Source organism: Eriocheir sinensis, chromosome 64 (genome assembly GCF_024679095.1).
Source record: "Eriocheir sinensis breed Jianghai 21 chromosome 64, ASM2467909v1, whole genome shotgun sequence".
NCBI classification, from domain to species: Eukaryota; Metazoa; Arthropoda; class Malacostraca; order Decapoda; family Varunidae; genus Eriocheir; species Eriocheir sinensis.
This window is the reverse complement of record NC_066572.1, coordinates 7,994,963-8,107,546: the sequence shown is the minus strand read 5'-3', so window position 1 is coordinate 8,107,546 and position 112,584 is coordinate 7,994,963. Positions and strand designations below refer to the sequence as shown.

At 44.0% G+C, this 112,584-nt stretch overlaps 2 protein-coding genes and 1 long non-coding RNA gene across 27 annotated transcripts in view; 1 reads left to right on the top strand and 2 right to left on the bottom strand.

Annotated features, from left to right (window-relative positions):
• Nucleotides 1–6,221, bottom strand: part of LOC126987374 (probable inactive protein kinase DDB_G0270444) — a 107,371-nt gene extending 101,150 nt beyond the window's left edge. Inside the window, exon 1 of the mRNA XM_050844359.1 lies at nucleotides 6,199–6,221. The gene's annotated coding sequence lies outside the window, so the exon portion shown is untranslated. The remainder of the gene's footprint in view (nucleotides 1–6,198) is intronic.
• A 37,459-nt stretch (nucleotides 6,222–43,680) lies between these two features.
• Nucleotides 43,681–54,516, bottom strand: LOC126987370 (uncharacterized). Its single transcript, XR_007740844.1, has 4 exons — nucleotides 54,147–54,516; nucleotides 53,682–53,774; nucleotides 44,249–44,462; nucleotides 43,681–43,947 (listed from the first exon to the last, which is right to left on the bottom strand). It is a non-coding gene; the product is annotated as an uncharacterized LOC126987370 (long non-coding RNA).
• A 2,258-nt stretch (nucleotides 54,517–56,774) lies between these two features.
• Nucleotides 56,775–99,141, top strand: LOC126987368 (gastrula zinc finger protein XlCGF17.1-like). 25 transcript variants are annotated; one of them, XR_007740835.1, is made up of 5 exons: nucleotides 74,657–74,810; nucleotides 93,969–98,423; nucleotides 98,496–98,567; nucleotides 98,820–98,855; nucleotides 98,928–99,141. XR_007740835.1 is itself a non-coding variant. In XM_050844355.1 (2 exons), exon 2 carries the CDS (start codon nucleotides 66,642–66,644, stop codon nucleotides 67,572–67,574), a length of 933 nt encoding a protein of 310 aa, XP_050700312.1. In that variant the 5' UTR covers nucleotides 56,784–57,082; nucleotides 66,211–66,641; the 3' UTR covers nucleotides 67,575–68,664. The 25 variants fall into 25 exon arrangements, 2 of the variants coding, with proteins under 2 accessions (XP_050700312.1, XP_050700310.1); XR_007740831.1 differs by adding an exon at nucleotides 98,640–98,675 and having other exon boundaries at nucleotides 93,969–98,459; nucleotides 98,784–99,141; XR_007740822.1 differs by having other exon boundaries at nucleotides 93,969–98,099; nucleotides 98,244–98,567; nucleotides 98,784–99,141.
• The last annotated feature ends 13,443 nt before the right edge of the window (nucleotides 99,142–112,584 follow it).

The following is a 112,584-nucleotide window of genomic DNA, read 5'->3' as shown; positions in this document are numbered from 1 at the left end:
GTGTAGCCTGTCCACACCCTGACCTCCCCTCCTTCCTGTCCCAAGTGTAGCCCGTCCACACCCTGGCCTCCCCTCCTTCCTGTCCCAAGTACAGCCCGTCCACACCTGGCCCTCCCTCCTTCCTGTCCCAATTACAGCCCTTCCACACCCTGGCCCTCCCCTCCTTCCTGTCCCAAGTGTACCCGTCCACACCCTCTGGCCCTCCCTCCTTCCTGTCCCAAGTACAGCCCGTCCACACCTGGCCTCCCCTCCTTCCTGTCCCAAGTGTACCTTCCACACCCTGGCCTCCCCTCCTTCCTGTCCCAAGTACAGCCCGTCCACACCCTGGCCCTCCGCTCATTCCTGTCCCAAGTACAGCCTGTCCACCCTGGCCTCCCCTCCTTCCTGTCCCAAGTACAGCCTGTCCACACCCCTGGCCCTCCTCATTCCTGTCCCAAGTGTAGCCTGTCCACACCCTGGCCCTCCCTCCTTCCTGTCCCAAGTGTACCTGTCCACACCCTGGCCCTCCCTCCTTCCTGTCCCAAGTGCACCTGTCCACACCCTGGCCCTCCGCTCCTTCCTGTCCCAAGTGCCCATCCACACCCTGGCCCTCCCTTCCTTCCTGTCCCAAGTGTACCCGTCCACCTGGCCCTCCCTCCTTCCTGTCCCAAGTACAGCCCATCCACACCCTGGCCTCCCTCCTTCCTGTCCCAATGTACAGCCCATCCACACCCTGGCCCTCCCTCCTTCCTGTCCCAAGTACAGCCTGTCCACACCCTGGCCCTCCCTCCTTCCTGTCCCAAGTGTGGCCCATCCACCCTGGCCTCCTCCTTCCTGTCCCAAGTACAGCCCATCCACACCCTGGCCCTACCCACCTTCCAGTCCCAAGTACAGCCCATCCACACCTGGCCTCCTCCTTCCTGTCCCAAGTACAGCCCATCCACACTGGCCCTCCCCTCCTTCCTGTCCCAAGTACAGCCCGTCCACACCCTGGCCCACCCCGCCTTCCTGTCCCAAGTACAGCCCATCCACACCCTGGCCCTCCCCTCCTTCCTGTCCCAAGTGTAGCCCGTCCACACCCTGGCCCTCCCCTCCTTCCTGTCCCAAGTACAGCCCATCCACACCCTGGCCCTCCCCTCCTTCCTGTCCCAAGTGTAGCCCATCCACACCCTGGCCCTCCCCTCCTTCCTGTCCCAAGTGTAGCCCGTCCACACCCTGGCCCTCCCTCCTTCCTGTCCCAAGTACAGCCCGTCCACACCCTGGCCCTCCCTCCTTCCTGTCCCAAGTGTGTGGCCTGTCCACACCCTGGCCCTCCCCTCCTTCCTGTCCCAAGTACAGCCCATCCACACCCTGGCCCTCCCCTCCTTCCTGTCCCAAGTACAGCCCGTCCACACCCTGGCCTCCCCTCCTTCCTGTCCCAAGCACAGCCCGTCCACACCCTGGCCCTCCCTCCTTCCTGTTCCAAGTGTGGCCTGTCCACACCCTGGCCCTCCCTCCTTCCTGTCCCAAGTGTGGCCTGTCCACACCTGGCCCTCCCCTCCTTCCTGTCCCAAGTGTAGGCCGTCCACACCCTGACCCTCCCCTCCTTCCTGTCCCAAGTGTAGCCCATCCACACCCTGGCCCTCCCCACCTTCCTGTCCCAAGAGTAGCCCGTCAACACCCAGGCCCTCCCCTCCTTACTTTCCCAAGTGTAGACTGTCCACACCCTGGCCCTCCCCTCCTTCCTGTCCTGAGTGTAGCCTGTCCACACCCTGGCCTCCCCTCCTTCCTGTCCCAAGTGTGGCCCGTCCACACCCTGGCCCTCCCTCCTTCCTGTCCCAAGTGTAGCCTGTCCACACCTGGCCCTCCCCTCCTTCCTGTCCCAAGTGTGGCCGTCCACACCTGGCCCTCCCTCCTTCCTGTCCCAAGTGTGGCCTGTCCACACCCCTGGCCCTCCTCCTCCCTGTCCCAAGTGTAGCCCATCCACACCCTGGCCCTCCCTCCTTCCTGTCCCAAGTGTGGCCTGTCCACACCTGGCCCTCCCTCCTTCCTGTCCCAAGTGTAGCCTGTCCACACCTGGCCCTCCCCACCTGCACACTCACCCTGGGGGCCTGCACGCCGAGGGGCTCCTCCTCCTCCACGAGAAACACTGCCAGGGCACTTCAGGGCACGCGGCGGACCTCGACCTGATCTTGATGTCTGGGGACTTTTTTTGCTTCCTCCTCCTCTTCTTCTTCTCCTTCCTTTATAGCTTCTTGGCTCCTTCTTGATTGTTTCACTTTTCTGTCTCCCTATATTCAGACTTTCCGATTTTATCCTTTCCGATTGACCTATTTTCCCATTTCTTTATTTTATTTCCCTGTTTTCTTCTTTTCCGTTCTCCTCTTGTTTATCTGCAACAATAAACTATCAATCAATCAAATCTCCTCTTTGCACATCTTCTTAGGTCCTTCTTGATTCTTTATTTTTTCTGTGTACCTAGATTCAGATTTTCCTGTTTTCCTCTTCTGATTTAGTACATATTTTTTCCCATTTTTCTTTTATTTCCGTATTTTCTTCTTCTTTTGTGATGATCTGCTTCTTTTTTCTCTTCTTCACACTATATTCAGGTTTTCCTATTTTCCGATTTGCGTATTTTCCCTATTTTTTCTTCTTTTCTTTCTAATTGGAGACTTTTATACCCTAAGTTGTTGTCTTTTATGCGTTTTATTTATGGTCTTTTATTTCTTGTATTTTCTTTTCCTTACGCTTAGTTTTATCCTTGGAGGAATAATACATGGAGTGGCCCTCAGCGGGTCGCTCTCTTGGAGGAAGATTCTTCCTCCTCTTGAGCAGGCATTGCCTAACTTTGTAATAACTACCGATGAGGTCCTTAAAGCTCTCAGTCCCTTAAAACAAATACAAGCCCCGGACCTGACAACGTATAACGTATAAATCGGAATGGAGAAATGCTAGCTGAGTTTGTAAGTGAAATGAACTTAGAGAACCTGAATGAAACTCTGGCTGAGGGACGTGTGACCTGGAGTGCAAGAAATCAGGAGTCAGCGATTGATTATGTACTGGTAAATGGGAGAATGCGTGAATGTGTGTCTCGCATGTGGATAGATGAAGAGGGAATGATTGATAGTGTGTCTGACCATAATATGTTGACCGTGGAGTGCGGGCTGAACGGTAGAAATGAAATGAAAGAGAAGGACAGAAAGAAGTGGAGACTGAGAGATGTAGGGTGGGAAAATTTTCAGGTAGACTTGAGTGAAAGAAATTGGGAGCCGGGTAGTTTGAATGATGTGGACGCTTTGAATGAAAGGCTCGTAGAGAATGTGAGAGGAGCTGCAGTCCAACATGTAGGGTATGTGAGAACAAATGGTAGAAAGCGTGTAAGGAAACCGTGGTGGAACGATGATATTAGGACAGCTAGGAAAGAACGAGAGACTAAATAGACTGTGTAGACGAATGAGGAGAAGGAGGCAAGAAAGCGAAGAAGCTGAGGGTGAATACCAGAATGCATGGGAAAGCTATGTGAGACACCAACGACTGACAAAGCGGAAGATCATGAGTGCAAAGGTTCAGTGTGAAAGAAGTGTGATTCAGACCCTGAGAGAGAAAGGGCTTGAGTGAGGTCGTGAGTGGTATAGATTCCTGAGTGGTGAGAGGATGAGTGACAGTGAGAATGTGGAAAGTCTGAAGCTGAATGGTGAAAAAATTACAGATAAGGAGAAAATGAGGGAGTCAATTAGGGAGTTTTGGGAAGAAATAGGAGGAGTAGGGGAAGTATTTGGTGTGAGAGAAGGATGTGTGACTATGGAGAGGAAAGATGCAAATGAGCTGAATGAAAGGATCAGTAGGGAGGAAGTTGAGAGATGTGTGAAAAGACAGAAGAATGGTAAGGCTGCAGGACCAGATGAGATCCCGTATGAGTTGTATAAAAATGGAGGTGAGGCTGTGATTGAGAGGATGAGTTATTCAACCAGGTATGGGAAGAGAGAGTGCCAAGTAAATGGAATGAATGTAGAGTGACTTGACCCACAAGGGCAGGCATAAGAGTAAGCAGGAATTAAAGAACAATAGGCCAATCTCTGGTAAACTCAATAGGAGAAATCTTTAGTGCTGTGTTGAATGAAAGGTTGTGTAAATGGATTGAGAGTGCCAGGGTGCTGGGTGAGGAGCAGAACGGATTCTGAGTGGACAGGCGAGCGGAAGATAATATGTTTGTTGTGAATGAGCTGATTGAAAGGAAAAAACGGAGAGGGAGGGAAACTGTACTTAGGCTTCCTAGATATTAAAGCTTATGACAGGGTGAATAGAGATGCGTTGTGCAGAGTGCTAGAAAAAGTTGGGCTGAGTGACAAGATTGTTAACATAATTAGAAGTATGTATGTTGGTACAAGAGCAAAGTATAGACTAGGTGATCTAGAGACAGGTTGGGTGAAGAGTGAAAGAGGAGTGAGACAAGGCTGTATATTATCACCAACATTATTTAGTCTTTTCACAGAGGAATTAGCAGTCAGAATGAGGAGAATGAATGCAGGAGTGAGAATTGGAGAGGATAAAGTATGTGTGTTGTTGTATGCGGATGATGTGGTGGTTATGAGTGAGTCTGCTGAAGAACTCCAGAGTCTCCTAGATGTGGTAGGGGGTTATGGAAGGGATTTTGGGGTTAGGTTCAGTAGTGAGAAGAGCAAAGTAATGATAGTAAATAGGTCAGAGTACGAGAGAGAACAACTTGGAGACTGGAAGGGGATGAGTTGGAACAGACGGAAGAATACAAGTACCTAGGGGTGTGAATGGAGGTAAATGGATGCGGCAGGGCCAAGAATGTAAAGATAAGTATGGCAAACCAGTGGGTAGGCCGTTTAGGGAGTGCAGCGAGGATGAGAGCGAGCAAGTATGATGTCATCCGTGAGGTTTGGAAGAGTGTGGCTGTCCCGAGCATTATGTATGGAATGGATGTGATGAGATGGAATGACAGTGAGATAGAAAAATTGGAAGTGGGGCAGAATAGGGTAGCAAGAATGGCACTGAATGCACCAAGGTTTGCAGCAGTAGAGGCTCTTAGGGGTGACATGGGATGGAGCACGTTTAGGGAGAGACTAGTAAAGGCAACCTTGAGATATAAAGTGAGACTGGAACAAATGGAGGATGCAAGATTAGCAAGAAAAGTATACTTGTGGAATATAAGAGATGGCAAATGGGCAAATAAATGTGGGCGAATGATAGACAGGAATGTTATGCTAAGTAGGTGGGTGTACCGACCCTTTGAGGATAGGCAAAATGTGTTTGAATGGAGAGTAACAAACAGAAATGGAGAGGGTTTTGAGTGGGATGTAAGAAAGTGGAAGAATGTGATAGATATGGCAGTTAAAGATGAGGGATTGAGCAAGTGGAAGAATGAGATGGAAAGAAAGGAAACTCTCGACTGGTACAAGGAGAAAGAGGCCCCAAAGTGTGAGGTGTGGTATGAGGGAAGCCTGGGAGGTGATCTTCTTTTCCGTGCTAGAGCGCAGTGTCTGGATGTGAATGCAAGGAACTATAGATGGTCTGAGTCCCGCAGCAAAGTGTGCCAGATGTGTGACTGGGGTGTGGACGAGACTGTGCAGCATGTAGTGCTGGAATGCAAGAAGTATGACAGGTAGAGAACGAAGATGATGCATGTGTTTCTGAGTGAGATGGGACGTGGAGTGAACGGGAGGACGGCAAGGGGGTGGATGGTGCTGCTGCTGGGGCTCAGTGGAGAGACGAGTGGACGAGTGATTGAGGCAGTGAAAGAGTTCTTGGAAGGCATGTGGCGTGCAAGATGTAGGGAATGATATCTTGCCCCGAGAACATTGACTTCCCGCATGTTTTTTTGTTTTCTTTTCACAGGAGCTGCCGCTACAAAGGCCTGGCTGGGGAGAAATCCCGAGCCACCTGTGACATCAAGATCAAGATCAAGTGTAGCCCGTCCACACCCTGGCCCTCCGCTCCTTCCTGTCCCAAGTGTAGCCCGTCCACACCCTGGCCCTCCGCTCCTTCCTGTCCCAAGTGTAGCCCGTCCACACCCTGGCCCTCCCCTCCTTCCTGTCCCAAGTGTAGCCCGTCCACACCCTGGCCCTCCCCACCTTCCTGTCCCAAGTGTAGCCCGTCCACACCCTGGCCCTCCCTCCTTCCTGTCCCAAGTGTGGCCGTCCACACCCTGGCCTCCCCTCCTTCCTGTCCCAAGTGTAGCCGTCCACACCTGGCCTCCACCACCCGCACACTCACCCTGGGGGCCTGCACGCCGAGGGGCTCCTTCTCCACGAGAAACACTGCCAGGGCACTTCAGGGCACGTGGCGGACCTCGACCTTGATCTTGATGTCACAGGGGACTTGTTTGCTTCCTCCTCCTCTTCTTCTTCTCCTTCCTTTATAGTGTTATGCCGGACGTGTTACTTGGGTTCCGTGTCGCCGTCAGGAGACTCCGTGGGAGGGAGATATGTAAACACTTTGCACAGCTTCGGTAGTTTAATATTCTTCCTTAGTAGTACACTTCACTCGGACTCTTCACTTACCACTAGCTTACTATGACTGGGACTGGGCCTCTCTCGCCCTCTTCTCCTATATATATCCAGAACAGTACAGTCTAGAATATTACAGTATATTTCAGATCATACAAGAACATGTAGCAAAAATATATGCGAGTTGGCAACACTTCCCGCCTGGCGCCTGGCCGCGCCCGTGGGCGTGGACAGCCAGACGGCTCGCCTTGCTCCCCGCCCCTTTGCTCGTTTCTCCGGGAGCCTTCTAGAGGCCTATGGTCGCCGGGGGAAGCTTCCGGCACAACACTATCCCCCCCTCTTAATTGTGATCGTCCCGATCACACACTTAACTATGTACAAACATAAGAGAATTAATCAAAAACATAATAATCGTCGTATCGCTGTGGACGCCTGCGTTGTCTCTGTCTTCTGTTCGTTGCCTCCTGCGCGCCTGCCTCCTGGTGCGCCTCGTCGTCGTCCGCTTCTTGGGGTGTCCCTGGAACATCTGCCGAAGCCGGGAGGTTATCTCCCTCGGCTGAAAGGGCCAGGAGGCCTACGTCGTCGTCGACCTCCTCTCGGTCCTGGACGTCCCTTGCGTTTTCGTCGGCTGCTGGGTGTCTGTAGTTGTTCCAGGTGTAGTTTCCCGGACCGTGGTACCTCCATAGGCGGTTGACGTGGACAACTTTCGGCTTGGTCTTTTCCGTTCTCCGGATTCGGTAAGTCACGTCGGAGAGGCGTTCTAGCACAGTGTAAGGGCCTTCCCAGGGGCTTCTTCTTAGCGGCACCTTCATATTCCTTCTTCCTCTTATAGCATTCGTTCTCCTTGTGCCCAACCTTCTCGCAGTACCAGCACGTTCCTTGGAACCTGTCTGTGTCGCTGACAGCGCCCTTTCGTGCCCTAAAGCCAGAAGTTGAGTCGTCCCTGAAGCTTGACAAGCTAGACCTAACAAAGGACTCAAACTCCATGGCACGTGCCAGAGCTTCCTGCATTGATGTTGGCTTAGCTTGGTTCACTTGTATCTTCAGCTGAGGGCTGTCCAGGGCATCGATGAATTGATCACGCAGCAAAACCGTCAGCAGGTTAGGGGTGGCACCTGGGTATGCCTTGTGCGCCATACTCTCAAGGTCCTGAGCGAGTTCCTGAAGAGACTCGCCGCGCCTCCTGTTGCGGGTTCTGAACCTAACCCTGAAGAGCTCGTTCTGGTGCTTGGTCCCATATCGTTGCTCCAGCGCCTGTGCCAGCCCGCTGTAGCCGCCCTTTGTCGCATTGTCGAGCTGAGCAAGGACCTCCAGCGCCGCCCCTTTCAGGCTAGTGGCCAGCTGTACCGCGCACTCTTGGTCATCCCATCCGTTCCGAGCTGCTAACAGCTCAAACTGAGCGCGGTAAGCCTCCCAGGAGACCTTCCCATCAAACTCCTGAGGCTTCTTTCTATCAGGCGAACCCAGCAGACCCATGGGGCTGGCGGAACTTCTTGCGGGGATAAACTCAGGCGAAACAGGGCTCAAACTACCCCGGACTTGCGTAGGGGAAGCATCTTGGGTACAACTAGCCCCTGCAGGCACTGGCTGTCCGTTTCCAGCCAAGCAGTCTTCAAGGGCCTTCACTCTGTCACTTACTTCTAATATTTCTTTGTGTCGTCTCCCGTACCACCTCCATCTCTTGTTGAAGATTTGTGTGTTCTATCTCCACTTCTATCAGGCGTTGTCCCAAGTTCGTGGTCACATCAGTCATTTCTCTTCGCACTGACTCACTTCCATCTTGTACTGCTTTTAGCTGTAGCTGTAATCCTGTGAAGCGATCTTCTAGCTGTTCTTTGAGTTCTTGGAGTGTTCTTTCTTGTTGTTGCTGTGCTCTTTCTTGTTGTTCTTTGAGTTCTTGGAGTGTTCTTTCTTGTTGTTGCTGTGCTCTTTCTTGTTGTTCTTTGAGTTCTTGGTGTGCTTTTTCTTGTTGTTCCTTGAGTTCTTGGAGTGCTCTTTCTTGTTTCTCCCCCTGTAGTCTCAAGGCTTCCAAAAGTTCAGTCAACATGTCGTCCCTCTGGGCAGCTTGGGAACGAGTCTCCATGGCGTAAAACAAATGCCTACACTCCTGACACCAGTGTTATGCCGGACGTGTTACTTGGGTTCCGTGTCGCCGTCAGGAGACTCCGTGGGAGGGAGATATGTAAACACTTTGCACAGCTTCGGTAGTTTAATATTCTTCCTTAGTAGTACGTACGTACACTTCACTCGGACTCTTCACTTACCACTAGCTTACTATGACTGGGACTGGGCCTCTCTCGCCCTCTTCTCCTATATATATCCAGAACAGTACAGTCTAGAATATTACAGTATATTTCAGATCATACAAGAACATGTAGCAAAAATATATGCGAGTTGGCAACACTTCCCGCCTGGCGCCTGGCCGCGCCCGTGGGGCGGATGGACGGCTCGCCTTGCTCCCCGCCCCTTTGCTCGTTTCTCCGGGAGCCTTCTAGAGGCCTATGGTCGCCGGGGAAGCTTCCGGCACAACAATAGCTTCTTGGGATTGTTTCACTTTTCTGTCTCCCTATATTCAGACTTTCCTATTTTATCCTTTCCGATTGACCTATTTTCCCATTTCTTTATTTTATTTCCCTGTTTTCTTCTTTTCCCTTCTCCTCTTGTTTATCTGCAACAATAAACTATCAATCAATCAAATCTCCTCTTTGCACATCTTCTTAGGTCCTTCTTGATTCTTTATTTTTTCTGTGTACCTAGATTCAGATTTTCCTGTTTTCCTCTTCTGATTTAGTACATATTTTTTCCCATTTTTCTTTTATTTCCGTATTTTCTTCTTCTTTTGTGATGATCTGCTTCTTTTTTCTCTTCTTCACACTATATTCAGGTTTTCCTATTTTCCGATTTGCCTATTTTCCCTATTTTTTCTTCTTTTCTTTCTAATTGGAGACTTTTTATGCCCTAAGTTGTTGTCTTTTTAGGCATTTTATTTATGGTCTTTTATTTCTTGTATTTTCTTTTCCTTACGCTTAGTTTTATCCTTGGAGGAATAATACATGGAGTGGCCCTCAGCGGGTCGCTCTCTTGGAGGAAGATTCTTCCTCCTCTTGAGCAGGCATTGCCTAACTTTGTAATAACTACCGATGAAGTCCTTAAAGCTCTCCAGTCCCTTAAAACAAATACAAGCCCCGGACCTGACAACGTATATCCTATACTGCTTAACCCTAGAATGGAAACCGTTTGCCGTTTGGCACAAAAATTAAGGGGTTTTTTAAACTCGCGCTCACTGTAGTTAACCTTGGCCGAATTTTTCAACTCATTCACGGGCATGTATTAGTGCGTCGGGTGCCCTGTTGAGGAGAGGGTATCACACTTCTCACTTCTCTGGTATGAGTGCCCCGTGTGCCATTCGGCACAGCGTTTCCAGTAACGTTATTTTTGTTGTCAAATAAAGTTTTGGAAGTACCCATTTTGCCCTCTTCCGGATTCTATCCCTCTCTCTGTTCCTAAGGCTCTTCGTCTCATCAGCTCTCCTCCTCCTACTGATAGCCTTCTACCTCTTAAATTCCGCCGCGATGTTGCTTCTCTTTCTATCTTCTGTCGATATTTCCACGCTGACTGCTCTTCTGAACTTGCTAACTGCATGCCTCCCCCCCTCCCGCGGCCACGCTGCACACGACTTTCTGTTCATGCTCATCCCTACACTGTTCAAACCCCTTATGCAAGAGTTAAGCAGCATCTTCACTCTGTCATCCCTCACGCTGGTAAACTCTGGAACAACCTTCCTTCATCTGTATTTCCTCCTGCCTACGACTTGAACTCTTTCAATAGGAGGGTATCAGGACACCTCTCCTCCCGAAATTGATCTTTCTTTCGGCCACCTCTTTTAATTCTTTTTTGGGAGCAGCGAGTAGCGGGCTTTTTTATTGTCCTTTTTTTGTGCCCTTGAGCTGCCTCCTTTGTTGTAAAAAAAAAGCCCGACAACACCTGGGGAGGAACGATACAACAAGTCCTCGCAGGACAAGATGCGTTGTCGAACGGACCTTTGGGATCCTCAAGTCAAGGTGCAGGTGCCTACATAAGTCAGGAGGAAGTTTGCAGTATGACCCCAAGAAGACTATGAAGATTGCGACTTCTTGTATGCTCCTGTACAACTACTGAGTGGATCGCTGCAGAAGAAGTACCAGTTCAGCCTGTGAGAAACAACACACAGATTCCTGGTCAAGTTGTCAGGCAGGAAATTATTAGAAACTTCTTTTCCTGAGAAAAGGTAGGCATATATGTAGACCTTGCAGTTAGTAATAGATTACTTTCAAATGTAAATGTGCACAACTTACAGTCGGAGGCATAAGAACAAAACAACGTGGTGATCCAGAGGACTTGACTCCCACTGCAAGACGTTGAGAGTTTTCAACCATTGACAAGTGGCGGAGGGTTACCAACATGCTGCCTAACAGATCTTCAAGAGGGGCACCACCTCCACACCACACATTCTTATCACCTAGTTTGATACCCTACTTGTCCATCTCACATGGCCCATGTATCTCAGCATTCTGCACTCTTGGCTCCATGTCATCCTCTTCAACTTGTTGCTTCGAATAGCATAACTGGCCTCACATACATAGAAGTGTTCAATATACCTAGGCTATAATATTATATTTAAGGACTCCTATACGAGGTATCGCCCCAGACAGAGGTGTCGAAGTAAGTCTGTCTGATGGTAGGCTGACTGCTGTCGGGGTCCAAGCCGGATCTTTTCGGTTTCACTGCCGCAAAAACTATAAAACCAAAATACACTTTTCTAATGCAGTTTTTTATGCTCTTTCCGAGAATGAAATTCTTTTTTTCGAGAAATGAAAAATAAAAAAAGTTATGGCCAGTTAAAGATGGTTATTTCCTATGCATTTATTAAGAAACTTAATTTTCATTTTTTCCTCAGATAATATGGCTAGCGACGAATATAGTCTAAAGTGGTTTTGGGAACACCTTCAATCCAATGAAAGTACTGTCAACTTTCTGCAGAACCACGGAATAATACCGAAAGAGAAATAGTGCCAGAAACACCATCCAATGACCATAGATTACAAGAGGTCTTCCTGGAGATGCCACAAGGGTCGTTGCCGGGAAGAAGTAAACCTACGCAAAAACACGTGGCTAGAAGGATCTACTTTGCCCATGAATAAAATCATTGAATTCATCTATGCATGGACAAAAGAATACACGAGCATAAAATTCTGCAGGGACGAACTGGGTATTAGCCATGACGCGGTTGTGGACTACAACAACTATCTAAGAGAGGTAAGTTAACATTGAGACCAAAACAAACCTAACCTAACCTAACGTCTAACCTAACCTAAACAAACCTAACCTAACCTAACGTCTAACCTAACTTAAACAAACCTAACCTAACCTAACCTAAACAAACCTAACGTCTAACCTAACCTAAACAAACCTAACCTAACCTAACCTAAACAAACCTAACGTCTAACCTAACCTAAACAAACCTAACCTAACCTAACCTAAACAAACCTAACCTAACCTAACCTAACCTAAACAAACCTAACCTAACCTAACCTAACCTAACCTAACCGAACGTTTTCGTTTCAGGTGTGTGCCCATGAAATATTAAACAACCCTGTAAAGATTGGAGGTCCAAACTGCACCGTGGAAATTGATGAAACAGTCTATGCTAAAAGAAAGTACAATAAAGGAAGAATGCTGAAGGAACAGTGGGTGTTTGGAGGCGTTTGTAAAGAAACTAGAGATGTCTTTCTATATGCCGTAGAGCGAAGAGATCGGAGTACACTGGAGAGCTGCATCAAGGAAAACATTCTACCAGGTAGTACGATCGTTAGCGACATGTGGAAGGCATATGAAAAAATAGAGGATATTTCTGGGTACAACTTTAAGCATTTAACAGTAAATCACAGTGAAAACTTTGTAGATCCTATCACTGGGGCTCACACACAACAAATTGAAAGCACCTGGAATTTGCTGAAACGCCGTAACAAAAGGCACTGTGGAACTAAGCGTGAAATGATAGATGGTTACCTATGTGAATTTATTTGGCGTCGCCGGCATGAGGGACAAGACTTATTCAAGGTGGTACTAGAAAATATTTCAAAATTCTAAATTTTAAAGATTTTTATGAAAGGAAATAAACACCTTTAAATAGCCATAACTTTTTTTTTTTTTAAACGTGTTTTTTAAAGATTTTGTGTTCTTAACAAATACATAGGAAATAAACACCTTTAAATAGCCATAACTTTTTTATTTTTAATTTCTCGAAAAAGATAATTACATTTTCGGAAAGAGCATAAAAAACTGCATTAGAAAAGTGTATTTTGGTTTCATAATTTTGCGGCAGTCAAACTGAAAAGGTCCCCAAGCCAGCATGCCCTGGGGTTGTGTGGGAGGAGGAAAGAGGGTAAAGGACAAATGGTGTGTGTGTCATTATCAGGGGTAACCACGGTGGAGCGCAAACACTCAGTAGTTGTAGTCAAGGCTTAATTAAGTTGATGAGTGATGTTAGACTGAATGAGCAGGTTTTTTACCACATATTAGTGGGAACACTTGATAGTGTTGTGCTGGAAGCTTCCCCCGGGGTCTATGGGACTCCGGAAGGCTCCAAGAGGAGCGAGTAGAGGGGCGGGGAGCAAGGCCCCGCCCGCGCCCCGCGGCCAGGCGCCGGGCGGAAGTGTGCCAACTCGCACATATTTTTGCTACATGTTCTTGTATAATCTAATATATACTGTAACGTTCTAGACTGTACTGTTCGGTATATATAGGAGAAGAGGGCGAGAGGAGTTAGTCCCAGTCATAGTAAGCTAGTGGTCAGTGAAGAGTCAAGAGTGAATTGTACAACTAAGGAAGAATATTAAACTACAGAAGCTGTGCAAGGTGTTTCCATATCTCCTCCCACGGAGTCTCCTGACGGCGACACGGAACCCAAGTAACACGTCCGGCATAACAATAGGTTTTCTTCGTGTTGGTGCTACTTGTTTCTTGTGTTTACATGTTAGTTTATAATTAGACTAAGTTCTAAGTGTTATGAGCGACAATTTAGTCTTGTATGGCTGAATCCTGTCCCTTGACCCTTAGTTCATCATCAGAATCTCTAAACAAATATATTTACCTTAAGTAATAGTGTTAAAGTCACGCTACCCATATTATTTGGCAGATGATAATACTGTGCGATAACGGTGCCTTATTAGACTTGGTAAATGAACTACTAATTTTACTCTCTGCTTTAAGTGATCAACAATTAATTCTACTTTGAGGTATAATTAACCAACATTATTAAGGAGTGCCCATGCCAGGCACGACATTAAGAATATTTTTCTGTTGACCAGCAGACTTACTATAGTCAAACCATTTCCAATAGTCTGTTGAGGCAGTGGCTTCTGCAGGTCCTTTCCTCCTTCTGCTTTGCCACACAGTTCCAGTTACCTATTTCCTCCGTTTCCTGTCCCGTCTTTCACAAACTGGGCACCTGTAATGCACCACTACTTGATTTACATTTCTCAGCCCTGAGCATCTCTTTGTGGCACCACTTATCACCCCCTGTGCACAGGGCAGAGTTAGTAGCCATTTCTCTTCCACACCAACTACCTTCCTGTATAGATGATTTCTCAGTAATTACTTATTTGTTGTGCTGTATCAGCTGTTACGTGCTACATCAAGCTGTAATACTCAAACTGCAGGTTAATCCAATAAAAAAGTGAATGACTAAGTCATGTGTTATTATTCCCAAGCTCCATTGGCAATGGCGAGTACACATTATATAACTGAAGCATATTACACATTCATTGAACACAATTAAAACTAACTACCCTAATCAAATTAAATGTAACCTAACCTCATCTGACCTAATTAAACTAAATATAAGGTAACCTAACATAACCTGGCCTTTATGCCTGCTCCCAAAATGAAATAAATGGAAATAAATATGATATTAATTTGAAAAATATATCTGAGGAGCACAAAGAGGGAAAATGACAAGAATTGAACTATGAAACAAGAATTGTTGGCTTCAAGATGACCTCAACTGACTAAGAATGACAAGATCTACGCAATGTGACAGGTCAGAATTGAGTCTTGAAAATGATTTCTGATGATTAAGAATGACATGATCTACTGAATGACAACAATTGTCTGCTTTGAAAATGACCTCAGCTGAAATAATATTGCATGCATTTAACATTTTACATCCCTCTCCAACATACTATTCCATTCAGTCACAACTGTTACCATAATCCCTTTTCTCTTATATACATACATCACTCAAGTAGCATGTGCTCAATCATATCGTCACCCTCTTTCACACCTACATGAATGTCACACCTTGGGACTAACACCTTGCCACCATCTGGAAGAGGATGTCCTCCCCCTCCCCGGCACCACCACACTGCACTCAACCCTCCCACCACTATCATTCCAACCTCCCACTGATGTGTTAGATCCCTGAACCCCTACCTAATGTTCGTAAAAATGTGTTTATAATGTGTACATTTTTAGCTTAGCGGCTGGTAAGACCAAATGCACTATATTATTACTATTAACACACACACACTTGACCAATAAGCCCAGGCCACAACAGCCAGCCCAGCACAGTCACCAAAAAGATCAGACCTTTCACAGGACCCACCAACCACATGAAGCCTGGGGTGGAAAGTGAAAAACAGATCATGCCGTCACAGTCACCATTTGTTCCAACAGATGAATATTTTCTGTTCTCTGTGCTACACACAGCCCTGTAACACCACCACAACAAACACTTGCACTCACACACACAGCAGAACTGAATCAGCACAGCACCTCAGGAGAAGTGGACCTTCATGTGGCTGACAATCTCACACTTAGTCATGAAACGTTTCCCACAAACATCGCACTTGAACCCTTTATGACCAGAGTGTCTGAAGAGGTGCAAGTCCAATATGCTCTTCAGTTTGAATCTTTTCCCACAAACTTCACACTCATGACTTCTTGCAGCACTGTGTGTAACAAGGTGTAATTTGAGGTTACCCTTCTGAATGAAACATTTCCCACAAACTTCACACTCATGCTTTCTTTCACCAGTGTGTGTAAGAGTGTGTAATTTGAGGTTACCCTTGTGACTGAAACATTTCCCACAAACTTCACACTCATGCTTTCTTTCACCAGTGTGTGTAAGAGTGTGTAATTTGAGGTTACCCTTGTGACTGAAACATTTCCCACAAACTTCACACTCATGATTTCTTTCACCAGTGTGTAATTTGAGGTCACTCTTCCGACTGAAACATTTCCCACAAACTTCACACTCATGCTTTCTTTCACCTGTGTGTGTAAGAGTGTGTAATTTGAGGGTACCCTTGTGACTGAAACATTTCCCACAAACTTCACACTCATGATTTCTTTCGCCAGTGTGTGTAAGAGTGTGTAATTTGAGGGTACCCTTCCGACTGAAACATTTTCCACAAACTTCACACTCATGAGTTCTTTCACCAGTGTGTATAAGAATGTGTAATTTGAGGTTACCCTTCTGACTGAAACATTTTCCACAAACTTCACACTTATAATTTTTTTCACCAGTGTGTGTAAGGGTGTGTTTCTTGAGGGTACCCTTCTCAGTGAAACGTTTTCCACAGATTTCACACTCATGATTTCTTTCACCAGTGTGTGTAAGAGTGTGTAATTTGAGGTTACTCTTCTGACTGAAACATTTTCCACAGATTTCACACTCATGATTTCTTTCACCAGTGTGTGTAAGAGTGTGTAATTTGAGGGTACCCTTCTGACTGAAACATTTCCCACAAACTTCACACTCATTATTTCTTTCACCAGTGTGTGTAAGGGTGTGTTTCTTGAGGGTACCCTTCAGACTGAAACATTTCCCACAAAGTTCACACTCATGATTTCTTTCACCAGTGTGTGTAACAAGGTGTAATTTGAGGTGACCCTTCTGACTGAAACATTTTCCACAAACTTCACACTCATGATTTCTTTCACCAGTGTGTGTAAGAGTGTGTAATTTGAGGTGACCCTTCTGATTGAAACATTTCCCACAAACTTCACACTCATGTTTTCTTTCACCAGTGTGAGTAAGAGTGTGCAATTTGAGGGTACCCTTCTGACTGAAACATTTCCCACAAACTTCACACTCATGATTTCTTTCACCAGTGTGTGTAAGGGTGTGTGTGTTGAGGTGACCCTTCTGACTGAAACATTTCCCACAAGCTTCACACTCATGATTTCTTGCACTGGTGTGTGTAAGGGTGTGTGTGTTGAGGTGACCCTTCTGACTGAAACATTTCCCACAAACTTCACACTCATGGTTTCTTGCACCAGTGTGTGTAAGGGTGTGATGTTTGGGGTTACTCCTATTACTAAACCTTTTGCCACACTCCCGACTTTCATGAGGTCTTACACCAGAGTGTGTGGGTGTATTTGTTGAGGTCATCCTTCCCTGCATGTCTTTTCTCACACTCTTGGCTTTGGTCAGTAAACTTGCTCTCATTCTCAGATCTTCTCACTTCTGAAATTCAAACTTCCCCCTTTGTGGATGAAGAGGCCAGCAGTTGTTGTTGTTAGTGGTGGTTGTGTTGGTGGTGTTTTTTATCACTCCTGAACCTCACACCAGTAGCAGTCTGCTCCTGCTGATCCCAGCCACTCCAGCTGCTGTCCCGCCTTGCAGCCTCCACTGCAACACTACTCTGGATGTGAGGAGTTGGCTGGCCTTGAGGAACCTCAGAGATGCTGGAGAAGGCGGCGAGGTTGCTTCAAAGCCACACTCAGTGACCAATTGAGCAGGCAAGGCGAGGGATGCACCAAGGAGTCCTGAAGTCAGCGGCAGCAGGGACGGAACAAGTACTGACCACAGCAACTGTCTCGATGCCTCACTTCAACACTAACACCAGTGGTGGACATTGGGACACAAAGTCATGTGCTGAAAAAAAAAAAAGGAAAAAAAAAAAAGAATATAAGAACATAAGAACGTAAGGAGTCTGCAAGAGGCCGGTTGGCCTATACAACGCAGCTCCTGTACACTCAACCCCACCTTACCTCACCATCCATGGCTTTATCTAACCTCTTCTTGAATGTATCTATGGTATTGGCACCCACAACATGGCTCCCAAGCCTGTTCCATTCGTCCACCACTCTATTGGTGAACCAATTCTTGCCTATGTCTTTGTTGAATCTGAATTTGTCTAACTTAAAACCATTGCCACGCGTCCTACCTGGCTCTTTCACTCTCAAAATTTTATTGACATCCCCTTTATTAAATCCCTTCATCCATTTATAAACTTCGATCAAGTCTCCTCGCAACCCTCGGCTTTCTAGAGAGTGTAGATTTAACTGCTTCAGCCTGTCTTCATAAGGCAAGTTTCTCACCCCCTGAATCATCTTTGTCATCCTCCTCTGTACAGATTCTAACATCTTGATATCCATTCTATAATAGGGGGACCAGAACTGAACTGCATAATCAAGATGAGGTCTAACTAGTGCTAAGTAAAGTTTGAGGATGACTTCAGCGCTCCTATTGCTCACGCTCATTGAGATGAAACCTAGTACTCTGTTTGCCCGATTTTTAGCCTGAATGCATTGAGCCTTAGGACGGGGAAACTGAAGTTGGTGGGAGGGATCAGGGCGGTGGTGGGTTCACCGAAAGCAAGCCACAGGCCACCGGGTCAGGCAAATAGTGCGTGTACTGATAATAAGCTAATGCAATAATATATTCATTGATAAATATGTCTTTTGAACTAACCTAAATAAATCTGAAGCGATATTCGTAACAATACTAAGACAGAACTACACGTCAATGGACAATATCCAGCGACCAAAGCTGCAAGCTTGATAGTTTTAAGGCCTGTTAACACATTAATCGCGTTTGGCAACTCAGCGCTCTTGCCTGCTCCGCGGAACTTTCACGGCGCCCACCACGCCAGTGTCCGTTGGACTTTTGCAGAGAGAGGAGTTATGTACCATTATGAGAGGATAGCCTGTAGTATAGTGTAAAATCCACGGTACAAATATATACCAAATCGCGGACCACTAATATTTTTTCCCTCTGCCGCGTATTGGTGCACCAATGTACCAGGTATGGGTTGGCGCATATATGTACCAGTTCGCGACGCACTGACGATATAGTCTTGTTCTGCTATTTGGTGTAGTTTTTATGATTATTATACGAGTTTGTGTCAATACAATATCTTACATTCTGATGAGCTGTACATAAAAAAACTATTAATAATGTTTTTTTCCCTCCTTTTCAACAGAAATGAACCCGACCGTCTTTTAAGGAGGGCGATCGGATACCTCATCTGGTGATTCAGATGATTCAGGTTTTTTGTCAGTTCAGATGACCCAGATGATGAGCTCTCCGAGGAAAGTGACGAGTTAGAAACAGATGAAGAGCAGGATGGGGAACATTATTTTCTTCTCTGTTATGAGCAAAATTTAAATTTATCAGGAATTTTTTTTAACGTTATTTGCGGAGTGGTATTTCCCTCTACAGTTCAGTAAAATACACTATAATAAATCAACCATTGGGATAATCTAATATTCCAAGTACTAGTAAGTAGTGATCTGGAGCATTATTTTTTGTTATGAAAGCAAAATTTTCATTTATTAGGATTTTTTTTTTTTTTTTTACGTTGTTTGATATGAGGGGCATTTGCCTCTACAGTTGATTACTGTTACATAATGAAATGCTTATATTTGGAAGCAAAATGTCACCAAACTTTAAATGTATTTTGGATGCCTTTACATAGCTATATATTTATTACCTTATCATTTTCAACTTATTACCTGGTACCATTGCAACACATCTGCAGTCATAATAAATACAAATTTACCCACAAATTGTTTATATACTCATGTTTGTAAAAGTTTATAGAAAGGGCTATTCGGGCCACAGATGTACCAATATGCAACAAGTGAAACATCTGCTCAGCACACTGGCGGCCCAGTAAGTGAACAAGGTATAAACAATCATATGTGAACATTTCATGACAATCAAATGAATACAAATGGCAAGACACATGAAATGGAATTAAAAATCTTAAGGAGCCAAAATCTTGAAAATTTGTTTTTTACACTTCAAAAAATTTCACAAAATCGACAAAACGTCTGACAGTCTTTTGTAAGGTATCAATATAATCTACAACTAAACGGCAATTTTTCTCTTCTTGTAGATTTTTTTTAAATGTAAAAAGAAAACGGGAGAAAAAGTGGAGAAAATTATTAGTGAAAATGAATTTCAATTTTTTTAAGCCAGAACAAAAAATGAAAAAAATTACAAAATGATAAATGTAGATCTATACACAAAGTTTCTATGGTATATTTTTTTCAACTAAAGTCTGTGAAACAAAAATAAGATTTTATGCTTTGTTTGAGTCTCCTCTACACATTCACCCAAATTTCACAAAATTCACAGAATGTCATACACTTACACCAACAAACAACATACTAAAATTTCAAAGCCATAGGACATACTGTGTGCCCAGGAGGGACCCCCCCAGGCGCCCTCCTTAACCCGAGAACGTGGGCAGACCCTTTTTTAGGCTTTCAAGAGTCGTGGCTGTGGTACGGTGGACCCTAAAAAGTGCTCGCCATAAAACGCCTAATTCGAGCTAATTGTAGGCGGTGGTGGCATAGCGCAACCCTACGGTCTACGGCCTACGGGTTAATAAGGCAGTGAGGCCGCTGATTGGGTGAGCGCCAGCGATGACGTCATTGGACTCCCAGCGAATCACAAGCGTGTTTTCAGAGCTCAGCCAATCGTAAGGCTTCATCTGTGGCTTTAAAATGACCCGTTCTCTCTTTCTGTTTCCTTTCTTTTTTCACAGTACCAGGTGAAAGGTCAAGAAATTGCAGAGAACAGCTCCGTACATGACCTGGGGGTACTAGTTAGTAATGACTTTTCACCCACTGAGCACATTGACATCACAAGAACGGCCAGCAGGATGACAGGATGGATACTCTGCACCTTCAAGACGAGGGAACCCGAACACCTCCTCCCGCTCTGTAAGTCCCTGGTGTTGTCGAAAATGGAATACCTGTGCCATCTGTGGTCCCCACACAAAATGTACAATATCAAGCGACTGGAACAGACACAAAGGGTCTTCACAAGGAAGCTGAACTCAATGAAAAATCTGAGTTACTGGGACAGGCTCAAGACTCTGCAACTCTACTCCCTCCAAAGACGAAGAGATAGTACTACATAATTAACACTGAAGAAGCAAGTGCCTAACCCATCACCACAAACTGAAGGAGGGATAACACGCCAGACACACCCCCAATTTGGCCGCACCTGCCCCAGGACATCCATTGAAACAGTCAGTCAATGTCTTAGGTCCATACATGCTGCCAGCTTTACCAACGAGGGACCAAGACTATTCAACTGCCTGCCCAGGGACATCAGGGACACCTCAAACTGCAGCATGGAGACCTTCAGGAGAAAATTTGACCTGTTTCTGCAGGGGATCCCTGATGAGCCCCCTGTCCTACACGCGACTACTCCAAGCTCCCTCCCTGACCAGCTGAGGCACATTAGGGCCGCTTTCACAGTCATTTTGTTTGTTTTATCGTTACAAATGGCGGTGATTGCCGCTATAGTATTTCCACGTAAAACTTGACTATGGTGTAGTGGCGGCTGTGGGTGAGCCCAGCCCGCACCTTACCACACACCTCAACACCTCTCACCTCCTCTACCACTACCCCATAGGCCAGTTTCACGTGGAAAACTATGCGTTGATCACCGCCATTGGTAACGATCAAAATAAATAAAGTGAAAGCGGCCCTAGGAGTAGGGCACAGTGTTGGGGCGGTGGACTCCCAAGTCGCCCAAAGTGAACATCACCTACACTGCAACAAGACAAGACCCATAACTTAAAATACAGTTAGTTCCGTATTGGAGAGTAAGATGTTGGTATTTTCCTGAGGTCAGGGTGGCAACCCTACACACGCGTGGCCCGTCCACACCCTGGCCCTCTGCTCCTTCCTGTCCCAAGTGTACCCGTCCACACCCTGGCCCTCCCCTCCCTCCTGTCCCAAGTACAGCCCGTCCACACCCTGGCCCTCCGCTCCTTCCTTTCCCAGGTGTAGCCCGTCCACACCCTGGCCCTCCCCTCCTTCCTGTCCCAAGTACAGCCCGTCCACACCCTGGCCCTCCGCTCCTTCCTTTCCCAAGTGTAGCCCATCCACACCCTGGCCCTCCCCTCCTTCTTGTCCCAAGTGTAGCCCTTCCACACCCTGGCCCTCCCCTCCTTCCTGTCTCAAGTGTAGCCCGTCCACACCCTGGCCCTACCCTCCTTCCTGTCCCAAGTGTAGCCCGTCCACACCCTGGCCCTACCCTCCTTCCTGTCCCAAGTGTAGTCCGTCCACACCCTGGCCCTCCCGTCCTTCCTGTCCCAAGTGTAGCCCGTCCACACCCTGGCCCTCCCCTCCTTCCTGTCCCAAGTGTAGCCCGTCCACACCCTGGCCCTCCCGTCCTTCCTGTCCCAAGTGTAGCCCGTCCACACCCAGGACCTCCCGTCCTTCCTGTCCCAAGTGTAGCCCGTCCACACTCTGGCCCTCCCCTCCTTCCTGTCCCAAGTGTAGCCCGTCCACACCCTGGCCCTCCCCTCCTTCCGAGGACACTATGAAGGAGATATTCATTGTCCCAGTCCTTACCGAGAAAGAGAGAGAGGAGAATAACCAGCTGCGGGAAGAGCTCAGGAGAAGAAGAGAGGAAGGTGGGCAGTGGATCATCAGGAAGGGCAAGGTGGTAAGAGTTCAGAGGAGGGAGTGACGGGAAGGGAAGCATAATGACGTAAGTAGTACTAAGAATAAGGTATATAAGTATAATAATGGATTTGATCACATTGTGAATGTTAAACATGGTAATAGAAGAGAAGACAACTTCATCATTAAGGCTATTAACATTCAAGGCCTGACAAAGGTTAAAGTGAAGGAAATTGAAGACCTTATTGATGAGAATAGCATTATCTGCTTAAGTGAAACTCAGAAGAAAATAAGAGATGTAAGCTTCAGTAGTAGTGTCATTATAACAGAACAGATGAGAGAGTTGAAAGACAAAAAAGGTGGAGGGTTGATGATTCTGCATAAATACAATAAGGATATACACTTTGATAAAATAACAACCAAATGTAAAGATATATTAGTAGTTAAAGGGAACATAAGGGGATGGGAAGTTCTAATTATAGTAGTTTATTTTAGTGTTACGGATGGAGAGAAAAACAAACTCATAAGAGCAGAAACAGAAAAGTTTGTGGAGAGTAGTACAGATGAACCAGTATTGATCATTGGAGATTTTAATGGCCATGTAGGATACAAAGGTGATCAAAGCCTAGATGCTAATGGGAAAATGGTTTTAGACTGGCTAGAAAAGTATAAGCTCACAATGCTCAATGACGTTAAGTGTGAGGGGCTATATACATGGTCACGAGATAAACAGAAAAGTGTCATAGACTACGCCCTAGTGACAGATGAATTCTACAAAAAATATAGCAAAATGAGAATTGATGAGGAACAGGAAGAGTTTGATCTGACCGACCATAATCTAATGGAAATTCACCTAAGTGTGGGGCGGGAGAGGAAAAGGTATAACAGGAAATCATGGATAACAAGAGAGTATTATAAAACAGACAAAGCTTCACTAAAGATATATGGAGAAAAACTTACAGCCAGTGTGTTAGATGACAGAGTTAAGAACATGAGGGACCTAGAACAGAGGATAATCAAGACAGCCAATGGTTATCTCAAGGGCCATTACAGGCGGAAGAACATAGGGGTTGAAGAAGTCAGGGAAGGACCGGCATGGTTTACCAGAGAGATCCGGGAGGAGACAAAGGTGAGGAGAACGTACCATAGGAGGAGGAGGAATGCAAAGGAAGAAGAGGAAGCAGACAAGTGGAAACAAAAGTATATGGATCAAAAGAAAACTACAATTATTAGTTGAAAGGGAGATGAGAATAAGTGATGAAAAGAAAGCAAGAGAAATAAAAGAGGACAAAAGTAATGGCAAGAACACTTGGAAGTATATAAGGATGTTACGGGGAGACAAAGAAAAGGAGACAGAAAAGTTGATAGATAATGTGTATAGCAGGGACAACAGAAAACTGGAAAGAGAAGAAGTAAGATTACAGGTTGAGACATACTGGAGAGACATATACGGGAAGCACCAAAACAACATCAACAAGGAGTGGAATGACAGGACTAAGGAGGAGTATGTAAAAAAGAGGGAGAATACTAAACTTGAGATGGTGAGGGGGAGACAATTTCAGGTCAAAAGTGGAGAGGAAGAAGGGAGAGATCTAGTGAACATGCCTATCCATATAGAAGCCTGTGCTACTGAAATAAGAGAACATATTGATATGGCTCTAGAAATAGGGGAGGGAGTGACATACCTAGAAGATGAAATTATAACTGAAGAAAGAGTTAAAAGGTGCTTAATTAATCTAAGGAATAAAAAAGCTGCAGGCCCTGATGGAATAAAACCGGAGTTTTATAAAGTATTCCTAGAAGACAGGACATTGTTGGAAATGCTAATAGAAACATTCAAACACGCACTACAGACAGGGGAAATACCAGAGGAGTGGAAGGAGAGTGAAACAGTCATGATCCCCAAGGTAAGAAAACCAAAAGTAAATGAATATCGACCAATAGCTCTGACAAACATAGGATACAAGCTACTAATGGCTGTAATAAGGATGGGTATTGAAGAACAACTTAATAAAAATCACTGGGAAAAAGAAAATCAGGCAGGATTTACGGCTGGTGCGAGAATGGAGAACAATATTCTTATTCTGAGACATTGTGTAGAAAAGTCATTTATAAATAAAAAGCCACTAATAGTAATATCAATTGACTTTGCAAAAGCATTTGATAGTGTAAAAAGGGACTCAATGGTTAAAATGCTAATGGAATATAACATAAATAAGAAAGCTATTGACATAATCACAAAACTGTATGATGGGGATGAAAAAGAAAAGCTAACGATAGAAGTCAGCAGCGGAATAAGACAAGGATGCACGGGCTCGACAACATTATTCAAATTAGTTACATATAAAATTATGCATCAGTCGGAGAAGCTGAACAAAGGGTACAGAGACGAGAACTTTAGCATAACATCACTCTTCTTTGCGGACGATGGAATGTTACTTGCAAGTAGTGTAGTAGATGCAGAAGAGGTGATAGAACAAGTATTGGCATCAGGGAGGGAATGTGGCCTAGAAATTAATAAGGAAAAAAGCAATATTATTATATTTAATATGAAAGAAAAACCCAATGAAATAGAAGGTATAAAGGTTAGCAACAAATTGAAATATCTAGGAATAACTGTTAATGACAGCAGAAACTTATTCAAAGAGCAAAAACAAATAATGCAGGAAAAGCAGTAAAATGGCCAACCTAACGTACTCTGTAATTGCTAGAAGTTGTGCAAGATTAACAATAGGAAAGGTGTATTGAAAAGTATAGCCCTACCAGGAATCTTATATGGTGCAAATGTGATTGATTTTAGCAAAGAAGAAATACAAAACTGCAAGAATAGAAAACAGTGTGGGAAGGAAAATAATGGGAGCACCTAGCTACACACAAGAAGCGGCGTTAAGGGGAGAAATAGGAATCTCCAGCATGAAGGGAAGGATAATGGAGGGGCAGCTGAAATACTTGCAGCACATATTGAGAGGGGAAAGTAACAACCTCCTAGAGAGGGTGCTTGAGGAAATGAGATTGGAAAAGAGGAAGAATAAATGGTAAATCCTAAGAATCACCACTCCACCCCCTCCACCACCCCAGCCCCCCCAATCCCCCAAGACAAGCCTGGGGAACTGTGGGGAACCGGGGTATTGGGGGGGGGAGCCCATATCACTGAAAAATGCCCTTCCAAAATTCCCCTAGAAAAATCCCTAAATCAGGAAAAATTCCCTAGTCTCGAAAGTAGGGAAAATCTCTACCGTATACTCACATGCATGGGCTAATCGCTAACCAAGCATACCATCGCTAACCACCCCAAAACAGCCCTGAACCATGACTCAAGGTCATCCGGGACTCGGGCTGAACAGGCCCGGGCTATACCCGGCCCTCAGCACGGCAGCCGTTGGGCTACGTGTTCTAAAAAAATAAATAACCACGCGTGGTGGACCTGGTCTCACACGCATGGGCTAGTCGCTAACCAAGCATACCATCGCTAACCAAGCGTACCATCGCTAACCAAGCGTACCATCGCTAACCAAGCATACCATCGCTAACCAAGCGTACCATCGCTAACCAAGCGTACCATCGCTAACCAAGCATACCAACGCTAACCAAGCGTACCGTTGCCAACCAAGCGTACCATCGCTAACCAAGCGTACCGTTGCCAACCAAGCGTACCATCGCTAACCAAGCGTACCGTTGCCAACCAAGCATACCAACGCTAACCAAGCGTACCGTTGCCAACCAAACGTTTGTAGAAAAAAAATATATGAAGACCTAGTGATGCTTCATACGGTAGGTAATGAATGCGAGCTATTTTGCGGCGGCGGCGTTAGCTCGATTAATCCCTTTAGGGAGCTGTGGTTTTGGTGGTCGTTAGCTCGATTAATCCCTTTAGGGAGCTGTGGTTTTGGTGGTCGTTAGCTCGATTAATCCCTGTAGGGAACAGTGGTTTTGGTGGTCGTTAGCTCGATTAATCCCTGTAGGGAACAGTGGTTTTGGTGGTGGACGGCCAAATCACTGAAAAATGGGCTTTCAAAATGTCCCTACAAAAATCCCCAAAATCGGGAAAAATCCCTAGTCTCTAAAGAAAGGAAATTCCCTAACGTATACTCTTGTAATCTATTCCTATATAACGTAGTAGCCGCTGCAGCGGGTCTGTTGACGAGTGTAGGGCGTGTAATTGGATGGTCAGCGTAGTTGAACCCCCACCCCACCACCCCAATCGTAGTCGAGCAACTCTTGGGAAATGTCATGTTTCATAATTACGTATGGTACAATACTGACGGTTAACCCGTCCACTTCTTGTAAGTTGATGCTAGATAATTTTTACTGAGTAGTTCAAGGTACAAAATAAAACAGATTTGTGACAGCTGTCATCCAGATCGAACTGACGCTCCTGCTGTTAACTGACGCGGGAGTGACCTACCGACTGCTACGTATGACCCTGGCCTCCATTTTACTCAAATTCCACTATAAGTATCGCGCACTGAACAATATCCGTTTGTTTTCTGACACGTGCTTGTCACACCATATGTTACACTTGACATGCCGGTGTCTTTGTTGGACCCGGTACTGGGATAGTAATCGGTCCTTTTGTCAACCTACATGCACGCCAATAAAGAGATTAAATACTCAGTTAACACTTACCGAAAGGTAAAGTAGACTGATATTTTGAGGGAGTGAGTGTCGGGCCTTCCATCCATTATGGCGCCTTGAAAACAACTGACTTCAGGAACCCACCGTTAGGTGCCGCCGCTGATACCCTCGCGTAGTAACATTTTACGAATGTATTAGAAAATACAAATAGCTGCGGCATTAGTTGCTTTAATATAGAGAAAAAAATAACGTAAAACTCTTAAAAGACCGTTTTTTTTGTCCGAAATCGTTATAATCCATGCGCATTTTGGATATTACTGACTTAGGAACTAGTTTGTAGGGTGCACTGCAAGGCAGGTATGAGGCTCAGTCTGTGTATAGAGGCAGTTGTGAAACAAAAACAATGGACTTAGAAAATCCAAGCCACCTAACTCTATAATTAAAGAGGCTTGCCCCCCTGGCCCCTCCCCAAGGTAAAACGTATACAAAAATGCATTATAATAATAATTCTTTCACGTGCTAAATTACTACGAATATTGGTTTGGAGTGGTTATTCTTAAGTTTTGCCTGTTTAAATGCCGTACAAATAATATGAACCTTGGTGACAGAAAAAGATTCAAGAATGAGCCAACAACCTGTGTAATGTGTGGAGCTGATAAAGAAGACTTGAACCACTTTTTGCTGCAGTGTGATGCTTATAGGGAAGAAAGGGGGAAAAATTTAATGTTGCAACGACCCTATGACGAAGAAGAGGAAAATATAATAGGGAGACTCCTTTTTGAAGAACAAGGGATTGAGCAAAGTAAAAGAACGATTTTTAAATTCTGGGAAATACGAAAGAAAAAGATAAAATCAATATAGTGAAACCAAATCAGAAATAAGACCCAGACCCAGACCACAAGACCACAGTATCAAGATCACATCAGGAAGTGCCGATCCAAAGGCAAGACTTCCGCAATCTACCTGAACCTTCCTGTCCCAAATGTAGCCCGTCCACACCCTGGCCCTCCCCTCCTTCCTGTCCCAAGTGTAGCCCGTCCACACCCTGGCCCTCCGCTCCTTCCTGTCCCAAGTGTAGCCCGTCCACACCCTGGCCCTCCGCTCCTTCCTGTCCCAAGTGTAGCCCGTCCACACCCTGGCCCTCCCCTCCTTCCTGTCCCAAGTGTAGCCCGTCCACACCCTGGCTCTCCCCTCCTTCCTGTCCCAAGTGTAGCCCGTCCACACCCTGGCCCTCCCTCATTCCTCTCCCCACTGTAGCCTGACCACACCCTGTCCCTCCGCTCCTTCCTGTCCCCAGTGTAGCCAGGACACACCCTGGCCCGCACCTCCTTCCTGTCCCAAGTGTAGCCCGTCCACACCCTGGCCCGCCCCTCCTTCCTGTCCTGTCCCAAGTGTGGCCCATCCACACCCTGGCCCTCCCTCCTTCCTGTCCCAAGTGTAGCCTGTCCACACCCTGGCCCTCCCTCCTTCCTGTCCCAAGTACAGCCTGTCCACACCCTGGCCCTCCACTCCTTCCTGTCCCAAGTGTAGCCTGTCCACACCCTGGCCCTCCCTTCTTCCTGTCCCAAGTGTAGCCCGTCCACACCCTGGCCCTCCCTCCTTCCTGTCCCAAGTGTAGCCTGTCCACACCCTGGCCCTCCCTCCTTCCTGTCCCAAGTGTAGCCTGTCCACACCCTGGCCTCCTCCTTCCTGTCCCAAGTGTAGCCTGTCCACACCTGGCCCTCCCTCCTTCCTGTCCCAAGTACAGCCTGTCCACACCCTGGCCCTCCCTCCTTCCTGTCCCAAGTGTAGCCCATCCACACCCTGGCCCTCCCTCCTTCCTGTCCCAAGTGTAGCCTGTCCACACCCTGGCCCTCCCTCCTTCCTGTCCCAAGTGTGGCCCGTCCACACCTGGCCCTCCCTCCTTCCTGTCCCAAGTGTAGCCTGTCCACACCCTGGCCCTCCCTCCTTCCTGTCCCAAGTGTAGCTCTGTCCACACCCTGGCCCTCCCTCCTTCCTGTCCCAAGTGTAGCCTGTCCACACCCTGGCCCTCCCTCCTTCCTGTCCCAAGTGTAGCCCGTCCACACCTGGCCCTCCCTCCTTCCTGTCCCATGTGTAGCCCGTCCACACCCTGGCCCTCCCCTCCTTCCTGTCCCAAGTGTAGCCCGTCCACACCCTGGCCCTCCCTCCTTCCTGTCTCAAGTGTAGCCTGTCCACACCCTGGCAATCCCCTCCTTCCTGTCCCAAGTGAAGCCCGTCCACACCCTGGCCCTCCCCTCCTTCCTGTCTCAAGTGTAGCCCGTCCACACCCTGGCCCTCCCCTCCTTCCTGTCCCAATTTCAGCCTGTCCACACCCTGGCCCTCCCTCCTTCCTGTCCCAAGTAAAGCCCGTCCACACCCTGGCCATCCCCTCCTTCCTGTCCCAAGTACAGCCCGTCCACACCCTGGCCCTCCCCTCCTTCCTGTCTCAAGTGTAGCCCGTCCACACCCTGGCCCTCCCTCCTTCCTGTCCCAAGTACCTGTCCACACCCTGGCCCTCCCCTCCTTCCTGTCTCAAGTGTAGCCCGTCCACACCCTGGCCCTCCCCTCCTTCCTGTTCCAAGTGTAGCCCGTCCACACCCTGGCCCTCCCCTCCTTCCTGTCCCAAGTGTAGCCCGTCCACACCCTGGCCCTCCCTCCTTCCTGTCCCAAGTGTAGCCTGTCCACACCCTGGCCTCCCTCCTTCCTGTCCCAAGTACAGCCTGTCCACACCCTGGCCCTCCCTCCTTCCTGTCCCAAGTGTGGCCTGTCCACACCCTGGCCTCCGCTCCTTCCTGTCCCAAGTTTAGCCCGTCCACACCCTGGCCCTCCCCTCCTTCCTGTCCCAAGTGTAGCCCGTCCACACCCTGGCCCTCCACCACCCGCACACTCACCCTGGGGGCCTGCACGCCGAGGGGCTCCTCCTCCTCCACGAGAAACACTGCCAGGGCACTTCAGGGCACGCGGCGGACCTCGACCTTGATCTTGATGTCACAGGGGACTTGTTGGCTTCGGCGTCCTCGGGTTCTTCTCCTTCCTTTATAGCTTCTTGGCTCCTTCTTGATTGTTTCTCTTTTCTGTCTCCCTATATTCAGACTTTCCGAGTTTATCCTTTCCGAGTGTCCTATTTTCCCATTTCTTTATTTTATTTCCTGTTTTCTTCTTCCTTCTCCTCTTGTTTATCTGCAACAATAAACTATCAATCAATCAAATCTCCTCTTTGCACATCTTCTTAGGTCCTTCTTGATTCTTTATTTTTTCTGTGTACCTAGATTCAGATTTTCCTGTTTTCCTCTTCTGATTTAGTTCATATTTTTTCCCATTTTTCTTTTATTTCCGTATTTTCTTCTTCTTTTGTGATGATCTGCTTCTTTTCTCTTCTTCACACTATATTCAGGTTTTCCTATTTTCCGATTTGCCTATTTTCCTATTTTTCTTCTATTCTTTATAATTGGAGACTTTTTATTCCATAAGTTTTTGTCTTGTTATGCATTTTATTTATGGTCTTTTATTTCTTGTATTTTCTTTTCCTTACGCTTAGTTTTATCCTTGGAGGAATAATACATGGAGTGGCCCTCAGCGGGTCGCTCTCTTGGAGGAAGATTCTTCCTCCTCTTGAGCAGGCATTGCCTAACTTTGTAATAACTACCGATGAAGTCCTTAAAGCTCTCCAGTCCCTTAAAACAAATACAAGCCCCGGACCTGACAACGTATATCCTATACTGCTTAACCCTAGAATGGAAACCGTTTGCCGTTTGGCACAAAAATTAATGTGTTTTTGAAACTCGCGCTCACTGTGGTTAACCTTGGCCGAATTTTTCAACTCATTCACGGGCATGTATTAGTGCGTCGGGTGCCCTGTTGAGGAGAGGGTATCACAGTCCTCTGCTCCTTCTCACTTCTCTGGTATGAGTGCCCCGTGTGCCATTCGGCACAGCGTTTCCAGTAACGTTATTTTTGTTGTCAAATAAAGTTTTGGAAGTGGCCATTTTGACCCAGGTGTGACGACATGTAGGAATTTTTTGGGGGGTGAGTATACATTAGCCTTTGTACTTCACAAAAACACTATATACAGAAGTTTTTTTTATTCGGTGATGCGTGATAACGTCCATGTTACGAGACAGATCGTTCAGTGAGTATGACTTGGCAGCATTTCTTTGGTGTGAGGACGTGCTTTCATCACGTTGCCAGCAGGAGAATCGCCATTTTCCTTTGTCATTCGGTACATGGTTTCCTGGCGCCGTATGTTCAACCGGTCGTATCTCACCATTTGGTCCTAATTCCTCCATTGTGGTCGCAAGTGCTGCTCCGTACGTGCGATGTTCAAACAAAGACTACATATAAAAGAAAGACAGGAAAGCTGAACGAAACTCTGTGAGCAGCTGGCGTCGGCTCGCTAGATGGCCTTGGTGTAATACCGACACCCAGGACCAAGACCAAGACCCCAAGACATGAAAACAGCCGTGGCTGCCCCCAATGACACCCTGGAGGACAGGGGAGTCCAGACAACAGCCGTGGCTGCCCCCAAGGAGGACCATGTGGAGAGAGAGGTTCGGACTGCTGAGACCCCCAAGGAAAGACCAGACCAAGCGACAGAAACAGCAAGGCCTCGACGAACAACAGAAATGAAGGTGAAGAGGGCCCCCATCCGCATCATAGGAGACAGTATGATGAAGAATGCTCACTGGCACGTTAAATGCAACATGGACGGCAGTGGCTGCATCATCATGAGTGGTGCTCAGATGAGGAACATCAAGAAAAGAGTGCAGCATGATGCGGCCGACTTGAAAGACGGACTGCTGATCGTCCAGGATGGTGGGAACGCCCTGGAGCAGGGCCGAGAGAATACAGGGTCCGCGCAAGGAGCCACCAAAAACTCCACCGGGCCGCGCAGGTCGTGACGTCACAGGGTGCGTGCAGGGAAGAGTCCGAGGTGGCTGCCGCGGCCAGTCTGGGTTCAACCGTGGTGGGGTGTGCGCCACTGTCATGCCAAAGCATGACAGTAAGACAGCAAAGAAAAACAAAAGGAAGATCCTGATTGGTCAGGATGAAAAGTTATGAGGACAGAAGAATACTGATGAATTGTCTGTGAACTGTAATAGTATGCACTGATGTTGCTCCTAACATATTATTATGCCTTTTCCGAAGTATGCACCAGTGTTTTGTTACTTTTGATAGTGGTATCATTAAATGTGACCCCTAGTCCCCTACCACTTTCATATCCTTTGTGCAGTGAGAATGTCAACTGACAGCATATTCTCATAATATATACTGTAAAAAAGTATCAAGGTCATCAATAAGAATTTTATTACTTACAATATTAGTGTGGTAATATGCTGCTGCTTAGAGAGAGAGAGAAGCCATAGAGAGGGGACGGGGGTGGGGGAAGAGCCACCCGCAACACATAAGCCTCAAAGTCGTCAGCAAGAACTGGATTACATACAATATTAGAGTGGTATTATGCTGCAGGTGAGAGAGAGAGAGAGATACCAGCCTGAGGGAGGGGAAGGGGGTGGGGGAGAGAGCCACCCGCAATACATAAGCCTCAAAGTCAGTCAGAATTGGATTACATACAATATTAGTGTGGTAATATGCTGCAGGTGAGAGAGAGAAGCCTGAGAGAGGGGTAGGGGGTAGGGGAGAGAGCAACCCGCACCCTGTGGGCCGCAGGTGAGAGAGAGAGAGAGAGAGAGAGAGAAGCCTGAGAGAGGGGGAGGGGGTAGGGGAGAGAGCAACCCGCACTCTGTGACGTCACAGCTCTAGCCCCGCCCTCATCGGCTTAAGGTGCGCGTGCGTGGACCCTGTATTCTCTCGGCCCTGCCCTGGAGTACGTCGGACAGGAAGACACAGTGAAGGACGTAGTAGACTCTGTGAAGGCAGTGGAAGGAAAAGGAATGAAGGTTGCAGTTGTGGGAATTATGAGACGCCCAAGGGAAGGACCACAGTACGAGAGACTGCGCCGATCTACCAACAAGAGGATCCAAGAAGAAATGATGAAGATGAAGATTGAATGGACGCGAGGGAAAAAGGGCGACGTCAGCTTCATCGACATGGATGGAGTCCTGAGGGGAGACGCAGCGTTCGACGTGGTTGGCGTGCACCTGGGCAGCAACGGGAACAGAAGGATGGGGGAGCGCCTGCGTGAATGGGTGCGGATGAAGTCGCTGTATGCAGTGGAGACATTATGAACGGGTATAAATGACCTAACACGGAGGAGTGGATACACAACCCAATCAAGTGAAGGCATGAAGATTGGATGTTTGAATGTGAGAGGCTGGGGCGTGGGCACACTTGAGGGCATGAGTAAGGAACTGGATGAATGGAAATATGATATAATAGGCTTGACTGAGACACACCTGAGAGGCGATGTGCAGACTGAGGGGAGTGAGTATGTGATGATTGGGAAGGACGAAAGAAACAGGAGACTATGGGAGGAGGCGTAGCCTTCCTCCACCGCAAGAATGAGAATCTGAAGGTGGAAGAGCTGGATGTAGGTAACAGTGCTAGCAGTGAAGATGTATTGGCCGTGAGTGTGGAATGCAAGAATAAGAAGGGCAGACTAGAAAGAGTAGTAATGGTTGTTGTGTATATGACTGTAGAGGGTGAAAGAGCAGTAAGGGAAAACAGGGGAAAGTACAATATTCTTAGAAAAGTTGTGAGAGAGCTTGCAGGAGAGAGAGTGATTGTTATGGGTGATATGAATGCACATACAGGTATGTTAGGTGAACGTATACAAATCGGAATGGAGAAATGCTAGCCGAGTTTGTAAGTGAAATGGACTTAGAGAACCTGAATGAAACTCTGGCTGAGGGACGTGTGACCTGGAGTGCAAGAAATCAGGAGTCTGCGATTGATTATGTACTGGTAAATGGGAGAATGCGTGAATGTGTGTCTCGCATGTGGATAGATGAAGAGGGAATGATTGATATTGTGTCTGACCATAATATGTTGACCGTGGAGTGCGGGCTGAACGGTAGAAATGAAATGAAAGAAAAGGACAGAAAGAAGTGGAGACTGAGAGATGTAGGGGGGGAAAACTTTCAGGTAGATTTGAGTGAAAGAAATTGGGAGCCAGGTAGTTTGCCCAGCAAACATCGGAAGTCCGGCCGATACCGGCAAATAACGGAACTATGGCATAAAGGATTTTGTTTATCGGGCCAATATAAGGCCGATATAAATAGTCTGCAATCGGGCCATAAGAGGCAAATGTACATCGGGCCAGTACTAAATAGCCTACATTATGCCTTTTGTTGTAGTTCAGTAGTGGACCGGTATATATATATATATATATATATATATATATATATATATATATATATATATATATATATATATATATATATATATATATATATATATATATATATATATATATATATATATATATATATATATATATATATATATATATATATATATATATATATATATATATAGCTCTATATATATATCAGACCTGGAAGAAACCTTGGGCCGACCATCAGGCCCCACCAGGAAGATGCCTACTGGTGTAGCAGGAAGTTTTTCCCCCCTGACTGAAATTCCCCCAGGGAAAATTAGCCTAGGCTCGATTTCCCCCCGGGAAAAGCAGCCCGGGCTGTTATTCCCCCGGGGGGAATTTCAGACCGAAGATTTTTTTCCCCCTATAGGCCATTTCTCCCCCCTTACACAGCAACTATTTTAATGAGTTACATAATCAACGGTAAGTTTGACAAAATAATAGGAATTTTTTCTACATCAGAATCATATTAGTTTATGTAGTCTGGTAATTTAGTGGTACTTGTGTAGTACTAATAATGTGTTGAATTTATATGGCAGAGTACTCACCGATAGTATGTAGGCAGCACATCATAATATTAAACCATATCATCCGTCATGTTCCGTAGTTACTGATACTATTTCATTATTGTCTACGTTGGAGTCAAAAGCAGTTTCAGATAGAACAATGGTGATGCCTCATTATACTTGTCATAATCAGATTATCAGGATCATGGTAAAAAAGAAGTCTTTATTGGAGGGCTAGATAAAAAGTACTTAAAAAGCAATTAAAAATAACGGATTTTTGAGGAGTGTTCATTCATTTTATCCTTTGTCTTTTTGATTGTGGGATTGGATTACACTTAAGACAACTCCATGAGGCCTTATAGTTTTGTGTTGTTCCAAGGCAGGCAGTGTGGTACCATTCAAAACATGGTTCGCACTCGACCACTTCGCGTCCATCTGCCGTAATTCCTGTACATTCTTGACATAGCCATGCCCCAGGAATGTCGTCCTCCTTTGCCTTAAGTGTTGCATGAAGCGTTGTAATTGCATCTTCATCCATATATTTGTAAACACATTTAAGTGTTTGTCTTCTCATGACAAGCATGCCAGGAAGCTTCTCTGGTTTTGTCTCTATTTCATCTTCTGTGACTTATTTTCCTTCTGCTTCCACCCTTCTGACAGCTTTCTCATCTGCAAACATGAGTAAAATTACTTTCTCTTCTGCTGGAATATGTAGGACTCCCGTTTGTTCAGGATATTGCTGCTGCTCATTCAGATGAGTTGCACGGTTCTGCTCCAGTGATGTCATCTTCTTGCCTTAAACCGTTCGTGTCATTTTGTTTGTACACCTTTAAATTCACTATGTGGTACAAGTTTTTTAGCTCTTTATTTGATGCAACGTTTTTCAGTTTTGCGCGTCCTTTGCTTACAAGAGAAACAACTTCATACGGGCCTATGTATTTTGCTTCTAGTTTTCCTCCCATTCGGTGATTATTTTTGTTGTTTCTTAATAGTACTAATGAGCCCTCAACTATTTCATTGTATTTAGATGTATGTCTTGCATCATAGTTCTTCTTTGTCTGTTTTGAGCTTTAGCAATATTCATAGTGATTTTTTCATCAGCTGCCTTTTTTTCTGGCAACACTCTCTTTAAGCCTCTGCTGTCGTTACCCTAGTTCCTGCCGCCTCATATGACTCAGTATCTAGATAGACTGGAAGCACGGGCTTTCTCTAAACATTGCAGTGAAAGGAGTAACACCAGTGCTGGGTGGACTGAAGTACGATATCCGAATAGGATTCTCTTTATGTGCAAATCCCAATCGTTCTGTTTTTCATTAACACATTGGATAAGAGCTCTTTCGAGGGTTTGATTAAATCTCTCCTGCAATCCATTTGTTTGTGGATGATAGGCTGAAGCAATTCTGTGATCTATCTGTAACTTGGCACATATGATATCATTCAGTTCGTTGACAAATTCTCTCCCTTGGTCGGTGATCAAGGTTTCTATACAGCCAAATTCACATATGGTGTCTAAAAAGAACAGTGCAACTTCTGCTGTAGATTTGTGTTTTAAAGATGAAGCAACTGGAAATTTCGTAAAGTAGTCGGTCATTGCTACAACGTAACAGTGTCCTCTCTCTGTCTGGGGCAAGGGTCCGATCAAGTCCATTCCAACCTGAGACCAAACTTTTTCAGGAACAGACGCTGGATGTAACTCTGGAGCTTGCATTGCATTACTCTCTGGCACTTGTCACATTTAAAACATAATCACTAACAAGTTCTTTGATGCCCTTAAAATAATAGTTAGCAGTAATTTTTCCAATTGTCTTATCCCTTCCCATATGTGCACCACCAAACCCTTCATGACAACCTTGGATAACTCGGCTCACTTCCGTTTTCATCAACACTTGACGTAACTGAACTTCATTATTTATTTTTCGTTTATGCATTAAATATCCATCTTTAACACAAAAGGGTTCGCACTTTTTTCTAATATCACGCTTTTCGTCTTTGTTTAGTCCATCAGGATACTTCCCGCTATCCAGATATTGGTAGTATGTGGTAAGTGAGCTCCTCCATGTTCTGACGCAGCTGTTTCCACTGCCACTGCTCGGACAACTGTGAGGCATGTTGGCGCCAAGACTAGAAGGAAAACAGCTAAAAAGAGAGCGATTGTGAGAGCCCTAGTGATGGTAGTTTTGTCGTGATGATAATTATCCTGTGTGGCAGGCTGTAGTTGCTACACGTCGCCATAGCCATACGCTTATAACAGCAGTGGGGTTGGGGGAATCTTGGCCCAGAGGGGGGAATATTATCCTGGGACAAAATTCCCCCAGGGGGATATATATCCTGGGCCATATTTCCCCCGGGGGGAATTTCGGACAGGGGGAAAAACAGACCATTACACCGGTACCGGTACCGGTACCCGAAGTTTTTTTTTTTTTCTTAATGACTTCTGATGAAATTCCCAAATAAATTTCCTGTAAAGAAAACTCTCTCTCCTTCAACTTAATATCAACTAGAGTAGAAATGCAACGTTTAGGGGCCTTCTGATTAATGTAAATTCACTTAGGTTTAAGGACAGACCACCTAGTCTGGACCATGGGGTCTGTGTGGTCTGATTTTCTATGTAAATCTATGTAAATATCTCTCTCTCTCTCTCTCTCTCTCTCTCTCTGAATGAAGTGAATATTTATTTTTTCGATAAAAAAATAGCATGTATAGTTATTATGGATGTACTCGATCATAGTTTAATAACAATAACAATATGTATTAGCGTTTTCTAAAGACTCGTGGGACTCACTAACTTTTAACCCAAGACTTCGTTTTCTTTTTACTTGCCACTGTTAAATTCGTATGACTCGTTAACTTTTAGAGAGAGAGAGAGAGAGAGAGAGAGAGAGAGAGAGAGAGAGAGAGAGAGAGAGAGAGAGAGAGAGAGAGAGAGATCATATTTATCCAATAAAGCATTAACGAAAAAAGTTTGAATCCCTTGGCGAGAGTTTTTGGCTATAAAGAATTGTATGATGGATTATATAAGATGATTAAATATTGGAGGTGTAGTAGGTGAGAGAGAGAGAGAGAGAGAGAGAGAGAGAGAGAGAGAGAGAGAGAGAGAGAGAGAGAGAGAGAGAGAGAGAGAGAGAGAGAGAGAGAGAGAGAGATTTACATAGAAAATCAGACCACACAGACCCCATGGTCCAGACTTGGTGGTCTGTCCTTAAACCTAAGTGATTTTACATTAATCAGAAGACTCCAAAACGTTGCATTTCTACTCTAGTTGATATTAAGTTGAAGGAAGTGACGGTCGAGCTTATTTTTGAAGGAGTCAATCGTGTTACACTGGACCACTGATGATGGGAGCTTATTCCATTCTCGCACTACAACGTTGGTGAAGAAAAATTTGGTGCAGTCTGAATTTACTTGTCTACATCTGAGTTTTACGCCATTGTTCCTCGTGCGCAAAGTGTCATCGATCATAAACAATGTTGATCTGTCTACATTCGTGAAACCATTAAGTATTTTAAAACATTCGATCAGTTTTCCTCAGAGGCGACGTTTCTCAAGAGAGAACATGTTAAGGGTAGAAAGCCTTTCTTCGTAGGATTTGTTGCGCAAGGAAGGGATAATTTTCGTTGCCCGACGCTGAACACCTTCTAATTTAGCAATATCCTTTGCATGGTGGGGAGACCAAAACTGTACCGCATATTCCAAGTGGGGTCTGACTAAACTGTTGTAGAGCGGGAGTATTACATCTTTATTCTTAAATAAAAGTTTCTTTAATGAAGCCCAACATTCTGTTCGCTTTATTTGCTGCATCGATGCATTGCTGTGAGAATTTGAGGTTTGACGCGATTTTGACCCCAAGTCCTTGACGCATTGAACGCTTTTGAGTTTAACGCCGCGCATTTCGTAATCAAACTTTTATTCCTCGTTCCAACTTGAAGGACCTGGCACTTGTCTACGTTAAAGGGCATCTCCCATCTATCCGACCAAGCTGAAATTTTGTGCAAATCCTCTTGGAGGCTTTGCCTGTCTTCGTCAGTGAGAACCGAGTTACCAATCTTTGTGTCGTCTGCAAATTTACTAATGCGGTTATTGAGTCCAACATCCACGTCGTTGATGTAAATAATGAAGAGCACTGGGCCAAGAACCGAGCCCTGAGGGACGCCACTAGTGACAGGCGCCCACTCTGAGTTAAATCCGTCAATCACTACTCTTTGTTGTCTGTTGCTTAACCAATTCGCGATCCATTGGTTTACCTGACCGTCAATACCTATTTGTTTTAATTTGTAAAGTAATTTATGATGCGGGACTTTATCAAACGCTTTCTGAAATCAAGATAGACTACGTCCAGTGATTTGGTTACGTCATAAACAGTGAAGAGGTCGTTATAAAAGGTTAATAGGTTTGATAGGCAGGATCTTTTGTTTCGGAAGCCATGTTGTGAGTCCCCAATTAATGAGTGGCTTTCAAGGTAACTCACAATTTTGTCTCTAATTATGCCCTCAAGTAGCTTACCTACAACCGAAGTTAGACTAATGGGCCTGTAATTACCTGGTACTTTTTGTCTCCTTTCTTAAAATCGGTGTCACGTTAGCCTTTTTCCAATCTGAAGGGACAATGCCTTGTCGCAAGGACATATTGAATACGGTTGTGAGGGAGGAGAGTATTTCGCTCTTTGTTTCTTTCAGCAGAGTTGGATATACTTTATCAGGTCCAGGACTTTTATTTGTTTTAAGTGATTTGAGGGCTTTAAGGACTTCATCGGGTTTTATTTCAAAGTTAGACAATGCATGCTCGGGATTTACATTAGTACTGGTGTTGGTGGTGGTGGTGGGAGGACTGTTATTATTAAACACCGAGGAAAAGTAATTATTTAATAGGTTTGCAACGTGTTGGGTGTCAGTCACTAGTGCACCGTCGCTGTTTATTAAAGGTCCAATTCCACTTCTGATCGCCTTTCTGTTGTTTATGTAACTGAAGAAGGATTTCGGATTATTTTTACAGTTGGCTGCAATATTTTCTTCATATCTACGCTTTGCCTGATGCACTAATCTTTTTACTCGTCGCCTTGCAGCATTGTAAAGTCTAATGTTTTCGGGCGTGCTTTGGTCTTTCTTTAACCTGTAAGACAATTTTCTCTCCTTGACTGAGTGTTTAATTTCGCTATTAAACCAAGGTGGACTTTTATTAGTGTTAATTCGCTTCTCGCACAAGGGGACAAATGTGTCCTGCTGAGTGAGTAAGTGATTTTTAAAGTTTAGCCAGGCGTCCTCTGCATTGCCGTCATCTGATAGTTGCATATCTATTAGTTTTCGTCGGATTTCTACGAAGTTGGCTCTTTTGAAATTGGGCACCTTAACTTTATTTTCAGTCACCGATGTTTGAGCTCTAATGTCAACGCGCACTAGTTTATGATCGCAGGAACCGAGGTGTTCTCCTACCGTGACATTACTGACTAGGTTATCTTGGGTCGCTATAACAAGGTCAAGTATGTTATTTTGTCGAGTTGGTTCAGAAACCATTTGGCTTAGATAATTTTCCTCTAGAAATTCGATCATTCTATGGGACTCACCTTCTGTACCCGACAGTGTCGCCCAGTCGATATGGGGGAGGTTAAAGTCTCCTAGTATCAGTGAGTCGCTGTTATTAAGTGACTGCCTTAAGACGCTGTACATTGCAAGATCGCCATCAAGTGATTGCCCCGGAGGCCTGTAAGTGACAGATATATTTAAATTGACTTTTGCAATGTTTACTCGCACGCACAAATGTTCAACGTTACTGTTTCTTGGTGTTTTGTCAGTAGGTTGCAAGTAGCTTTTGACAAAAAGGGCGACACCACCCCCTCTACGGTTTACACGATCATTGTTGAAGAATCTGTAGCCATCTATGTTATATTCGGAACTTAAATCAATATTAGTGGTGTCAATAAATGTTTCGGTTATAGCAATTACGTCAAAGTTTTCTGTCAGAGCAAGACATCGCAGTTCATCAAATTTGTTTCTTAGGCTACGCGCATTGAAACTAAGGACTCTTAGGTTATCTTGAAGCTTGGTAATAGAGGTACTGGAGGGTTCAATGTTACGAGTCTGTTGCGGTGTGAGGTGTCTATTTACACGGGCGGGATGGAAGGACGTGGCTGAGAGTCGTTTTGTGTTGTTAGGGCGGTAAGTACGGCGTTGTTTAGGAGCCATACAAAACATGCTGCCCCGATGGGGGACAGGTGTTTGCCGTCCTTTGAAAAGTCTACTCTGGCCGTAGAAATCGTTCCAGGCGTTAAAGAATTCGACGTCAAGCTCTCCGCAGAGAGTCTGCAGGCGGTTGTTGAGGCTGAAGGCCTTACTGTAGAAGTCGCCCTCATCCCATGTCCGTGGTAGAATTCCTGAAATCAAAATATTAGGGGATTTAGTCTTATACTGCTGGATGAGCCTACGGTACTTGTCCAGCAGTTCCTCAGACCGGGTCGTGGTGACGTCGTTTGTACCTGTGTGGAGAACAAAGAGTGAGTCATTAGAGGCCACAGCGGAGACCTCGTCCAGTGCAGCTGTGATGTCGTCAACACCAGCTCCAGGATAACAGTAGTTACGCCTACGACGGGGGACTCTGCCACAGAATTCAACCACCTGATGGCGAATCATAGAGTCACCGACCAAGAAGGTGCTCTGTTCCTCGTCCTCCTCCTCCAGTATGGCAAATCTTACTAAGAGAGAGAGAGAGAGAGAGATCACCACTTAGTAAGTGGATATCTCGGTGATATGGGTAGTGGGTACTCGATCATAGTCTAATAACAATAACAATATTTATTAGCAACCTAAAAAGAAAAAGAATCGGACATGAAGAATTATCCAGTAATTTCAATAAATAAATCAAATAATAAAATAATGGAAACGGGAGCTGTGATGGAAACGGAAAGCAGGACAAAATGGTGGGAACTTGGGGAGACGGTCAGCGGGGCAGTGACTCACCGTCTACACACAGGGCCCATACCACATGGAGGCGGGCGAGCGCCGAGCGTCACTAAGATCCTAACGGTACCGGTACTAGCGGCAATGCGCAGTGCCGAGTGATCATTAAGCTTCCCGGAACCCAAGTGATCATGAGGCCTCGCGGTACCAGGTACCGGTACCTGGTACCGGTACCCGGCGAAGTTACGCTTGGCGATCGTGTCGGTGAGGAAGGCCGTACTTTAAACACCCATTTTTCTCCAGCGGTGGCGATCGCCAGTCTCGGCGACCGAAAGTGATCGCCCGCGCTAACACTCCCAAAGCCTGCTAGATGTAGCACCGTGTCGACTAAAAAGCGCGGGAAATTTGTATGGTGCATATTCATCCTTCGCATACATTATATGCTGAGTACCCGCTTTGGGTACATCAGGGTCTCCTTCGACGAAATTTATCAAAAACATGACGGTAATTACTATTTTTCGTTTCGAAATATGTAGAAAAACAAAATATGAGGAATATATACATATATATGAAAAGGGCCTCTGACCCCACACCTGGGGAAAGGAATAAGGGAAAAAGGTAGGAATCGTTCTGACGAATGATCATGAATGTGGGTGTGACATGGGTGTGGGTGGGTGGATATAAAGACAACGGCTGCCCTGAGATTAGCGCCTCACCCAGTCCTCAGTGGCCTAGGGATTAGCGAGTGAAGAAAATTTATTAAGCCCTCGAGAAAAGAATGTGTGTGTACATGTCTGTGTGTGTATGTGTGTCATGTGTGTCATGTGTGTGTGTGTGTGTGTGTGTGTGTGTGTGTGTGTGTGTGTACATGTGTGTGTGTGTGTACATGTGTGTGTGTGTGTGTGTGTGTGTGTGTGTGTGTGTGTGTGTGTGTGTGTGTGTGTGTGTGTGTGTGTGTGTGTACATGTGTGTGTGTGTGTGTGTGTGTGTGTGTGTGTGTGTACATGTGTGTGTGTGTGTGTGTGTGTGTGTGTGTGTGTGTGTGTGTGTGTGTGTGTGTGTGTGTGTGTGTGTGTGTGTGTACATATGTGTGTGTACATGTAATGGATCACGAAAAGAGGTTGGCAACAGAATACTATGCCAATCTCTCAAAAGTTCATGAAAGCCAATTGGAACTAATTGCCATTCAAAAGAGGTGTGTCAAAGAATATCACGAGAAAAACTTGGCTCGACTAAAAAATCACTAATCATTTTTTTCTTCTGTTCTGAAAGACTTTCAGGATATGATTGTCGTATTAAACATCAAAATACTTTTCCAATAGATTTTATTAGTCAACCATATAAAACAGATTCCACAAAAATATAAAACTTGAAAACAAATATAACTTATTTTCCAGACTGAAAACCACATTACCTGAAGGTAGAGTAGGGTTCCACGCCTGTGTGTTTGCATGTCCTGTGTGTGTAATGGGAGTATATGCTATAGCTATGTGTGACTGTGGAGCTCAGAGCTCATTCCTGTCCAGTTGACCCTTTGAGCTTGTAGTGGGAGAGACCCATTAACCCAGCACGGGCCAGATAGTCACCCCATTTGGTATAGTGCCTGCAGCCTTTGTATTGGCTTACTCCCTCAGTTTACAAAACCCAAAAAAGATACAGACAACAGTTTACTTTTATCACTATTTGGGCAGCAAAAATTGGTCCCTGACATTTATATCATTTCATGTTATTCATTTGAAAATACATTATTTATCATGTTTGCCCTCTTCCTCTGTCCTGCATGTCTATTTTGTGCATACTCAATGAGTCTTTCCTCTTCATTTATAATATCATTGTCATAATCTTCCATATCTTCATTCCTGTCTGCCATTGCAATGTTGTGCAAAACAGCTGCACTGCAGATTGTGGCCATGGTTGTGTCCAGGCTTGTACGCATAGGAATGGCCAGACAACGGAATCGTCGTTTCCACACTCCAAATGCTCTCTCTATTACATTACGGGTTTTAGCATGAGCCAAGTTATATCGTCCTTCATTTGGCCGTGATGGATTCCCAACAGGAGTCATAAGAAAGGGACGAAGAGGGTAGGCTGAGTCCCCTAACAAATGGCCATTGTAATCGCCAGCTTGCAACTGAGCATACAGAGAACTATTAGCAAATATTCCGCTGTCGTGGACTGATCCTGGCCATCGACATATAATATTATAAAATGTTAAGTCTGGACCACACACTGCTTGTACATTTAATGAAAAGAAGCCCTTTCTGCTTCGGTAAGTTTCTGCTTGCTGACCACCTGGACTGAGAATGGGGATGTGTGCAGTCTATTGCACCAATGACACCTGGGAATCCAGAGATTGCTTCAAAGTTTGTCTTGATGGACCCTAACTCATGCCTTCCAGGAATTCTTTACATACCGCTGATATAAAGCAGCAATGGCACGCACAGTACGTGAAGAGCATGAACTTACAAACTGCTGAGAGACATCCAGGCAATCTCCAATAGTTTGGTGCAGGTCACCAGTGGCCATCCATCTTAAGGTGATGAGGAGTTGAAGGTGAGGTGGTACAGGACATCCTATGGAAGGAGAGTAAATTGTTAAGGATAACCAAGAATAAATCCCATATCTTGCATTCCATTGTAATATATCATCTATATGTAGGGCAACAACTGCTAATGATTTTGATTAATGTATTTGATGACGTGGGGATATGGTATTTATTTGCTATTCACCACCCCAAAAAATTAAGGTTATGTTTGAAACATTAAAATCAGCCATGACAACAGTTTCCAAAGGACTGGGTGCATGACTAGAGAATTTAAAGAATTACCACATGTTTAAATCATTATAGCGCAATGGTATATTATGTACACTAACCTCTTGCATCAGCTGCCTCTGGTAAATGTAAGTCAGCAAGTAAGGCCCTTGCGCTTTGCTTTGATATCCTGAACCTGGATGTAAATTCCTCTTCAGTCAAAGTCAGGAATAAATCCAAGCGATCCTTCACAATCCTTCTCGGCAGTCTGACCCTTTCCCCTGCAGCATCCTCGAGGACATCAAGCTCCTCAAAAACTTGTAAGGCTGCCATCATCTGAAGAATATACATTATATACAATGATGTAATGCCTATACAAACAAAGTATTATTGACTATTATATATGAATAATGATGTATGATGGAAAATGGACTTTGGCAGCAAGTAGTATTTATGTAATGTTATTCAAACAAAGTATTAGTGACTATTATGAGTTATGATGTATGATGGGACCTGTATGCCAAGAAATGAACTTTGACAGCAAGTAATATTTATGTAATATTAATGTGATATGCAACATATCATCAAGTAGTAGAACTAAGTGAAGAATCAATGTAATGACAATTGGTCTTCGAATATTTATGATACAGATGCTTTGGTATTGTTTTACAAGTGCACCTGCATCACGGTGAAAGACACCTATGTGCTTTATGAAGGGGGTGTAGGGCCCCTAGTTGGTTTGAAAAAAAGTTATCACGGGGATCGAGGTTAGGTTAGTTTTAGGCAAGGATAGTATAAGAGTAGAGGATGGATGAACAATGCGGTACATATCACGATGAAGTGTGTGGCGATATGCCTCTGTTAGATGGCAGCACCGGCGGTTCCTTGCTCAGTCTACTCCGGTCACCCAGTGAGGTCGCATCTCTTTTTTTGAAAACATGGCGCCAACGAATGTTACCAGTAAATGTTCTGCGTGTGGGAAAAGCAAGAAATCTACGCCAGGAATACGACTTCACCTGCTACCCAGAGATGCCAGAAGGTATGTAGTATTAGAATAAGTAGCATGTAATGAATAAATAGAGCACAAATTCAAATTAGGTGAGGTTAACCGATTTTCCGCTTTCGTCCCCAGCCCCTCAGCGTCCCCAGACTAGTGTACGGATCCTTTTAATTTCCTTATATGAGCCAAATCTGGGAACTAAGCACATAGGGATTAATAGTGAGCGTTAATGAATATCTGTATGGTATAACTTTCTTCATGAGAGCAAGAAACTTATGGAAAAAAACACAAAAACACGTGTTGTGCATTTTTTTCCTATAACGACTTTATCCTTCTTATTTCTTCACTTTTTTCTTTCTTGATGTGCCTTAAGGTATGTACTATTTAAATAAAGTGCTTGTAACGAGTAAATATGGTACAAATTCAAATGAGGTTCCCTTCCCCAACTCATAAATGGCTTTTTGCCCATATAAATAACCATATAATACTTAAAGTGAGAGTAATGAGCAACCATAGGGTATAGGAGAATTAGGAATGATGTGTGTTGTCTTAGGCCGGGTTCTTCTAGTATCATTACCATTATAATGCGTCAGTTCCATAATTTGATGATAAATCGTAATGTAATATGGTTTGAATTTCATCTTTCTTTAAACTTTCTATCAAGAGAAAAATGTCTTTTTTTAAGTTAAATATTTTTGCATATTTTTTGAAAAAAATAGATAAAGAGCATTTTTAAAAAATTACTAAAAATATGAAAATAATAAAAAAAGACATTTTTCTCGATAGAAAGTTTAAAGAAAGATGAAATTTCAAAACCATATATTACACATTACGATTTATCATCAAATTATGGAACTGGACGCTTATACATTATAATGGTAATGATACTGCTAGAACCCGGCCTGTTTCTTTTGTTATGAACATAAGATAAATCCTTTAGGGTACTTGAGTTTTGTAAAGGTTTCTGATTTTTTTTATTTTTATAGCAGAGGAGGCGGCACAAGGGCAAAACAAATATTAAAAAAAAAAGCCCGCTAAAATTGCCGCAACCTTAAAAAGAATACAGAAACATGAGAGCTCAAATCCGTGTGGAGCTTAAAACTGAGTAAGATCTTAAAATGCTCGTGTATCCCCTTATACACCTTGTTTTCTATAGTCTACTTCGGCTTCTCATGTTTATTACATTTGGGGGGAGGTTTGTCTATTATTATTATTTTTTCTTTTCATGGGAAAGAAATTGAGCCACAAACCCGTTCAGTATTTTTTCCTATAACGACTTATGTAAGGCCTCTCTCACATGCTGTACTCTTAATTTCCTTCTAATTTCTTATTTTCTTCCCTTATTTGAAAGAGGTGATGTACTGTTCGATAAAGTACTTGTAACAAATAAATAGAACACTTTCAAATTCTGTGAGGTTAACTAACTATCATCCCCAGCACATGTATGCAGTATGGTACGTTTTAATAACAATATATAGTTCATACACAGGAACTGAGTACATAAGGATTTCAAGTGAGTGATGAACAATTTTATGGTATAATTTTTCTAATGCAGGGAAGAAATAAATTAAAATAATCCACAAACACGTTTTATGTAATTTTTCTTAGAATGAGTTAAGCCCTTTCACCTCTTCACCTCCAAATTTATTCTTAATTTCTTTCTTTGTTTTACTTTCAGTAACCCTTCAAGTGATATATATATTATATTATATAAAAAAAAACATGGCCAACCAAAGTGTCCTGGGTTCGATTCCCAGTTGAAGTTGAAAGAAAATCAGACACTTTTATGTACATTTCCTCCATGGACACCTACTGATAAATTGATAACAGGAGTTTGGCAGGGGATGAGGGCCTAATTTGTATTTGTGACCTCCCTTAAGTAGTTAGGCATATTTGTAAAATAAGGGGTTGTGCATCATGCACCACCTTACACCTTGTTGCTATAAATCTTTCATAATGCATGTCATGACTGTTTCCATAACCTGCCATGCTCATGGCACAATGTATATTCAAGGATACCTCTATTGATACAACTTGCCTAACATTTGCCTTCTCACATAAGTGCTGTTGCATAAACAGTTCATTATATTGCAGACGGCATGAGTGGTTGCTGGCCCTTGGCATTGCATACGAGAGGTCTTCCCAAGTAGTATGCAGCGATCATTTTCATGCTGCTTACCAAGGAAGCAAAGGAAGGCTTCTCAGCACGGCAATACCTCGTCCCTTCAATGCTAGTGAAGAACACCCACACCGAGAAACGCACACAGGTAAGAATCTAATATCAGTGAGATTAATTTTGTTAATTTCAATTTGTTGTGAAAAAAAGTCATATTTACTTATTTTTGTAACACACACACACACACACATACAGAGCACCTCATGATTTGCACATTATGATTATATTCACATATTTTATTTTCAGTTAACACTGAGAGGCCTCCCGCTGTTCCTGCACCCGCCTCAGATGTGGTCACTCTTGAATATGGTAAGTTATAATTTGTTTTACCTTGACCTATTACATGTAAGGTTCCATTCATGGTATACTGAGTAGAAAAGTTGATATTAACTGCTGAATTGCATAAGTAATTTTTTTTTTAGAGAGCCTAATTTTTTTTTATATATTTCACAAAATGCCCAGGGACAACAACCACTCATGACAGTATCGACGAGGCAATTTCCTCAGGAGTGCTGCCTTGTGATACCTATGGTGAGCTTATAATTGTTCTTGACAATTTTCAACATTATTTAATATTTAATATTTAATTTCACTCTGCATGCTTTATCCATGTAATTCTTTTCCACAATGGTTTGATTGTCTATTATCCCTGCAGACATTCGCAACCCTCTGCAATTCTTCGTCTATGACTGCGGATGTCTATGAAAGATTATAATATAATACTCAATGCCTACAGATTACGATACTGCAACGTTTGGGGTGCTGTCCGGGACAATGACTGTCGAGGAACAACTAAGCATGTTCACGGAAACTAACAACAATGAGGCCCCAAGATTTGTGTCTTGTTAAGATCGTGTGGAAGGTAAATGTAACAAGGACAACTTTTTTGTTATAGATTTGCTCTATTCACATAATTTGGCATCACCCAAAGTACTGTCCATCTTGTTATCCCTATAAGCCCTAAGTGCCAGTATGTGCATGAAACAGAGGACAAAGGAAGAGTTTCGTTAACAATTCCAAACTCACATATAGCTCAAGGTATTTTTAACATTCTTCCACATGACATGTTACCAGTGCATTACTTAACATTGTCTAATAACAGTAAAATATTATGAATTTTGCATACCTTTGGTGAACATCTCTCTTAAACATCATTACTGCACCCAAAACTATAGATCTCAATCTTGACTTTTCTTTATTTCCAAAGCAAGGGAGTGTAGGCGATTGCGTGAGTGTTCTCTACGGGACTGTTACCTTGCAGTTTACTTGTTGGGCCATGATTTTTAATATTCCTTTTTCAGGACAATCTCCTTTCCCTCAATGTATAACTATAGACAGAGTATAAGGATATATATATATATATATATATATATATATATATATATATATATATATATATATATATATATATATATATATATATACATATATATATATATATATATATATATATATATATATATATATATATATATATATATATATATATATATATATATATATATATATATATATATATATATATATATATATATATATATATATATATATATATATATATATATATATATATATATAGTATGTATGTATGCATATATATACATTATATATGTGTGTATATACATACATATGATAAGATCAGCAATAAGAATGTGGTGTATTTCTACCAGTTACATAGTAATTACTGTCTTTGCTAATATTATAACTAAAATTACAGAGAGGAATGGGATCATGAGTGGTCAGCAACTGACACTCCACACACCACCTGTCCCTGAAGCACCACCTGCCCCAGTAACACCACCTGAAAATGTGAATGCTGGGCACACATCATCACCTGTGCCAGGCATCCAAGACACCTCTGAGAACCTTAGTGGAGGTAATGTTTTTTTTTTCTTTTCATTAATTTTACAAATGAAATTTGCTAACAAAGGGAAGGATATTTAAAGGATGGGTGTTTTTTTCTCACATAAATTGCAGCATAACTCATCTCTGCTAGGGAATGTTCTTCTAAGTAAAGTATCCCTTCTGCCGATCATACTAAAATATTATATACATGAAATATGATACTAACTTTAAACAAGTAAGTTTTCTCTCAAGGTCAGCAATAAGCTGAAGAAGGAATTGGTAATCATTGCATTAATGATGTTTGCACTTACTTTTATGGAGGGATAAAGATGATGTTAGTAAATGTATTGCAGCACTACCTTTTTATTTTGTTGCTTTTTTAATTATTGGTTCTGCAACTATTATGATTTTATGTTAAGCTTTTGTTATGATTGTGGGTCTTCATGGCATGCACCATTAATGATAGACATGAATTTTTCAGGAAATCAAACATTGGCTGGCGAGCAACAGGTGCATGTGGTTCCAAAGTTCTGCAGGAAACGTAAGTGTAAACTTGGAGGACATGTCTTGTTTGTAATTTCTTAAAATCCACATATATATTATCTATGGAAAGCAATACATAAGAACTAGATTCAATAATGTTACAATCAGCCTTTCAAATTAAAGTAACACCTTATAAACTTCCAAGATATTTTCTGTTCCCGAGATGTTATAACTATGTTCACTATAATCATGGCAATAGCAAAATCCTAGTTTTTAGTAATTGTAATGTCTCACATTGGCAGAAGTAATCAATTTTAGATCAATTTCTCAGGTCTTATATTTCTGACGTTGGTATTAATGAAATAATTTTATCAACAGGTAACCAAGTGAAACTCCTGCAGAACCAACTGTACCGTTTAAGGAAGAAAAACTTAACACTATCACGTAACCTGGTGAAAACACCAGCCCAATTGATTTCTAAGATGGAAAAGTATTTAGGTGGGACACTTCTAGACTTAGTAAAAGGGCAGATTATGAATGCTGTAAAAAGTAAGACAGGAGTAAGGTATGGGGTGCAGGAGAGGAGATTTGCTCTAGCCACATTTCATCATAGTCCTAAAGCTTACAGATTTCTTCGTTCAATTTTCCGTCTTCCTTCTGTTTCTACTTTGCATTCATGGTTGCGAAAGATACCTTTACATACTGGCTGGAGCAAGTCTACTCTGACAGTCCTTAAGAATAAGGCAGAGGCCTTGCCAAAAGAAGAGATTCTTTGTGGCATTGTGTTTGACGCAATGAGCTTAAAGGAATCCCTTCATTTTGACAAGGCCACTGACACTGTAATCGGCAGAGAGGATTTTGGTGAACACGGCAAGAGTCTCAAATTGGCGAATCATGCACTTGTTTTCATGGTAAAGGGTCTTATTAAAAACTGGAAAATGGTCTTGGGTTACTTTTTTTACTCGGGAGGGATTACCACTAGTAGGTTGCAAGAGCTGTTTGAAGCGTCTATCAGTAAAGTTCAAGAAACAGGGATGAAAGTAATGTTTACTGTTTGTGACCAAGAAGGTGCTCACCGTTCCCTGTTTCAGACTCTTGGCATGTCTCCCGAAAAACCCTCTTTTGAGCTGAATGGTGAGAGGATACATTTCTTCTATGATGCGCCTCATCTGTTGAAAAGCCTCAGGAACACTCTTTTAAAGTATAATATCAAGATAGGGGGTAATGTAATTTCATGGGATCATATTAAAAATTTCTTTACAAAAGATCATGAACAAAAAATCAGGCTTGCTCCAAAATTAAGTAAACGTCACATGTGTGAAGAAGGCTTTTCAAAGATGAGGGTCAATCTTGCTGCCCAGGTGATGAGTGGGACTGTGGCAGCCGGCATATACATGCATTCCGTCGCAGGTTTGCTGCCACAGGAAGCCGAGCATACAGCTGAATTTGTACAGAAGGTGGATAAATTATTTGATTGTTTCAACAGTATTCGGCCTTGTCATTACAAGAAACTTTTAAGAGGGGTTAGTTCTAAATCATGTCATATGGGATTCATCAGGGAAATTACAGATTACATAAAGTCATTTGAAATTTGCACACCACCTCGTGTACAGATTTACTGTATAGACGGCTGGCTCATCAACTTGGCAGCACTTCAAGCCTTGTGGTCAGACCTTCAAGAGTATGAAGTGAAGTTCCTCCTCACCCGTAGACTAAACCAGGACTGTCTAGAGAATTTGTTTGGCAAACTGAGGCTTAGAGGTGGAAGCAATGACCATCCAACTGTTTATTGTTTCAGTAAAGCTTTGAGATCAGTTGTTAATAACGATCTTCTCCAGGTTCCAGTTTCAGGTAATTGTGAACGAGATGAGTCATTGCTTTTAGATGTAACCTCAGACTGTGAAACTGATTGCCCTGCTCCCCCATTAGAATTAGAATCTGACTCAGAGGACATCTTTGAGGATAACTTGCCTGTGGCAGAGGTAAATGGACTGATGTATGTAGTTGGTTGGACTTGCAAGAAGTTCTTAAAGTTTCATGACTGTAGTATTTGCAGGGAGCATTTGCTTGATACCAAACAGGATTCAGATAACATTAACAAACTTTTTTGTCATTTGAAAGCAGAGAATAACTCTGAGTCCCCATTTGGGGGACTTACTATACCGTCAGCCACCTGTTTGCAGCATTTCAAAGAAGTAGAGTACATTGTAAGAAATTCAATTGAAAGAGCCATGTTGAGCACAAATGTATCAAAGAACTTGCTGTCACGATTAAGTAATCATACATTTATAACGCCTCTGCAGTTGTGCTCCACTCAGCTAGTCAGCACCATTTACCTCATATATATAAGGCTTAAGATTTTCTCTAATTTAAAATGGAAGAACAAAGAAAAAGTACGTAAATCTAGCAAAAAGAATAGGAAAGTAATAAAGGTTATGCATTAAATATTGTTAAGGCTGAAAGTTTCAAATTCAATCATTTAAATTTCTTTTCATTATGATTTCTTTTTTCTTCCATTACCTTTTCATGTTACCTATAACTCCTAGTTTAAGACATATGTAAATATTAATATACTGTCATTAATAACAATCCCATGATTTACAAATTTCTGTGTTCTGCGAAACACTGCAAAATATATTAATATCCATCTTTTACCATATAATCATAATCTGCATTTAATTTGTTACTCAAATTATGTAAGAACAGTTTTTACTAACTTTGTGAAATGTCTTAGTTCATATTTCTAGTAATAGTAAGAAACATTCATAATCTGCCCTTATACATTGTTGTTATGTAGCAGTGGTTCCCAAACTTACTGTGCTCATTGCCCATTTTTCATACAATAAACTTGTCCATGGCCCACCACCCACCTCCAAGGATAACCAATGGCCATAATGATTGTCCACAGGCCTCAACCTTTTACACTCAAGCAGATCATGTCATTTTACTAAATATGTTCTAGAAATTAACAAAGATGCTGTAATTTGCCTTTGGTGAGTACATATCCTCAGATTATGGTCCCTTACATAGCACCAATTTTGAGAACCACTGTTATTTTGCTGTCCCATACCTGCATAGCTGTACATGTACTGCTAAATGTCTTAAAATCTGGCTGTCCAGCTTACCAGTATTCAACATAGACCTATAACATTCGCATATATATGAAACTTCATGTAATTATTTTGTCTAATTTTCTTTCAAGTTAGTGTTTTTTTTTTTTTTTTTTTTTTAATATATATAGGCATGTATGTGTTGACCACGGTTGGTTTTTAATATCATAGGTTACATAGTATTAATTCTTTCATTTCCATTCTTTCTTTTATTTTGTGCACCTTACCAGTATTCAACATTAACCTATAACATTTGTATTATATGAAACTTAGGAAATAAGACCATGTATTTCTTTTTTATACTTTTCTTTCGTTATTATTTTTTTAACAGTATATAGGCATTTATGTCATGACCATGTTTGCTTGTTTACTCATAGAATGGATAGTATTACTTCTTTGATTTTTTCTATTATATTTTATTTAAGTACTGAATGATATGTCTTGCCATTTATTTGTTTTCACATTGTAATCATTGTTTAAGAAGATATTAATAAAATTATATATATGACACTTACTTTAATTAACATAAGATTTATAAATGTGGGTGCGTTGAAGTGTCAGGAGGGCTAATAAACAAGGCATAAAAAATACTGAAGTCTACCATAAATCATAAAACGTTTTCTATAAACATATCCACGTCCGCCAGAGGGAAGCACTGGCGCAACCTCCAAGTGTCTCCCGCTGTTCATCAATCCTCTACTCTTATACTATCCTTGGTTTTAGGTTTACCAATAAAGGGCGAGTATCCTGCAGGAAATATCGATGGGTTTCACTAAATGGGAAGGGGGGGAGGGTAGAAGAAAACTAATGGTAAGATTATTTAAAAACACACCAAAAACTACCCTCTAGAATATTTTCATCTGCCATAGCAAGACAGGCACACTTGTAAAATTTTAGCGATGTTTCTAGTAGTAACCCTTCATAAATTCTAGTTGGCTTACCTGGGTCTTGCTCTTGATCTAGGTTTAGGAGGGAGTGACCCCACTAGACAGTGACTACAGCCTTTATACTTGCTTGCACTCTTATGTCAATACCTGAAAATACAGGAAACAGGAAATACCTTCATCAGCTTTTGTTACATTTTGCCTATTAAATCCATCAATAATTTATAAATACACAACTGACGAATGATTCTGAATACTCATTTTGTAAATTTCATTATGAAATTATGATGAAAATAACAATTTATTAACTCATCCTGCATAAAATCAGTAATATGACTAGCCCGGGCAGGACTCAAGAATGTGGCCTTGGCACAGCTCATTATGGCTCACCTGCGGGCGTGAGACACCTTTGATGCACCTGACAGTACCGCTGCATTCATCAAAACATTCAAACAAAGCCGCAGGCTTGCATAAAATGGAAATTAACCTAATTATGTGAACGATAATACAGAGTGCACTTACCGGAGGAGGCAGGCGTCTTGAATCCTCATGGAGCGATACTACATAGTCTTGAAAAAATATGTAAATACATCGATATTTATAAAACTTGCTTGAGTTATTGCAAAAATAAATGAGTGTGTCTTTTCTAATTCGTTCAACTTCTCATGCTACTGCAGACATAGTAAAACAATTCAAATTTATGCCTTTCGCCAGCGGGAAAGGAAGCCTCCGCCTGGACTTTCGTTCGGCGGCAAGTTCCATTACTATTTCGTCCTCAGCGCTGGCGAGGCTTAGCCCGGCGAAGCGTTCATTCCGTCTAATGGTACCAAATATCGGATCGCCCGGAGAACTCCAGTGCCAGGCCTGGCGAAAGGTTTTTAAAGTACGGCCCTTAGGAACAGAGAGAGGGATAGAATCCGAAAGAGGGCAAAATGGGTACTTCCAAAACTTTATTTGACAACAAAAATAACGTTACTGGAAACGCTGTGCCGACTGGCACACGGGGCACTCATACCAGAGAAGTGAGAAGGAGCAGAGGACTGTGATACCCTCTCCTCAACAGGGCACCCGACGCACTAATACATGCCCGTGAATGAGTTGAAAAATTCGGCCAAGGTTAACCACAGTGAGCGCGAGTTTCAAAAACCCCTTAATTTTTGTGCCAAACGGCAAACGGTTTCCATTCTAGGGTTAAGCAGTATAGGATATACGTTGTCAGGTCCGGGGCTTGTATTTGTTTTAAGGGACTGGAGAGCTTTAAGGACTTCATCGGTAGTTATTACAAAGTTAGGCAATGCCTGCTCAAGAGGAGGAAGAATCTTCCTCCAAGAGAGCGACCCGCTGAGGGCCACTCCATGTATTATTCCTCCAAGGATAAAACTAAGCGTAAGGAAAAGAAAATACAAGAAATAAAAGACCATAAATAAAATGCATAAAAAGACAACAACTTAGGGCATAAAAAGTCTCCAATTAGAAAGAAAAGAAGAAAAATAGGAAAAATAGGCAAATCGGAAAATAGGAAAACCTGAATATAGTGTGAAGAAGAGAAAAAAGAAGCAGATCATCACAAAAGAAGAAGAAAATACGGAAATAAAAGAAAAATGGGAAAAAATATGTACTAAATCAGAAGAGGAAAACAGGAAAATCTGAATCTAGGTACACAGAAAAAATAAAGAATCAAGAAGGACCTAAGAAGATGTGCAAAGAGGAGATTTGATTGATTGATAGTTTATTGTTGCAGATAAACAAGAGGAGAAGGGAAAAGAAGAAAACAGGGAAATAAAATAAAGAAATGGGAAAATAGGTCAATCGGAAAGGATAAAATCGGAAAGTCTGAATATAGGGAGACAGAAAAGTGAAACAATCAAGAAGGAGCCAAGAAGCTATAAAGGAAGGAGAAGAAGAAGAGGACCCCCAACCAAACAAGTCCCCTGTGACATCAAGATCAAGGTCGAGGTCCGCCGCGTGCCCTGAAGTGCCCTGGCAGTGTTTCTCGTGGAGGAGGAGGAGCCCCTCGGCGTGCAGGCCCCAGGGTGAGTGTGTGGGGTGGTGGAGGCCAGGTGTGGACGGGCCACACTTGGGACAGGAAGGAGGGAGGCCAGGTGTGGACGGCCACACTTGGGACAGGAAGGAGCGGAGGGCCAGGGTGTGGACGGGCTACACTTGGGACAGGAAGGAGGGGAGGGCCAGGGTGTGGACGGGCTACACTTGGGACAGGAAGGAGGGGAGGGCCAGGGTGTGGACGGGCTACACTTGGGACAGGAAGGAGGGGAGGGCCAGGGTGTGGACGGGCTACACTTGGGACAGGAAGGAGGGGAGGCCAAGGGTGGACGGCCACACTTGGGACAGGCAGGAGCGGTGGGCCAGGGTGTGGACGGGCCGAACCTGGGCCAGGAAGGAGGGGAGGCCAGGGTGTGGACGGGCCACACTTGGGACAGGAAGGAGGGGAGGGCCAGGTGTGGACGGGCTACACTTGGGACAGGAAGGAGGGGAGGCCAGGGTGTGGGCGGGCTACACTTGGGACAGGAAGGAGGAAGGGCCAGGATGTGGACGGCCACACTTGGGACAGGAAGGAGCGGAGGGCCAGGGTGTGGACGGGCTACACTTGGGACAGGAAGGAGGGGAGGGCCAGGGTGTGGACGGGCTACACTTGGGACAGGAAGGAGGGGAGGGCCAGGGTGTGGACGGGCTACACTTGGGACAGGAAGGAGGGGAGGGCCAGGGTGTGGACGAGCTACACTTGGGACAGGAAGGAGGGAAGGGTCAGGTGTGGACAGGCTACACTTGGGACTGGAAGGAGTGGAGGGCCAGGGTGTGGGCGGGCTACACTTGGGACAGGAAGGAGGGGAGGGCCAGGGTGTGGACGGGCTACACTTGGGACAGGAAGGAGGAGATGGCCAGCGTGTGTAATGGCTACACTTGGGACAGGAAGGAGGGAGGGCCAGGGTGTGGACGGGCCACACTTGGGACAGGAAGGAGGGAGGCCAGGTGTGGACAGGCTGTACTTGGGACAGGAAGGAGGGGAGGGCCAGGGTGTGGACGGGCTGCACTTGGGACAGGAAGGAGGGGAGGGCCAGGGTGTGGACGGGCTACACTTGGGACAGGAAGGTTCAGGTAGATAGCGGAAGTCTTGCCTTTGGATCGGCACTTCCTCTTTGAATAAGTTTCTGCTGTCATTAACAGTTATTCCTAGATATTTCAATTTGTTGCTAACCTTTATACCTTCTATTTCATTGGGTTTTTCTTTCATATTAAATATAATAATATTGCTTTTTTCCTTATTAATTTCTAGGCCACATTCCCTCCCTGATGCCAATACTTGTTCTATCACCTCTTCTGCATCTACTACACTACTTGCAAGTAACATTCCATCGTCCGCAAAGAAGAGTGATGTTATGCTAAAGTTCTCGTCTCTGTACCCTTTGTTCAGCTTCTCCAACTGATGCATAATTTTATATGTAACTAATTTGAATAATGTTGTCGAGCCCGTGCATCCTTGTCTTATTCCGCTGCTGACTTCTATCGTTACCTTTTCTTTTTCATCCAGCCTGACCTTAGTTAGGTCCCCATCATACAGTTTTGTGATTATGTCAATAGCTTTCTCATTTATGTTATATTCCATTAGCATTTTAACCATTGAGTCCCTTTTTACACTATCAAATGCTTTTGCAAAGTCAATTGATATTACTATTAGTGGCTTTTTATTTATAAATGACTTTTCTACACAATGTCTCAGAATAAGAATATTGTTCTCCATTCTCGCACCAGCCGTAAATCCTGCCTGATTTTCTTTTTCCCAGTGATTTTTATTAAGTTGTTCTTCAATACCCATCCTTATTACAGCCATTAGTAGCTTGTATCCTATGTTTGTCAGAGCTATTGGTCGATATTCATTTACTTTTGGTTTTCTTACCTTGGGGATCATGACTGTTTCACTCTCCTTCCACTCCTCTGGTATTTCCCGTCTGTAGTGCGTGTTTGAATGTTTCTATTAGCATTTCCAACAATGTCCTGTCTTCTAGGAATACTTTATAAAACTCCGGTTTTATTCCATCAGGGCCTGCAGCTTTTTTATTCTTTAGTTTAATTAAGCACCTTTTAACTCTTTCTTCAGTTATAATTTCATCTTCTAGGTATGTCACTCCCCTATTTCTAGAGCCATATCAATATGTTCTCTTATTTCAGTAGCACAGGCTTCTATATGGATAGGCATGTTCACTAGATCTCTCCCTTCTTCCTCTCCACTTTTGACCTGAAATTGTCTCCCCCTCACCATCTCAAGTTTAGTATTCTCCCTCTTTTTTACATACTCCTCCTTAGTCCTGTCATTCCACTCCTTGTTGATGTTGTTTTGGTGCTTCCCGTATATGTCTCCAGTATGTCTCAACCTGTAATCTTACTTCTTCTCTTTCCAGTTTTCTGTTGTCCCTGCTATACACATTATCTATCAACTTTTCTGTCTCCTTTTCTTTGTCTCCCCGTAACATCCTTATATACTTCCAAGTGTTCTTGCCATTACTTTTGTCCTCTTTTATTTCTCTTGCTTTCTTTTCATCACTTATTCTCATCTCCCTTTTAAGTAATAATTGTAGTTTTTCTTTATGATACATATACTTTTGTTTCCACTTGTCTGCTTCCTCTTCTTCCTTTGCATTCCTCCTCCTCCTATGGTACGTTCTCCTCACCTTTGTCTCCTCCCGGATCTCTCTGGTAAACCATGCCGGTCCTTCCCTGACTTCTTCAACCCCTATGTTCTTCCGCCTGTAATGGCCCTTGAGATAACCATTGGCTGTCTTGATTATCCTCTGTTCTAGGTCCCTCATGTTCTTAACTCTGTCATCTAACACACTGGCTGTAAGTTTTTCTCCATATATCTTTAGTGAAGCTTTGTCTGTATAATACTCTCTTGTTATCCATGATTTCCTGTTATACCTTTTCCTTCCTGCCCCACACTTAGGTGAATTTCCATTAGATTATGGTCGGTCAGATCAAACTCTTCCTGTTCCTCATCAATTCTCATTTTGCTATATTTTTTGTAGAATTCATCTGTCACTAGGGCGTAGTCTATGACACTTTTCTGTTTATCTCATGACCATGTATATAGCCCCTCACACTTAACGTCATTGAGCATTGTGAGCTTATACTTTTCTAGCCAATCTAAAATCATTTTCCCATTAGCATCTAGGCTTTGATCACCTTTGTATCCTACATGGCCATTAAAATCTCCAATGATCAATACTGGTTCATCTGTACTACTCTCCACAAACTTTTCTGTTTCTGCTCTTATGAGTTTGTTTTTCTCTCCATCCGTAACACTAAAATAAACTACTATAATTAGAACTTCCCATCCCCTTATGTTCCCTTTAACTACTAATATATCTTTACATTTGGTTGTTATTTTATCAAAGTGTATATCCTTATTGTATTTATGCAGAATCATGAACCCTCCACCTTTTTTGTCTTTCAACTCTCTCATCTGTTCTGTTATAATGACACTACTACTGAAGCTTACATCTCTTATTTTCTTCTGAGTTTCACTTAAGCAGATAATGCTATTCTCATCAATAAGGTCTTCAATTTCCTTCACTTTAACCTTTGTCAGGCCTTGAATGTTAATAGCCTTAATGATGAAGTTGTCTTCTTTTCTATTACCATGTTTAACATTCACAATGTGATCAAATCCATTATTATACTTATATACCTTATTCTTAGTACTACTTACGTCATTATGCTTCCCTTCCCATCACTCCCTCCTCTGAACTCTTACCACCTTGCCCTTCCTGATGATCCACTGCCCACCTTCCTCTCTTCTTCTCCTGAGCTCTTCCCGCAGCTGGTTATTCTCCTCTCTCTCTTTCTTGGTAAGGACTGGGACAATGAATATCTCCTTCATAGTGTCCTCGGAAGGAGGGGAGGGCCAGGGTGTGGACGGGCTACACTTTGGACAGGAAGGACGGGAGGTCCTGGGTGTGGACGGCCACACTTGGGACAGGAAGGACGGAGGTCCTGGGTGTGGACGGGCTACACTTGGGACAGGAAGGACGGGAGGGCCAGGGTGTGGACGGGCTACACTTGGGACAGGAAGGACCGGAGGGCCAGGGTGTGGACGGGCGACCCGTGGGACAGGTAGGACGGGAGGGCCTGGGGGTGGACGGGCTACACTTGGGACAGGAAGGACGGGAGGGCCAGGGTGTGGACGGGCTACACTTGGGACAGGAAGGACGGGAGGGCCAGGGTGTGGACGGGCTACACTTGGGACAGGAAGGAGGGGAGGGCCAGGGTGTGGACGGGCTACACTTGGGACAGGAAGGACGGGAGGGCCTGGGTGTGGACGGGCTACACTTGGGACAGGAAGGAGGGGAGGGCCAGGGTGTGGACGGGCTACACTTGGGACAGGAAGGACGGGAGGTCCTGGGTGTGGACGGGCTACACTTGGGACAGGAAGGAGGGGAGGGCCAGGGTGTGGACGGGCTACACTTGGGACAGGAAGGACGGGAGGTCCTGGGTGTGGACGGGCTACACTTGGGACAGGAAGGACGGGAGGGCCAGGGTGTGGACGGGCTACACTTGGGACAGGAATTAGGGGAGGGCCAGGGTGTGGACGGGCTACACTTGGGACAGGAAGGACTGGAGGGCCAGGGTGTGGACGGGCTACACTTGGGACAGGAAGGAGGGGAGGGCCAGGGTGTGGACGGGCTACACTTGGAACAGGAAGAAGGGTAGGGCCAGGGTGTGGATGGGCTACACTTGGGACAGGAAGGAGGGGAGGGCCAGGGTGTGGAAGGGCTACACTTGGGACAGGAAGGAGGGGAGGGCCAGGGTGTGGACCGGCTACACTTGGGAAAGGAAGGAGCGGAGGGCCAGGGTGTCGACGGGCTGTACTTGGGACAGGAAGGAGGGGAGGGCCAGGGTGTGGACGGGTACACTTGGGACAGGAAGGAGGGGAGGGCCAGGGTGGACGGCTACACTTGGGACAGGAAGGAGGGAGGGCCAGGGTGTGGACGGGCTACACTTGGGACAGGAAGGAGGGTAGGGCCAGGGTGTGGACGGGCTACACTTGGGACAGGAAGGAGGGGAGGGCCAGGGTGTGGAAGGGCTACACTTGGGACAGGAAGGAGGGGAGGGCCAGGGTGTGGATGGGCTACACTTGGGAAAGGAAGGAGCGGAGGGCCAGGGTGTGGACGGGCTACACTTGGGACAGGAAGGAGGGGAGGGCCAGGGTGTGGACGGGCTACACTTGGGACAGGAAGGAGCGGAGGGCCAGGGTGTGGACGGGCTACACTTGGGACAGGAAGGAGGGGAGGGCCAGGGTGTGGATGGGCTACACTTGGGACAGGAAGGAGCGGAGGGCCAGGGTGTCGACGGGCTGTACTTGGGACAGGAAGGAGGGGAGGGCCAGGGTGTGGACGGGTACACTTGGGACAGGAAGGAGCGGAGGGCCAGGGTGTGGATGGGCCACGTGTGTGTAGGGTTGCCACCCTGACCTCAGGAAAATACCAACATCTTACTCTCCAATACGGAACTAACTGTATTTTAAGTTATGGGTCTTGTCTTGTTGCAGTGTAGGTGATGTTCACTTTGGGCGACTTGGGAGTCCACCGCCCCAACACTGTGCCCTACTCCTAGGGCCGCTTTCACTTTATTTGTTTTGATCGTTACCAATGGCGGTGATCAACGCATAGTTTTCCACGTGAAACTGGCCTATGGGGTAGTGGTAGAGGAGGTGAGAGGTGTTGAGAGTGTGTGGTAAGGTGCGGGGCTGGGCTCACCCCGCAGCCGCCACTACCCCATAGGCCAGTTTTACGTGGAAATACTATAGCGGCAATCACCGCCATTTGTAACGATAAAAACAAACAAAATGACTGTGAAAGCGGCCCCTAATGTGCCTCAGCTGGTCAGGGAGGGAGCTACTCTCTGCCCCCCTTGGAGTAGTCGCGTGTAGGACAGGGGGCTCATCAGGGATCCCCTGCAGAAACAGGTCAAATTTTCTCCTGAAGGTCTCCATGCTGCAGTTTGAGGTGTCCCTGATGTCCCTGGGCAGGCAGTTGAATAGTCTTGGTCCCTCGTTGGTAAAGCTGGCAGCATGTATGGACCTAAGACATTGACTGACTGTTTCAATGGATGTCCTGGGGCAGGTGCGGCCAAATTGGGGGTGTGTCTGGCGTGTTATCCCTCCTTCAGTTTGTGGTGATGGGTTAGGCACTTGCTTCTTCAGTGTTAATTATGTAGTACTATCTCTTCGTCTTTGGAGGGAGTAGAGTTGCAGAGTCTTGAGCCTGTCCCAGTAACTCAGATTTTTCATTGAGTTCAGCTTCCTTGTGAAGACCCTTTGTGTCTGTTCCAGTCGCTTGATATTGTACATTTTGTGTGGGGACCACAGATGGCACAGGTATTCCATTTTCGACAACACCAGGGACTTACAGAGCGGGAGGAGGTGTTCGGGTTCCCTCATCTTGAAGGTGCAGAGTATCCATCCTGTCATCCTGCTGGCCGTCCTTGTGATGTCAATGTGCTCAGTGGGTGAAAAGTCATTACTAACTAGTACCCCCAGGTCATGTACGGAGCTCTTCTCTGCAATTTCTTGACCTTTCACCTGGTACTGTGATCTTGAGGTGGCCATTTTCCCCATATCTTATTAATTCAACTTTATTTTTGTTCAAAGACATGTTGTTGTCCTAACCTAACCTAACCCAGCCCTAAAATTTCTGTGGCCTGCCATGACTGACAGCCGCTGCCCACTGCTGGTGGAGGAAGGGGGAGGGACATTGCGTCGCCTTCTTTACACATAGGTATTTTAAGACAACCCATAACAAATACATCATTTTTCTGTTGGTATCCAAGGCGGTGGCTGAGTGGTTAGCGTGCCGGTCCAGTATTCACTGCGTCGTGGATGATTTGGGTTCCAATCCGCCGCTACCACCTGGGATTTTTCAGTCACCGCCGAGTGGTCCAAGACCACCGACATGCTGTCCTGAAGACCACCCATCAACGTGGACTCTAAAGGAACTGTCAAAGGGAAATCAAGAATGAGCTTCCGGGCGCAGCATGAGCCAAGAATAGACGGCGCCAGTATAAACACTTGCCTGCACCACGTCGGGCTTGGGCCAACCACCACTCTTCCTATGGCTATTTATTACCCACAAAAAATGGAAATGTGTACATTTCAGGATAAATAAAAGTACGATGAAAGAGAAGGTTTTTGCCTTAGGCCAGTATTTATGTTGTGACTACAGTACCCTCTCCAGTTTCGTGCTCGCTTCCTTCCGAAGGTGTAGCGCTAAACTCGAGGGTCGCGAAACTCAAGGTATTAAAAACAGCGCTTATTTGTTCTGACCCGTGGAGATTTTTTATATTTTTTTTTATGTGGCTTATGGCGCCGGTAAACTATCCATCTGAGCCTAATGGTCGGCCCCGAGCCTGTCATGGCGCAGGCAACTGTTTATAGTGGTGCCATTATAATTGGGTCATGCTGCCCCTTGGAGCTCACTTTTTTTCCTCCTTTACTCCCTTGTTATCTCAAAATACGTACATCGGAAAAAGAAAGGAAACAGAAAGAGAGAACGGGTCATTTTAAAGCCACAGATGAAGCCTTACGATTGGCTGAGCTCTGAAAACACGCTTGTGATTTGCTGGGAGTCCAATGACGTCATCACCGGCGCTCACCCAATCAGCGGCCTCACTGCCTTATTAACCCGTAGGCCGTAGACCGTAGGGTTGCGCTATGCCACCACCGCCTACAATTAGCTCGAATTAGGCGTTTTATGGCGAGCCCTTTTTAGGGTCCACCGTACCACAGCCACGACTCGTGAAAGCCTAAAAAAGGGTCTGCCCACGTTCTCGGGTTAAGGAGGGCGCCCGGGGGGGTCCCTCCTGGGCACACAGTACAAAGAAACACAAAGGAAGAACAAACAACAGCAGACCTGCTGGTCCTTACGAAGTTGTTTGTGACAAGCTACACTAACTATCTAATCAAAGGTGGAAGATGAAGGACAGCAAATGCGAAGGCTCCTCCCCACCCCCCCATCCCTCCAGCCAAAGCTGTCAGGAAAGGAAAAAGAACCATGCAGCATGGAAAAACTGCATGGAATTTATGTAGGAAAGAGGAAAGAACTACCATTACTGCTACCACTAACCGGGCGATAAAAGTGGACAAAGACACCAGTATTCGAAAGAACTTAACGTTATTATGACAATGAGTAATATCTTAGTTGCTGGTTGGATTCAAAACACTTGTCTAATCTATTCTTGAAGGCCGTAACTGTTGTACTATCAACGACATCACAAGGTAGAGAGTTCCAAACATTAACAACTCGATTGAAGAAGAAGTGTTTAGCTTCGTGCGACGAGAATCTTTTACCACTTATCTTCAAATTGTGATTTCTTCTTGTTCTATTTGATCGATCAATTGTAAAGTAATCTTCCGCATTAATATCACTGAATCCTTTAAACATTTCAAACACTTCTATTAGATCGCCTCACATTCTTCGTTTTGGTAGGCTGAATAAATTTACTTCTTGAAGCCTTTGTTCATATGACAAATTTCTCGACCTAGGAATCATCTTTGTTACTCTTCGTTGGACCCATTCCAACTTTTCTATGTCTTTTCTGTAGTAGGGAGACCAAAAATGTACACAGTACTCTAGACGGGGGTCCCTCCTGGGCACACAGTATGTCCTAAGGCTTTGAAATTTTAGTATGTTGTTTGTTGGTGTAAGTGTATGACATTCTGTGAATTTTGTGAAATTTGGGTGAATGTGTAGAGGAGACTCAAACAAAGCATAAAATCTTATTTTTGTTTCACAGACTTTAGTTGAAAAAAATATACCATAGAAACTTTGTGTATAGATCTACATTTATCATTTTGTAATTTTTTTCATTTTTTGTTCTGGCTTAAAAAATTGAAATTTATTTTCACTAATAATTTTCTCCACTTTTCTCCTGTTTTCTTTTTACATTTTAAAAAAAATGTACAAAATGAGAAAAATTGCCGTTTAGTTGTAGATTATATTGATACCTTACAAAAGACTGTCAGACGTTTTGTCGATTTTGTGAAATTTTTTGAAGTGTAAAAAACAGATTTTCAAGATTTTGGCTCCTTAAGATTTTTTTTTCCATTTCATGTGTCTTGCCATTTGTATTCATTTGATTGTCATGAAATGTTCACATATGATTGTTTATACCTTGTTCACTTACTGGGCCGCCAGTGTGCTGAGCAGATGTTTCACTTGTTGCATATTGGTACATCTGTGGCCCGAATAGCCCTTTCTATAAACTTTTACAAACATGAGTATATAAACAATTTGTGGGTAAATTTGTATTTATTATGACTGCAGATGTGTTGCAATGGTACCAGGTAATAAGTTGAAAATGATAAGGTAATAAATATATAGCTATGTAAAGGCATCCAAAATACATTTAAAGTTTGGTGACATTTTGCTTCCAAATATAAGCATTTCATTATGTAACAGTAATCAACTGTAGAGGCAAATGCCCCTCATATCAAACAACGTAAAAAAAAAAAATCCTAATAAATGAAAATCTTGCTTTCATAACAGAAAAAATAATGCTCCAGATCACTACTTACTAGTACTTGGAATATTAGATTATCCCAATGGTTGATTTATTATAGTGTATTTTACTGAACTGTACAGGGAAATACCACTCCGCAAATAACGTAAAAAAAAATTTAAAAAAATCCTGATAAATTAGAATTTTGCTTATAACAGACAAGAAAATAATGTTCCCCATCCTGCTCTTCATCTGTTTCTAACTCGTCACTTTCCTCGGAGAGCTCATCATCTGGGTCATCTGAACTGACAAAAAACCTGAATCATCTGAATCACCAGATGAGGTATCCGATCGCCCTCCTTAAAAGACGGTCGGGTTCATTTCTGTTGAAAAGGAGGGAAAAAAACATTATTAATAGTTTTTTATGTACAGCTCATCAAAATGTAAGATATTGTATCGACACAAACTCGTATAATAATCATAAAAACTACACCAAATAGCAGAACAAGACTATATCGTCAGTGCTTCGCGAACTGGTACATATATGCGCCAACCCAAACCTGGTACATTGGTGCACCAATACGCGGCAGAGGGAAAAAATATTAGTGGTCCGCGATATGGTATATATTTGTACCGTGGATTTTTACACTATACTACAGGCTATCCTCTCATAATGGTACATAACTCCTCTCTCTGCAAAAGTCCAACGGACACTGGCGTGGTGGGCGCCGTGAAAGTTCCGCGGAGCAGGCAAGAGCGCTGAGTTGCCAAACGCGATTAATGTGTTAACTTAACAGGCCTTAAAACTATCAAGCTTGCAGCTTTGGTCGCTGGATATTGTCCATTTACGTGTAGTTCTGTCTTAGTATTGTTACGAATATCGCTTCAGATTTATTTAGGTTAGTTCAAAAGACATATTTATCAATGAATATATTATTGCATTAGTTTATTATCAGTACACGCACTATTTGCCTGACCCGGTGGCCTGTGGCTTGCCTTCGGTGCACCCACCACCGCCCTGATCCCTCCCACCAACTTCAGTTTCCTTACCAGTCTTTTTTTTTTTTTTTTTTTTCAGCACATGACTTTGTGTCCCAATGTCCACCACTGGTGTTAGTGTTGAAGTGAGGCATCGAGACAGTTGCTGTGGTCAGTACTTGTTCCGTCCCTGCTGCCGCTGACTTCAGGACTCCTTGGTGCATCCCTCGCCTTGCCTGCTCAATTGGTCACTGAGTGTGGCTTTGAAGCAACCTCGCCGCCTTCTCCAGCATCTCTGAGGTTCCTCAAGGCCAGCCAACTCCTCACATCCAGAGTAGTGTTGCAGTGGAGGCTGCAAGGCGGGACAGCAGCTGGAGTGGCTGGGATCAGCAGGAGCAGACTGCTACTGGTGTGAGGTTCAGGAGCGATAAAAAACACCACCAACACAACCACCAACAACAACAACAACTGCTGGCCTCTTCATCCACAAAGGGGGAAGTTTGAATTTCAGAAGTGTGAGAAGATCTGAGAATGAGAGCAAGTTTACTGACCAAAGCCAAGAGTGTGAGAAAAGACATGCAGGGAAGGATGACCTCAACAAATACACCCACACACTCTGGTGTAAGACCTCATGAAAGTCGGGAGTGTGGCAAAAGGTTTAGTAATAGGAGTAACCCCAAACATCACACCCTTACACACACTGGTGCAAGAAACCATGAGTGTGAAGTTTGTGGGAAATGTTTCAATCATAAGGGTCACCTCAACACACACACCCTTACACACACTGGTGCAAGAAACCATGAGTGTGAAGTTTGTGGGAAATGTTTCAATCAGAAGGGTACCCTCAACACACACACCCTTACACACACTGGTGAAAGAAATCATGAGTGTGAAGTTTGTGGGAAATGTTTCAGTCGGAAGTATAACCTCAAATTACACACTCTTACACACACTGGTGAAAGAAATCATGAGTGTGAAGTTTGTGGAAAATGTTTCAGTCGGAAGGGTACCCTCAAATTACACACTCTTACACACACTGATGAAAGAAATCAAGAGTGTGAAGTTTGTGGAAAATGTTTCAGTCGGAAGGGTGCCCTCAAATTACACCTTGTTACACACACTGGTGAAAGAAATCAAGAGTGTGAAGTTTGTGGGAAATGTTTCAGTCACAAGGGTACCCTCAAATTACACACTCTTACACACACTGGTGAAAGAAATCATGAGTGTGAAGTTTGTGGAAAATGTTTCAGTCGGAAGGGTACCCTCAAATTACACCTTGTTACACACACTGATGCAAGAAGTCATGAGTGTGAAGTTTGTGGGAAAAGGTTCAAACTGAAGAGTATATTGGACAGGCACGTCTTCAGACACTCTGGTCATAAAGGGTTCAAGTGCGATGTTTGTGGGAAACGTTTCATGACTAAGGGTGAGATTGTCAAGCACATGAAGGTCCACTTCTCCTGAGGTGCTGTGCTGATTCAGTTCTGCTGTGTGTGTGAGTGCAAGTGTTTGTTGTGGTGGTGTTACAGGGCTGTGTGTAGCACAGAGAACAGAAAATATTCATCTGTTGGAACAAATGGTGACTGTGACGGCATGATCTGTTATTCACTTTCCACCCCAGGCTTCATGTGGTTGGTGGGTCCTGTGAAAGGTCTGATCTTTTTGGTGACTGTGCTGGGCTGGCTGTTGTGGCCTGGGCTTATTGGTCAAGTGTGTGTGTGTTAATAGTAATAATATAGTGTATTTGGTCTTACCAGCCGCTAAGCTAAAAATGTACACATTATAAACACATTGTAAAGAACAGTAGGTAGGGGTTCAGGGATCTAACACATCAGTGGGAGGTTGGAATGATAGTGGTGGGAGGGTTGAGTGCAGTGTGGTGGTGCCGGGGAGGGGGAGGACATCCTCTTCCAGATGGTGGCAAGGTGTTAGTCCCAAGGTGTGACATTCATGTAGGTGTGAAAGAGGGGTGACGATATGATTGAGCACATGCTACTTGAGTGATGTATGTATATAAGAGAAAAGGGGATTATGGTAACAGTTGTGACTGAATGGAATAGGATGTTGGAGAGGGATGTAAAAAGGTTAAATGCATGCAATATTATTTCAGCTGAGGTCATTTTCAAAGCAGACAATTGTTGTCATTCAGTACATCATGTCATTCTTAATCATCAGAAATCATTTTCAAGACTCAATTCTGACCTGTCACATTGCGTAGATCTTGTCATTCTTAGTCAGTTGAGGTCATCTTGAAGCCAACAATTCTTGTTTCATAGTTCAATTCTTGTCATTTTCCCTCTTTTTGTTCCTCAGATATATTTTTCAAATTAATATCATATTTATTTCCATTTATTTCATTTTGGGAGCAGGCATTAAGGCCAGGTTATGTTAGGTTACCTTATATTTAGTTTAATTAGGTCAGATGAGGTTAGGTTACATTTAATTTGATTAGGGTAGTTAGTTTTAATTGTGTTCAATGAATGTGTAATATGCTTCAGTTATATAATGTGTACTCGCCATTGCCAATGGAGCTTGGGAATAATAACACATGACTTAGTCATTCACTTATAAATAATGGATTAACCTGCAGTTTGAGTATTACAGCTTGATGTAGCACGTAACAGCTGATACAGCACAACAAATAAGTAATTACTGAGAAATCATCTATACAGGAAGGTAGTTGGTGTGGAAGAGAAATGGCTACTAACTCTGCCCTGTGCACAGGGGTGATAAGTGGTGCCACAAAGAGATGCTCAGGGCTGAGAAATGTAAATCAAGTAGTGGTGCATTACAGGTGCCCAGTTTGTGAAAGACGGGACAGGAAACGGAGGAAATAGGTAACTGGAACTGTGTGGCAAAGCAGAAGGGAGGAAAGGACCTGCAGAAGCCACTGCCTCAACAGACTATTGGAAATGGTTTGACTATAGTAAGTCTGCTGGTCAACAGAAAAATATTCTTAATGTCGTGCCTGGCATGGGCACTCCTTAATAATGTTGGTTAATTATACCTCAAAGTAGAATTAATTGTTGATCACTTAAACCAGAGAGTAAAATTAGTAGTTCATTTACCAAGTCTAATAAGGCACCGTTATCGCACACAGGATTATCATCTGCCAAATAATATGGGTAGCGTGACTTTAACACTATTACTTAAGGTAAATATATTTGTTTAGAGATTCTGATGATGAACTAAGGGTCAAGGGACAGGATTCAGCCATACAAGACTAAATTGTCGCTCATAACACTTAGAACTTAGTCTAATTATAAACTAACATGTAAACACAAGAAACAAGTAGCACCTACACACGAAGAAAACCTATCAAGTGTTTCCACTAACGTGGTAAAAAACCTGCTCACTCAGTCTAACATCACTCATCAACTTAATTAAGCCTTGACTACAACTACCGAGTGTTTGCGCTCCACCGTGGTTACCCCTGATAATGACACACACACCATTTGTCCTTTACCCTCTTTCCTCCTCCCGCACACAACCCCCAGGGCATGCTGGCTTGGGTCCCGACAGCAGTCAGCCCAAGGCAAGTATAGAGAGGTATCGTCACTCTCATAGAACGTGAAGAACCAAATTTTGAAATGAGCTTTTTTATTAGGACCTCTCGGATGTTTTTAATGTTATAAACTACTACAATGAAATAAAATAAGATGTGGATTTTTTGTTACATACCCTATGAAGCAATTGTCGGTGAATAAAAAATATATAGAGAAATATTCACGGCATCTCATCCTGGACGATGATTGGCTGGCATCTCGATAAGCTCCGCCCCTTCCTCGAGCCTAATTAAGCCACGCCCCATCCTCGTTGTCTGCCCAAACCGACGGCTTCACACACCTCACTCCCACCCTGTTTCCTGACCCAAACATTATTTTTTACGAAAACCTGAGACCACCATCATCTTCCTGAGAAAATTCTGCATCACACTAGCATAAAATTGTAACAATAATGTAAAATTACACATACGAAAATCAGAGTTAAGTGAAGTAGGGAATAAATATTTTCTTGCAATTATTTCCCTTCAACTCCTTAGTACTCAGCATTGCTGGGCACGATAACAGAAAACCTTATTCCCGATAACCGATAACTGATAATGAAAAACCTTAACGGCGATAACCGATATTCGTTAACTAGAGACACAAATATAGGCGATAACCGATACCCGATATAAATCCACAATTCCGATACTAGCTAGCGATAAGTCCGATAGATTGATTGATTGATTGATAGTTTATTGTTGCAGGTAAACAACAAGGGAGAAGGGAGGAACATGCCATCCCAACCCCCAGGCAGGACAGAGTGTGATTATACAACTATTAATACATGTGTAGGGAGCACCATGAAACTAAAAAGATACAATGGTAGGAAGGAAAGCACAACAAGGGAGGGGGCAGTACCTCCCCCTGGACAATAAGACAATAAAATGTGGGGACGGAGAACATTGCCCAAGCACTAGATGGGAATGAATACAGAGATAGAGTAAATACTATAGTCCTTAAAGTAAAATGGCGAAAACGATATTATATTGATATTTCAGATAGAACTACATTGATCAATTCAAATTTTCATTATCTGTATTTTAGGAAACTTACAAAACCTTAAAACCACACGTTGACACGTACATATGGACGTTAATACTAGAAATGCCTGAACCGGTGTTGTGTTATTTGGCGTCCCCACCGTCAAAAATTGTTTACAAACACTGGTCTCTCGTGAACGGTGCATGCTCAGACCAGCAAGCGTAGACCTGTACAGTCTCACAAAGCTTTTAAACCGTAAGTAAGAGTTGTTGGAAGGCTGAATCAGACATATGGTACAACTACCACCATCCTCGCTGTTTCTAGGACGACACTCTGTACGAGTTGTATTTATAAATTATGTAGCAGAGTGTACGTCGTTCTAGAAACAGCGAGGATGGTGGTACTGTATGTTTGATTCAGCTTTCCAGCAACTCTTAATGTGTTAAAAAAGCATTGTGAGACTGTACAGGTCTACACTTAATGGTCTGAGCATGCGCAGTTCACGAGAGACCAGTGTTTGTACACAAAAGCGCCAGCTTTTGACGATGGGACACCAAATAACACAACACCGGGTGCCTTCAATACCATGACATGCTCACAAACGAATATGGAATATCAAATTTGAGGCAGTGAATAATCATTTTTGGGGCAAAGTTAAATGATTTTTCTCTATGATATATTGATTTTTGAGTAGCATAAAAAAAATAACCTAGTGTTTTAATTTTCATGACCTAAGTATGAAATCTCATCACCGAAGATATTTCATACCGCGAAGTTTTTTCATACAACACCGGGCCACGCATGCGCAGTAAGGAGACAAAAAAGTTTTCCTGAGAGGCGGAAAAAAAGTAGCGATTATCGCTAGTTTGGTTACAAAAGTAACGAAGATACCGATATATATTTAAATAAGTAGCGGATGGTCGATAATCCGATTTTGTTATCAGCGATAAAGTATCGCGATAACTTATTGCGATAACGCCCAGCTATGGTACTCAGCTGGTTTTCGTCGCATCACTTTTATAAGCACAGATTCTAAATCTGCATGCTTTTCTGCTTCTGATGGTGTGTGGTATGTCCCGAGGTAAAAATATACAGAGGGTCAAAATCACCTCCGAACATAAGCCAAGCCGTGACGGAGTTCATTCGCCTCGGCATTTGTTTACTCAAGTCAGACTCGCCGCTCACCTCACTTGAGCGTTGAGTCTGACTGTACTGACTGACTGTATATTTTTACCTCGGGACGTACCACACACCATCAAAAGCAGAAAAGCATGCAGATTTAGAATCTGTGCTTATAAAAGTGATGCGACGAAAACCAGCTGAGTACTAAGGAGTTGAAGGGAAATAAGTGCAAGACAATATTTATTCCCTACTTCATTTAACTCTGATTTTCGTATGTGTAATTTTACATTATTGTTACAATTTTATGTTAGTGTGATGTAGAATCTTCTCAGGAAGATGATGGTGGTCTCAGGTTTTCGTAAAAATTAATGTTGGGCTCTGGAAACAGGGTGGGAATGAGGTGTGTAAAGCCGTCGGTTTGGGCAGACAACGAGGATGGGGCGTGGCCAAGGGTGAAGGCTATAGGAGTTGCCAAAGAGCGATTTCCTCCCGCCTGTATGACGATACCTTCTCTATACTTGCCTTGAGTCAGCCGGCCTACCATCAGACAGACTTACTTCGACACCTCTGTCTAGGTCGATACCTCGTATAGGAGTCCTTAAATATAATGTTATAGCCTAGGTATATTGAACACTTCTATGTATGTGAGGCCAGTTATGCTATTCGAAGCAACAAGTTGAAGAGGATGACATGGAGCCAAGAGTGCAGAATGCTGAGATACATGGGCCATGTGAGATGGACAAGTAGGGTATCAAACTAGGTGATAAGAATGTGTGGTGTGGAGGTGGTGCCCCTCTTGATCAAAGACACTGAAGTTAGGGTTGACTGAAGATCTGTTAGGCAGCATGTTGGTAACCCTCCGTCACTTGTCAATGGTTGAAAACTCTCAGAGTCTTGCAGTGGGAGTCGAGTCCTCTGGATCACCACGTACACACGCTGACCACTCCCACCGGTGCACCATACGCAATCTGCAGGTGTAAGCTGATATTAATTACATAATAATAATCGCCATATAAATTAAGATCAAGAATGCCGAGCATGTGGCCATTATGATTTCTTGTTTTGTTCTTATGCCTCCGAGTGTGAGTTGTGCACATTTACATTTGAAAGTAATCTATTACTAACTGCAAGGTCTACATATATGCCTACCTGTACTCAGGAAAAGAAGTTTCTAATAATTTCCTGCCTGACAACTTGACCAGGAATCTGTCTGTTGTTTCTCACAGGCTGAACTGGTACTTCTTCTGCAGCGATCCACTCAGTAGGAGCATACAAGAAGTCGCAATCTTCATAGTCTTTTTGGGGTCATACTGCAAACTTCCTCCTGACTTATGTAGGCACCTGCACCTTGACTTGAGGATCCCAAAGGTCCGTTCGACAACGCATCTTCTCCTGCGAGGACTTGTTGTATCGTTCCTCCCCAGGTGTTGTCGGGCTTTTTTTTTTTTTTTTACAACAAAGGAGGCAGCTCAAGGGCACAGGCAAAAGAAAACAATAATAAAAAGAAGCCCGCTACTCGCTGCTCCCAAAAAAGAATTAAAAGAGGTGGCCGAAAGAAAGATCAATTTCGGGAGGAGAGGTGTCCTGATACCCTCCTCTTGAAAGAGTTCAAGTCGTAGGCAGGAGGAAATACAGATGAAGGAAGGTTGTTCCAGAGTTTACCAGCGTGAGGGATGACAGAGTGAAGATGCTGATTAACTCTTGCATAAGGGGTTTGGACAGTGTAGGGATGAGCATGAACAGAAAGTCGTGTGCAGCGTGGCCGCGGGAGGGGGGGAGGCATGCAGTTAGCAAGTTCAGAAGAGCAGTCAGCGTGGAAATATCGATAGAAGATAGAAGAAGCAACATCGCGGCGGAATTTAAGAGGTAGAAGGCTATCAGTAGGAGGAGGAGAGCTGATGAGACGAAGAGCCTTAGGAACAGAGAGAGGGATAGAATCCGAAAGAGGGCAAAATGGGTACTTCAAAAACTTTATTTGACAACAAAAATAACGTTACTGGAAACGATGTGCCGAATGGAACACGGGTCACTCATACCATAGAAGTGAGAAGGAGCAGAGGACTGTGATAACATCTCCTCAACAGGGCACCAGACGCACTAATACATGCCCGTGAATGAGTTGAAAAATTCGGCCAAGGTTAACCACAGTGAGCGCGAGTTTCAAAACCCTTAATTTTTGTGCCAAACGGCAAACGGTTTCCATTCTAGGGTTAAGCAGTATAGGATATACGTTGTCAGGTCCGGGCTTGTATTTGTTTTAAGGGACTGGAGAGCTTTAAGGACTTCATCGGTAGTTATTACAAAGTTAGGCAATGCCTGCTCAAGAGGAGGAAGAATCTTCCTCCAAGAGAGCGACCCGCTGAGGGCCACTCCATGTATTATTCCTCCAAGGATAAAACTAAGCGTAAGGAAAAGAAAATACAAGAAATAAAAGACCATAAATAAAATGCATAAAAAGACAACAACTTAGGGCATAAAAAGTCTCCAATTAGAAAGAAAAGAAGAAAAATAGGGAAAATAGGCAAATCGGAAAATAGGAAAACCTGAATATAGTGTGAAGAAGAGAAAAAAGAAGCAGATCATCACAAAAGAAGAAGAAAATACGGAAATAAAAGAAAAATGGGAAAAAATATGTACTAAATCAGAAGAGGAAAACAGGAAAATCTGAATCTAGGTACACAGAAAAAATAAAGAATCAAGAAGGACCTAAGAAGATGTGCAAAGAGGAGATTTGATTGATTGATAGTTTATTGTTGCAGATAAACAAGAGGAGAAGGGAAAAGAAGAAAACAGTGAAATAAAATAAAGAAATGGGAAAATAGGTCAATCGGAAAGGATAAAATCGGAAAGTCTGAATATAGGGAGACAGAAAAGTGAAACAATCAAGAAGGAGCCAAGAAGCTATAAAGGAAGGAGAAGAAGAAGAGGAGGAAGCAAACAAGTCCCCTGTGACATCAAGATCAAGGTCGAGGTCCGCCGCGTGCCCTGAAGTGCCCTGGCAGTGTTTCTCGTGGAGGAGGAGGAGCCCCTCGGCGTGCAGGCCCCCAGGGTGAGTGTGCGGGTGGTGGAGGGCCAGGGTGTGGACGGGCTACACTTGGGACAGGAAGGAGGGGAGGGCCAGGGTGTGGACGGGCTACACTTGGGACAGGAAGGAGGGGAGGGCCAGGGTGTGGACGGGCTACACTTGGGACAGGAAGGAGCGGAGGGCCAGGGTGTGGACAGGCTACACTTGGGACAGGAAGGAGGGAGGGCCAGGGTGTGGACAGGCTACACTTGGGACAGGAAGGAGGGAGGGCCAGGGTGTGGACGGGCTACACTTGGGACAGGAAGGAGGGAGGGCCAGGGTGTGGACAGGCTACACTTGGGACAGGAAGGAGGGAGGGCCAGGGTGTGGACAGGCTACACTTGGGACAGGAAGGAGGGAGGGCCAGGGTGTGGACGGGCTACACTTGGGACAGGAAGGAGGGAGGGCCAGGGTGTGGACAGGCTACACTTGGGACAGGAAGGAGGGAGGGCCAGGGGTGTGGACAGGCTACACTTGGGACAGGAAGGAGGGAGGGCCAGGGTGTGGACAGGCTACACTTGGGACAGGAAGGAGGGAGGGCCAGGGTGTGGACAGGCTACACTTGGGACAGGAAGGAGGGAGGGCCAGGGTGTGGACAGGCTACACTTGGGACAGGAAGGAGGGAGGGCCAGGGTGTGTACAGGCTACACTTGGGACAGGAAGGAGGGAGGGCCAGGGTGTGGACAGGCTACACTTGGGACAGGAAGGAGCGGAGGGCCAGGGTGTGGACCGGCTGGACTTGGGACAGGAAGGAGGGAGGGCCAGGGTGTGGATGGGCTACACTTGGGACAGGAAGGAGGGAGGGCCAGGTTGTGGACAGGCTACACTTGGGACAGGAAGGAGGGAGGGCCAGGGTGTGGACAGGCTACACTTGGGACAGGAAGGAGGGAGGGCCAGGGTGTGGACAGGCTACACTTGGGACAGGAAGGAGGGAGGGCCAGGATGTGGACAGGCTACACTTGGGACAGGAAGGAGGGGAGGGCCAGGGTGTGGACGGGCTACACTTTGGACAGGAAGGAGGGGAGGGCCAGGGTGTGGACGGGCTACACTTGGGACAGGAAGGAAGGGAGGGCCAGGGTGTGGACAGGCTGTACTTGGGACAGGAACGAGGGGAGGGCCACGGTGTGGACGGGCTGTACTTGGGACAGGAAGGAGCGGAGGGCCAGGGTGTGGACTGGATGTAAATGGGACAGCAAGGAGGGGAGGGCCAGGGTGTGGATGGGCTGTACTTGGGACAGGAAGGAGCGGAGGGCCAGGGTGTGGACGGGCTGTACTTGGGACAGGAAGGAGGGGAAGGCCAGGGTGTGGACGGGCTGTACTTGGGACAGGAAGGAGCGGAGGGCCAGGGTGTGGATGGGCTGTACTTGGGACAGGAAGGAGCTGAGGGCCAGGGTGTGGATGGGCTGTACTTGGGACAGGAATGAGGGGAGGGGCAGGGTGTGGATGGGCTGTACTTAGGACAGGAAGGAGCGGAGGGCCAGGGTGTGGACGGGCTGTACTTGGGACAGGAAGGAGGGGAGGGCCAGGGTGTGGGCTCCTAGGCAAACTCGGCCCATCGCTGTAAAATACAACAACAAGATGGTATAAAAGCAGTCAAATAAAAAAGAAAAAAAACTAATATGAATAGTTAAAAAGTAAAACTAAGTAAAAAGAAAAAGTTCTAAAATACATGCAATCAAAAGTTAAAAATTATGGATTAACTGCAATATGATGTGAGACAGCCCTTAGTAAGTTCTTGGCAGAACGCTGGCCATTACTGAATTCTTCCCAGAGGTTCACAAGCTGTCCATGTTGTTTCCGATACTTCTTTTTCTGGTACCTCAAAACTTTTCCATCCGACAAAAGCCTTACTTGAATGGAGACCAGCTTGGCTTCATCATGTAGAAGTTTTACTAACAGGTAAAAGTTTAGTTGGCCTTTCCTCGCCTTCAAATTTAGTCTGCAGTGCCAACCTTCAACATCGTTGTTTGTGTGTATACTTCGCTGAAATGCACACCAAGAAGTCGGAGGCCATATGCTTGAGGTAATCCACGTGGTCTTGACATAGTCTAGAAGTTGTAGCAGCTGTGGCGATCCGTTGGCTTTCCTGTAAAATCGGATGAATAATTCTTCAATGTTCTCTGCTGGCACATATGGAAGAGAAAGTATTTCTTAAGTACTTGTGCATATCTACGTCATTAGTATAAGGACTCTGAAGGCCAAGTTCTTGTATTTTCCTCCATACAGCCTGGCCCCAGTGAAATACACATCCACGAATCTCAACCTCTGGGAAGATTTCAGGAATTGCGCGCCAAACGCTTGCCTCGAAATCAATTAAAATTTCCGTTAATTTAAAACTATCACCGAGGATTTCCTTTGTTTTAGCCAGAATTTTCTTATTGTCTCTCCTCCGTTTTCCAGACATTAAAGCAAATAAAAGAGGAACTTGTTTAAAATTTCCATCACGCTGCACAAATGCATGAATACTAAATAGCTGCGTGAAGGGCTGTCTCACAACTTTAAAAGTAGCGTCAGCATACCATCGTTTTGCCTTTGCAAGTAACTTCAGCTGATAATTAGTAGCAAAAATCAAATGGCGCCTTTCACCTACACGAACATCATATTGTAAAAACTCTGATGGTATGTGATCCTCATTTAAATCAAAGTTCAGGTCAACTGGCTCGTCTGGTCTGTTTGCCCTGCGTTTTCGTTCCTTGACGCGCCAAGTTAATAGGAGCGGAAGTGAAAGAGCATTTTTTGGTCCACGTGTTCCCTAGAACCTCGTCTACTATGTCTGCTGTGGGCGGAAGACATCTTCCATTGCCTTTCTCTTAACTATGGATGACACTTTTGTTGAGAGGGGGGCAGGCTTCAGGTGGATGGCAGTGGTCCATCTCTCCCGAATATACTCATTATTATGTTCTTTTATTACCACTGGGCATGTTGTGTTTCTATTTCTTACAGAACAACGCCAATGTACACAAACGTTAGTTTTCCTTTTCACTGTGTATGAATACCCGAGACTATCTATAAGTTTATGTTGCCCTCTCTGTGTGGAAGAACAAATCTTTTCATATGTCACAATTTCACTGGGATTTTCTGTTTCAGAGTCCCCTGCTGCCACAGCACCATTGATAGGCGAGGAACATTCACCATTTTCTAGCACTGGGATTTCATTTGCTTGGGAGAAGCACAGGTGACACATCCAGTCAATTTCCCTCCCTTCTCTCACTGCTCCACGATATTCGTCCCTAGTTATTCCAGTTCCACATTTGCGATGTTGCCACAAACTGCATCTATCGCATAACAACGCCTCCTGTAAAGAATATAAAAGTATCATTAATAAAGAGTCTTCAGGCTCTCTAAACACATGCACATACACACGCACACACATTTTTTCATCCACGTACCAATATGTCATTATCACATTATAAGAATACACTTAGATTTCATTTTACCTGTAAAGGGCGCACGGTATTCCCGCAGACCAAACAGTTACTCTCCATATTGACTGACCAGTCCTTCCTCCTCGAAGTGCAGGAGAAATCTAACCTGTTTCCCAAAGCAGTCCACCACCTCGTCTTCCCCTCGTGAAACAACCTAATACCTCGCTTTTCAGTCCCGTCTTTCAATTGGTAAACTGCTGCTGCCTGGTAGTTGCATGAGAACTTACCAAACTGCTAACTGCTAACTACCGTCAACTGCTGTCAACTACTGTCACCTCCCTTTATTGATAACTAGAAATACATGTAAAAATCCCTACTTGTTATACATCCACCAATATTTTAATGAAACTTATTGTTTCAGTACAAAATATTAATTTGCTGACTTTTAATGCTAAGTACTATAGAAATGTATTTAGGCCCAAAAATCACTACTTGTTATGCATTCAGCATTTTAATACAACTCATTTTCTTAGCTTGCTTACGAGGTCAGTTGTCATGGGAACGGTTTCGATACCTGAACGTTTCGCTCCTTAGTATGAATTTCGGTAGTTATATATTTTGTGTGTGTGTGTGTGAGGAAGGAGGGTGGGGTTGGAGGAAAGGAAAGAGGGAGATAGCAGGGAGGGAGAAGGGAAGGACTGGGAGGGAGAGTCTGGGAGGAAGGGAGGGAGGAGGGATGGGATGGGAGATAAGGCGACAAGCGTGTGTGCAGTGTGTCTGGGTGTGTGTAATAATAATAATAATAATAATAATAATAATAATAATAATAATAATAATAATAATAATAATAATAATAATAATAATAATGATAATATTAATAATAATAATAATAATTATTATTATTATTATTATTATTATTATTATTATTATTATTATCTTTATCACTAAAAATTTTACATATCACTGCTAATTGCGATGGTAAGTGAGTGATTATTGGATTAAATTAGTTCACCCTTATGCAAAAAGTCTCTTAAAGACAATGGTGTATAGCTTGTACAGATGGTCCGAGTTGGTGGAGATAATGGTCCGACTTGGTCATATAAATGGGCCGAGTTAGCGTTTGAAATGGGCCGAGACAGCGATGGGTTGAGATGGCCCGACACCGGGTGTGGACGGGTACACTTGGGACAGGAAGGAGCGGAGGGCCAGGGTGTGGACGGGTACACTTGGGACAGGAAGGAGCGGAGGGCCAGGGTGTGGACGGGTACACTTGGGACAGGAAGGAGCGGAGGGCCAGGGTGTGGACGGGTACACTTGGGACAGGAAGGAGGGGAGGGCCAGGGTGTGGACGGGTACACTTGGGACAGGAAGGAGGGGAGGGCCAGGGTTGGACGGGCCACTCGTGTGTAGGGTTGCCACCCTGACCTCAGGGTGGCCTATGGGGTAGTGGTAGAGGAGGTGAGAGGTGTTGAGAGTGTGTGGTAAGGTGCAGGGCTGGGCTCACCCCGCAGCCGCCACTACCCCATAGGCCAGTTTTACGTGGAAATACTATAGCGGCAATCACCGCCATTTGTAACGATAAAAACAAACAAAATGACTGTGAAAGCGGCCCCTAATGTGCCTCAGCTGGTCAGGGAGGGAGCTACTCTCTGCCCCCTTTGGAGTAGTCGCGTGCAGGACAGGGGGCTCATCAGGGATCCCCTGCAGAAACAGGTCAAATTTTCTCCTGAAGGTCTCCATGCTGCAGTTTGAGGTGTCCCTGATCTCCCTGGGCAGGCAGTTGAATAGTCTTGGTCCCTCGTTGGTAAAGCTGGCAGCATGTATGGACCTAAGACATTGACTGACTGTTTCAATGGATGTCCTGGGGCAGGTGCGGCCAAATTGGGGGTGTGTCTGGCGTGTTATCCCTCCTTCAGTTTGTGGTGATGGGTTAGGCACTTGCTTCTTCAGTGTTAATTATGTAGTACTATCTCTTCGTCTTTGGAGGGAGTAGAGTTGCAGAGTCTTGAGCCTGTCCCAGTAACTCAGATTTTTCATTGAGTTCAGCTTCCTTGTGAAGACCCTTTGTGTCTGTTCCAGTCGCTTGATATTGTACATTTTGTGTGGGAACCACAGATGGCACAGGTATTCCATTTTCGAGAACACCAGGGACTTACAGAGCGGGAGGAGGTGTTCGGGTTCCCTCGTCTTGAAGGTGCAGAGTATCCATCCTGTCATCCTGCTGGCCGTCCTTGTGATGTCAATGTGCTCAGTGGGTGAAAAGTCATTACTAACTAGTACCCCCAGGTCATGTATGGAGCTCTTCTCTGCAATTTCTTGACCTTTCACCTGGTACTGTGATCTTGAGGTGGCCATTTTCCAAATATCTTATTAATTCAACTTTATTTTTGTTCAAAGACATGTTGTTGTCCTAACCTAACCTAACCCAGCCCTAAAATTTCTGTGGCCTGCCATGACTGACAGCCGCTGCCCACTGCTGGTTTGAGGAAGGGGGAGGGACATTGCGTCGCCTTCTTTACACATAGGTATTTTAAGACAACCCATAACAAATACATCATTTTTCTGTTGGTATCCAAGGCGGTGGCTGAGTGGTTAGCGTGCCGGTCCAGTATTCACTGCGTCGTGGATGATTTGGGTTCGAATCCGCCGCTACCACCTGGGATTTTTCAGTCACCGCCGAGTGGCCCAAGACCACCGACATGCTGTCCTGAAGACCACCCATCAACGTGGACTCTAAAGGAACTGTCAAAGGGAAATCAAGAATGAGCTTCCGGGCGCAGCATGAGCCAAGAATAGACGGCGCCAGTATAAACACTTGCCTGCACCACGTCGGGCTTGGGCCAACCACCACTCTTCCTATGGCTATTTATTACCCACAAAAAATGGAAATGTGTACATTTCAGGATAAATAAAAGTACGATGAAAGAGAAGGTTTTTGCCTTAGGCCAGTATTTATGTTATGACTACAGTACCCTCTCCAGTTTCGTGCTCGCTTCGTTCCGAAGGTGTAGCGCTAAACTCGAGGGTCGCGAAACTCAAGGTATTGAAAACACTGAAAAAGCGCTTATTTGTTCTGACCCGTGGATTTTTTTTATTTTTTTTATGTGGCTTATGGCGCTGGTAAACTATCCATCTGAGCCTAATGGTCGGCCCCGAGCCTGTCATGGCGCAGGCAACTGTTTATAGTGGTGCCATTATAATTGGGTCATGCTGCCCCCCACTTGTTATCTCAAAATACGTACCTTGGAAAATTGGCTGAGCTCTGAAAACACGCTTGTGATTCGCTGGGAGTCCAATGACGTCATCGCCGGCGTTCACCCAATCAGCGGCCTCACTGCCTTATTAACCCGTAGGCCGTAGACCGTAGGGTTGCGCTATGCCACCACCGCCTACAATTAGCTCGAATTAGGCGTTTTATGGCGAGCCCTTTTTAGGGTCCACCGTACCACAGCCACGACTCGTGAAAGCCTAAAAAAGGGTCTGCCCACGTTCTCGGGTTAAGGAGGGTGCCCAGGGGGGTCCCTCCTGGGCACACAGTATGTCCTATGGCTTTGAAATTTTAGTATGTTGTTTGTTGGTGTAAGTGTATGACATTCTGTGAATTTTGTGAAATTTGGGTGAATGTGTAGAGGAGACTCAAACAAAGCATAAAATCTGATTTTTGTTTCACAGACTTAAGTTTTTAGTTAATTGTTTTGAAAAAAAAAATACCATAGAAACTTTTTGTATAGATCTACATTTCTTATTTTGTAATTTTTTTCATTTTTTGTTCTAGCCTAAAAAAAATTGAAATTTATTTTCACTAATAATTTTCTCCACTTTTTCTCCCGTTTTCTTTTTACATTTTAAAAAATGTACAAAATGAGAAAAATTGCCGTTTAGTTGTAGATTATATTGATACCTTACAAAAGACTGTCAGACGTTTTGTCGATTTTGTGAAATTTTTTGAAGTGTAAAAAACAAATTTTCAAGATTTTGGCTCCTTAAGATTTTTTTTCCATTTCATGTGTCTTGCCATTTGTATTCATTTGATTGTCATGAAATGTTCACATATGATTGTTTATACCTTGTTCACTTACTGGGCCGCCAGTGTGCTGAGCAGATGTTTCACTTGTTGCATATTGGTACATCTGTGGCCCGAATAGCCCTTTCTATAAACTTTTACAAACATGAGTATATAAACAATTTGTGGGTAAATTTGTATTTATTATGACTGCAGATGTGTTGCAATGGTACCAGGTAATAAGTTGAAAATGATAAGGTAATAAATATATAGCTATGTAAAGGCATCCAAAATACATTTAAAGTTTGGTGACATTTTGCTTCCAAATATAAGCATTTCATTATGTAACAGTAATCAACTGTAGAGGCAAATGCCCCTCATATCAAACAACGTAAAAAAAAAAAAAATCCTAATAAATGAAAATCTTGCTTTCATAACAAAAAAAATAATGCTCCAGATCACTATTTACAAGTACTTTCAATATTAGATTTTCCAAATGTTTGATTTATTATAGTGTATTTTACTGAACTGTAGAGGGAAATACCACTCCGCAAATAACATAAAAAAAAAAAAAAAAAAAAAAATCCTGATAAATTAAAATTTTGCTCATGACAGAGAAGAAAATAATGTTCCCCATCCTGCTCTTCATCTGTTTCTAACTCGTCACTTTCCTCGGAGAGCTCATCATCTGGGTCATCTGAACTGACAAAAAACCTGAATCATCTGAATCACCAGATGAGGTATCCGATCGCCCTCCTTAAAAGACGGTCGGGTTCATTTCTGTTGAAAAGGAGGGAAAAAAACATTATTAATAGTTTTTTTTATGTACAGCTCATCAAAATGTAAGATATTGTATTGACACAAACTCGTATAATAATCATAAAAACTGCACCAAATAGCAGAACAAGACTATATCGTCAGTGCGTCGCAAACTGGTACATATATGCGCCAACCCATGCCTGGTACATTGGTGCACCAATACGACAGAGGAAAAAATATTAGTGGTCCGCGATTTGGTATATATTTGTACCGTGGATTTTTACACTATACTACAGGCTATCCTCTCATCATGATACATAACTCCTCTCTCTGCAAAAGTCCAACGGACACTGGCAAAGAGACTATATACGAAGAGATAGTGGTATGTAGTAATTCCTCGGGCGTGCGGAAGTAGCGCCATCTATTGCAGCCCACCAAAAACGTCACTTTTCAGGGGTAGCTTTACTATTTTTGAAGTACCTGCCACAGCACCCTATCCAGCCTTCACTTATTTTTTTCATTGTAAAATGATTTACTAATGGGGTAAAGAAAAATATATTTGTTCTTATGTTTTATTAGGTATTATCTACACTATATCAATTTGTTTTTTTAGGAAAAATATGATATTGAGAGCATTTGCTAATATATATATATATATATATATATATATATATATATATATATATATATATATATATATATATATATATATATATATATATATATATATATATATATATATATATATGTGTGTGTGTGTAGCAAACATATCCAGTGCTTTAAATACAAGCAAAGCATACAACATTCTATGCATGCTAAATTACTATAATGCCATTGCAACTGTGGTAACCCGGATGTCACACTGGTCCTGTGTCCCAGGGTAATGGGTTCCCTAACACCACAGGCTCAAGGGCCAATGTTACAGAGATGAGCACCGAGGCCACGCGCTGCTACAGCGAATGCCCCCAGCCTTACCTTTACGTTTTGCAAAATGCTCTTAGCTGAGTAAAAATATCATACTAACTGTACAAGTGCCAGATAATGGCAAGCATTGCATACTGCTTGACAGGGCAGAGAACAAAAGCTTCTAAGCATTACAACTGAAATAAGCAATGGGAGACACTCAAAACTTGTTAACTGAACATGACCCGATTTATAACAGGCAAAACCAACAATGGTGCGTTATATACAATGAAAACTGTATAAAAATGTTGCAAGGCACATCAATATAAGAGCAAAGCATCATAAAACATTCTGAAATACATGATGGAGGACATTAACCCATTTAAGCCGGGAATTAATGAAAGTTTGAATTTGATAACGAGGCTTTAGCATATGCATAATATTGATGGAAACAACACAATTATGGCGATATAAACTTCAAATATGTAAATTCCTCTATTTTATTGAAGAAAATTTGGTGTTGCGTAAACGCAACGAGCGGCGTCCCTTCTGCAGTACATGTTGCGTAAACGCAACTACCGGCATACACATGATACCAATAACAAAACACTTTGCATCAATGTGTATATACTAGAGAACAAAGATACTTCCTCATAAGAAAGAAAATAAGATACATTTCTTGGTAAAAGAAGAAAAGAAGTATGTAAACTAGTACACTTTCTGTTGAAAAAAGTAGAAAAAAACAAAAAAACATTTCATTATAAAACAACGAAAAATAAAATATACTTTCTTTTAACAAACTTAGGTTAACTTTCTTGATAAAAACAAAGAAAAAAATAGGATTCACCTGTTCATAAAAGAAAATGAACATCCGATCACATCCTGATAAGCATAAAACTAGGATATATTTTCATAGGATTATTCTGGCCTACATGGTATGATACTCTACTGAACACTTTTGATGCATGTGTACTTTACATTTCTGACATATGTACACTGTCTGACTGTTACATAATTTGCAGCGACAACGCCTGGAAGGATTCGTTTTCACAATGTGATGTCCAACGTTATCATACCGCATTTGCGCAGACACGCTTGCAGCACTGACAATTGATAGCGATCTTCCTGGATTATCTGGCTTTTTTCCATGGTTCTGAAGCCATTCAGTAGCAATGGCACGGGTGAATGATAACAAATCATCTTTGTAACCTCCCTCTCTTGCAAAAATCCAGGCATTGTTTACACATACGGTAATCATGTAACTGACAATTGGGAAGTACCACTTTTTTCCTCGAATGGAAGGCCGATACTGTGCAATGTTTTGATCTAGTCTATCTACTCCACCCATTTTCTGATTATATTGATGAATGACATTTGGCATGGGAACTTTCATCCGTTTCTTTTGAGAAGCAATATAACGTTCAGCCTTCACTACTGGTGATACACCATATTCTGATGATGCAATAGTAACAATACCATTATCATGCCAGCGTGCTGCAATTATCTTTGATTCAGTATCACAAAAATGTTCCAGAGATCCTCTTTGTAACTTCATAAACTTTGTAGGGTTACTGAATGGGCACTTTTCGATCCGGTTTTTTCTTAGCGTACCTGTAGCATCATGACCCATGCTCTTGATTTTTTCTAAAAGTTTGAGTGATGTGAAAAAGTTATCAAAATAAAGAGATAACTTCTTTGTTGGGTAATATTTTTGCATCACTTCTAAAACATCAAAAACAACTTTTCCACCAAGACCATAAGATGTATCAGATTTATCTTTAGCACCATCTTTGCCTTGGTAGATATATCAAAGGCATAACCATTTGGGTTAGCTGCCACCCATGCTTTATAGCCCCACCGCATAGGCTTTCCTCGAATGAACTGCTTAGCCGGGTGCCTTCCAAAATATGGTATCATTGACTCATCAATAGTTACGTTACCTGGCCCAAATACTTCCCCATACTTGAGAAAATTATCCTTCACGATTTCCAAGAGTGGACGGACTTTGGCATACATATCATTTTTCGGCAGCTTTGTGTTGTCTGCTGCATGGAAAAACTTCATTATTTCATCAAAGCGATCCCGACGCATGGAGCCAGCAATGAGCTCATTGTACACATCTGGTTGCTTCTGCCAGTACAATCTGCGACGTGGAACGCAGCAGTAACCTGACACCAACAAAATTCCTACGAAACTTTTCATTTCATCACATGTTAAAGAAAATTAATGGTTACCTCATTGTACAGCATAGGTCACAGTTTGTTTCCCAAGGTGTTCAATGGCTACCACGTCCAAGAAAAGTTCAAATATTGCACTAGACTTGCGGGGAATATCAGCAACTGATGGTTTATAGGGATAACGTGTAACATTTACTTTTTCTGGGAGATCTGCTTTCCATTGTCTGAGCTTTATTTTCTTCTTCTGTTTTTCTTGTCTCATAACACCTTTATCAGTATCATCTTGCAACTCTGAAGATTTTTTCACTGCAAAAGAAGTCAGCTGTGTTGAAGGGAGATTAGATATATCCACGTGTTCTTCTTCACCAGAATCTTCATCTGTCACAGCACCATCATCTGCTGGCATGATGTAAAGGTCTTGTGTTTCACTTTGTTCTGCCACATCACTGGATTCATCTTCATCACTGTCTTCACTCCCACCAGACATTGTAGGCCTCTCTAGCTCGTCTAATATGTCGTTCAACGTAAGCTTCCTGAAAAGCGATTTACGTAAATATGAGTATAGGCGGGGTATACATATCAACAAATGAATGTTAATCTACACTAAAGTGTAAACCTTTTCATTGTAAAAAATATTTTTATAAAAGGAAATAGGTTTCAGTGCAAAATCCTAACAGTAGCTAACAGCCCGGTGCCGATGGTTGCGTTAGCGCAACATCAGTCAATAACCCGGTGCCGATGGTTGCATTAGCGCAACTTTTTCTTTCTACATTTTTTGCATAACTGTCATTAGCCCCATATCATACATATCAATACAGGAAAGGGTTCTGCAAACAGCATATGCATTGAAAACATGTGTGAAACGTACATAAACACATATTTCATAATTATATTTATTACATACCTCTTTTGTTGAGATGACGTCATTTTGCTAAAAGTAGAGCTGCTTCCACAGGATGTCCAACTCAAATAGTACGAAGTCGGCAGTCATATGAACCTTCCTCTGAGAGGGCTGAGTGGCTACTGGCAGCCCGAGAAGCTACAGGATGCAGCGTGTTGTTTCAGCGGCGCAGCAGGACATCATGTTATAGCTTGTTCCGTGTTGCGTGAACGCAACGAGCGGCGTATATGGGTTAAGAAGGTAACACATGAGTTGTCTTAAATGGAATGCAATAACTTGGTGGTCCTGGGAGACAGCCGAGCCGGGAGGTGAAAATGGGATGTAGGACACGGTATGATCTCACAGGCTCTGACCTTGGTGTCTGGGTCATGAAGATATTAAGCTCAGTAGGCACAACTATGCAGCGGAGGCACATATGATAAAAGCAAATGAGACAAAATAAGGCAACTCATAGTGTAAGAAAATAGCAGGAAAGTTATGCTGCAGTATGTGACACACCAACTAAATTACAGGGCAGAGAGTGATATGTATTTCATAGGCTACATCAGTAAACATGTAGCATTTATTGCAGGAACCACACATTAAAGTTGGATGTAATAAAATATATGTTATTAGCACACATTAAAGTTGGATGTAATAAAATATATGTGTTTAGCACACATTAAAGTTGGATGTAATAAAATATATGTTTTTAGCACACATTAAAGTTGGATGTAATAAAATCATTTGATATGAAACTCCTTGAACTGGCCAACCAAACAAACCACTCTCTGTCCACCCCCCGCCCCTTCAAAAAAGCATTATTTTTCACAAGGTTTATGAGGCATTAGTCAAGAATATCAACTGCCATTACATTTTGTAAATCATACCTATGTGATTATGTATATCATATAAAGCAGAAAAAAACATTGCATGCTGTAATACAAACAAGATTACTCCTGGAAGCCACATTAATGATGCCAGACACGTGATGATAGACACTTAGTGTGATGAAATTACATGCTGTATTTAACATCATGAAACCAAGCCAAGTGTCACTGCAGCACATATTAGGTAAGGCAGACATCAAAAGCTTGTTACCTGAACAAGATTAAACATAACAGGCAAAATCCACAATAAAGTATTGCATACTGTTGGGTAGGGAAGAGAACAAATGCTTCCAAGCATTATACCTGAAATAAACAATGGCAGATATTCAAAGCTTGTGAACTGAACAAGATCTGATTTTTAACAGGCAAAACCAACAATGGTGCATTACATGCGATATCTGGCAGGGGATTCCTTGCATTACAACTGGAAAGTGGCAGACACCTAAAGCTTGTTAACTGAACAAGATCTGATTTTTAACAGGCAAAACCAACAATGGTGCATTACATGCGATATCTGGCAGGGGATTCCTTGTATTACAACTGGAAAGTGGCAGACACCTAAAGCTTGTGAACTGAACAAGATCTGATTTTTAACAGGCAAAACCAACAATGGTGCATTACATGCGATATCTGGCAGGGGATTCCTTGCATTACAATTGGAAAGTGGCAGACACCTAAAGCTTGTTAACTGAACAAGATCTGATTTATAACAAGCAAAACCAACAATGGTGCATTACATGTGATATCTAGCAGGGAAGATAAATGATTCCTTGCATTACAACTGGAAAGTGGCAGACACCCAAAGCTTGTTAATTGAACAAGATCTGATTTATAACAAGCAAGCCCAACAATGGTGCATTACTTGCAATATTTGGCAAAGTATATGGAAAAAAATTCTTGGCGTAACAAGAGTAATACTAAATAATGGCAAATCCCACGAAGTTTCTCTTCTTTTGACAAAGCCTGTGCTCTTTGCTGCAGGGCTGTCAGAGTCTGTTTGCTCCAGCCAACATGTACTGAAATACCCCTGAGTCATGAGTGAAGTGTTGAAACTGAAGACAAGTGAAATACTGTGCTCAGAAATCTATTAGCATTTGGACTTTGATAGTATAAGGCCAGAGCAAACCTCCTCTCTTGTAACCCATATCTTCTACTAGGCTTAGATCTTGGCATCTTGCAGCATGTTGAACCTGACCTCATAAAAAATCCAACCCTATTGGATCTAAAAAATTGCTGGCTCTGGGCAAAAACTGCCCAGGAGTTGTAACAGCCTGGGCTTTGAGCTGCCTTGCCTCCCGGTGCAGACGGCAGACTGTTGTGTGCAGCAATTTTCACTTTTCATGTCTGAAAATACATGCAAAAATATTTAATCACAATTCTAAATAATAAAATATGTGCATGTAATTGCATTATTTTCAGTGCTATAAGGACAGTGAATCTAAGCATTGACATTATGTCTGCACGCCAGCTTCGATGGAAGGCTTCACTTAGATTGCCTGACAAGAGTAATATTTTCAGGAGATGGAGGAGAGTATACAACTGGAGACTCTTGACAGATATAATTTCAAGATCTACAAGCACCCATTTACCATATATATCTTTGATGTTCAGTCCATACTAAAACATTTGTCAATGTGTTGCCACACTGAAAATCAAAAAATTCCCTGTTTCTGCAATGTTAGTCATACCTAAGCCCTGCTAAACCATCCAAGTGAATCAAGAATGAGTTCTGGGCGGCAGCATGAGCCAATACTAAATGGCACCACTATAAAAAAAATTGCCTGCATCATGACGGGCCTGGGCCGACTGCCAGGCCCCTGAAGAAAACCTACCGGCACTATAGGCAGGTGGGAAGAAAAAAAAAAAAAAAGAAAAAAAAGGATCACATCAGAAGAATGGACAAAGGTTTGTTAGTGGCACTTCAAGGTTATGCTACCTCTTCAAAGATTGGCCAGTCATGGTTTAAAGTGGAACAGGATAAACAAGAAACAGGTAGGTATCTGTGGACACTACTGTTACTATCAATTGCCAGCCTATGGCAAAATTTGAACCTATGCTATCAAGAACATAAGACCCATATGCTGATCACTCGACTAATCATAACGGTACTACAGCCATAGAAACATAATAGAGTTTAAATATATCATTCAAATTGTCAACCTTTTTACATACCTTTTTTTTAAGATATGAAGCCTACTGGTGTAACAGTTAAATATTGAACTCAATTTGTATGCAGAGATGTGAAGTATGTTATTAAGCTGTAATGTTTCCAACACATTAGTTGTGATTAAAGCAACATGGAATAGTAACTAAAGAGTATAAATTATCACTGAGAACAAGAGGTTCCTTACTATATTGTGGTGAGCTTGATGGCCGAGTCGAGTTTCCTCCAACCCCATCAAGTTCACACCTGTTGAGAGGCAATTTTTTAATCAAAGTGAAAAATGGATGCAAATGGTCACTAAAATGAGTTATTATACTTCGTGTCACAAATTTGGGCAAAGAATTTAGGGAAGGACTCCCGGACTTGGCGTCACTGATGAGGTAAATGATCTCGTGCACTCATTGGGCTATAATATATACATTGTTATAATGTGTAGTATTGTCTTGTTACTATATATTACCTACTGATAATGGAAATACATGTAAGGATTAATCATCAAATACAAGGAAAAAAGAATCATGTATGGAAATTGTGAACTTTTAAGTTCATGTAACAAACAAGGTTTATTATACACAAAAAGGTTGGATACTTCAGATGTAAAAGATTTTTGGATATAACATCACCCCCTTCCTCCATATTGGTTCTTTAAAGCAAGGGTTGACTACAGCTGATTATTATTTGCGGCAGGTTACACGACACTTTTTTTAGTGCAAACCACCTGGAAATCAATGATCATTATAAGGAATACTTCTCATGAGTAGCTACTAAAACTTGACAACCTAGAGGGATGCACCATCAGACTGTAAAGGATAGATATATTATAAGACATAGCTACATTGGTGGATCCAAAGGGGTCCCAGGCCCCCCCAATGTTCCTGAGTGATACAGGAAAACTAGCTCAAAAGCGCGCTGCGGCTAAAACAATGCTTTGGCACAAAGTCCAGGCCGTTATACCCATTGATTTAGGTCACTCCACCAGTTTTTCAAGACCAGGACTGCCGAGAATGGCTAATCGGTAATGCTAATGCTCCTTCCACCCGCAAAAAGTCTGACGTCCTCCCAAAAACTCATTTCCTGGATCTGCACCCAAAGACATACCGTAACATGGTTCAGTGATCATGGACAAAAAAAATGTTAAGACAATCAATATCCAATCATTTCAGGATACATAAATCAGCATCCATATGAAGGAATTCTACAACTTAAAAGTGATGTTGAGCAGGGCATGTGTCAAGTGACTTGCACAGTCTATTTTGTGAAGTCATAATTAGATTAATATCACAACAATCAACAAACACCAGATGAAGTATTCATACCAAAATCAGTACATGGAGCTGGTGCACTGCAATGGGAAGCACATTCCTGCAGCTCACCAAGAGGGTTGAATGATGCCATGTACTTCAGGGAGGGTGGCTAAATGTCTTCACCCTTGGCCTCTTTCTTGGCCTCTCCCCCTTCAGCTGCCACATTCTCTTGGATGATATCGGACATGTTCGGATCTGTTGGGATGAGGTTGTGTTAGATGTGGAATAACATACGACAGTGGAACATGGAAGGAAAGAGTATGTCCACATGGTAAAATACAGAGATGAGGATTGCACTGCATTAGTTGAGCGATTACAAGATGTAAATTGAAATTCTTTGGATACTGAAAGGATGTACGGGGACAACTGGGTGAGAAGGGAGAGAGATGCAGATTTTTATGTTATATAGCTAGTTACACCAATGAAGACTTAGGGCATACACATTGAGAAAGACCACAATTTTGGCTGCTAGATGGAAAAGCACTAGATGTCAAAGTGCCAGGACATTGAAGGAAGTAATAATAAGAAAAGCAATAATGATTAATGAGTAAATATATTTCTGATATTTTTGTTTATCTTAATACTAGTATTGGAATTTTCAAACACTAAGAATATAATAAATAAATAGATAAATTAATTAAAATAAATACATTAATTGTACTAATACTACCACTAACAATATTAACAGCACTGCACCTAATAGACTGAGCAATAAACTGAGTCTGAAATATAACCATAATTGAACTGTCTCTGTCTGAGTGTTATGTGAAGCTTGCTCCATGCACCATGATAGGAATGGCATAGATACATGCAGGTTGCAGAGATACTTACAGTCACCAGCCACTTGTAGATATGTCACCAAAATGTGTTGGAAGCATTGGCGGCCAACTTCCATTTATTTAATTATTATTTTCTTTAAACAAAGGAGACAGCTCAAGGACAACAAAGCGTACTAGAAAAAAAAGCCCCACTACTCACCACTCCCAAACAGACAAAAGTAGAGTCTTGATACACTCTTCTTGAAGGTCAAATTATAGGCAGGAGAAAATGCGGACAATGGAAGGCTGTTCCAGAGTTTATCAGTGTAAGGGATGAAAGAGTGAAGATGCTGGTTAACTTTTGCATAAGATGTTTGGCAAGATAGAACATGCAGTAATTGACTTAAATTAGAAAAGTATAGATTTAGGAGGGAAATGGGCAGGCATTGGTTTAGTAATAGGGTGGTGGGGGAATGGAATAGATTCAGCAATCACATAGTGAGTGCAGGGACGATAGCTTGTTTTAAGAGTAGACTGGATAGCTACATGGACGAGGCTGACAGGTGGTAATGGGGAGGAATCTGGAGCTGCCGTGTGTAGGCCATTTGGCCTCTTGCCGTGGGAGGAGGGGAGGCACGCAGTTAGCAAGTTCAGAACAGTTGTCAGCGTGAAAATGATTACAATTTGCACATTATCATTATTTATATATGTCACTTACCCCGGGTGGCATCCTTCCGTAATAAATGTAGCTTCACACCAGGCTGTGTCCTCTTTATCACCACAAAGGGACATGATTTGAGGCTCCGGCTGGTAAACGTGGCGGCCGCGGCGGTGTTATGATTTTTGAACGAGGCAGCGTTGCAATCGGAGCAGAGAAAGATATTGCTGCGAATAGCGGTATAATAAACAGTATAAGTTAGACCAAGATAATTATATTCACCCACTCTTTCCCCTTACAAACCAATGACTCAGTGTATATATATCATCATTACTGATGGAAGTCAGCGTGCGTGCTAAAACAATGAGTTTGGAAGAAAAAACATGATCACATAGTTTAAAAGAACGGCAGTAGGGCTACAATTCCTTGGTTCATTCCAGTATATATACAGAAAGGTTAAACACATAAAACACATCTAACCACACATGCAGAGAAAGTAATATAATTGCGGTATAATAATATAACAATAATAGCATTACTCATGACATTCAGTCAGTCTATGTCTACCTAGTAAATATATATATATATATATATATATATATATATATATATATATATATATATATATATATATATATATATATATATATATATATATATATATATATATAGTTACTACTGTTCATTTTAATATTTATCTACCTTTATTTTTTTTATTTAAAATGGGAAATAACCAGACTGAAGAAAAAAGTAGCAACATTTGCTGCTTGATCCCATGTAGCAACACTGCTGATTGGTTCTGGGGGTTGGGGGTGGGATTGGAGGGGGGGAGGCGCCTGAATGTAAACAAAGCTGCTCCTGCGCCATCTGTTGCAACCGACATACACCAACACCCGCCCACGGTCTCCCATAGAGGCCCCCTCTCCTGTTCTATAGTCTCCTTGGACACTGGCGTGGTGGGAGCCGTGAAAGTTCCGCGGAGCAGGCAAGAGCGCTGAGTTGCCAAACGCGATTAATGTGTTAACAGGCCTTAAAACTATCAAGCTTGCAGCTTTGGTCGCTGGATATTGTCCATTTACGTGTAGTTCTGTCTTAGTATTGTTACGAATATCGCTTCAGATTTATTTAGGTTAGTTCAAAAGACATATTTATCAATGAATATATTATTGCATTAGCTTATTATCAGTACACGCACTATTTGCCTGACCCGGTGGCCTGTGGCTTGCCTTCGGTGCACCCACCGCCGCCCTGATCCCTCCCACCAACTTCAGTTTCCTTTCAGCACATGACTTTGTGTCCCAATGTCCACCACTGGTGTTAGTGTTGAAGTGAGGCATCGAGACAGTTGCTGTGGTCAGTACTTGTTCCGTCCCTGCTGCCGCTGACTTCAGGACTCCTTGGTGCATCCCTCGCCTTGCCTGCTCAATTGGTCACTGAGTGTGGCTTTGAAGCAACCTCGCCGCCTTCTCCAGCATCTCTGAGGTTCCTCAAGGCCAGCCAACTCCTCACATCCAGAGTAGTGTTGCAGTGGAGGCTGCAAGGCGGGACAGCAGCTGGAGTGGCTGGGATCAGCAGGAGCAGACTGCTACTGGTGTGAGGTTCAGGAGTGATAAAAAACACCACCAACACAACCACCAACAACAACAACAACTGCTGGCCTCTTCATCCACAAAGGGGGAAGTTTGAATTTCAGAAGTGTGAGAAGATCTGAGAATGAGAGCAAGTTTACTGACCAAAGCCAAGAGTGTGAGAAAAGACATGCAGGGAAGGATGACCTCAACAAATACACCCACACACTCTGGTGTAAGACCTCATGAAAGTCGGGAGTGTGGCAAAAGGTTTAGTAATAGGAGTAACCCCAAACATCACACCCTTACACACACTGGTGCAAGAAACCATAAGTGTGAAGTTTGTGGGAAATGTTTCAGTCAGAAGGGTCACCTCAACACACACACCCTTACACACACCAGTGCAAGAAATTATGAGTGTGAAGTTTGTGGGAAATGTTTCAGTCAGAAGGGTACCCTCAACACACACACCCTTACACACACTGGTGCAAGAAATCATGAGTGTGAAGCTTGTGGGAAATGTTTCAGTCGGAAGGGTACCCTCAAATTACACACTCTTACACACACTGGTGAAAGAAATCATGAGTGTGAAGTTTGTGGAAAATGTTTCACTGAGAAGGGTACCCTCAAGAAACACACTCTTACACACACTGGTGAAAGAAATCATGAGTGTGAAATCTGTGGAAAATGTTTCACTGAGAAGGGTACCCTCAAGAAACACACTCTTACACACGCTGGTGAAAAAAATCATGAGTGTGAAGTTTGTGGAAAATGTTTCAGTCGGAAGGATACCCTCAAATTACACACTCTTACACACACTGGTGAAAGAAATCATGAGTGTGAAGTTTGTGGGAAATGTTTCAATCACAAGAGTAACCTCAAAGTACACACTCTTACACACACTGGTGAAAGAAATCATGAGTGTGAAGTTTGTGGGAAATGTTTCAGTCAGAAGGGTACCCTCAAATTACACCTTGTTACACACACTGATGCAAGAAGTCATGAGTGTGAAGTTTGTGGGAAAAGGTTCAAACTGAAGAGTATATTGAACAGGCACGTCTTCAGACACTCTGGTCATAAAGGGTTCAAGTGCGATGTTTGTGGGAAACGTTTCATGACTAAGGGTGAGATTGTCAGCCACATGAAGGTCCACTTCTCCTGAGGTGCTGTGCTGATTCAGTTCTGCTGTGTGTGTGAGTGCAAGTGTTTGTTGTGGTGGTGTTACAGGGCTGTGTGTAGCACAGAGAACAGAAAATATTCATCTGTTGGAACAAATGGTGACTGTGACGGCATGATCTGTTATTCACTTTCCACCCCAGGCTTCATGTGGTTGGTGGGTCCTGTGAAAGGTCTGGGCCCGTATCCTCGACAACTATTAATACTAAACTTGGTATTAACTTTCGACTTTGGTATTAACTTCACTCTCAAAGTGTATCCTCAACAACTATTAGCCTAATACCTACTCTTAACTTTGGTATTAACTTGAGAGTGCTGGCGAGGACTTCTAAACACTTAATAGTAAAGTTAATATTGAATCCCAGACCCAGACCCATATCAACATGGCCCCCGGACTTCCTCGTCCAGCCCGCCTCCGCAATTTAGAGTTTGATAGGGCGCTTTGGAACTGTATAACGATGGTGAACTTGTCAAGACATACATATTAGACCGTGCAGGAATGGAGTATGTGACTGATTTGGTGAGAAGAGAGCTACAAGATCCAGTTCAAAGGGAGCATTCCCTCACCCCGGGGTTGAAAGTGATTTTGACTTAAAGATACTTGGCTACAGGAAAAATGCTGCAGTGTTCAAGTGATGAGTTAGGGGGTAAGCCAGAGTAGTGTAAGCAGGGTGATTGTGGAAACTCTGGCCGCCCTCAGTGCCCCGTAGGTAGTCGGGAGGTTTATCCAGTCTCCCCTTGATAGGGTGGAGATCCGTGTAAAGCAAGCAGAATTCTACCAACTTGCCGGTGTTGTGGGAGTGATAGACTGTACCCATGTGAAAATAATGGCACCAAAGGAAAACGATGTAGTTTATGTCAACAGAAAAAAAATAAACATAGCTTGAACATACAATTAGTGTTTGATGCCTTTGTTATTGATTAAAATGTGAAATATTCGAGTTAAGGAAAACAGAACATGGGAAAAAAACTTTTATTTGTAGCAGAAAGGTACACACATGCAAATGAAAAAGATGACATTAAAATTGCATTAAAATGTCATTTAGAATATGATTTATAATTATTGCTGCCGGTTATTCATATTGAGATAATGGTGGTAAGAAAGCTTGTTAGAGACGTCTGCCAGTGTGAGGGAGGAGGAACGAAAGGTCGAGGTGACCACATCGTGAACATCATGACTTATGAGTGAAGTAAAACGAGGTTACTTGGTTTCTGTTTACAAAGTTCCAAGTGGAAAAACAACTTTATTGTGAATTCAGTGTATACTTTTCTGGAGTATTGTGTTTACTTAGTGAATTGGTGACCAATCTGTTGTTATTTGTGTCTTGCTTGAAGATATTCATCATTGGATTCAAAGCTATGGTATTAATGTGCAATAGTCATCATAACAAAATACGTAGTAATTAATTATATATGTCAACCTATTTATTTTCATGAGATCATGGTATGACCACTGAAAAACATAGCTTTTTTATCTTGGCTCCATTACAAATTCAGTATATAATTACTCTATTAGTGGAATCTAGTTTTCAGCATCTTTTATTATTATGCCAATATTCTAAGCACTCAGCTTGCAAACATGCTTAGGTTTATGTTGTCAGCTTGGGTCGGACTTATGTGAACAATTTACCAAGTGACCTAAGATTACTCAATGCTCGCAAAGCTATGGTATTAACGTGCAATGGTCATCATACCAAAATACGTAGTAATTAATTATATATGTCAACCTAATTATTTTCATGGGATCATGGTATGACCGCTGAAAAACATAGCTTTTTTTATCTTGGCTCCATTACAAATTCAGTATATAATTATTCATATATTCAATAAAGTAGTGGAATCCAGTTTTCAGCATCTTTTATTATTATGCCAATATTCTAAACACTCAGCTTGCAAACACGCTTAGGTTTATGTTGTCAGCTTGGGTCGGACTTAGGTGAACACTTTACCAAGTGACCTAAGATTACTCAATGCTACCATATAGGTATACTACATCTTTGATTGTGAGTTCATCAGAGAGCACTGGAGAGCAGCATGAGTCTAATTAGGTGCTAATGAATATCCTGCCTGCATCACAGACTACATAAAATGCAAATATGATCGGTGCCTAAAGGTGTTATAAGCTAATGCTCATCTCCGTAACATTGGCCCTTGAGCCTGTGGTGGGAGGGAGCCCATTACCCCGGGACACAGGGCCAGTGTGACATCCGGGTTACCACAGTTTCCCCAGGTAGTCATTTATCGACCAGCCCGAGAGGGAGGATGATCAGCTGGGTGAGCTGCACTCCGACTGCCCAGGCCGGGATTCAAACCCGGGCCCGCGTAGAAGCCAGGCATGCTGACCACTAGACCACGGAGGCGTATTGGAGCCCAATCTCAAGTGAACCCACTCACAATGGCACACAATTTTTTTTCTGGTAAATTTTGTGCTTTGAATGAATTTGCTAACCATTTCTGTTGAAAAACAGCAGAGATTATTTTTCACCCCTTCCACCCTAACCTTATCAGTAATAAAAAAAAAAGTGACAAAATCATAGCCTTGAGGCAGTAATATTCAGCCCCAGCATAAAAAAATTATACTGCTGCCCTATGAAAGGCATCTCTCAACTCTGATGAAGTAGGTGGTGACTGTGGTGGAGCAGCTTCATTGTCATTCCTTGCAGTGGCAGGTGTTATTGGGCCAGCAGATGATGAAGCAGTGGCTGGTGTCATTGGGCCAGCAGATGATGAAGCAGTGGCAGGTGTCATTGGGCCAGCAGATGATGAAGCAGTGGCAGGTGTCATTGGGCCAGCAGATGATGAAGCAGTGGCAGGTGTCATTGGGCCAGCAGATGATGAAGCAGTGGCTGGTGTCATAGGGCCAGCAGATGATGAAGCAGTGGCTGGTGTCATTGGGCCAGCAGATGATGAAGCAGTGGCAGGTGTCATAGGGCCAGCAGATGATGAAGCAGTGGCAGGTGTCATAGGGCCAGCAGATGATGAAGCAGTGGCAGGTGTCATTGGGCCAGCAGATGATGAAGCAGTGGCAGGTGTCATTGGGCCAGCAGATGATGAAGCAGTGGCAGGTGTCATAGGGCCAGCAGATGATGAAGCAGTGGCAGGTGTCATAGGGCCAGCAGATGATGAAGCAGTGGCAGGTGTCATTGGGCCAGCAGATGATGAAGCAGTGGCTGGTGTCATTGGGCCAGCAGATGATGAAGCAGTGGCAGGTGTCATAGGGCCAGCAGATGATGAAGCAGTGGCTGGTGTCATTGGGCCAGCAGATGATGAAGCAGTGGCAGGTGTCATTGGGCCAGCAGATGATGAAGCAGTGGCTGGTGTCATTGGGCCAGCAGATGATGAAGCAGTGGCAGGTGTCATAGGGCCAGCAGATGATGAAGCAGTGGCAGGTGTCATAGGGCCAGCAGATGATGAAGCAGTGGCAGGTGTCATTGGGCCAGCAGATGATGAAGCAGTGGCTGGTGTCATTGGGCCAGCAGATGATGAAGCAGTGGCAGGTGTCATAGGGCCAGCAGATGATGAAGCAGTGGCAGGTGTCATAGGGCCAGCAGATGATGAAGCAGTGGCTGGTGTCATAGGGCCAGCAGATGATGAAGCAGTGGCAGGTGTCATAGGGCCAGCAGATGATGAAGCAGTGGCTGGTGTCATAGGGCCAGCAGATGATGAAGCAGTGGCTGGTGTCATTGGGCCAGCAGATGATGAAGCAGTGGCAGGTGTTATTGGGCCAGCAGATGATGAAGCAGTGGCTGGTGTCATAGGGCCAGCAGATGATGAAGCAGTGGCTGGTGTCATTGGGCCAGCAGATGACGAAGCAGTGGCAGGTGTCATAGGGCCAGCAGATGATGAAGCAGTGGCTGGTGTCATAGGGCCAGCAGATGATGAAGCAGTGGCAGGTGTCATTGGGCCAGCAGATGATGAAGCAGTGGCTGGTGTCATTGGGCCAGCAGATGATGAAGCAGTGGCAGGTGTCATTGGGCCAGCAGATGATGAAGCAGTGGCTGGTGTCATTGGGCCAGCAGATGATGAAGCAGTGGCAGGTGTCATTGGGCCAGCAGATGATGAAGCAGTGGCAGGTGTCATTGGGCCAGCAGATGATGAAGCAGTGGCTGGTGTTATTGGGCCAGCAGATGATGAAGCAGTGGCAGGTGTCATTGGGCCAGCAGATGATGAAGCAGTGGCAGGTGTCATTGGGCCAGCAGATGATGAAGCAGTGGCTGGTGTTATTGGGCCAGCAGATGATGAAGCAGTGGCTGGTGTTATTGGGCCAGCAGATATTGAAGCAGTGGCTGTTGCTGGAGCAGCTAATGGTATCTTTTCCACAAGTAATGAACAATGTGCTGGGATGGTCTCTAGCAATACTAATAAAGTGTGTATCTACAAAGAATATGAATTTAAGGGTAATTAATAAATTGTTTTAATAAGAATATAAAAGTTTTTGCCATAAACATGCAGGCCAGTCAATATTTCACTGCTGCTTGACTGTTGCTGCTGTCCTATCCCTAGCACATCATGTCAATGCTGAATGGCTCTGGTACCCCTTCAAATACATGAGACGAGCAGCCTATGATGTCATACACCAGTTTATCTACCACAGTTAATGTCATAGTTATATAGGCAGGCGCCTGCGTATCTGTGGTGCCACACGTGTGGGGCACTCAGGTGCTGGGGAAAATGTCATTGTTATGATGGGGCAGGGGTAAACCAGTGTATGCTGTGAGGCCTTGGTGTGGAAGTTCCCTGTCTGAATTGTGCAGCTAATCCCCCATACAGTGAGGGCCTTTTTTACTCCCTCAGGGGCTGTGCAGCTGAGAGAGTGGTGTACATGAGTGTGAGTGTGTGAGTGTGTGCGTGCCTGTCTTGGCTAAAACCCTTCACTGGGGGAAGACAACCAAGGTATTTAGATAGATTGATAGTCATTGACAGATGAACATTAAAAAAATTTCTATATCAAATATGCAGTTCACTGCTATGAACTTATTAACTTTAAGCTAAAATAAAGGCATTGTGGCCAGTATAGCTGCATTCTGTGAGCACATAAAAAACTAACTAATATAAGTTTTACATTTAAAGACAACAACTAAAAAAAATTACCAGTCTGCCGCTGCTCATTCTTGCACTTGGCAATGCAAGGCTTTGATTTTTGTTGTACGTTGTACCAACGCCTCTCACAGTCATCCTGCATACGGGGTCCACTCCCAGGGAAGGCACTGTCAGGGTATAAATGTGAAGCAAGTTTCTTAATTGTTTCACTATGGCATGCTTTTTATTTCCCATAACTTCTCCAATAACATTTAATACATGCTGTGATGGAAAGCTAAATCAGTACCAATATTTTATTTACATGCATCATAAGACATTAACTTTTTAGTTGTTATGAACATGGCCATAAATACTACTTTTCATTACCTACTTTTCTAAAATGCTTTTCTCTAAGTAGGATGATATTACACAATACAGCTATACAAAAAAATTCAAAGCATTAATCTTAATTCCATTCTTTTGAGTACTTCTAACCTAACATTATATCACCAGAAACTGTTTGACCAATGCTATCAAAATAATATTTTAATCTTACTTTACCATTCTCATCAAATCTACCTATTCCGATATAGTCTTAACATAAAATACTTGTAAAAGTGTTGAGAGCCTGGCATGCCCAACCCACCCCCCAAAAAAATCTAAATAAGGAATAAATAAAATAACAGGTAAATATGACTTGACTCTCTTATACTAACCCCCTTTCCACCCTAACAAACTTGGGGACCTACCATGTTAGGTTAGGACGTGTTAGGTAGGACAGGTTTAGCAGGAGTTGGTTTAGTTGTGTTAGATTGTTGAGGGAGTGGGGGTTGCAGCAGAAATGGTCATGATGATGCTATTCACATGGAGCAGTAGGAAAAAGTATGTCCTGTTTGGAAACTCTGTGGTTGTGTTTGTATACAAAAATACCCATTTGACGAGGTTAGGTTAGTTTGCAAGTTACTTGAATCATGAATATGTGAATATGTAACAAAAAAATAAAAGCATTAACCTTAATTTAATTATCTTGAGTACATTCCAATCTAACATTATATCACCATAATCTGTTTGACCAATGCTATAAATATACTATTTTAATCTTACTTTACCATTCTCACAAAACCTACCCATTCCCATATAGTCTTGACATAAAGTACTTGTAAAAGTGTCCATAGTCTGGCATGCCTAGCATCCCCCCCCCAATAAAAAAAATAATAAAAAAATAAAAATAAATAAAGACTGAAAACAGGGCAAATATGCCTTAACTATCTATACCAACCCCCTCTTCCCCCCCAACAAACTTGGCATGTTAAGTTAGGATGTGTTCGGTAGGACAGGGCAGGTTTGGCATGGTTAGGTTTAGTTATGTTAGGTTGTTGAGGGAGAGGGGGTTGTGGCAGAAATGGTCATAATGAAACTATTTAGATACAGAATGAAAAGGTATGTTCTGTTTGGGAGGTCAGTGGTTGTGTTATTATGCAAAAAATACCCAATTGATTAGGTTAGGTTAGTTTGTAAGCTAATTGAACCATGAATATGTGATTACTAACCTTGTTACAGCTTCTGCCACTTCAGTCCACGCTCTCTTCTTATCCTCAGGGGTGATACTCTTCCCATAACACCCTCTGATTATACGTATTTTTTCTTGAATTTGATGTAAGAAGACCGTTTCATCTGGCGACCAATTAAACTTACTCCTTTTCTGCGCTGGTTCTCCGGCCCGTAGATCATTGGGGCAGATGACGTGGTTATGGTGCGGTAATTTCAGCAGAGCAAGTCGTGACGCAGGCGGGGAGATACGGGCATTGACGAGTGACGGAGTAAAAACAGCCTTTGAGGCTGCTGCTATCCGCCACAAAACTCAGTATTTTCTTGTGTTTGCCATTTATTATGTTTCTGTTGTACATTTATACATCTTTTCTTTATTTTTCTTTTGAAATATATACTTAATTCATGTCGGATGTTTACGTTTTGCACGGAGGCGTTCTTAAGGCGGTGTCACACTAGCACTTTTTCCGTCAACTTTTTCCGTCGTTTTTCTGAAAATCGTTGATATCTTGGCTGCAGCCTGTCACACACAAACTGTGTTTCGTCTGAAACTTTCCGTCGGCACAGACCAAGGAATGTAAACAAACATGGAGTCCACGCTGCGGCAAAGATACGCTGCTCTGAACCTAATACTGTGTATTGTGAGACTTAGACGAGCTAAACAAGCCAAAAAGCGTGCATGGATGCGCTCATGGTTGGCTCGTCGGGAAAGAGAAAGTGTGTACCACAGGCTGTTAAAAGAGCTGAGTTTAGAGGATCATGAGACTCTGAAGAATTGGATCAGGTTGGACAAAAGCCAGTACCACAGACTTCTGGAGTTAGTGACACCTCTTATTGCCAGAAATGACACCAGGATGAGGAAGGCTGTCACTGCAGGAGAGCGTTTGAGACAGGTTGAAGCCACTTGATCTTGATCTTGATGACACAGGTGGCTCGGGATTTCTCCCCAGCCAGGCCTTTGTATCGGCAGCTCCTGTGAAAGAAAACAAAAACATGCGGAAAGTCTATGTTCTCGGGCAAGATATCATTCCCTATATCTTTCACGCCACATGCCCTCAAGAACTCTTTCACTGCCTCAATCACTCGTCCACTCGTCTCTCCACTGAGCCCCAGCAGCACCATCCACTCCCTTCCAGTCCTCCCGTTTACATCACGTCCCATCTCGCTCAAAAACACATGCATCATCTTCGTTCTCTCCCTGTCATACTTCTTGCATTCCAGCACTACATGCTGCACAGTCTCGTCCACACCCCTGTCACACATCTGGCACACTTTGCTGCGGGACTCAGACCATCTATAGTTCCTTGCATTCACATCCAGACACTGCGCTCTAGCACGGAAAAGAAGATCACCTCCCAGGCTTCCCTCATACCACACCTCACACTTTGGGGCCTCTTTCTCCCTATACCAGTCGAGAGTTTCCTTTCTTTCCATCTCATTCTTCCACTTGCTCAATCCCTCATCTTTAACTGCCATATCTATCACATTCTTCCACTTTCTTACATCCCACTCAAACCCCTCTCCATTTCTGTTTGTTACTCTCCATTCAAACACAGTTTGCCTATCCTCAAAGGGTCGGTACACCCACCTACTTAGCATAACATTCCTGTCTATCATTCGCCCACATTTATTCGCCCATTTGCCATCTCTTATATTCCTCAAGTATACTTTTCTTGCTAATCTTGCATCCTCCATTTGTTCCAGTCTCACTTTATATCTCAAGGTTGCCTTTATTAGTCTTTCCCTAAACGTGCTCCATCCCATGTCACCCCTAAGAGCCTCTACTGCTGCAAACCTTGGTGCATTCAGTGCCATTCTTGCTACCCTATTTTGCCCCACCTCCAATTTTTGTATCTCACTCTCATTCCATGTCATCACATCCATTCCATACATAATGCTCGGGACAGCCACACTCTTCCAAACCTCCCGGATGACATCATACTTGCTCGCTCTCATCCTCGCTGCACTCCCTAAACGGCCTACCCACTGGTTTGTCAAACTTATCTTTACATTCTTGGCCCTGCCGCATCCATTTACCTCCATCCACCCCTAGGTACTTGTATTCTTCGGTCTGTTCCAACTCATTCCTTCCAGTCTCCAAGTTGTTTCTCTCTCATCCTCTGACCTATTGACTATCATAATCTTGCTCTTCTCACTACTAAATCTAACACCAAAATCTCTTCCATAGCCCCCTACCACATCTAACATTCTTTGTAAGTCTCCCGCAGAGTCACTCAAAATCACAACATCGTCCGCATACAACAACACACACAACTTGTCCTCTCCAACTTTCACTCCCGCATTCATTCTTCTCATCCTAACTGCCAGCTCCTCTGTGTACAGGCTAAATAATGTTGGTGACAGAATGCAACCCTGCCTCACTCCTCTCTCGCTCTTCACCCAGTCTGTCTCTAGGCTCCCTAACCTGTATTTAGCTCTTGTGCCTGCATACATACTCCTAATTATGTTCACAAACTTATCACTCAATCCAATCTGCTCCAGCACCCTACACAACATACTCCTATTAACCCTGTCGTAAGCTTTCTCTATGTCTAGAAAACCTAAGTACAACTTTTCTCCTGCTCTCTTTTTCCTTTCAATCAGTTCATTCACAAACATATTATCTTCAGCTCTCCTGTCAACCCGGAAACCATTCTGTTCCTCACCTAATACCCTATTCCTCTCAATCCATTTACACAACCTTTCATTCAGCACTGCACAAAAACTTTCCCTACTGTGTTTACAAGGGAGATTGGTCTGTAATTCTTAAGCTCCTGTCTACTCTTGTGTCCACCCTTATGTATCAAAGTCACCTTACATTCATTCCACTTGCTCGGCACTCTCTCTTCCTCCACACCTGGTTAAATAAGTCAGTCATTCTGTCAATAACACTCTCACCACCATTCTTATAAAGCTCGTGGGATATCATCTGGTCCTGCTGCTTTTCCATCCTTCTGTCTCTTAATACACCTCTCAACTTCCTCCCTACTGATCCTTTCATTCATCTCAGTTGCATCTTTCCTCTCCATGGTCACACCCGCTTCTCTCACGTTCATTTCTTCACCCACTCCTCCTATTTTCTCCCAAAACTCCTTGACTGCCTCCCTCATTTCTCTAAATCTGTAATTGTTAGACCATCCACCTTCAGTCTTTCTACATTTCCACTGTCACTCATCCTCTCACCTCTTAGGAATCTATACCAGTCACGGCCACCCTCAAACCCCTTCTCTCTCAGACTCTGAATCACACCTCTTTCGCAGTCAACCTTCACTCATAATCGTTCGTTTCGTCAGTCGCTGCTGCCTAACATATCCTTCCCATGCATTCTGATACGCACCCTCAGCTTCCTCGCTATCATGTCTCTTTCTCTTCAGCCGCCGACACAGTCTATTCATCCTCTTCCGCTCCTTCCTTGCTTCTCTAACACTTGTATTCCACCACGGTTTGCTCACACGCTTTCTACCATTCATTTTGACACACCCAATGCTGCGGACTGCAGCGTGTCTTAAGTTCTCCACAAGCCTCTCATTCAGTGCATCCACATCCTACATATCATCAGACTCCTAGTTTCTTTCACTCAGATCTACCTGAAAATTCTCCCATCCTACATCTCTTAGCCTCCATTTCTTTTTCCTGACCTCTTTTTTCATTTCATCTCTACCCTTCAACGTGCACTCTACTGTCAACATATTATGGTCAGACACAATATCGATCATTCCCTCCTCATCTATCCACATGCGAGACACACATTCACGCATTCTTCCATTTACCAACATATAGTCAATCGCTGACTCCTGGTCTCTCGCACTCCAGGTCACCCGTCCCTCTGCCATAGTTTCATTCAGGTTCTCCAGATCCATATCACTTGCAAACTCGGCTAACATTTCCCCATTCCTGCTCATGCGCTCACCTAGCATACCCGTGTGCATTCATGTCACCTAAAATAATCACTCTCTCTCCTGCATGCTCCTTACAATTTTTCTAATGGTGTTGTACTTCACCTGTTCTCCCTAACTGCCCTTTCACCCTCCACAGTCATGTACACAACAACCATTACTACTCTCTGGTCTGCCCTTCCTATCCTTGCATTCCACTCTCACAGCCAAAACATCCTCACTGCCAGCACTGTTTCCTACATCCAACTCTTCCATCTTCAAGTGCTTTCGGTGGAGAAAGGCTACGCCTCCTCCCATCATCGTCTGTTTCTCGCGGCCCTTTCCTAACATCACATACTCACTCTCCTCAGACTGTACCCTACCTCTAAGGTGTGTTTCAGTCAGACCTACCACATCATACTTCCATTCATCCAGCTCCTTGCACACGTCCTCATACTTCCCCACCCCCCAGCCTCTCACATTCAAACATCCAATTTTCATGCATTCACTCGCCTGGTTGGTGTCTTCACTTCTCCGCACTGGGGCACTCGGGCCCATTCAAACAGCCTCTACTGGACGGAGGGACTTCATTTTCACCCACTCACACAGCCGCTGTCCCATCTTGATCTTGATCTTGATCTTGATGTCACAGGTGGCTCGGGATTTCTCCCCAGCCAGGCCTTTGTATCGGCAGCTCCTGTGAAAAGAAAACAAAAAAAAAAACATGCGGGAAGTCAATGTTCTCGGGGCAAGATATCATTCCCTACATCTTTCACGCCACATGCCTTCCAAGAACTCTTTCACTGCCTCAATCACTCGTCCACTCGTCTCTCCACTGAGCCCCAGCAGCAGCACCATCCACCCCCTTGCCGTCCTCCCGTTTACATCACGTCCCATCTCGCTCAAAAACACATGCATCATCTTCGTTCTCTCCCTGTCATACTTCTTGCATTCCAGCACTACATGCTGCACAGTCTCGTCCACACCCCTGTCACACATCTGGCACACTTTGCTGCGGGACTCAGACCATCTATAGTTCCTTGCATTCACATCCAGACACTGCGCTCTAGCACGGAAAAGAAGATCACCTCCCAGGCTTCCCTCATACCACACCTCACACTTTGGGGCCTCTTTCTCCTTGTACCAGTCGAGAGTTTCCTTTCTTTCCATCTCATTCTTCCACTTGCTCAATCCCTCATCTTTAACTGCCATATCTATCACATTCTTCCACTTTCTTACATCCCACTCAACCCCCTCTCCATTTCTGTTTGTTATTCTCCATTCAAACACATTCTGTCTATCTTCAAAGGGTCGGTACACCCACCTACTTAGCATAAGAAGAAGAAGAAGAAGAGGAGGAGGAAGCAAACAAGTCCCCTGTGACATCAAGATCAAGGTCGAGGTCCGCCGCGTGCCCTGAAGTGCCCTGGCAGTGTTTCTCGTGGAGGAGGAGGAGCCCCTCGGCGTGCAGGCCCCCAGGGTGAGTGTGCGGGTGGTGGAGGGCCAGGGTGTGGACGGGCTACACTTGGGACAGGAAGGAGTGGAGGGCCAGGTTGTGGACGGGCTACACTTGGGACAGGAAGGAGGGAGGGCCAGGGTGTGGACAGGCTACACTTGGGACAGGAAGGAGGGAGGGCCAGGGTGTGGACAGGCTACACTTGGGACAGGAAGGAGGAGGGCCAGGTGTGGACAGGCTACACTTGGGACAGGAAGGAGGGAGGGCCAGGGTGTGGACAGGCTACACTGGGGACAGGAAGGTGTGGAGGGCCAGGTTGTGGACGGGATACACTTGGGACAGGAAGGACGGGAGGGCCAGGGTGTGGACAGGCTACACTTGGGACAGGAAGGAGTGGAGGGCCAGGGTGTGGACGGGCTACACTTGGGACAGGAAGGAGGGAGGGCCAGGGTGTGGACAGGCTTCACTTGGGACAGGAAGGAGGGAGGGCCAGGGTGTGGACGGGCTACACTTGGGACAGGGAAGGAGGAGGGCCAGGGTGTGGACAGGCTACACTTGGGACAGGAAGGAGGGAGGGCCAGGGTGTGGACAGGGCTACACTTGGGACAGGAAGGAGGGAGGGCCAGGGTGTGGACAGGCACACTTGGGACAGGAAGGAGGGAGGGCCAGGGTGTGGACAGGCTACACTTGGGACAGGAAGGAGGGAGGGCCAGGGGTGTGGACAGGCCACACTTGGGACAGGAAGGAGGGAGGGCCAGGGGTGTGGACAGGCTACACTTGGGACAGGAAGGAGGGAGGGCCAGGGTGTGGATGGGCTACACTTGGGACAGGAAGGAGGGAGGGCCAGGGTGTGGATGGGCTACACTTGGGACAGGAAGGTGGAGGCCAGGTTGTGGACAGGCTACACTTGGGACAGGAAGGAGGGAGGGCCAGGGTGTGGACGGGCTACACTTGGGACAGGAAGGAGGGGAGGGCCAGGGTGTGGACGGGCTACACTTGGGACAGGAAGGAGGGGAGGGCCAGGATGTGGACGGGCTACACTTGGGACAGGAAGGAGGGGAGGGCCAGGGTGTGGACAGGCTACACTTTGGACAGGAAGGAAGGAGGGCCAGGGGTGTGGACGGGCTACACTTGGGACAGGAAGGAGATGAGGGCCAGGGGTTTGGACGGGCTGTACTTGGGACAGGAAGGAGGGGAGGGCCAGGGTGTGGACGGGCTGTACTTGGGACAGGAAGGAGCGGAGGGCCAGGGTGTGGACGGGCTACACTTGGGACAGGAAGGAGGGGAAGGCCAGGGTGTGGACGGGTACACTTGGGACAGGAAGGAGGGGAGGGCCAGGGTGTGGACAGGCTACACTTGGGACAGGAAGGAGGGAGGGCCAGGGTGTGGACGGGCTACACTTGGGACAGGAAGGAGGGGAGGGCCAGGGTGTGGACAGGCTACACTTGGGACAGGAAGGAGGGGAGGGCCAGGGTGTGGATGGGCTACACTTGGGACAGGAAGGAGGGGAGGGCCAGGGTGTGGATGGGCTACACTTGGGACAGGAAGGAGTGGAGGGCCAGGTTGTGGACGGGCTACACTTGGGACAGGAAGGAGGGGAGGGCCAGGGTGTGGACGGGCTACACTTGGGACAGGAAGAAGGGAGGGCGAGGTGTGGACGGGCTGTACTGGACAGGAAGGAGGAGGGCCAGGGTGTGGACAGGCTACACTTGGGACAGGAAGGAGGGGAGGGCCAGGGTGTGGATGGGCTACACTTGGGACAGGAAGGAGGGGAGGGCCAGGGTGTGGACAGGCTACACTTGGGACAGGAAGGAGGGGAGGGCCAGGGGTGTGGACAGGCTGTACTTGGGACAGGAAGGAGCGGAGGGCCAGGGTGTGGACAGGCTACACTTGGGACAGGAAGGAGGGAGGGCCAGGGTATGGACAGGCTGTACTTGGGACAGGAAGGAGGAGGGCCAGGGTGTGGACAGGCTACACTTGGGACAGGAAGGAGGGAGGGCCAGGTGTGGACAGGCTGTACTTGGGACAGGAAGGAGGGAGGGCCAGGGTGTGGACGGGCTACACTTGGGACAGGGAAGGAGGAGGGCCAGGGTGTTGATGGGCTGTACTTGGGACAGGAAGGAGGGAGGGCCAGGGTGTGGACGGGCTACACTTGGGACAGGAAGGAGGGAGGGCCAGGGTGTGGACTGGCTACACTTGGGACAGGAAGGAGGGGAGGGCCAGGGTGTGGACGGGCTACACTTGGGACAGTAAGGAGCGGAGGGCCAGGATGTGGACGGGCCACACTTGGGACAGGGAAGGAGGGAGGGCCAGGGGTGTGGACGGGCTACACTTGAGACAGGAAGGAGCGGAGGGCCAGGGTGTGGACGGGCTAAACTTGGGACAGGAAGGAGCGGAGGGCCAGGGTGTGGACGGGATAAACTATTTACAGGAAGGAGCGGAGGTCAAGGTTGTTGACGGGCTACACTTGGGACAGGAAGGATCGGAGGGCCAGGGTGTGGACGGGCTACACTTGAGACAGGAAGGAGGGGAGGGCCAGGGTGTGGACGGGCTACACTTGGGACAGGAAGGAGGGGAGGGCCAGGGTGTGGACAGGCTACACTTGGGACAGGAAGGAGCGGAGGGCCAGGGTGTGGACGGGCTACACTTGGGACAGGAAGGAGGGGAGGGCCAGGGTGTGGACGGGCTACACTTGGGACAGGAAGGAGCGGAGGGCCAGGGTGTGGACGGGCTACACTTGGGACAGGAAGGAGGGGAGGGCCTGGGTGTGGACGGGCTATACTAGGGACAGGAAGGACCCAGCAAACATGGTTATGCCAGGCCTGCATCTTGCCAGTGCTGGCAAGTCATCATAAACCAAATCGGTTTTGAATCAGTAAGCCATCACGTAGTAATGGGCCCAACTGCGGGCCATTTACTTGTCGATATATGTTTGCACCCCGGGCCTGAATCGGTTAAGCTGCGTGCCAGAAACAGATCTATATTGGCATTCCGTAACCATACTGCAGCCAATTCTGGGCCTATGCAGCCTTCTATTAATACCAATGCCGGCCCAATTCTGAGCTGGTTGCAGGCCAATATAGACCAATTGTTTCCATTACCACCCTGCTTTGCAGCTGTGATTTTCCTTTTGCCTTCTCAAAGCTTCATCTCATTGACTGTGTATGTCATCAGAAGAAGACCTTATGAAGTAACAGACGCTGTTCCTCCATAACGTTGTTTTCTAATGACATACACAGTCAATGAGATGAAGCTTCAAGAAAACAAAGGAAAATCACAACTCAAGCAGGGTGTATTGAGAACAGATTAAAATCACAATGAAATCCAGACAACAAATAACTGCAAACACAACACTGAAATGGGATTATCAAATCATATTATGCCAGTATTCTGGATTTTCAAGTGTTAGGTTCTAACAGATGCTATAATTTGTCATCCATTTTCTTGGATCATTTTAGATCTTTGATAATACAATAGTATCTTATTAAGTAATGAGGCCAAAAAATGATCTATGTTGCATAGTAACTTTGACCACATTCAATAATGGTGGTTATATGACTGGACACATATTGCAAGCATCCATGAAAATAAATGAATGCAAATTATAACATCCGTGAACCCAAAGATTGTCAGACCTAAGGATCGACATGAAAATGCAACTCAAATACAAAAATGTAATTTTGCTGCTTCATATCAAGCACTCAACCTTTCAACTTTGCTTGACATGGTGCTGTTTGACCTTGATATGTCTTACACTGGCAAGATTTAAGATTGGCAAAGTGTGAGCTAATTTACTGCTAGAATGTGTCATATAAGTGCTATAAATAAGACGATAATCATTATATGATGCAAAATATATTCTTTCCATAAGAAATCAAAAGCAAATCACAGCATCATGGTGAGATACATCTCTCCCTCTATACTATACAACAGACAAATCACAGCATCATGGTGAGATACATCTCTCCCTCTATACTATACAACAGACAAATCACAGCATCATGGTGAGATACATCTCTCCCTCTATACTATACAACAGACAAATCACAGCATCATGGTGAGATACATCTCTCCCTCTATACTATACAACAGACAAATCACAGCATCATGGTGAGATACATCTCTCCCTCTATACTATGAAACAGACAAATCACAGCATCATGGTGAGATACATCTCTCCCTCTATACTATACAACAGACAAATCACAGCATCATGGTGAGATACATCTCTCACTCTATACTATACAACAGACAAATCACAGCATCATGGTGAGATACATCTCTCCCTCTATACTATACAACAGACAAATCACAGCATCATGGTGAGATACATCTCTCCCTCTACACACACACACACACACACACACACACACACACACACACACACACACAGGATATGGAGAAGATTGATAGAGAAGACCTAGTGACGAAGGACGTTAAGTGGTAGAAGAGGGCATAGCAAGAAACTGAAAAAGACGACATTCAGAAAAGACAAAGAAACACACAGTTTTCCACATAGAAGTATAACAGCTTGAAATGAACTTCATGAGATTGTGTGTGCAAAAACAATACATGAATTTAAGACAAAGTTGGATAGAAAAAGATATAGACGGGATGACAGCATGAGGCTAAGTATGGCTCTTTTCCTTACAACTAGGTAAACACACACACAAACACACACATGGGAATCTCGCCCTAAATTCCGCATCCTTTTTATAGCGTAATTGATGCACTGTACTCCTGAAAAAAATATCTCCCTCAACTCATGCAGGAAAACATTATTTTTGATACTTTTCCTCAACTATTTCTTCATTTTGCCAACAAAAATTGTCATTATCTGTGAAAAATTAATAAAACAGGAAACAGAATGAACCTAATGTCCTGTATCCTTTTCATAGCTCAAGGGACCATATTGGCTCTCTGGCGGTGACTCAGAGACAAGTACTGTTTGGACTTAACTCGGTTTCTCTTTTCTATTTCGGGAAAAAATAATACTGGCTGTCGTTTGGAGCCAAATGTCCAAACGTGGTACCTGCTGGTAGAAAAAAATGTATTTACCCTTTGCTGGTAAGGTTTTAAGGTTTGCATCTGTGTGTGGTGTGTGTGACCACTGAGGGGCACAATGTGCCAGGGCCGCAGTCTCCTGAGCGGCCCATACAGACAAAATACTAGCTTGAGGTTTTGTATTTTTTTGCCCAGGGCTTTATTTTGCTCTCCAGCAGCTTAAGAATGATTTAACTTGCTGTTAAATAATTG

Excerpts from the sequence above, each read along its gene's own strand:
- LOC126987368 (XM_050844353.1), top strand. The coding sequence starts at position 94,400 with ATGAGAGCAAGTTTACTGACCAAAGCCAAGAGTGTGAGAAAAGACATG.